We start from the raw sequence: 144,179 nt of genomic DNA on the forward strand, positions 1-144,179 counted from the left end.
GTGTCTCCAATAAAAAAGTAGCTGTAATATTTAAGGAGAGTCAGACATCCCGGGAATGTCCTCCATTTAGAATGTGTGTATGGAATCTAGGTTTGGCTCTTAGCCCAGACTTGGCAAGCCTTTACAATGGACAGATCCATATAATAATGTAGAATAAATTAAACGGATCGGAAAGACTAAGACTGCAAACACTGGTGTTTATTTCTTAGTCGTGACCTCTTGCAAAGTAAACCCGAAATTAAAATGCAACAATATAAGCCATCCAAGAATGGAAATGAGGTAATAGATTTAGTAGTACATTCTATCTTTAGTCAATGACAACACTGAGAGCTAGCAAAACAGGTCTATAAAGAGTATGGCGTTTAAAATACATGCCGATCATGCAGATGATGAGTTTACAGGCCTTGGAATCCACAAGGCAAACAGTAGCTTGGCACACAGTTCTGTTTATGTTCTGTCATTCACTGTCTGTTTTCTTTATTGACTCAGCAACTGGCCTAGCGCTATGTGCGTGTGTGTGTTTCTGTGTAATTTGGATCTGGTTCCACAGCTCGGGTTTAAATCCTACTGCCGCTGGGGTGTGTGCCCTCATTTCAGACATACTGACAAAGTGGCCGCTCTGAAATAAGCTGTGGCCTGTTTGCGGGAGGGAAGCAGATGCAGTTTACTCTTTGATATATGCATGAGCAACCAGCAGCAGATTAAAAACAGTCATTGCTGGCAAGAGAGGATAAGCAATGCAGTGAGTAAAAGGATTGACATTCCCAAAGAATGCAGGATTGTATATGCTAGATTTAACTGTGGGTGACAGCACTTGTCATGCCTTTGCAGATTTTAATGCAGAGCCTATCTTACATATGTCACATCACGATATATAGCCCATTATATTTCGAGTACATATTCCTTCTGTTGAGCGTAGGGATGCAACACTGCTTTTGACAGATAATTACATGAGTCATAAAGTGAATAGGCTACTGTTAAAGAGCGCAAGAGTTCATGGCCGTTAAAAAAAGAAATATATTGGAAAAGGGCCCAAAGCTTGGGTTTGAACTATTAGAATAATTAGAACTACAGTGTTCCCTCGCTACTTTGCGCTTTAGCTATTGCGGACTCAGAGCTTCGCAGATTTTTTTCAGGAAAAAAATTTAAAGATATTAAATTAAAATTATAAATTACATCATTTTACAAGAGGTGGAAACAAAATATTCAATAAGAATTAGTAATTGCATTAAAAAAAGGCCAAAGAAATGGTCAAAAACATGGTGACAGTTAAGGAATCGGATTGATGACGTCATGGCTGTTTACAGGCCCAAAAAAACAATGTTCACAACTCCCAATAACGATGTTTCTTACGTATAAAAAACTGCAGAAGATCCTCCATCCGGACTACTATGATGTTTTTGCTTGGTGCTGCTTTTGTGCACGTGTTACACGTTTCTTAAAGCATTTTTGAAGGGGCACGCCTACTTCGCGGAAACGCAGCTATTGCGGGGCGTCCCGGTCCCCATTAACCGCGATAACCAAGGGAACACTGTACTACATGTCAGTAAGTAGGTGGGTAGTACCTGGCAATTTGTTTTTTAGGATAACAAAAAACTACTGCAGACTGGTAAATTTAGTAGAAGAATGTGTCATGAAGGTTAATTTTTCTAGGCAGGTAATGTTGGAATGGAATTTTTCGTACATATGGCATCAGGAAACAGAATCTAGTAAGCGTTAGTGTCGTAGAGCGGGAATAGAAAGCCTACCGCACACTATGAACAAATGACTGTAGTCAGTCACCAAATTGCTACAAGGGAAATAGCCTTTGTGTTGTTATCAGATCTCGACCTTTTGATGTGCCACATATAGAGTACAATTTTATTCCGCACGTAGTGATGGAGATGTCAAGGAAGAAGTGGATTGCCATGGCTACATTCTAAAATTAAACGTAGGGAAATTAGGCAAGGACTGAGACCAGTGTGCGCATATTTCATAGACCTGATAGGATTATTCATTGACTAGACTTGTGCATTCCATCTGCAGTGAATCTTTATACTTGCTGCTATTTTACAAATTGAAATGTTCCAAAGGTGTTCATCTCCAATTCAAATATAAAATCAAACCAATCTTGATTGAATTGTTTAAAATTGGACCTGACCTGATAGTTATGGAATTCTCCATGGTTAAAAAAACCTGAGCCAAGGTTAGGAGATGCCTTTGCCTAAAGGTAAATTGACACTACATTTGGTCATTGTTGCTTTAGTTTCATATTGTTGACACAACATAAAAGAGCAAAGTTAGATTTGTATGACATGAAGCTCATCAGATGAGTGTAAAGTGCGACTTATATATGGTTTTCTTCTACATCTGACATATACGGTACTAGTAGAAGGTATGCAATGGTAATGTAACTATAAAACATTGTCCCATTGTCCCAAAAATGCAAGCTTTTCAAAAATATATATCGCTTTCTACACATTTTTATTTTAAATAAACATCGCAATATAAAAATAGCCACAAAGGGAGTCAGCCATTTAAAAGACCAAGTCCAAGGAGTCAAAATCACCAGGTATGTATATATAAAAAGTAAAAACCCATTTAGATTTGATGTGTCGAGCAGTTTCACAACTTATTTTTCAATTCAGCAAGAAAATATAATGTCTCAGTCTCTCCTTCAGTTGTCAAGCAAATGTCATCAAGACGTTAAATGCAACAAGAGTGCAAAGGCAAATGGATGAAAATCCACATTGCCTAACTACCTCCTCTGTTCTATTATCTTGGCTACAGCATGTAATACAGCTGCCAAAACGGTCACACAAAACCCAGAAGCAACAGTTCTTACTTGGCTAAGCTGGCAAACACACTGAGAATGACAGAAATCTCTTTCAATATACACTAATCACAATACCACTGCCAGGGTAGTGATACATTTGTTTGACCTTACTGCAGGCAACATTGTTTGGGTTGAGTTCCCAGTCAGGGATGGCCTAAATGTGACATGCAATATTGGATACAAATGATTGGATGGAAAGACAGCAGATAAGAATCAGTTTAAAGAGGGAAAAAATGACTGTGATTTGATTGGATCAAGATGTAGATGCAATTGGTTTGCAGCTTTCAGATCCAATCGGCTTTAATACGAATATACATGAATGACAGTGGAGAAATCATTGTGAAATAACGTTTAAAACTAAAATAAAAATGTTGTTTTGTTTATTTCAATACAAAGCAATTTATCATTTACTAGTTGCTTATATTTTGCCTTATTTTTCCTGGAAAAATCGGATTGTATCAGAAGTCAAAAAGTCACTATCAGGACATCCCTATTGAGAACCAGTTCTCATCAATGTATTTATTTATTAATTTACTTATTACCTATCTATTTATGTGTAAAAATGCCTTTCCTATTTCTGCATCCTTACCCTGTTGCTACTGTGACAACGAAATTTCCCAAATACGGGATGAATAAACTTATCCAATCCAATCCAATCCAATAATAAGGTTAAAACTACAGTAGATGTACTAAAGGCTCATTTACATCTTCTAATATTTTTGTTAATCTACCAAATTACACAAGAAAATACTACTTTCTATAATGCGGCATTTAAAAAAAACACTTAAAAACATATTTCATTCTACCTAAAACCAGAGTACACCTAACACTTTCTCAATGTAATTCCTCATGTAAAAAAAATAGTTTTCAAGTATCTCACAGCTCGCAAATCAATCGGCTGGTCTTTATAATGATCAAAACAGCAAGGCTGTAAAAAGTCACTGACGCTGCAATTACACTATGTGTTGAAAAGAAATTCAAGTGAGGGTGAAGGTTATTGCAAGTCCCATCTTTCTGCTATGTCGATAAAAGCCTTCACTGAATAGGAAAACAGACATTACTTTATGAATAGCATGGCGAGTAGCCTTTTCACTAAAAGACACATTATTTTTTTCACTGCAAATCATCCACCGAATTTGCCTGATAAGCTTTCAGTTTGAGAAATAAATATCAAAGACATGGAAATTACAGCACATAACTGACAAAAAGTGATTTCATTATGAAAGCCATATGCCATTAATCTATTCTATAAGTGAGCCGATGAAACCTATTTGTCAAAAATCCTTAATAAGACATGAAATTGCAGCAGAGCTATTACGTACAAAAAAAAAATGAGGACAAATTAACAGTGAATCACAAGGCAACCCTCAGCCTGCCTGCAAAGCTCGGCTCGGAAACAGCATCTTAATCACAGAGTAATTACATCCTGCCATTCACCACAATGAAAACATAGCGACAGGAAGATGTAAGGCAGCAGACGATGACAAGCAGGAAATGGGTATAAATATACAGTATACACTCGCAACAAGCTGCCCATATAATTTTATGCGCTACATAATACGTGTCAGCGACATTGTCAAGTTTGTACTCTTCACAAATTCCTTAGCAGGTGGGCTGCCTGAAAACAAAGTATTACTTTCAAGTCTTAGAATCCTTGTTAAAAATAGACGAGTAGGACTACTAAAAATAGTTCCATCTCATCCTAAACATTGGCCACTATCATTCTAAATTTAAGTAATAGACAGAAATCAGTTCATGAATACATTTCAAATAGCTTTAGTCACACACCATTGAAATTACCGTATTTTGCCATTTAATATACCCGGGTATATTAAACAGAAGGGGTTTATTAAATGGCACACAAACGGGAAGGTACGATCTACTAAGCCAAGGGTGTCAGACTCTTTAACGTCAACTTGATTTCATAATATTTAGATATTTTTTATGCATGATTAAAAGAACCGGATCAAAAGCTTTGAATATTCAGTTTTTTATAGATCTAAAACAATGTTTATTTTAGCTTTTTGCAGACTATTTACTGCTGAATAAAGTCTGAGTTGGAATATTAGTGAACTTTATCTATAATTATGCCCCAATGAACACCATACAAATCTTGCCAAAAAAAAACTTTTTAATATACCTGGGTATATTGAACAGCAGGGGTATATTAAATGGCACACAAACAGTGGGCTCAAAAAAAAGCAAAAATCATTTAATATACCCGAGTATATTAAACTACAAAATACGGTAATAACTAGTTTTATTGTGCAGGCACTGTTCAAAAAGCACTTTAAAATGATTATTTTTTTTGCCTTTTTCCACAATACGGGAAAAAAACTCTTAAACTGCGGTTAAATATATGACCACTTTTTTTTTATTGTGAGTGAACCGTTTCTTCTTTTCTGACTCTTTGTTTACCACTTGACTACATTCAAAGACAAACAATTGTGACTGGAATGCAGCTGTCTTAAATCTTCGTAGCAGATGGGAAAATATGGGTTGAGAAAATGAAACAGCAATTCACAGCTTCTCTAACCATTACTGTCAGGATCCCCGCGGGCAAAGGACTTAATTTCCCCATGATACTCTATACAGCAGCACGGCGCAAGAACAGATGATGATCTGTGTAAAACAGGACCTTACAACGAAGAAAAAAAATCCCACTTAGATATCCTAGTCTGAATTCAAACAACAGAAAGATCTATAAAAGTCTAGAGTTTCTACAAAAAAACATGGCACTTCATAAAATGTCAGCATATTGGCCCCTTTGACATTAATACTATGATTAAATTAAATCAAACTAAATCCTCATTATAGTGATTTGAACAACTTATTGTGCAGAACAAAACAAGCCAGCAAATCTGTGAATTCATGTTAAAAGCAGATGAAAAGAAGGATTTCGGATTAACAAGAAGGGATTTGTGAAGCCAAAGTCACTCAGAGAGCAAACAGAGCAAATCAAACATCTTATTAATGGCTGTGACAGCAAGATAATTGTGTCAATTTATCTACTCGCATATTCAATACCCACAGCGAAGCCACTCAGTAATTGTTTTAGAACACAACACTCAGGTAAAAATCATGTATTTTTAACATTTGGAGGAACAAAATGTTTGACAGCACGTACCAAAGAGTTTATTTTCCTCTACAGCTGGTATATTAAGTATTAAGCTTACTATGATTGATACTTGTTTTATGTATTTATCCACTGTACATGAGAATTTAATATGGTGCATAATAGAGATATTTATTGAACAGATCAAGATAAGAGAGTCAAACATTTAATCATGAATGAATTATTATAGTGATATTTCAGGGGTAATCAAGGGTAAACAGAATTCCACACAGAATTTACCAAGGGTGTCAAACTCGGGTTGGTTCGCGAGCCACGTTAATGTCAACTCCATTTCATGTGGGCCGGACAATTTTAGATATAATATTTAGATTTATTTTTTGTATAAATGGATTAAAACAACTGGATTAAAAGCCCTGAATATATTCCGTATTTTATTGATCTAAAACAATGTTTATTTTAGCTTTTTTTTAAATATATTTTTAGATTTCACAAAGTGATTTTTGAACTAAAACCTCCCCAAAAATGGATTAAAAAATTACAATTATTGATTCAAAAGGAGAGAAAATCAGGAAATTTAATACACATCTAAACTCTTCATTTTAATTTGATCCTAAAACAGAAAGTCGGCACTCATCATTTACCTTCCCGGGCCACACAAACTGATGCGGCGGACCAGATTTCGCCCCGAAGCCACCACTTTGACACCATGCCCTATAGCCTTTAATAAAGTGGAACCATTTGCATTAGAATCTGCATAATTACCAACAAGTAGCTTATTGGGCATTAAGCATATTATGCTTCATTTACTTCACATTTAAATCGAAAGTGGGTTATGTATACATTAGAGTGCACAGATTCATTTCTATTCTTATTCAGCAGTTCCAAGAGCATAGCTAACAATTAATATATGTAGTTTGTTATATATACACAGTATGTATAAATAATGTATCCAAATATAATCCTTCACCTCATACCCCACTAGAATAGCGGATGTAAATATAATCATCGTAGCACTCAACAAGTCAGTCACTTAGCGTAGTGTGGACAGACACCTGCATACAGGCAGAAGAAAAGCCAGTGAAAAGCACTTAGCCGTTTGCGACGTCCTCAAAGTAGACCACAGCTGTGAAGCTCACGAGGGCAGAGATAATCACAGATACGAGATCACGGCACACGAGGGAATCTTCCTTCTTGCTTTTCCTTCATAAACATGTCACCACGTAATCGTAGCACTGACATCTATGACACTAAATAGTAAGATCATCTTGCTTAATGGTGATCTTACACTCAGATTTAATGAGGTATAATATATTTGATCTAGGGCAGCCTGTGTCCTCGTGGGATGCCAAGAAACGCTTCAAGAGTTGTTGGCGTTTTGAGTTCAAGCACCTTTTCTTTTGCCGAGATCTTAACCTCTTTAATCCACTTCAAATCATATGCTAGAATAATGGAGGTACAGTTGTGGTCAAAGGTTTACATACACTTGTGAAGAACATAATGTAATGGGCTCTCTTGAGTTTCCAGTTATTTCTACAACTCTGATTTTGAGTGATTGGAACAGATACTGCTTTGTCACAAAAAAACATTCATTAAGTCTGACCATTTTTCTCTCAGCAGCAGGTGATAGCTTGCATTTTCTTCCTGATCGTGGCAGTGACAAAACAGTGCCATGCACTTTATACTTACAAACAATTGTTCGCACTGTGCTGCTTTAAAAAGGCTCCAAGTGACTTTCCTGGCTTGCTCAAGTCAAGAATTCGCTGTTTCAGATCGACGCTGAGCTCCTTTGACTTTCCCATTGTAGCGATGGTGGGTGTTTGCATCCAATGAGCCCTATTTGAATGGCCTCAGAGAACTCTCCACCTGTAGTCACTCATAATCAATCACAAAAAGTTAAGAGGCCATGCTATGAAGTTCATTTCACTGACAAAACTTTCTAAGTCAGCTCCTTTGACTTTCCCATTGTAGCGATGATGGATGTTTGCATCCAATGAGCCCTATTTAAATGGCCTCAGAGAACTCACCATCTGTAGTCACTCATAATCATTCACAAGAAGTTAAGAGATCATGCTATGAAGCTCATTTTACTGACAACTTTCTAAGTCACCAAAATTGCTAATTCGTGTTGCTGTATGTTTTTTTTGACCCAGCATATTTGATCACTTTTTCTGTTAAACCATAAAAAATTATAAAAGCACCAAACTTCATTAATGTTTTTTTTTTTTTGTGACAAAGTATCTGTTCCGATCACTCTATCAGAGAAAAGTCAGAGTTGTAGAAATAACTGGAAACTCAAGAGTGTAAGTCAACTTTTGACCACAACTGTATGCCCATGACCTAAATACATTTGTTTGGGTTGACCATAAAGTCCTTCTACTATTCCGTTTTTAAGTCCTGATGCCCCTCAGCTGGTATTATTTCCTCCGCAAAAGTACATGTAACCATATCACATAAGCACTGAGTGGGAGTAAAAAGACATGACTGATTAATTCCTTGTTTTGAGTCTTGCTGCGTGGCAATTGCTGAAATGAGGTGCCTTGTGGTATCATCAGTGGGCTTTTAAATTAGGTCATCATTTTTGAAATATAGACCTCCGAGGACTTTCTAGCTGTCTTTATTAAAGACCCAGAAGGTTTTTTTTTTTTTTTTTTTTTCATAGTTAAAATGAGGCAGCACTTAATGCCATGGAAACTGAAAACAGTTAAAGATCTGCGGCGTCAGTCAAACGGATGTCCCACTGGGAGTAAAGATTTATTTTTCATTTACCGCGTAATGAGATAATAAGAAAATGCCACATGAGAATGACTTTTATTCCTAAAAAAAAAAAACATTGTGCCAACATTAGCTTTCCTTAGCAAAGTAATGTCATGAACACTTATCACCAACACGTCTATCAGCATGTAATGGATACCTGTAGCAAAAAAAGGGTGTCCATCACCAAGCGAAATGTCAACCTAGCACTTACAACTCGGGGAAAATGTGAATACAATTCCACACAAGTTATTAGAGATGTGAAAGCACCAGCTTGTTTTCCAGCCAGTAGGAAACAACTCATTCAAAAAGGTACTCAACTTGTAAATTCAATAGTGTCTTGGTAGCTAAACAAATATTATACCTCATACTGTAAACTACTGTATATAAACGGATGGTTGTAATGTCAATTTGTGGTATATACCGTATTTTCAGCACTATAAGGCGCACTTAAAAGTCTTAAATTTTCTCCAAAATAGACAGAGCGCCTTGTAATTCAGTGTGCTTTATATATGGGAAAAAAATTAAAGTGTCAGTCTTTGACAGTGCGCCTTAAAATGTGGTGCGCCTTATAGTTGTGAAAATACGGTATTAGCAGGCAATATAAGGAGTAGCGAAACTAAAAAAAAAAAGGATTAAGCAAAGTTTATAAGTGAGGAAAAAGTAGATTTGGAGTCCGAATTCAAGACACGTTAGTGTACGTGTTGCCTCATGTGAGAAACTGCTTTGAATTCACGTAGGACTTATTCACAGCAGGAAAGTCTATAGCTAACTTTGTTTGGTCCAGAGCAAAATAAAATGGAATAGAATAAAAAAAAAAAGACAGCAGGAACTTTTCTCATTGGAATTCTTGAAGCGGAACTTTGATGCGAACCAAATATTTCTCATAAGGGACACAGCATCCAATTTTTGGAGTTTAAACACGCATATCGTACTCAACTTTACTTTAAAATGTTACATCTTGACTTCAAAAATCACAAATGTACCACATTTTTTTCTATTATTTAACCCCAAATTCCACTATCAGCTTTCTATTTCCTTTCTAAATTATATCAGTCAAGTTCATAATGTTTTTGTCAAGTTCACATGTGTCAAAGTTGCGGCTCGGGGGCCAAATCTGGCCCGCCGCATCATTTTGTGTGGTCCGGGAAAGTAAATCATGAGTGCCGACTTTCTGTTTTAGGGTCAAATTCAAATAAAGAGTATAGATGTATATTAAATTTCCTGATTTTCCCAATTTTAAATCAATAATTGTCATTTTTTAATCAATTTTTTTCTGTTTTTTAGTCCAAAAATTACTTTGTAAAATCTAAAAATATATGAAAAGCTAAAATAAACATTGTTTTGGATCTACCAAAAACTGAATATTCAGGGATTTTATTTCAGTCCATTTATACATATAAAAAAACTAAATATAATATCTAAAATGGTCCAACCCACATGAAATCAAGTTGACATTAAAACGGCCCGCCAACCAACCCGAGTCTGACACCCTTAGTCCAGTTAGTAAACCTGCCTTTACTTCCAATCCCTGCATATATCCACCACTACAAAAACTTTGGCCATCTCTAGTCAACTTAGAAAAGCATTCCATCCCCAAGAGTGCAATAATACACTTTTTTGGTGAGTGCACACATCAACAGACAGAAGATAATGATGCATTTCCTGCTTACCTCCAGACAGTCCAGACTGATGAAACTAGCGATAGCAAATCCATCAATGATATCCTCTTCCTGCGAGCTGGACTCCCGTCTCTTCCTCCGAGGGATGCGAGGGGCTCTGGCTACCCCAGCTGAGTGTGGACCCCTTTTAGCATCCCTCCTAGGACTATGTCCATCCTCCCTATCCGAGAAGGGGGACTCAGGTTCGGGGCTGAGATGTGGTTCCCTCAACCTCCGTACCCCTCTTTCTCGTTTCATCCGGCCTCGACGACCCTTCTTCAATTTCCCATCCATGTTATTAGAGGGGGGGGTGGGGTCAGAAGAGGTGGGGTAAAAAAAAAAGGGGGTGTCAGAGGGGTGGAGTGTCAAACCCAATGCAAACACAACTCCACGGGAGACGCTTGTCTGTCACAAACAAGACAAGGTGGTGGGCAATCGGGGGGCTTTGCTTTGCTTTGCTTTGCTGCACCGTGCGTGCAAACCTTAGCCCGAAACAGTCAATGACCTTGAGTAAAAAACCTCACCAATCTCCATTATGGCGTGCAAAACGTGCAAGTATCCACGCACGGTGGGAAAAGGGGGAGGCAAAAAAAAAAAAAAAAAAACACACACATACACACACGTTTTCCGTCACGACTCTCTGCACCGTGTCGACGAGAAATCCGCTAAAGCAGGTGCAAAATCTGCACAATAGTTCCCAATCCACGCATTTAGTAACTTTTGTTCGCCTTAGAATACGGACAAACAGCGCGGACGCTGTAGCTCGCCGCGGGGCGCAAACTGGGTAGAGAAATCATGTCGCTGACCGCTGTTGTTGTTTCCCCACCTCTCCGATCCATGATCCGATGTCAAAATCAGCTCAGGATACTCTTTAGTCGAGTAGCGAGTATCCACTAGTCCTTTAATAAATCCTGGTTGTGCTGACTTTTAATGCATGATTCCTCTCCAGGGCTACTTGTGCGCAGTTTTTTCTTTTCCTTCCACAAACGATCCGGAGCACTCGTGTGTCAAACAGCGGTCCAGCGTGTAATCAAACTCCATTGGGCGCAGATGCGGTCCGTTCCGGCTTCGATCATGTTAGCTTCCCCCCCTCACAAATCTACTCCAGTCCGTCTCTTGGTTGCTCAGTGGCTCGCGGTGCTCTCTATTCGCATAATAAGCGTTTGATAAGAGTCCTTAAAGCGACAGGAGTGATTAAAATCGCTTCTTCTTTTTTTTTTTATCCCCCCTTCTCATAGCATCCTTTAATCCGAAATAGACAGATGGATTTCGGACATTTCCTTGTAAAACAAGGACAATAAAATCAATGTATAGAAGAGTTCCCTCTGGGTAAATATTGGAGTATTTTAGTCAGGAGTGATGGCATGTCTTGTGTATTAAGTATTTAGTATTTCCTCCTGTTCTGTACACATACACACACAAAATACTGTAAGCACAACAACGCCCTATCAGGTTTTGACAAGCTCTCTTTATAATGCTTGGCATGTTGGCCATTATCCCATCCTCTGAGCAGACATTCCAAATTGAAAAGTGGCATCTCATTGTCAGATTTAAAGAAAGGAGGGGAGTGAAATGCAATGTCAAAATGTGACACTTTCTTCACCTGCCATGTGAATGACATTTTTATTGGGTTTAGGGAACAGTATCAGTGCATTAGTCTCTGATGCAGGGGAAGGGAATCTATGGCTCGAGAGCCATTTGCGGCTCTTTTGATTGTTGCATATAGCTCGAGAGCCATATGCGGCATTATTTATGGTTGCATATGGCTCGAGAGCCACATGCGGCTCTTTTTGATGGTTGTATATTGCTCGAGAGCCATAAGAGGCTCTTTTGATTGTTGCATATAGCTCGAGAGCTATATGCGGCTTTTTAAAATGGTTGAATATGGCTCGTGAGCCATATGCCGTTCTTTTGATGGTTGCATATAGCTTGAGACCCATATGCGGCTTTTTTAAATGGTTGAATATGGCTGGTGAGCCATATGTGGCACATTTGATGGTTGCATATGGCTCGTGAGCCATATGCGGCTCTTTTGATGGTTGCATATGGCTTGTGAGCACAAATAAGAGTATCACGTCAGTACTGTCAAATCTTATTTTTTTTTCTTTAATTTAGACATTTCTGCATGCATACTCTCACTTATACTCATTGATTAGCAACAATTTAGTAATGTTGTCAAAAAAATCAAACTTTTGTTCTTTAAAAGTGACAATATGACCAAAAAATGCACACATGGGCATTTATTTTAATTATAAGTATGGCTCTCAAGGAATAAGATTTGAAAATATGAATTGTTTATGGCTCTCTTTGTCAAAAAGGTTCCTGACCTCTGCTCTGATGCAAGGGTTTCCAACTCCGATCCTCAGTAGTAAATATCCAGTCTGTTTTTCCATGTTTCCCTGAACCAACACACCTGAAACTAATAATTGTTAGGAAGCTTCTGGAAAGCTTGGTGATGAGTTGATCATCTGAATCAGCTGTGGTGAGAAAAAAAAGAAAAAGAAAAAGAAAGGGAGAGGCAGTCTAATGCAATCTTTTTTATTTATAGCTAAAATCATGTCAATTCCATGCCAAATCTGGCACATGAAATGATTTAGTTCAGCTAAAAGAGAAAGTAAAACATGATTGCTGACTTTTTGTTTTGAAATTAAATTTAAATGAAGATTATAGTCAGTAGTTTCTGATTAAAGTAAATTAATGGAAAAAAAATCCACTACACTACGAGAATATTTGCTGATAAAAGGTTGAAAGAGAAGATTTATACTAATTTTAATATATATAACCACACTCCGAATGATATCGAAACAATGGGGTGGCACTCGATAAAAAAAATGACTTTGACAGCCCTGCATTAAACATTTAACTTTCAGCCTCACAGTTCTGGGGCCGTGGGTTCAATCCCAGGTCAGTCATCACTGTGTGGAGTTTGCTTGTTTTCCCCGAGCTTGTGTGGGTATTCTCTGGTTTGTTGGAAGAGCGGAATAAAAAAAAAATCTGTGCTCGTAGTATAACTATTGATCAATGCGATCTGTATTTATTGATCTAACTCAATTCAATTGAAATCTAACAAAACACAAATGATTTATATTGTAATTTTGTACATTTACCAGTTTGTTTGTTTTTAAAATGAGGATTTTCATTTAAAAGTTTGAACTGGTTCTGAACAAATTTGGTAGATACACTAAACAACACTTTGTATTTGTTAGTCCTTTAGGAGAAAAAAAACAAAAATGGGTTAAATGCGTACATATTGTATTAAATTCTTTGGAAAAATATTATATCTTTTCCCCTGAAAAATGGATTCATCATAAAACTACACCCCTATTTTCCAATGACAAAACCTATTTCAACATATGAGTTTAAAACCACTTTTATCCCGACTCTAGTGTAGCCTAGCACTACAAAAGATTGATATTTTCAACGATCTCTTCAAAACTGTCACAAGTAAAACTGAATAATTTTACTAAGTTAGTAATCACCATTTGGTTATCACCACCATACTGAAAAGGAGGAAGGATAAAAATCTTGAGACCAGGGACAACATATTTAGTCAGTCTTTGTGTTGGTCCCTGAGAGGCAAATTCATTTAATGGATTGAATCCTCTGTAAAACAGCAGAGTGAAACACATCAAGATGCAAAACCAAACTACTTTTATGCTAATGCAGATTGCTGTGGGGTAAATTATCCCCAGCGCTGTAGGTGATTAAACTAGATTTGACAGTTAGTGAGTGAATATGATGAAGAGGTTCTGATACACCGCTGAGTCAGGTCACCGAGTGCGTGCACATCTCCAAATGCTACTTGTCCGTACTTTCATGTTTCTGCCTGCTGGCTACGGTTTAAGATCTGCCACCTTTATCAAAATACCCGTATGCTCTGTCATCTTCTACAATGTTACTTTTAGAGAACAACAGCTAAGTGATTAAGGCCATCCATCTTTTAGCAAAAGTACTTTTGGAGAACCAGAGACAAGATAGTTGTCATGTTATTCTAACCCAAATGTGTCAAAGACGCGCCACGGGGGCCAAATTTGGCCCGCCGCATCATTTTGTGTGGGCCGGGAAAGTAAATCATGAGTGGTGACTTTCTGTTTTAGGATCAAATTAAATTGATAGATATATATGTATGTTAGATTTCCTGACTTTTTCCCTTTTTAAATGAATAATTGTCATTTTTTAATAATTTTTTTCAGTTTTTACTTAAAAATCCTTTTGTAAAATCTAAAAATATACAAAAAAGGTAAAATAAACATTGTTTTAGATCTATAAAAAGGATCAAGGGATCAAATTTAAATGAAGACTATAGATGTATATTAAATTTCCTGATTTCCCCCCTTTTAAATCAATAATTGTCATTTTTTATTCCATTTTTTTGTGTTTTTAGTTCAAAAATCATGTTGTAAAATCTAAAAATAAATATTTGAAAAACCTCAAATAAACACTGTTTTAAATCTATAAAGAAACTGAATATTCAAGGCTTTTAATCCAGTTCTTTTAATCCATTTATTTAAAAAAAATCTAAATATTATATCTAAAATGGTCCCGCCCACATGAAATCAAGTTGACATTAAACCGTCCCGCCAACCAACCCGAGTCTGACACCCTTGTCCTATAACTTCTGTAACCACTAGGAATCAAACCGTACCCTGAACAGCTTGGTAAAAAAAAAAAAACTAATTCCGAACGGGGATTTAAAAATGAGGGCTCAGGTATGGTGAGTGGGCCATGGTGGAGAGGGAAGAGATTACCTCTGTTTCTTCAATGCGACTATTTGCTTTGAGCTTAATCCATAGCTGGAGACTGTGAGCTCCCACATTGCAGCCATTCAAACACAAGTCTCTTTGAAATGCTTAGACTCGCTTTTGCTGCAAACTGAGAGGAGGAAGCCTGTCATGCTCGTATGAAATTAAAGTATTAGAATAGGCTTTCGTCTTATCTCCACATGGACAATTTGCTCAATGTTAAAAACCTGTTAGGATTCGGAGGTAGTTGCAAAATGGTGGTTTGGAGACTTGGGACTAAGAAGTGGGGGTCCAGATCAAAATGACAGCCCTCTATCTATTAAAATCTAAAAAAAAAATGTCGACATGTTACATACTATTCATCAGGCAAGATAGATATAGCAAAAATAAGGCACTGAGTTGGATGCTTAATGCAGTAATTTGTACACAAAAATCCACAATTCACTTAAAGTATAGTGTGAATTTGTGGGTTTTTTAGTCTACTGAGCAAGGCTCTTTACCCAAGCAATAAATGTACTATTCTCTTGCCAACTACAGAATGAATGCGACAAACAAATTAGGAGGTTCACTAACCAAAAGTATTCTGCAGGATTGGGTAAAATTGCAGTTTTGAAAAACATGGACTTAAATGAACTTGTGTATTTCCAATGGAAATGAAGAGATTCAAACTAAAATATGCATCCGAAATCACATTATTTGTGTAAAATTACAGACAAATAATTGAAATTCTTGTCAAAAATACTAAAAATAACACTTCAATACATTGGAAATCTTCTTTTTTGTCATTTTGCCTTCAAATTTTGGGATAAACACATCGTAGTTTCCCCCATTATGTTAAATTTATACACTAAACAACTCCAGTTTAGATAAAAATACTATTGCACTCAATATCTTGGTTTGCTTATCTGTCTTAGAGGAATTACTATGGGATGGCTAAAGAAAAGAAGCATTTGGATTGATGCCGATAGCACTGTTGGCTGTCTCCTTAACACATCATGGAGTAATTCACTTGTATGGTAGCAATTTATGGAGAAACCCAACAAAAACTTGCCTGGGCCTTCACCAACAAGTGCTCTCTCAGGAAGCTGCAGCCACCCATAGCATTGGCCAGTCTACCTACTACAAACCACAGCATGAAAAATTAACCTGCTCTCTCCACAGAATGGCCTCACATATCCACCCAACCTGACAGCTTTCTCTAACACTCTCTCTTATTCCCCTATTTGCTCCTGCTAAGGTTGTATTCCCACTCCCAAAGTAGATTACGGGAACTATATTTATATGTAAAAGAGTCAGTCAGTGCTTCCCCAACGACTGTGCAAAGCCCAAAACTTGTTAAATGTGTGTCATTTTAAGAGATGTTCTTTTTGCTTCCACTATATACTCAAAAGGTTAAATTGCTCTTTATTACCAGATTATCTTTCACGGTCTGTTAAAGTGGTTATTTGAAACCTCTTCTTTAAAAAAACACCTCTTAAATTAGACGTCTAAGATAATTACAGAGCAATTTTCGGTTCACGATTTTTAAGATAGTGGTTACTTTTCATGGGGTGATGATTTACTTAACAGTTTCATTCTGGCTTTTGTTTTTTGTACTTAATAGAGTAGAAATAGACACAATTGACTAACACATCTTTTAGCAAGTCATTGACCTTCAAAGGGTGGGTTTAAATGAATTTAAAACGTATATGTTGGTTTGTGTATACTATTTTTTCATAAGAATATATGTAAGATCCACAAGAAGATCTTAACAATTATATTAATTTAGCCTTAGAAATATCCATAGTTATTGGTAACTTAAATATATTGACTTAAACCACCGGTGTCAAAGTGGCGGCCCGAGGGCCAAATCTGGCCCACTGTGTCATTTTGTGTTGTCCGAGAAAGTAAATCATCAGTGCCGACTTTCTGTTTTAGTCTCAAATTAAAATGAAGAGTATATGTATATTAAAATTCCGGATTCTCCCTCTTTTAAATCAATAATTGTATTTTTTTTATCATTTTTTTCAGTTTTTAGTTCAAAAAATAATTTTGTAGAATCTAAAAATATATATAAAATGCTAAAATAAACATTGTTATAGATCTATAGAAAACTGAATATTCAGGGCTTTTAATCCAGTTCTTTTAATCCATTTATAAAAAATCTATATATTATGTCTAAAATGGTCCAGCCCACATAAAATTGAGTCTGACATCCTTGACTTAAACCATAAATCAGATGCTTTGATACATTATATTTACATCTTTATGATCAAAACACACTTGTCCACTTCTCCTCTAATACATTGAATCTCAATCTCCATTAATAATGTCCAATAAATTCATTTAAAATTCCTTTTTTTAAACGTATACAACATCTAATGGTCAAAAACCCACATACATTAAAGAAACAGTTTTGCCTTATCAACGAATACAATTCTACTATCATCAAATTTAATATACTATGTCATTAGAGTGCCTGCTCGTGTGGGTTCTGCAGTTACTATTCTCATTTGCAAGTTTATATAGAGTATGCAGCGTGTTTATTGACCTGCTCAATGTGTGAAGTGCCTCTAGATAATTTTTCCTGGGAATTGGCGCCGCGTTAATACATTAACTCGACTAGCATAAACATGTCAGTGGCCAATGAGTAGCTCACTAAAAGTCATCAGTTTGAAAAACAGAGGAAGCAAGAAGAGGTGAGTAAAGAAACTGGCAATTGCAAAGTAGTGAGGTGTCAATAATTGAACACGTCGAGTTGTAAATCTAACTGCCTTTAGATATATTTCCAACCACTTGGGTGCAAAGTTTAATCAAACAGAAGGATTGACTCCAGAACTGGCGAAGATGGGAGTGCTGAATTTATTGGCAGCCATCCGACAAGCTGTGGGCTTTTTATTGCGGGCATCATTCAGAGCAAAATTAGCGCTGTGACCTGCGATTTCTGCGAGATAACTTGAGCGCCGAAATTGATGCGGCTAAATGTCATGTTAAATGTCACGATAATAAAGCAGTTGTTTCTTAGAATTATTACTCACCACTTGGCTTCTGCCATAAGCTCTTGTCATTCTTAAGAGCCTTCTCGTTGACATGCATTCCTTTGAGAATTAAGTGGAAATAGGTTAAATACGTTTTTTTTTAGAATCTACTTGGTTTCGATGTGGACAAATCTGTGGACAGAAGATCATCTAATGATGTTGAAGTGGTTGGGGGACAGATTTTTGGCAAGGCCAAAAGTATTCTTTGCAAATAAAGTGGAAATAGGTTAGAATCAACTGGTTTCTATGTGGACAGAAGATCACCTAATGATGTTGAAGTGGTTGGGGGGTTGATTTTTGGCATGGCCAAAAGTCTGCTTTTCAAAATAAGTGGAAATAGGTAACATCGATTTTTTGAATCCAATGGGTTCTATGTGGCCAAATCTGTGGACAGAAGATCACCTAATGATGTTGAAGTGGTTGGGGGACTGATTTTTGGCAAGGCCAAAAGTCTCCAATGGAAATTAAGTGGAAATAGGTTAAAATCAACTGGTTTCTCTGTGGCCAAATCTGTGGCCAGAAGATCACCTAATGATGTTGAAGTGGTTGGGGGACTGATTTTTGGCAAGGCCAAAAGTCTCCAATGGAAATTAAGTGTAAATAAGTTAGAATCTACTTGGTTTCTATGTGGCCAAATCTGTGGCCAGAAGATGGCCTAATGATGTTGAAGTGGTTGGGGGACTGATTTTTGGCAAAGCCAAAAGTCTCCAATGGAAATTAAGTGGAAATAGGTTAGAATCAACTGGTTTCTCTGTGGCCAAATCTGTGGACAGACGTTCACCTAATGATGTTGAAGTGGTTGGGGGACTGATTTTTTTTTGTGTAAGCCCAAAAGTCTCTTTTGCAAATTAAGTTGAAATAGGTTAAATACATTTTTAGAATCTACTGGTTTCTATGTGGCCAAATCTGTGGACAGAAGATTACCTCATGATGTTGAAGTGGTTGGGGGACTGGTTTTTGGCAAGGCCAAAAGTCTCCTCGAGTCCCACAACATTATTTTTTTTGTAATCAAGAAATTCTATTCATACAACAACTACAGTGTCACCTTTTGTTATTTACTTAATATAAATAGTCAGGCTTGAAATACTGAAATCAATCCATGCATTGTAATGGGAAGAAAACACTCAGCACGACATTACACTACTGATACAATGCAGCACACTACTAGATAGAACTCTTTGCTTTTATGCAAATCCGACACACATTATCCCAGCGAGCAGTCTGTAGGCAAACGGCAACTGAGAGGCTTTGAGGAAAACAAACAAGTGACTAGTGAATCAACAATGGGCAGAGTGAAAGGTAAAATGCCATAAAAATGAATTTCTATTGAAGGATCGTTGTATTGAGGCTCTTTGTAAAGCTCACAAGGCTCTTGATTAGCAAAAAAAAAGCAGCCAAGTGATAAAACATGCACACAAAGACACAGGGTGGATTTACATACAGAGAATATCTACCCCATGCAAATTAAGGAACATGATGTTTTCTATGACACTTTTCCATGCTACTTCATCAACGTATTAATTTGGCCTTATGGGTCAATTCATTAACTCAAGATATTTGTTTTTAATATGAATCCTCCATCATTTACAAATGAAAAATGTACTTATAATTTAGTACATCTAACCTTTATTCATGTACTTCATGTGGTTGGTTGCCCAGTTGTTGTTAGCCAATAGCAAATGATATAACTATAATCAAATCTGACCTACAAAAGAATCTTAAATTCAGCCTACATTATGTTGCATTTCTCAGGTTTGACACTAGATGGAAACTCATTTTTTTCTGATAAATGTAAGAAATTGTTTATTTTCATAAATCTCAGCACCATGTTTAAAATAAATTATTAATTCATGCAATCATATCTGCAGCAAAAAAATCTTAAAATAACATATTTACTGTACATGACATTCTAGAAAAGCCAAGTCTTTGGAATGTGGGATTAAACCAGAGTCCCCATAGAAAACCCACGCAAAACATGCCAATTCCACGCTAGTAGACCAACCTGGATTTGAACCCAAGTACCCCACTGTGAGGTTGACCCACTAAACCACTCTACCGCCAGACCACCCACTACACAATCTACCATATAAAAATATAGTATCCACATTTGCAAAGCAATAAACAACTGTTCTTTTTTTCAACGCATACCAAATTGAATTGTACAATACACATTTCTGTTTTTGTTGACTAGGTTCAGTAGGTTTCTCATCTGATCTCTTGTTAATCTCATTGCGGTCCCTTGTGGGAGGAAATGACGAAGAGAGAAAGAGAATTACTCTCCACTACAGCCTGATGAGCTTTTCAGAGCAAAGACTCTCCAGGGATGATTTTTATGTCCAAAACCTTTCAGGAGACTTCCTTGAATCAAGAAACTATGCTTACACTGTCTATTCATGTTCAGTCTACAAAACACTTCAACATTTTCTCACGCTCCTCCACCAGTCTTAATAGTTTTCATTAATTCCGACTAATCGTAGGCAGAGAAAAGTCAACAAAATTGAAGTAAATGCATAATCCATGAATCCTTTGCCTGGAGACTCACAGCTAAAATGGACTTCAACACCAAAATCAATAATGAGTCAGCTTCCCTGGAAGACTGTTGATTTCTGGCCACACACATACAGGAAATGAGTAAATAGAGAGCAGCTGATAGTTCCGCTAATTTCTCGATTTAGTGGTCTCCCAGGGTGTCGGTGTTAGACCTTTTTGCCAAAGAGGTTGGTCTTCTTCTAAATCTTGACTCTGTAAATACTAACATTGAGAATCTGAAGAAAAACTGACAATTTATTCCATGTCAGGAACAGTCAAAAAAACAATGAAGCAACAAAACAGCAGATTGGGCCCTGGGTCAAATTCTTGCAGTTGAAAAAGTGGCAACATTTGAAGGAATTGTTATTTTAAAAAGAGGCCGTTTTATGCTAGCTGTGGTTGTCGGTGTCAATTCAAATCCTGATCAGAGCCTAATGATTGTAAAATGAGTCAAATGCTTAAGGACAGTTTATTTCCCACATCTATCAGGACTCTAAACTTGCGGTAGCACGACACACAATCCCTTCTGTGTAATAACTTCAGGGTTTGGTAACATGAAAAGACTTTGAGCGGTGATCTGCCTCCTACTGGTTGACTGAAGGTAAGTGAAAGACGGAGAATTGCCAAATTATGAGTCTAGAATTATCACTTATTTGGGTCTTTTGCCGAGAAAACGCACCTTATGGAGAAGTACTACCAATTTCGTCATATGCAGTTTCTGGGTATGATGACAATTAGGCTTTTGTCAAGTCTATGATGATGACAAAACCTATGTCTGATTAATTAATTAATTAATGTGCATGTTAGAAATAAGAGTGAGTATCGCACTAGTCACATTGCTATCTGAAACGATATAAAAACAAGACGTTGTTCAGAAAACTAACAGATTAAATCCAATCTGACTCTCAGGCAATCTACCAATAGTACCTTGGCGATCGATGAAATAAGCACCCTTGGCTAACACTATGCTTTTTATTTTATTAGATGCTAAAGCCATATAATCAGGCATGTGTAAGTGTGATTATTGATTATTCTGTAAAAAAAATACTACTACTGCCCCATAGGTATTGAACAATGTTGAGATTTTCTGGTCCAAGGTTCACCAACTGATGCCCTTTCTACAACTACTTCATCTCCTTAAGTGGAAATTCTACAATGGAAAAAGAGTCTGAATCCTTCTTTCCACCCCAACTGCTGCTTTCGAACTTTTATCAACGGTAGCAAAACATGAGTTTGAGAGTTTTTTTTAAATTCCGAATATACTGGTGAGCGGTGTCTGAGAAATGCTTACTTTCCCGCTGCGCCTAAAGGAGTTCTCACAATTTGTAGACGTTGAAAAGCAGAGAAGGAGATAAACTGACAGAGCGAGGGAGAAACGCTAGATGTATTCTCCACCTCACTTCACTTCTGCCTAGCACCCAGAGGCTTCTTCCAAAGCTTTTAGTATGATGGATCAAACGGCAACCGGAGCCACTTCCCAGCCTACCCAGCAGGCAACTGGCTTTGATATTTCAGTCACTATCAGGCCTCTGCTTGTGTATGTTTTAGATACTGTCAGGTGAATTAATCTTTTTGCTATGGTCCACCCACAATATCACATAACTCAAATTTCATTCAGGCTTCAATCACCCCAATTTTGGGTGAAGGTGAACAATGTTAGAAGGTTAGATTGACTTTTACTAACTGGATAAACTCACTTGTCAATTAAGTCTTTGAACAAATAAACATAGTGTAGATTAAGTATGTCATTGTACTACAAAATGTTGACTGTTTTTAGCTATAAATTGTAAAAATGTAAACATATCTGGCTATTAAACATTCCTGAAAAACAAATATTAAATTGATTGGGTTTTTTTATACATTGGACGGACATTAACCTCGTAAAAAATGATTTTTGATGAGAAATAATAGATTTTTTGGGGAAGTTGAGGGTCCATACAACACTTTCTTTTTGGTGTACTACCAAGAAAAATTTCCTTTCTCATCTCATCTCATTTTCTGAACCGCTTTATCCTCACCAGGGTCACAGGGGGTGCTGGAGCCCTTCCCAGCTGACTTCAGTCCAGAGGCGGGGCTCACCCTCAATTTGTGGCCAGCCAATCGCAAGGCAGAAGGCGACAAACAACCATTCACGCTCACACTCATATCTCAGGCTAATTTTTAGAGTGTCCAATCAGCCTACCATGCATGTCTTTGGAATATAGGAAGAAACCAGAACACCCAGAGAAAACCCACACAGGCCTTGGGAAAACATGCAAACTCCACACAAATGGACCGACCTGTATTTGAACCCCAGATCCCCCACTGTGAGTCCTATGCACTAACCACTCAGCTGCCAGGCCGCCCTACTGAGAAAAATATAACCTGTATTTCCAGAAAATGGGCATCCTTAGTGCAAGCAGATTTACTGTTTTAGCCAATCAAATTGTCGTGTCTCTGTAAAAGCAAGGTGAAGACAAAAAAATCCTAGTTACAACTCTTGCCTCCAAGGATAAAACTCCATTAAATACTTTGCAACAGAACTGACTGCTTGGAATTCATCTTTCTCTGTATTGCATTTGTGGCACTTCAGTAGTCGATACAACAGGTCAGTTGTTTTGAACGGCAATTCCAGTCTGATTTACAGCAACCTTTATGTCTTCTGTGGACATTGTCCCTGTGTTTGAGAAGCCAGCAGGAGATGTATTTTCCCTCAAGAGGATAGGGAAGGAAAAAAAACTGCTGACAGCAAAGGCACATGTCAACGGGGACAACTACACTATAGGCGAAAATGACACATTTACTGTGCCGCTTCAAAAACGCATTTGTTGGGGGGTTGCTGGGTGTTAGTCAAGATGTGACATAACCTCCTGAATATACAGTAATTTTAGACTATTTGAACTAGGAGAAGCAACAGTGACTTCCTGCATAGGCAATAAACCAGTGTGAATAAGCACAATTACACATACAATAAGCAATGAGTGTAATCATATCTCAAAAGATTAGCACCACAATAAAAATGGGAGCGTAATGACCCAATTGAAACAGGATTGTTATTGTCAGAATCCATTTTTATGGCCCCCGATGACTCATAGTTTTACTTTGGGTCAGTTTTTTTTGGAATAATGTATTTACATAGGGCTATGCAAGTGTTTCAATTGGGTTTTCTATGATAGTCTGACTCTCTAATACAAGGGTGTCAGAATCGGGTTGGTTCGCGGGGGCGCTTTGACGTTAACTTGATTTCACGCGGGACCATTCCATTTTAGATATAATACTTAGATTGTTCTTTTAATATATTTAGATTTGTTTTTAATGTATTTAGATTTTTTTAATACATTTGGATTATTTTTTGAAGATATTTAGATATATTTTTTAATATATTTACATTTTTTAAATATATTTACATTTTTTTAATATATTTACATTTTTTTAAATAAATGGACTAAAAAAACTGGATTAAAAGCCCTGAATATTCAGTTTTTTTATAGATCTAAAACATTGTTTATTTTAGCTTTTTTAATATATATTTTGAGATTGTACAAAATGATTTTTGAACTAAAAACACTAAAAAAATTATTCAAAAAGTGACAATTATTGATTTAAAAGGGGGAAAAATAGAAAATTTAATATACATCTATACTCTTCATTTTAATTTGATCTTAAAACAGTAACCCGGCACTCATGATTGACTTTCCCGGGCCACACAAAATGATGCGGCGGGCCAGATTTAGCCCCCGGGCCGGCAGTTTGACACATGCTCTAATAGGACTACAGACACATGGACCTATAATTAAATATAGATTCTTTAGCAAAGGCTTGATGTCCATCACTGGTTCATTTGAACACACAAGAGCAAGTGGGAGCAGAAATATTATATTTATATTGAGTCATCTAATACATGTGAGTGTTTCTGTCTTATAAATGCAAGCACATTTTGTTCAACAAGAAGATTTCAAACCGATACATTGATAAAAAGTGAGGTGTCACAAGGTTTCATAATACTGCAACAGAGCGAAGACTGACACATAACATTTGTTAACAGATCTGCCTACACATTAAGATTTCTTTTTTTTTTGCAAGCGTCAATTTAATGAATCCACCCACTCCCACCAATAAAGGGATCATAGCGCCGATCATGCGTGACTCGTTTCAGCTTCATCCCCTTCATCTGTGCTCCTGAGGGACTGCACGTCCAACAAGCTACTCATTAATCACAGCTCCATCTGGCTATATTGGTCAAAAACACGTTTAGGCAATTTATGAGGCAAAATATTTATGGGGGTAAAACATAATATACATTTTTTTTTATAAATGGTTTAAAAGAACTGCATTAAAAGCCCCGAATATTCTGTTTTTTTATACATATAAAACAATGTTTATTTTTGCTTTTTTATATACATTTTTAGATTTTACAAAATGATTTTTTAACAAAAACCCGGATTTTTTTTTAATTAAAATTACATGTATTGATTTCACGTGGGCTGGACCATTTTAGATATAATATTTAGATTTTTTTTTAATAATTTGATTAAAAGAACTGGAAAAAAAGCCCAGAATATTCAGTTTTTTATCGATCTAACACAATGTTTATTTTGTCTTTTTTTATATATTTTTTTAGATTTTCCAAACTGATTTTTTGAACTAAAAACACAGGAAAAATTTATTTCAAAATGACTATTATTGATTTAAAAGGGGGAAAATCTGGAAATGTATTATACATCTATACTCTTCATTTGAATTTGATCCTAAAACAGAAAGTCGGCACTCATGATTGACTTTCCCTGGCCACAAAAAATGATACGGCGGGCCAGATTTGGCACCCGGGCCGCCACTTTGACACGTGCCGTAGAGTATTACTGCCACATGGTCACAGTTGTTTAAGTATCCAGACAAAATGGTACTTTAGGGGTCCAATTGGAAAGCAGAAGCATGTAACAAAGGTTCTTGGAGCATAATCTGACAAAGAATGGCAGAAAAAACATGAATTTGAATGTACTAAAGAGCAAAACTTCAATTTTTAGACCTTTTCAAAACAAAATACGCACTTATTGCAGTGACTGAACATGTCATTAAGCAGCTTCTATTTGAAATCTAAGTAAAAGATTACAATCTGAGTAAATCATGTGCAAAGCATCCACCGATACATGATAAAATGAAATGTAAATTATTGTAATTAATGTAAATTACTGCCTGCTATTCCAGATCTTGGCAAATCAATGCCATTGTGTGTTTGTCTCATTCACATTCGGTGAGTGTTTAACAGTTTATTTTTAAAAAAGAAACTGCAATTATGTATGAATCATAACTCCTAATTTACTGTGAGATGAAACGATATAACATTCTGTAAAAAACAAAACATTCATTTGCTATCTTTTATGATTCTTAGAGGATAAAAACATTTTCAACCAATCATAAGTAATTGCTTTAACTTTCTTTTATGTTATGCCTACCTCCATTGAGAATATTATTCAAATTCTTATTGACTAAAGACTCATTTAATATGTGAAAATCATATAATTGACCTTTTGAATTCGACTCTTTTAATTACATGGCACTAGTTTGGAAAAAAAGGCTTGAAAGTCATTGATTTTAAAGTAAAGGCAAGAACAAGATGTTTGCAAATGTAATTTTACCCTCAAGCTTTGGATATGACTCATTCATGACTAATCTCTTTCGGTTATGGATTATAAAAACATAATCTAGAGGAGCATTTAACTCAATCCTCTCACTTGTTTTTAAAATCAGTGCTTAGATTCATGTTAGCGAAAACTAAATCTATAATTCATGCACTTTATAACAGAAGGTGGCCAAGAAGGGCAAAATGCCACTAAATAGCATAACATAAAAAGGACTATAATTTGTCAAAAGTTACTTGGGTAAAGAATAAATAAAGTCAAAATGCTTTCTGTTTTTACAGCTCAGAACACATTCATTTCCTGAACATAATCAACACTATTTTGTGTTGAAAAATAATGTTTATGTCTGCTTCAATAACTCCAAAATAGAGTTAATTTGTTAACTTGTCAGTTTCCACTACACTTCAATTGGCTAATTAATCAGTCTGCTGCCAAATTGAACAATTTGAGGTCATATTTATTGTTAAAAGTTGTACCTGTGTGAAGAATAAGGTGGTTTTACTTCTTTTGGTGAGGCAATAGAACCAAAAAATACAAAACCTTGCAATAAATGAACCAAAAAAGAACTTAAATACCCAGACATAGTTTAACGAGACATGCAGGACAGGTGATAAGAACAGGTGAAAACAGTGGACACTCATAAAGACAAGGCACAAAATGGCGGTAAGGTATGATGGATGAATTATTGTGTTTTATTCCCCAAAATAGTAAATTTATGTCAGAATTCAGTCGTATTTTGATAAGTGTTTTCATATACTAGGAGGCACAAAATGGCGGTTAGGTATGATGCATGAATTATTGTGTTTTATTCCAAAAAATACTGAATTAATCTCAGAATTCAGTTGTATTTTTATGAGTGTTGTCACATACTACAAGAGACAAAATGGCGGTAGGGTATGATGCATGAATTATTGTGTTTTATTCCCCAAAATACTGAATTAATCTCAGAATTTAGTCGTATTTTGATGAGTCTTGTCACATACCACAGAACCAATTTGATGTCTACTGCATTTGTTGTGTACTACACTTAAAAAAGTACCTGTTGACATGAAGACATGAACTTTATAATGTATTATATATTAAATTAAAAGGAACGCCATATTGCATGATTATCTTTTTCTGTACAGAAGGAACCTGCTGTTTGAGAGGACATCCTATTTAGTTATGGACAACCCAGACAATTCAATTTAGAGGGACGGCTATTCTTGCATCAAGGACCACAGTTAAAATTGACTTCCCATCATGCATTTCTTCCATTTCTTACATCCCATTAGATTCACCATACATTTTTAGTCCGGCTTTTCTTTTTTCCTTTACTTGGCCGTGTAAAACATGCACTGTTTTTTCATAATATGTAATTTCTAAGCAGTAATACATCGCTGTTGTATTTAATGTATCGGACCTGACTAATAACACTACAAGAGCCCTTTTAGAAAACTACACATTATTTAATGACATATCTAGAGCAGGACTCTGTGGGGTGCTGGAACTTCCAGGTCTGACGTTGTGATGTTACAGATCTGCCAACCAGGCTTTGCCAGTCGAGTGGAAAAGAATAGCTGCTCATCATCGCCTTTACTGGCCTCTTTTTCTCTTGCTCTAGCTAAGACCAAACCATCCCAAAAGCCTGATTGGCCTACTTTGACGCTTGCCTTTCTGCAGTAACCACTCATAATTTTGCAGATATATTGCTAACACAAATTTCCACCTTTATTTACAACACCAATGGAAATCTGTGATGTTTAAATGTGTGAGCAAAACATGTAAAATCAATGCTTTAAAAACAACATACTTAAGACTCCTCCCCCCCTGCATGGTCAATTATGTTATTGAAATAAATATGATATATTTTAAAGGATTTCATATTATGACTGACACAAATCATGTACAGTAAACCCTTAAAAAATATATATTTTTTATGCCATACATAAGAAATACTTGTCCAATGGCCAAAAATTACTTTTATACCCAAACTATTGACACCCTTGAGTTTTTTTTTTTATGAGTTGTTGTATGATGCACTTGTAAAAATCTGGAATCTGGTTCTGAAACTTTAGTGGGGTTGTTAGTCCAGTGAAGTCTTCCAATATTTATTCTCAGTGTGACTCAGAGACTCAGAGTGTATCGTCATGAAATATTTCTGAGCTCACATCTTCACGTAGGAACTAATGAGAAACTCCTACAGCAGCTTAGAATAACTTCTTCTAGCGCTGTATTATAAGGCGCACTGTCTATTTTGGAGAAAATTTAAGACTTTTAAGTGCGCTTTATAGTGGTGAAAATACAGTAATTGCTACTGACTTCCAGGTATGAAGCACTCACTACACAGTCACCTCTAGAGCCAGCCATTGTTGATGTTTTGGATTTTTTTGTATAAAATCTTGCAGTGGGGGAGGAGCTATATGATGGAAGATTTTGTAAACTAAGATGGCATCTGTATATTTAACAGTATTGTTTCAGTTCAGGCATTTGTGTTTTTATAATATCCGACAGTGGCGGTTTTTGGTTTTCTGTTTTTTCCATATATAAGGCGCACTGGATTATAAGGCGCACTGTCTATTTTGGAGAAAATTTAAGACTTTTAAGTGCGCCTTATAGTCGTGAAAATACGGTATACACTTGTAGTATAAATTCCCCCATAATTTTCTTTTCTCTCACAGTGAACCATCAGTAAGTAAAAAAAAGTTGAAGCTTTTTTTTTTTGGAGGTCAACAACACAAGGTTCTCAGATGCGACATGTGTAAAGACTTAAATTGAGATCTGATAATAGACAGTGGCTGCTTTTATCCACTGCTGCCGCAAGAATCATTTGTCAGTGGAAAATAATGGAGGTGAAAGGGGAAGTGTGGGCCACACTGTAGTAGAAAAGGTTTTGCTCATTTTATGGTCCGGAGATAACTTATCACCATCTTTGTGTTTTGACACTTAAAGGTCTGGTAAAAGACTTATTTGTCATAAAAAGTTTAAAGGCTTTCTTTCTTCATTTGGAGATTTCTGTCTAAAGCAATGGTGTCAAAGTGGCGGCCTGGGGGCCAAATTTGGCCCACCGCATCATTTTGTGCGGCCCGGGAAATTAAATCATGAGTGCCAACTTTCTGTTTTAGGATTAAATTAAAATGAAGAGTATAGATGTATATTAAATTTCCTGATTTTCACCCTTTTAAATCAATAATTGTCATTTTTAATCATTTTTTTTCTGTTTTTAGTTCAAAAATAACTTTGGAAAATCTAAAAATATATTTAAAAAAAGCTAAAATAAACATTGTTTTAAATCTATAAAAAATGAATATTCAGGGATTTTAATCTACTTTTATTAATCCATTTATTAAAAAAATCAAAATATTTTATCTAAAATGGTCCGTCCCACATGAAATCAGGTTGACGTTAAACATATAAGTTAACAGGTACGTTATCCTTATAACATTACCATTTTTTTCGAGAGATATTGACAAGGAATGAAAAATATGATAGCGCCACACTGAAAGAGAAATAGCAACAATATAGTAGTACAATTGAGTACTTTTCAAGCTGAAATAACAGCCGAGTCCACAAAATCCGATCTTTTTAATCACCAAGACAGCATAGTTTTGCAACACGTTATAGTTCATCTTGAAGCCCTTCAGAGGAGAGCAGGTTATTTGACTGCCCTGTACAGATACGTGTAATATAGCAAACCTGGAGGTCATCATGGTAAACAATACCACCCATGATAAATCTCCCCTTGTCTGTTCACTTGTGTGAAACCTTGCTCTTGTGATTTATTCCTTCAGAGAACTTGAGGAGAAGGCGAATAGAATACACGGATAAATATTTCACACAGATGTTAACATCAAAGAAGGCCGCGGGGAAACCAAAACACGGCCATTTGGGTCCATGTGCCGTTTTGGATTAAACCGAACAGTGTTTCGCAAGAGCTTAGCATAACCAAGTAGAGAGATAGAGGGGCTTGTTTTATTTGGGGGGCTTTGTGTTCAAACACATACATTTTGACGGCTCCATTGCACAGGTGGTGATGTGGTGTGGATCTGTGTTACAGATTGGTGCGAAGAGACAACTAATAGATGTCATTTTAATTACTTCAGTTAGACACAAAGCCTTTAGGCTAGTAACAGTAGTTAACAGCTTTACTGCAGTGATTTTTTTGGTTCAGTCTGTGAAATGCATGTGGGAAAATTAATAGGAAATGCTAGAGGGGCATTTGAGTGCAAGCATAACATAATGAAGGATCATTTGTGCAAAAAATAACATTGTGTTAGGAGGAAAAATGATAATAATAGAGGGGATTGTCTATATTTTATTCTTCTCATGAAGATTTTAATGCAAAATGTGTGTCTTGGAAGTCCTTTGGGATCTTTGATTTTGAGTGACATGAATTGACTTTGTATTTGTTCAAATAATAGAGAAGCAAAGGGCTAATTAATTGGCTTAAGGGCAGTTTTTTTCCATATCCATCAGGACTCTAAACTTGCGGTAGCATGACATAAAATCCCTTCTGTGTTATAATTTCGGGTGAGGTAATATGAAAAGACATTGGGCTGTGATCTGCCTCTTACTGGCTGACTGATGGTAAGTGAAAGACTGAGAATTGCCAAATTACGAGTCTGAAATTACGGTATTTTCACGACTATAAGGCGCACCGCATTATAAGGCGCACCCTCAATGAATGAGATTTGTTCTTTATATAAGGCGCACTGTATTATAAGGCACAATGTATTATAAGGCGCACTGTCTATTTTGGAGAAAATTTAAGACTTTTAAGTGTGCCTTATGGTCGTGAAAATACGGTAATTGCTTTTGACTTCCAGGTATGAAGCACTCACTACACAGTCACCTCTAGATCCAGCCATTGTTGATGTTTTGGATTTTTTTGCATAAAATCTTGCAGTGGGGGAGGAGCTATATGATGGAAGATTTTGTAAACTAAGATGGCATCTGTATATTTAACAGTATTGTTTCAGTTCAGACGTTTGTGTTTTTTTAATATCCAACTGTTGTGGTTTTTCATTTTTGGTTTTCTCTTTTTTCCATATATAAGGTGCACTGTATTATAAGGCGCACTGTCTATTTTGGAGAAAATGTAAGACATTTAAGTGTGCCTTATCGTCGTGAAAATACAGTAGCTTTGCTTTAATTATGTGCAGACCCTTCCAAAAAAACTATAACCTTTCCAATACTCCACTCTATAAAATACTAAATATTTCTTGTAACATTTTTTTAAGAAGTGGCATGTCCTGTAAACAACGGAATGTTTTACACCTGAAAAAGAGAATGTCAATGTGTGAGCAGCCAGCGTGGCTGTCCATCATGAAAAAGATAACATTGCCAGGAAGCCAGCGTGCACCCTGAGCTCCAGCTGCGTCAGCAGCATCTCTCACTCAATCGCTCTCTTTTCTGTGCCTCAGTGGAGCTGAAAGAAGCACAGCTGCACTGCAAAGTAGCTGCTATACTTCCAGGCTGCTTTCAACAATAATCCGAGGAGGCTTTCCAATTTCTCGCTGCTTTATAATACACTCAATCTACTGTAAATACTAAAAAGGAGGCCTCATGCATCTTGAATCAATGCCTTTATTATTCTATTTTTTTCAATAGTGTGACATAATAGTTGTGTATTTAGGGCCAAACCAAACTATATCAATTATTCCTTCGGTTTTTCTCAAGGGTGGAAAACTAAAAACTATTTATTCACATAAAATTCATTTATTCATTTTCTGAACCGCCTATCCTCACAATCTGTGGCTCCATTTTTTTACCTAGGTCTACAATGTCTTATGTGTCTTATGTCCCGTCTTGCTACTGTAACCAAGAAATTTCCTAAATACAGGATGAAATAAAAGTCTAACCCACAGGTTTTAAAGTGGCGGCCCGGGGGCCAAATCTGGTCCGCTGCATTATTTTGTGCGGCCCAGGAAAGAAAATCATGAGTGCTGACTTTTTGTTTTAGGATCAGATTAAAATGAATAGTATAGATGTATAATATATTTCCTGATTTTCACCCTTTTAAATCAATAATTGTAATTTTTTAATCATTTTTTCAGTTTTTAGTTCAAAAATAATTTTGTAAAATCTAAAAATATATTTTAAAAAAACTAAAATAAACATTGTTTTAGATCTATAAAAATTGAATATTCAGGCCTTTTAATCCAGTTCATTTAATCCATTTATTAAAAAAAAATAATCTAAGTATTATATCTAAAATGGTCAAGCCCACATGAAATCGAGTTGACATTAAAGTGGCCCGTGAAGCAACCCGAGTCTGACACCCTTGATCTAATCCAACCCAATTTAAGGCTCACAGGGGATGCTGGAGCCTATTCCAGCTAACTATAGGCACCAGGCGGTGTACACCCGGAATCGGTGGGCAGACATTCACAGGGCACAAGGAGACTGACTGGCAATTTAAAGTGTTCAACCAGCCTACCCAGATTATTTTTATTCATCTCAGTTTCACTGAGTTGTCAACTATGCATTTAAATACATTTGTCACGGCTTCAAGAAATATATTTAATATATTTTGCCAGCCATACGGAGCGTCCTAAAAATGGTCTACTGCTGCCGTTGTCACCATGACAACCATGGGAATGTCCATTCAAAAAAAAAACATTCTCCACCCCCCCCCAACTTGTGTGGTGAACATAATCGTCAACTGCACCTGCTGGGAGCATGCCGTGATAGTCTTGATGTTTTCTACTGAACGACATTGTGGTATTGACTGATAAGCTACAAAGGAAGCGACAAAAGAATCATCTTGTGAGGTTTGTCTAATCAGAAGGTATAGTTATTGATCCTCTTTTAAAAGATGTGTAAAATTACTGTACCTGAACAACATATAATCCTTTAAAGTCCAAGATTTACTGGATTGAAACATAACAAAATTGTTACATAACAAAATATCAGTGAAATTTATGCCCATGTTTTATTTTTTTTGTCTTTCCAAACAAACTTTTATGCATCAGTAGCTGTTTTTCACAGTGTTCAGTACAAATGTGAACAAAAACAGTTTTTTAGCCACACAAAATGTGTCTTTCAGTTCTTAATCTATGGTGACTTTTCCATTGGTCTTTAAAAAATACCATAGACAAGGCAAAGTATCCCGTAATGCTTCGGTCAAGATCAATGCTAATCAATTTGTCAGTCTACTAACTGACAAAAACATTGGAGTCATTGCTTCAGAAAATAACAGTGGCTTCCAGATGTTTATAATTTGTCATAATGGGGGATAGGGGGAAAGCAAACCTAATTATCTTGCATTGGGTCTCTCTTGTGTGACAGAAACAATTTGAAGCCATGCAGAGTTATTTAAAGAGGTCCACCATCCTCTTTTTTTTAATGCTGTCAGACAGATTCGATTTGGAATTTGGACCGTTGTTAATCAGTTTTACGCTACTCAAGCCTTCCTGTTTGTGTCCTTCAGTAATCTTAGAATAGAAAACAACAAACGAGGCATAAACAACACCTTTAAAAATGGTGTTACGCTGACAAAATGCATTTACCGTATTTTCACGACTATAAGGCGCACTTAAAAGTCTTAAATTTTCTCTAAAATAGACAGTGCGTCTTATAATCCAGTGCGCCTTATATATGGAAAAACAGAAAACCAAAAACAACAAACCACCACCACTGTCGGATATTAAAATACACAAACGCCTGAACTGAAACAATACTGTTAAATATGCAGATGCCAGCTTAGTGTACAACATCTTCCATCATATAGCTCCTCCCCCACTGCAAGATTCTATACCAAAAAATCCAAAACATCATCAATGGCTGGCTCTAGAGGTGACTGTGTAGTGAGTGCTTCATACCTGGAAGTCAATAGCAATTACTGTATTTTCACCACTATAAGGCGCACTTAAAAGTCTTAAATTTTCTCCAAAATAGACAGTGCACCTTATAATACAGTGCGCCTTATATAGATGGAAAAAATGTCATTCATTGAGGGTGCGCCTTATATATGGAAAAAAATGTCAATCATTGAGGGTGCACCTTATAATGCGGTGCTTATAGTCGTGAAAATACGATATATATAATCTCTATACTTGATAGATATAGAGAAAATAATGGTCAATCAAACAACTCATCATTGCTATATGAGAAAATAAACACTAAAGCCATACTGTGTGTTTTTTTTTAAAGAATTCTATAGACAGAACCATTCCTTTAGATCACCTTTCGCTTGGTACCAACCCTTTTACTCTGAGATGAATCACTGAACTGAAGATGTATGGCTGTGTAATGTTCCTTTGCCTGTCACTTTGCCTTCTCAACACTCAGAGCTCCCCAGACCTATGTTGTGGCCATTAATCAAACCCAAAAGGTCAGGAGCTAAACCCAATTCACCCACATGCTCTCCTTGTTGCTCTGAAGAGTAATGAACACGTTGGTGGTAGACCAGAGAGACCCAGCAGCTGAGAAGCAGTTCAGAAGGATTTTCTTCTTTGTGATAAATGTAACATAGTGCTCCTTGGACTGATTCATTTCCAGGGAAACTGCTGCCTTTGTTCTGTAGATAGCTCATCACTTTGCTGTGAAATTTGTATCTCACATAAAAAAAAAAAAACACTGAAAGATGAAAGTGAATGCAGAGCAAACACAAGCCTCTCATCTGATTGGGTTTGAATCTGAGAAAACAATTTATTGTGTCTCGAGGCACAAATGTTTTTCAAAAGAGGAATGTGATAAGAACTGTGCTCTGTTGTTGGGAAATTTTAATGAGTTTGCAGCTCTAATAATGGTAGCGACAGGATTATGGCATTTAGTCTACTGCACTGGTGTCAAAGTGGCGGCCCGGGGGCCAAATCTGGCCCGCCGGATCATTTTGTGCGGCCCGAAAAAGTAAATCATGAATGCCGACTTTCTGTTTTAGGATCAAATTTAAATGATTATAGATGTACATTACATTTCCTGATTCTCCCCTTCTTAAAATCAATCATTGCAATTATTAATCCATTTTTTTTCTTTTGTGTTTTTAGTTCAAACATCATTTTGTAAAAAGCTAAAAATAAATATACAAATATTTCCCACTTTCCAAAATATATTGTTACCATTTGAAATAAAAGAAAACATTACTAAAAAACATTTTCCATTACTGAGAACAAAAAAGCTCAAATAAACATTGTTTTAGATCTATAAAAACAGACTATTTGGGGCTTTTTACCTGGTTCTTTTAATACAATTTCTAAAAAATAAAAAAAAACTAGATATTAGATCTTAAATGGTTCGACCCACATGAAATGGTTAGTTTGGCCCGCAAACCAACCCGAGTTTGACACCCCTGGTCTATTTAATAACACTCATCAGGTACAGAAACATTGAATAGCTTCTGTACAAAAAACAATTGAACTTCCACTACTATAGATGGCAGTGGTACTCTTAGTATAACTGTTTAGACAGGGGTATTTGATTTACATATGTAGCATTTTAATGGATCAGGCAAACACACAAAACACAGATAAACTCTCAGGAGACAATATAAAATGGAAGACAAATAAGGTGTATAAAAACTTCACATTTTACAAATGAAGAAAAGCCCAAATGCCAAGACCAATAAATATCACAAACCGTACGTAACACTGGGCTTTATTACTTCTAAAAACGTCGGCAGTTGACACCATGAACAAGTCAGACAGATGAAGGTGTCAGTTAGAGACATTAGAGATCCTATTCAAATTCACAAGATGCTTGAGCGTGTTCAGTAAAAAACGTGGCAACAATCTCACTCTACTTGCCACCATTTTATAGACAAATGATCCATTTAGAGTCGTAGTGGAAGGTTGGCCGTTTCATTGCTTTCACTAATCCAGTCTGTGCCATCTTTGCGTTTTCCGCCATCTATCTAGAGAGTGCGCTGACACTCTCGCTTAAGTCAGCATCCTCCCACCAAAGAGAATCAAATGACTTTCCCCTCATCTATTATTGAGAGGCCATGTGAGGTGCCTGGAGAGATGAAATGAATTAGCTCGGGGTATTAATAGCTGTCTAAAAATACAGCTGCAGGTCTATTTCAGGGGTCCTTCTGGCAAGGTAATGCTACTGTTCGTCGTGTTCGACATTGTTGGATAATGCTATTATGTGTGCGCTTGAATGACGGGCAAAGCCATTATGGAGATGACCCAAGACAAAATTTAATTATAAAGGCTAGAAAACCTTATCTATACATATTACTATTTCTAAGAATGTGTGTGCGTTAGTGTGTTTGTCCGTTAACATCGGACAAAATGGAGACAACATCGTACATCCGATTTGAATGTGGTTTTGAACAAACTATTGCAAATGGGTGTCGTATTTAAAGCATGTTGCGGTACAGTTGCACTTATTTAAGCTGCTTTTTTTCGACGTAAATGAGATCTGCTGATGTAGTAATTCAAAATTTTATTTGTGGCAGCGATAGTGCCATCTTCTGGACAGAAGGCATGTCCCTCTTGGTTTTGAATCTGGCAATTGGTTGAGGTCAGCTGCATTGTTTAAATCAGCCGTTTCTGTGTCATCAATCAATGGGTTCCTTATGCAAATAGATGACCAAAACAGACGTAATAACAATATAACCCCCAACCGTGCTTGTGAGGTACAAAAGTCGATATGGTAAACAAATAGAAAATGTGTTTATAAATCGGTTTCATATTGTTAGGACAGACATGGGCAAACTACGGCCTGCGGGCCACATATGGCCCGTTAGGCTTTTTAATCCGGCCTGCCGACATTGTCCAAATAATGTTTTATTTATTTATTTATTTTATTTTTTCCCCAAGATGGCACCGTCTCTCGGAAGCCAGTGGCAGTAGCTCTGTCTAATCTTATTTGTTTTTCGTGTTTTACAGTCCATGTATCTTTTTTTAAGTTACATTTTAATATTTCTTAATACATCCTTTTTACTTGACTTTGTACTTTATACTTTTTACTTTAATGATGAATGTGTATGTTAACACTTTAGTCCTTTTTTTCTGTTTATGTTTCATATGTACTGTTAACGGATGCACTTTTTTATATGTATCTTATCATGTGCCCATCTTTCAAATTTTTAAAGTCAATGTGGCCCCCGGGCCAAAAAGTTTGCCCACCCTTGTGTTAGCATCTCTGTAGTAACTTATATTCATATCTGGGGTTAAATAAATACACTGAATTTAGTCATGTTACTCCTTAAATGCTTCTAATAATCTTAATTCCATTGTGTTCTATGTGAAGGTTCCCTTAATTAGGTTCAAATACCTATCTTCACCATTAATAGTACAATATCACGGGCCATTACACATAATACCATCCACTCAGTGACAAATGACACTGAGAGCTTTTCAGGGAGATTTAAGAATGTAACGAGGCTGACACATATGAAATCTAATGATCTAAAAGAGCGATCTGTGTCCTTTTCCTGGGGTAATTACACCATTTATTAACCTGCTAAGGAGGGATACCCTCCTGGCCTCTTGGGATTGATTGGGTTTCCTTACTGGTGCAATTGAAACACACTGAAGATGGAAGGACCGAATATAGTCTATAGATAAGGGCAGAGCACTTCAAGGTGGCAAAAGATGGGGAGGATAATGCCACTCTCATGACCAATAACCGCTGGCAATTGGCAGATTTATTAGAGCAGTGTTTTTTTTAATGTCAATATAACTCATAATTTGAATCGCACAGTTCTTGATTGAGGTCGGCTAATGTATGCAGAGACAACTCTATTTCAAGTAATAAGGAGAAGTTCTAATTCACATTAAGGGATGACCTGAATAATAGCTAAATGGTGGAGTGTGTATGTGCATGAGAGGGGTATATATGTGTGTTGTTTGAGTGTGTTCACGCCGTAAAAACCAAATTAAGCCCCAATTTTCACGTTGGTCGGACAATTTTAGATGTAATATTTAGATTTTTTTTTTATAAATGGATTAAAATAACTGGATTAAAAGCCTTGAATATTCAGTTTTTTATAGATCTAAAACAATGTTTATTGTAGTTTTTTTATATATATTTTTAGATTTTCCAAAATTATTTTTAAACTAAAAACAGAAAAAAATGACTAAAAAATTACAATTACTGATTAAAAAGGGGGAAAATCAGGTAATTTAATATACATTTATACTCTTCATTTTAAAATGATCCTAAAATAGATAGTTGGCACTCATGATTTACTTTCCCGGGCCACACAAAATGAAGCGTCGGGCCAGGTCTGGCCCCCGGGCCGCCACTTTTACACCTGTGGAGTAGACTGTCAAAAAAATAAAATACAATTTACACATATTGAGCCATTGCTCCCTTTATGGGCATTATGGGTAGTACAGTTTAAGGACCATTATAACAAGCTGTTTCTCACACATCGTTAGTGTTTTGTTTTATTGATTTATTGCAACCATTCGGAAAAATGGTGTAAAACTGAAAAGGGCTTTTGGTTGTAAAATGGCTAGTTTGAGAAAAATATATTTTAGCTGAAATGGGTGGAACGGGAGAGAGAATAGAATTCAATTCTTGATAGTATGTGTGAATTGGTAACGCTTTCGATCCGGTTCACATGGAGAGAATCTTGTTGTGATCCAAGCCACGATGATTTGATGTCGGTTAATCATCTGGTACAGAAACAAGCAGCAAAAATACAAGGAATGGCTTCACGGGGGATGATCTCCTCTCTCGGCATTGAACGATTCTTTATCCTGCCAAAATTCATCTGCTACGCTTTCCTTCTCCCTTAACTAAATCCGTCAGCTGCTTTACAATGTTCTGACAGGCCTCCTCATTCAGCATCATTTGATTATCAACTCTCATTGCTGTGGCTAAGCTCATTTCAGATTTGGATTTCTGACTCCAAACAGCCATAGATCACTTGTCAGTTTTTGCATTTTGGTGGCAGATAAGGACAGAGAGCTGTCAAAGGCTTTATGTAGAAAACACTAATGGAGAAATAGCATTAATAAAGAAAAACAACTTTATTTGTTTGCTGGAATTTGATTGAAAAGAGATGTCAAACTTTTTTAAAATTACTTTTGTTTCTGATAATTGTCTTTGGTTTGCGAGCCAGGTAATATCAACGCCAATTTATGTGGACCGGACCGTTTTAAATCTAATACCTATATATTTATATATATATTTTAAATTGGATTAAAATAACTGGATCAAAAGCCCCAAATAGTCCATTTTTGTAGATATAAAACTATATTTTTTGGAGCTTTTTTTTCTTAGTAATGGAAAATTTCTTATTTAAATACAAATGGAAACTAAATTTTTTGGTATGTTTTTAGATTTTATATGCTTTTTGAACTAAAAACACAAAAGAAAAAAATAATCAAAAAATTGCATTCATTGATTTTAGGGGGGAAAATCAGGAAATGTAATGTACATCTATACTCATTATTTGAATTTGATCCTAAAACAGAAAGTCTACACACATGATTTACTTTTGCGGGCCGCACGAAATGATGCGGCGGGCCAAATTTGGCCCCCGGGCCGGCACTTTGACACCTGTGGCATAGTAGATCGTATCTTCCCGGTTGTGCGCCATTTAATATACCTGGGTATAGTAAATGGAGGGATTATATTAAACAGCAAAATACAGTAATGATACATAACATCCATCTGAATGTCTGCTTTTGGTTGGTGGCTTAAAAAGCAATGAAGTCCTTCTCTGCTCTCCATCCAGTAATAGTGCAATTGAGTTTCCCTGAGAGTGAATCCAAGTGCTCTTCTTCTTGTCTCTCACTCACTTTGATGAGTGTGTGACTCTTTTTGGCCTTTCATTCTCTCTCTTTCTCACTCTCAGCTGACAGACTGACCTCTGTTGTATTACCCCCTAACTGTAATTCAGCATGAGCTAACAGGAAAAACATCTAATTTTACTCCCCGGTTTGACTTTCAAGTGCAGCTGTCAACATGGAACAAGCCTGCACAAGGAAAGAACTGCTCAACTTTAAGCAAGTTTATTTATAAGGTGCTCAATACATACTCGTTTTAGACCTACCTACTGCACCCTACAAAGCGTCAGTAAAAAACATGTCTATCTTTGGCTATAGCCCAACTACCGTATTTCCGGACTATAATATGCACCTGAATATAAATCGCACAAGGCCAAAAAAAAAAAAAAACACACACACACAGTGGAGAAGAAAAAAACAATATAAAAGTACATATTAGAGTATAGTTTGCATTTTTGGGAGCGCAAGTTTGTCATTTTATCAGAAACTAAACAAACATACATTTAAGTAACAATAGTGAATAGGCTTAACTTAATTTTTTTCAGATAACTATTACCTAAAAAAAAAAACAATGTAACAGTGGTCTAGAAGAAATAAAACACAAAAAATACGGTGCTTTATTTTTGCTAAGCAAAACATCCACGAGTAAATGTATATTTTATCGGAATTTATAGTTTCGCACTTGATTGTTTGTTAGTTTTCCACAAAAAGGGTAAAAAACAGTGAAGTTTTTCTTATACATTTTTTTAATTTGTTTATGTGCTGTGATTTTGACAGTAATTTAAATAATTTAAAGTGCTGCAATCCCAAAGCAATGTGACCATTTTGTAAGCTCAACAAGCAGCATGTTTAGGAGCAATGGAAAAAGACTGACTGTTCAGTCCACATGCATAATTAAGCAAAGAGACTTGTCAGACTGGCTTTTCAGATTTTTTCCTTTACAACTATCTTACGAAAAAAAGACTATGGATTGAGGCTCAACCAAGACCAATCTATCAAATTTAGGAAAACCCTCCTGAGCTAATTAATGGTGATTTAATGCCTTTATATATTTACTTGTACATTACTATAGATGTAGTTGTTTACAGAACAAAGGCAGAAACTAATCGATCTAGGTTAACTGTATCCTGCTTTTATTTTCTGGTTTAATTTTTTAGACTGTTAAGAGCACAGGTGTCAAAGTGGCGGCCCGGGGGCCAAATCTGGCCCGCCGCATTATTTTGTGCGGCCCGATTAAGTAAATCATGAGTGCCAACTTTCTGTTTTAGGACCAAATTCAAATGAAGATTATAGATGTATATTAAATTTCCTGATTTTAACCCTTTTAATTCAATAATTTACATTTTTTAATCATTTTTTCTCTGTTTTTAGTTAAAAAAATCATTTTGTAAAATCTAAAAATATATAGAAAAAAGGCTAAAATAAACATTGTTTTAGATCTATCAATAAATGAATATTCAGGGCTTTTAATCCAGTTCTTTTAATCAATTTATTTTAAAAAAAATCTAAATATTATATCTAAAATAGTACGTCTCACATTAAACCGATTTGACGTTAACGCGGCCTGCGAACCAACCCGAGTCTGACACTTTTAGCTTAAAGCCTCTAGCATAGAACACTTGTTTCTGAAATCTCATGCGAATTGACTATTTCACTAACCTCTGAGGGAATAAAACCCCAAAGGAATAAATGGATGGAGCTTCCAATTCATCCATTTCTTGTATAATTTGCACTCATTCAGTTAGAGAGTGAGAAGCTGAACTAAAACGCTCTATAAGCTTTTCCTAGTGTATTGCCTTAGGGATGTTGTCCCCTTCCCACTGACTGGATACAAGGACCCAGATGGCATGAGGCAGCACTGACCAGAGCGAAGACCCGTGTGTTCACGAGATTGACAGCAGTTCAACGCTGGAAGCTCATTACACAGCAGCAGTCATCGCAAAAAAAAGCAATGCAGCCTCCAGATGGTTACTAAAAGCAAACTACACAAAAACACTAGTCTGACTGTGTCCACAGCGTGTCATCAGAAACAAACATATCCTTGATTTTCGGTGGTGTGTTGCCGGTGAAACAAGAAAAACACAACATATACTAATGGTATATTAGGATAGTGGATGTCAGGAGTAGGCTAGAAAAGATGGGATTGTGTTAAATCCAGTAGAATGTCAAATATAAGGACATTATTTTGAAGAAATTGAGTGCCTGGGATAATAATTTTGAAAAATCAGGGCACAGTGTAACAAAGATAGAAATATCGAATTGTAATTTAACACAGACAACAACAATAAAGAACCAAAAAGGAGCTGATTATGTGGATTTAATGAATAGGCCTAAAAACAAGTAGAAATTAAACACACAAAAAACAAAACAAGGAACAAATAATTAATCAAAATAATAATTGTATTTTTTTTAATGTGGATTAAAACTCTAACCACAGTTATACTGGATTTCTGAAGCTCAAAAATGTATACAAAATTATATTGAGAGCTGTTGAGTTTCATTAAAGTTCAGTAATAAATGCACTAAATGTAATGCACAAAATATTAATTTGATTCTATTTAATGGGGTATATTTTGTACACAAATCAAAGTAGAAATGAAACACAAGAGACCAAAACAAGAAACCTATAATTAATCAAAATAATAATTTAAAAAAAAATGTGCATCAAAACTCTAATTACAGTTGTACTGGATTTTTTTTAAGCTTAAGAAAAAGTACAAAAATTGATACAAAATTAAAATGTGAGCTGTTGAGTTTCATTAAAATTCAGTAATAAATGTAATACACAAAATATTAATTTGATTCAATTTAATAGGGTGTATTTTGTACAGAAATCCATTAAATCATGAAAAAAAAACTCCACATTAACCACAAAACACAAGCTGTTTGATTATTAAAACCAAACACACAAACCAGTTCCTTTGAATTGATCAGACGTATGACAATACTTACTTTAATTACAGCACTGGAGGGCGAATAAATATTCTCACTGTTTTTATATTCTCAATGCCGGCTGTAAAATATGAAAAATCCTTAAAGCTGCGAGATGATCTCCCTAGGCATTTAAACGCAAGAGAAGATTATATTGCAGCAAATTAGTGCAGGCAGTAGCGATCCTATTTGACTTCATTTTCAGGAAAGGATGATACACTACATTCGTATTTAAATTAGGCAAATATACGATAGAATAATTGAAGACTAACACATTAAACAGCATGCACGCTAATGCAGACATTTGTACAAATGTGGAAACATACCGTATTTTCAGGACTATAAGGCGCACCGCATTATAAGGCGCACCCTCAATGAATGACATTTTTTCCATATATAAGGCGCACTGTATTATAAGGCGCACTGTCTATTTTGGAGAAAATTTAAGACTTTCAAGTGCGCCTTATAGTGGTGAAAATACGGTAATTGCTATTGACTTCCAGGTATGAAGCACTCACTACACAGTCACTTCTAGAGCCAGTCATTGTTGATGTTTTGGATTTTTTTTTGTATAAAATCAATTTTGTTCCTGAAGACCACATGTAAAAAATGGTAACTTTATTACAGTTTTTTTTGTGATTACATTGGTAAAATGTGTGCTTAAAGCATACAGTAAGTAGGTGAATGTGGGTACTTTAGTGGGGCAGTCACCCCGAAAGAATAATGTAGTTGATTTCAAATTCAATGTCTCACCTTGCACACTTGCCTAGTGTTTCTTTTCACCTCAGGTGTTCTCCATCTCCTTTCAGTCCCCGTGGTGGCTTTAATGAGCTCCCAGTCAGCTGAGTTTAAGCTCATTAACCTTTAAGAGTTGTGAGTCCCGCTAAGCGAGAAAGTAATTGATACATAGACTACAAAAAAGGGAGTTCATTTATACTTTTCACACTAGCTGCCGTTTTGAAATGAAATTCCTGAAATAGAAGTGTGGCATTTTTCACTAGCTACGTCTTATGAAACAAAAAAGTTAGAACATGTCGCCAAATAAATGATCATGATTTAAAAATACTAACCTCATAAAGTGCACTTTCAATGACAATAAAATTAAAATTTGTTTAATATATTAGGCACACTGGATGATAAGAAGCAGTAGTAGTAGTGCTGGTAGTGGTATTAGTAGTAGTAGTGCTGGTAGTGGTATTATTAGTAGTAGTGCTGGTAGTGGTATTACTAGTAGTAGTAGTAGTGGTAGTAGTAGTAGGAGTAGGAGTAGTGGTAGTAGTAGTAGTGGTAGTAGTAGTAGTAGTAGTAGTAGTATTAGTAGTAGTAGTAGTAGTAGTAGTAGTAGTAGTAGTAGTAGTAGTAGTAGTAGTAGTAGTAGTAGTAGTGGTAGTGGTAGTGGTAGAGGTAGTAGTAGTGGAAGTAGTAGTAGGAGTAGTAGTAGTAGTAGTAGTAGTAGTAGTAGTAGTAGTAGTGGTAGTGCTAGTGGTAGTGGTAGTAGTATTAGTAGATGTAGTAGTAGTAGTAGTAGTAGTAGTAGTAGTAGTAGGAGGAGGAGGAGGAGGAGGAGGAGTAGGAGTAGAAGTAGTAGTAGTAGTAGTGGTAGTAGTGGTAGTAGTAGTAGTAGAAGTAGTATTAGTAAAAGTAGTAGTAGTGGAAGCAGTAGTAGGAGTAGAAGTAGTAGTAGTAGGAGTAGAAGTAGTAGTAGTAGGAGTAGTAGTAGTAGGAGTAGTAGTAGGAGTAGAAGTAGTAGTAGGAGTAGTAGTAGTAGAGAATTGTGTTATACATCAAATAGTTGGAACTGTGCTAAAGGGAATTGCATACAATGAGTTACCAATATTGATCCATAAAACAATTAAGAACCAAATAATATTCCCTTCCTGATTCATGACGCATTCTCTGAGGATGCTAATTCTCTCTATCTTCATCCTCCATCCTCCCTTGCTCTGATTGTCTTTTACAGCCACCGCACCCACGGGAAAGAAGACGTCATACTGTTTCTCCCACCAGCAGATGCTCTCCTCCTATGATATGTCTACCACAGAGCCAATGTTATTAGGTGCGGATATTGTGGGGGGTTTTGATGGTTGTTGAGCTTGGTGTTACAGCTCACTACACTTGTGTGTGACAGAAAAGGTTAAGAGCCTGTGAGAACGGAGTAGAGGATTAGTGCAGCCAGAATTGCTTTTATTACTGCTAAGGTCAATGCCACATTTAAAATACATGCCAGAGAGCGAGAGACGATATGTGACCAGATGGGGAAAGCTTGTTTTTGGAGCCCGTGCTGCTAAAACAAAAAAATAATTGGATTTCTTTAGACATAGCAGGGCTGATTACTTAGGTCAGTGTAAAAAAAAAGCATACCAATACTAGTGGGGGATGCCTTTGCCATGAGCTATATTTTTTCTGCAATGGATTACATCATTGTTTGGGTAAAAGGTGGGGAAGTGGAAGGTGAAGACTTGGTCTGCCATCTAATGTGCATGTTTTTAACTACATCTTTTCTGTTAATGAATGTGTTGATGAAAAGGTTGGGATTGAAAGAAATTATTATTAGATTTAGTTTAGGGCATTTTAATGTATTGTAAGGCTTTGGTGTGACTGTGTTTGAAGATGATTTTATTTGTGTAGTCAAAGCGCAGGACTTTTAGGGGTTGTTTTGTCATTATGTGGACAGTTTGAGGTCAAAATATGTCAAAAGAGCTTCAAGTCAGAGAGAAAAATGTTAGCTCTTTCAAGCGAGACATATCTTTTCATGTGTGTGGGATTAGTTAAAGAATGCAAGTACATAAAGAACATTAAATCTGAAAAGTCGGAAACTTAAAGACTTCACAGTCTTTAATGTCAATGTCGGAGGCTCACTGCAATTCCTGGCCGGACGTTTGGTCGTCCAGACGTTTGGTCACTTGGACGTTTGGTCGCCCGGACGTTTGGTCGCCTGGACGTTTGGTCGCCCGGACGTTTGGTCACCAAGACGTTTGGTCGCCCGGACGTTTGGTCGCCCGGACGTTTGGTCGCCCGGACGTTTGGTCGCCCGGACGTTTGGTCACCAAGACGTTTCGTCACCAAGACGTTTGGTCGTCCGGACGTTTGGTCGCCCGGACGTATGGTCGTCCGGATGTTTGGTCGCCCGGACATTTGGTTACCCGGACGTTTGGTCACTGGACGTTTGGTCACAGGACGTTTAGTTGCCAGGTGTTTTCAAATGGATATTAATGGCTGTTGGACATTTGCAAAGCTACCCACAAAAACCTTTTGCTAGCCATTTTTGTATTATATTTTTATAATTGATGTAAAAGCTTCCTTATTTTCATTTTTTTAATCAACATTTTCTATTTATTAGTCCTCAACTTGTGGCATAATGCTCCTGAGGGATTTCATGTAGTGAGAGCAAATGCTAAGAAAAACAGATTAAGCAGAAATAAAGGTTATATAATTGAAGTACGAGCTCCCATGAATACACTGATGAATAATTTTTGTTTTCATTGTTCTTGTTAAACAACTGAAATGAAGCGATAACATTGTCAAATGTTAACAGGATGACATGTAACAAGAAGTCCTGCCATTTTCAAATTATTATTCAGGTCAAGTAGAGTGCTCTTCTGAAGATGAGCACATTTTAATAGTGTCGAATCCCAGAGGCAACCAACTCCATTTACATTCCAAACTCAGTACTGCCTTCATTTACTGGCCTTGAAGACTCTTGTTTTTGCACATTTACAATGTGTACCAAGGAGATTAGTCAATATTTTTTAAATTATTATTTTAATGTAGTCCAATTCAGGGTGTCCCCAGTTGGGATAAGCTACAGCACCCCTTGCGACCCTATTGAGGCAAAAGTGGTTCAGAAAATGAGATTACTGGCCTTGAAGAGCCATTAAAATATATACCAAAGAGAGTATTGTCTTTTTATTATTATTTCAATTTAAGCCAATTCAGGGTGTCCCACTGATAGGCTCCAGCACCCCCTGCCACCCTAGTGAGGCTAAAGTGGTTCCGAAAATGAGATGAGATTAGGATTTCTTCTTGGCCAATTAGAGATTGACTTGTGAAATTAAGAATTATATTAAATTCCCGAGGCAACCAGACAAGAAACACAATTTTAGGACCATTAATTGTAGTTGGTTTCTTTTCTTTGTTGTTTCTGGTCTCTATATAAACATTTGTAATGGAATAAGATGGCTGTTGGGCAAAGAGTATGTGGACAGTTGGTGGGGGAATATTTGTAGCTGGGAAGTCTGGGTCTCTTGGGTCATTTGCATTCCCCGTTGACCTGCTCGCCCGCACTCGAGGCAATATTAGGAAATGTCAGCACAATGAACACAAATAGATTATATATACTCATCCTACTCATGCCAAACAACATTAGTCCTAACACCATTTGTGTTAAAAATGCTAAATAAAAGGTACGAGTTGAATGTGTTGATGGAATAGTTAAAAATATATTCCAAATTCTATTCCAATTTCTTTTTCTTTCAGTATAAAATCAATGTGGAGTATTATATAATGTATTTAATCAGAATCCACAAATAAAAATAATGTTTGATGGGCAAATGCATGCAGAAAAATGAGGGTGGAAAGCTATAATTTGGCTTTCTTAGTATTTTAGATGTTTTAGGGGCCATAGAGTTGAACATAAAAATGGGAAAATAGCATTTTTTGAAGATACTAAAGAAAAAAAATAATTAAGATGAACCAGAAGATCCTGGTTTAAAATAATGGTGTTTACATAGCAATGTTAAGACTAACTGTGGTGCCAATCAAAATGATTGACAAGTTGAGAGTAGATACAAAAATGCCTGGTATTGTTATATTTAATTTGGTTTGATTAGAGTAAATCCAAATTTTATTCTTTTCATAAACATTAATAAAATATGAGATCTTCTATGGCATTCTCTTTTACTCAGAAATTAAAATAATGTGATGTTTTTGGGGGTTTTTGATATTGAAATTTGTGTTTTTCCTTGTGTGGGCTGTCCATGTGATTAGGAATGAGTTCCACCAGGTGTTTGTAATTGTCTGGTGAGTTCTTGTGTTGCGGTCAGGCTTTGTGGTCATGGCGTCTCATCCTGTTATCACCATTAAATTTGTTTCTTTATTTTATTTGACCAGTCCTAAGTTGGTATTTCAAGATCCCTCTTCACTTCACAACTGAAGATATGAAAGGTAATAATTTCAATACATCAATTCAGATGCAGTTGTTGAATAATAACTGAATGTGTGTTACTAGTACATTGTTTAAAATGAGTAATCTGTATATTTCTGGGCTTGTCATGTATAGTTTGTTGTGGTTTACTGTAATAATGTTGCAGGATTCTCACCCAAATGTTGATTTCTTACCCTTTTAAGATAAGGGAATGTGTAGCAGGATTTTTTGTTGTTGTGTATGTGAGTTCTAAAAATATAAGGAGTTGATACTAGAAGTAATATGTTGAGGATCTTGTACACAAAGCAGCGGTTGCAAACTGTTTGTGGTTACATTGAAAGCTCAATGTATTTTCTGTCTGAACCACTTCCCCTTTTGAGATGGAAGAGTAGTATAGAGCTCTTTTCCACTTCCTGATTCTATCTTTCATGTGGTTTTCTGTATGACACCTATTTAAAATGCTCATATATTGTATGCACCTGTGTGAATCAACATTTTGGGGAATGATATATTTTTTTCCAATGTCACTATCTAGATTTCATGAGTGAAGTATCATAGATGTAGAAAATGTGTTTTATCGGCTTAGATCTCATTAACAAAAGAGAAATTAAGCCAGGGGTGGGCAAACTTTTGGGCTTGGGGGCCAAATTAACTTTAATAATTTGACAGATGGGCCGGGTCAGCACAAGATACGATACATATAAAAAAGTGCATCCGTTAACAGTACATATGAAACATAAACATAAATAAAGGACTAAAGTATTAACACACTCATCATTAAAGTAAAAAAGTATAAAGTACAAAGTCAAGTAAAAAGGAATGTATAAAAAAATATTAAAATGTCATTAAAAAATAAATAAAGGGGCTGTTAAACCCAAAAAAACAAATAAGACTGGACAGAGCTACTCCCACTGTCTTCCGCGTGATGGCGCCATCTTGGGGTAATTTAAAAAATAAATAATGGAAAATTAGACAACGTCAGCGGGCCGGATTTAAAAGCCCTAACGGGCCGTATGTGGCCCGCGGACCGTAGTTTGCCCATGTCTGATGTAGATTGCATGACTGAAGTATCATAGATGTAGAAAATATATGTTTTATTCCACCTAGATCTTATTAAAAAGAGGGAGATTAAGCCATACTTGGAAATATCTTGCCATGTTGCCCATCTAGTCAATATAACAATATACACAGCCTGGTGTAGTTTAACTGTGATTATGCAAACAATACACGCTTGAATGTCTCTATTTTACATGACTCAAAGGTGGCATCAACAAGAACATAAAAAAGAACAAATGAGAAGTCAATAAAGCCACCGTGCAAACATTGGCATTGGGATATACAACCACTCTGAGGCTACAAATCCATTGTACTCTGTTAAGTAATCGACTCCAAATAGGGAGATATACAAAAACTGCAATTGTTGATGCCAAAAAAACTTTTGGCTAAGCTTTGAAGGACATTGGGAAAAAAAATAACAGCAAGGGTTAGCAACAACAACAATAACAACGACTACCAGAGGCTTTTGGCAGAAAATAGTACAAATTCAATCCAAAAAAAGGTAAATAGTGGCATAGAAAGCATTGAGATCGCATATGAAGGCAGAGAAGCTTATAAAAATGATTGCACTGCAAGTAAACATCTCATGCTTATTTCTTTGAATGTATATTGCTTATGAAAAATGTTTTTTTCTGCTCTCTGGGTCTGGTTAAAGGTAAAGCGACATCTGACATCGTTCAAAAATGATTTGCTGAAATGACAGAGTCAATGTATTGAAAATGATCCACATTATTCTTCTATTCTGGTTTTTGCACTGAATAAAACATGTATGCTTTGGTACTTGAATTTAAATGAGAGGCAAACAGTTAAGTGGACGATCTGTAAAGTTCAAATAAAGTTAAGGTTGTATACTTGGCTAAAGATACTTGGAATATTTGGTGCTATATTTACTTTCGGCAAGGAAAAATGGTGAGTTGATGGTCCTAAATTAATCATTTTGTGTTCTTTTAAACTATTTGTAGCTTGTCTCAGACTCAAACTTATTATTGGTAGTATTTTTATCAAATTTGCAGTCAGTTTTTTGCATCTAAATACACTATTCACAAATGTATTTGCTGTAGTTTTGACAAGAAGTAGGAAGATATTTTACCACAAGAATATGCAGAATTTTTAGTTCCTCGTCTTCTGAGAAATTAGTGGTAACTTTTGGCGCAATGTACAACTTATTATTCATATATTTTTTGACATTTCATTAGCCAAACTTCAACTCAATCATCATTATAACTATGTGTATGGGTTTTCTCCATTGAAATATTTATTGATACTGTTGTTCCGATTCCCTTTAAAATTGTTTAATAAATTGCTCTTTCCTAGTTAAAATTGCACAAAAGATTTTGGTTAGTATTCCTCTATTTGGTTATTTCATTATTGGTATCTTATTTGATGTAATGGTGTCAAGGTGTACAATATCTGTAAAAAAACACATAGGTAAACTCATCATTGTATTTTCTGACTAGATTTTAAGGCAGATAAAAGCATTATGTAATGTATACACTACTGTTATTATATGGTTGGAAAAGAATGATAAATATATAGAGATATTCATATTTTGTTCATTGTTTTATATTATCTAGACAACTGTGGCCTCTAGTGGTTGCAAAATTTAGTCGTTGCATCATCAGAAATGGCAAATAATTGTTCATTTTTAAACAATAGAATTCCAAAACCACACAGACATACACATTTAAGATTATTAACTCTTCTCTTGGGATTTGGAAGAAAATCAATTAAATAATAAATTAATAAATTAATACATATTTCAAACATTTATTTTTAAATTCTTTATACCACATTCATATTGTAGCAAGATTACATTGGTAGAGGAATTTTTCAATATATTTTTTAAATTCTTTATCCATATGCAAATATTTCTTTTTAATTACAACCTAACTGAATTAAGCAGTCCTATAGAAATATATTTCAAACCACCAGAGGACAGTAATTTCCTTCAAATGGAACTGTGGTTTGTTTATCTTCTTTTTTTACTGATGTGGAGCCTTGTAATTCAAAATAAGTTTCTGTTTCCCCCAATAAAACACTTGACAAAGTTCTGATAGTTCCATTTTGAAGTTGTTTAGGGAAGTATTTGAAGGAACTGTGTTTGTCATCAGCCTCCTCTCCAGCTTTCATAAAAAAAATAAAAAAATAAAAAACCCTGATCTAATTATGTGCACAATTGATCAGTGGAGCCATTTCTGCTTTGTCTTCATTAGTTGCTAATTGAAAGACATCTACAAAACCAGTGTAGCTACCCCGAGGACCCCCAATAGGATGGGACCACTTACTGCCTGTCCAAGATAAGCTATTGCCCCAGAATTGTTTAAAGGGTGTCAAAAAAAGGTTGCGATAAAGAGTATTACTTAATCAATATTGTTAACCACCGAATCAAATGTTAATTGGGAGCAATGCTCAAAGCTGAGGAAAGAGGGCTTCATTATTGAGCTTTAGTTATTAACCAGCCACACATGGAAAAAATAAGTTATATTTAAATAACCAATAATTCATGGGAGTCAAGTCTGATACAAACTTTAAACACTTTAAAAATGTTTTTTTTGTGTCCATGAATTAGGTTGATTATGATAACAATAGTTTTATGTTATATTGACAAAAAGGAACCTTTTAACCATAATAATGATAAAAAATAATGATTAAAATAACGTTAATAGTAATAATAAAACTAATAACAATTAAAATAATAATAATAAAACATAATAATTTACTCTAAACTGCCTGTTAGAAAATTATGAATTTAATCTGAAAAGAAATATAATGCATTTCAATCTTTTTAATAATAATAATAATTTACTACAAACTGCCTGTTGAAAGAAAATATTTAAAAAAATAATTAATTTAATCTGAAAATAAATAATGTATTCCAATATTTTTAATAATAATAATAATAATCATTAACTATATACCGACTTTTGAAAAAAAAAAAATTTAATATCAAAAGAAATATAATGCAACCCAATATTTTTAATAATAATCAACTATATACTGCCTGTTGAAAAAATATTAATTTAATATGAAAAGAAATATAATGCAATCCAATCTTTTTAACAATAATACTACTAATAATAATTTACTATAAACTGCCTGTTGCAAAATTCAATAATTTAATCTGAAAAAAAAAATAATGCACTCGAATCTTTTTAATTTCACAATCATAAATTCTTCCTCCCTTTAAAAACTGATTAATAAAGAAATAAATTTGTTTCATTACATTAATTTAGTCCTATAATAATCTATTTAGCTTACTAGGAATGCAAAATGTTCAGCAAATCTATAAAATAAAAAAGGAAGAGCTTAAAAGGTGGAGCAATGAAAAATGTACTAATTTCACCACTGACATGGTCTCCCACTGTTTACAATCCATGGAGGGGTTGAAAACATGGTCTTTACACAGTTGGTGGGCAACGCTGCTATAAATAAAAAGGAAAACATACCTATTTTCATTGAGTTTGGAGCCATATGACTGCAACATAGTTGCATTTCTGTAACACATTATTATATACAAAGGCAGTCCCTATAGATGTGTGTATGAAGAATTAGTTTAGTGTCCTCTATTATGAATTTTCTGCTTCCATTTTTGTCCAGAGCAAAATAATATCAATAAAATCGTTCAAGCCAGAGATATTTTACAATTTTTCCGCCACTATTTAAAGCTGTTAACAGTTATCTCACTTATTTTTCTTCCAATTCAGCTCATGTATCACCCACTTGTAATGCTCTTGTTGAAATGATTTCGTTTTGAGTGCATTTTTCTTTGTGGAAAAAAGTCTTAAGACTTTAAACAGTGCAAAAATCCAAAGAAGAGAGACATTTTTATGATTTCTAATGAGAAGCCTACTGCTCATTTGGTCGGGTTTTATCGACATTTTCAGAAACAGGCTTAGAACAAAAAGATGTACCGTATTTTCACGACTATAAGGCGCACCGCATTATATACCCTCAATGAATACCCTCAATGAATGACATTTTGTTCCATATATAAGGCGCACTGGATTATAAGGCGCCCTGTCTATTTTGGAAAAAATTTAAGACTTAAGTGCGCCTTATAGTCGTGAAAATACAGTAGTTGTTGGTTTAATTTGACGTTTGATGGATGGTCCCTCTGAAATTTCAACTAACAGTAAAAAACCAATTAAACTGGCGTATTTTCACGACTATAAGGCGCACTGCATTATAAGGCGCACCCTCAATGAATGACATTTTTCCCATTATATAAGGCGCACTGGATTATAAGGCGCCCTGTTTTTTTGGAGAAAATTTAAGATTTAAGTGCGCCTTATAGTCGTGAAAATACGGTAGTTGGTCGTTTAATTTGACGTTTGATGGATGGTCCCTCTGAAATGTCAACTAACAGTAAACAACCAATTAAACTACCGTATTTTCACGACTATAAGGCGCACTGCATTATAAGGCGCACCTTCAATGAATGACATTTTGTTCCATATATAAGGCGCACTGAATTATAAGGCGCCCTGTCTATTTTGGAGAAAATTTAAGACTTTTAAGTGCGCCTTATAGTTGTGAAAATACAGTAGTTGGTGGTTTAATTTGACGTTTGATGGATGGTCCCTCTGAAATTTCAACTAACAGTAAACAACCAATTAAAAGTGGCTTTTCCAATGCCTTTTTAAACTCCGTCATAATAGAAAGCTTAGCAACAAATTAATTTTGACAAATACTTTTTCCACTTTCTCAGATATTTAGTGCAATAATTAGTTTTATTTGCAATAATCTCCTTTTATTTTGACATTATTTTCTAATTGCTTACTTGTTTATAAAATTTAATCCAAAAAATTCCCATTATCACAAACTGGTCTAGTCCATTTTATCCATTTTATCCGCTTACTAAAAAAAACATACTTTCTATGAGGATGTTAATTAAGATGGCGTACAAGCGATGCTCATAGAAAGCAACACAGCACAAACATTTACTCCTGGAGAACGGCAGGAATAATTACCTCGGTGTGTCTTGATGTGAAACAGTTGAACAGAGCACAGATTACTGAGCATCCTCCAGTGCCCATTAATCAAACACATTGGAATTAACTTTCAATTGACTTTAGTACTCTTCTGTATTAAAATGGATGCCAAAAGCTGAAAATTGGACAATGCAAGCAATCTTTGGCTATAACATAGTTTGTCACACTTGTTTAAAACAAAAAAACTAAAAGAAAATGATTCTCGTTGGGTTTTAAAGCGCTTATTGATCATTTCAAGCAAAGGCAGTACTTTCATTTCACACAGATTCGTCATAGTGGACTAAGGCGTAATGCATTAAATATTCAAAAAGCAGAATGTGTTTTGGATTTTTTATGCCGTGACTATATACCTTAACACGTTTTGGAGTTTTCTGTCTTCTGAGATTTCAGTATGACTGTCTAACATTCCCTCATGATGGTTAACTAGTTGTTTTCACATAATTTTTATCTTGCATCGTCATTTATAGAAGCTCAAGTCCATGTTTTAGTACAGATGTTGTTACTGTGACATGGTTATGCTGCTACATGGACTGGACGAGTTGCCAGATAAAATCTTAATCCCTTCAGTTTGTGGAAAGAAATATGCCTAATGCAGTTTCAATTTATAATCATGGAAATACAATAAATACTCTCTTTGAATGGCCCCTCTAATAAAATGGCACCTTAGTGGAAGAATTGAATAATAGATTGCCACCCTCTAATTGAACGGCACCTCTAATTGAACGTCACTATGCGAAAAGTTTTAAAAATAGAACAGCATGCCGGTGAAATATGTATTTGTGCCTTTTTTTGTTCAATAAACATGTATATATGTTACCGTGTTTCTCTTTTAATCCATAAAATTTACTGCCTATTCTCAAAAATTTGACCAGCTTCTCGAAAAATAGAGTGGCACCCTCTAATTGAATGGCACCTCCAATTGAAGGGCACTACGGGGGAAAGTTTGAAAAATAGAATGACATTCTGTTGTAATGGAGGTTATATGGTATGTTTATTTACTTAAAACAGTTCAATATTTGAGCTCAGATTTCTTAAAGAAATGTACATAAATAACTTATCTTTATCGATAACCCTAACCCACATCTAGGTTAACATGCAATCTAAAACCTCAAATACCTGCATACCATTTATTTTCCTCCACATATCTACATGATAGATTCCAGTTCCACACCCCACAAGTTCTACTAGTGGCCAATATGGATCACTGTCTAGCAAGTGTTCTCATTATGGGTAATTTCAGCAACCAGACTCTTGCTATGCGGCAGAGGGGAAAGCAGAAAAAAAAATCAATGAAAACCCAAAGTCACAAATGTATTGAATTAGCTTTCACTTGGGTTCTTATTGATCACGTTAAACGATGTTTCCTGCTCGCCGAGGAGAAGGAAATAAAATGTGTTGAGTTCTGCTTCACAGCTGTGCTTAATATTGCCCTTTAACAAGCGCCTACCCCCACCGTTCTACACCTATCCCCTCAGCCTGTTATTCCATGGGTATGTGTTTACTGTAGGATTACAAATGCGAAGCGGCGCAAATGATAACGGGTCTCTGAACTGGCTTTGACCTCAAACCTAACCCTAACCATTTTGTATTTAAACACACCCTAAACCAAACCCTAACCATTTTGTATTTAAACACACCCTAACCTTAACCCCTAACCCTAACCATTTTGTATTAAACACACCCTAACCCTAACCATTTTGTATTTAAACACAACCTAACCCTAACAATTTTGTATTTAAACATACCCTAACCCTAACCTCTAAACCTAACCCTAACCATTTTGTATTTAAACACACCCTAACCCTAACCCAAACCCTTACCCTAACCATTTTGTATTTAAACACACCCTAACCCTAACCTCTAAACCTAACCCTAACCATTTTGTATTTAAACGCACCCTAACCCTAACCATTTTGTATTTAAACACACCCTAATCCTAACCCCAACCCTAACCCTAACCCTAACCATTTTATATTAAAACACACCCTAACCCTAACCCTAACCATTTTGTATTTAAACACACCCTAACCCTAACCTCTAAACCTAACCCTAACCATTTTGTATTTAAACACACCCTAACCCTAAACCTAAACCTAACCCTAACCATTTTGTATTTAAACACACCCTAACCCTAAACCTAAACCTAACCCTAAGCATTTTGTATTTAAACACACCCTAACCCTAAACCTAACCCTAACCATTTTGTTTTTAAGCACACCCTAACCCTCTACCACCATCCCGCCATTTTCAAGCGTCCCCCATCCACCAAGACAGACCTTCTTTTTCAAAACCCCGCTTCCACCCACATTCTCCCCACCGTAGCAGATCTACTATGTAATTATTTCCTTTGCAAGACAGATTCGCGTGGCTCTCTATCTTTAATTACAATCGTGCAAAAGGGGCCTTCTGACTGCAGGCGGGCGCACACTTGGCTTTTTGATGCTGTCTGCTCTTGGCCCAGTAGTTTTTCTTCTCCAGCAAAATGGCAAAACGCCAATAGAATGTTGACCAAACATTGTAATCATCTTTCTGGCAGAGACAGGGGGTTGGGATCATTATATCTTTGTACAAAGATGATAAGGAAGGCTTTGGATTTGGGAGGGGCTTGGGAGATGTGACATTTTAAAAGACAATGGGTTGGATTTAATGTTCATTTGCTGGTTTTATTTAGCAGAAAGACTCATTTTTTTGAAAGTGGGAGATCAAATTTTGGCAAATAGTGTTTAAATTTGACCATTTCATCTATTTAATCATGCAGGATTTAAGTTCATTTGCTGTTCTTTTAGCCAAAACACCCATTTTTTTGAAAGTATGTGATCAATTTTGGATGAAAAGTGTTTAAATTTGACCAATTCAGCTATTTAATCATATTTTTTTTATTCGTTGGATTGAAAACGGGCTAAAGAATCTAATGCAAAATCGTAATAGCATTATTTTTATCAATTTTAAACAAATATGTCATTTTTTAAAGATAGGATGTACTTGGTAATACACAGAAATACTATATAATGTTTAATACTTCATAAATATTATCGCTTTATGGGAAAAAACTCAATAATTAAATTTATTTCATTTCCAACCATAACAATGAATGCAGTGTAAATTATTTTATTTATCTATATTTAGTAAAGCATGGATTAAGTGTTTTGTATTTTAGAAGCAGCAATATTTGCCAAAGTAGGCTGAAAAATTAATAAAGGAATTTGATTGGAATTGGAGCAGTTTCCACAACAAATGCTTTTGCTCCCTCAGAATAGAAATCCTTTCACAAATCTAATGAGGTTATTTCAATAAGGCAGTGAATCTTTTATGCATTTTTTAAGCAAATATTTTTATATATATTGCTATTACACACTTTAGTCTATTTAATTTGTATGAGTATGCCTTTTTTTATTCCATAACTTAACTATAATGAGGATTAAAATAAATAAATATATGGATTCTTATGCCTTTTTTCTCCCAAACCTATCAGTAGCTGCTTTTGTCTTTATGAAATCCTTGTGTGCTTTGTGTCATGAAGAAATTGAAAAGGCAAATTGAATGAAGGCTCATAAAGCCACGGAATATGAATCAGTATGTAAACAAGTAAGAGGTGTCAGCAGAGTAATGGATTTTGTAAAAAAGGACTGAAGTACACACCAGATTTTCAAGCAGTCTTACCCGAATCTCAACTATAATATGGATAGTTTGCCATCGTTGATTAGATTCTTTAAGAGCAGGATATGTTTCCTTGGTTCCCGTTTTCATTATTATTTCTAATTAAACGCATAGGCTCACAAATCAACTATGCTCACATGGGCCATATACTGTATAATTGCTTTTGCCATAATTCAAGAAATATGGAGTGCTAATGTCTCATTATAATAATATAGGGGATGGCAATCATACTTACATCAATTTTTAAGAACAATAATAATCATTTTTATTCGGAGTATTCATACAGTGGTACTTCTATTTATTAAATTAAGTCGGTTCATGGGTGATTTGGTAACTTGAAATTGTTGTCAGTAGAGTCACATTTTGTTACTTGAAATTGTTGTAAGTAGAGTTGCATTTTGTTACTTGAAATTGTTGAAAGTAGAGTCACATTTTGTGACTTTAAATTGTTGTAAGTAGAGTCGCGGTTTGTTACTTCAAATTGTTGTAAGTAGAGTCGCATTTTGTTACTTGAAATTGTTGTAAGTAGAGTCGCATTTTGTTACTCGAAATTGTTGTAAGTAGAGTCGCATTTAGGCACTTGAAATTGTCGTAAGTAGAGTTGCATTTTGTTACTTGAAATTGTTGTAAGTAGAGTCGCATTTCGGCACTTGAAATTGTTGTAAGTAGAGTCGCATTTAGGCACTTGAAATTGTTGTAAGTAGAGTCACATTTAGGCACTTGAAATTGTCGTAAGTAAAGTCGCATTTTTACCTGCAGATGTAGCTCCCTTCTAAGCCAATAGGAGGCCACCAGGTTGTTGGGAGATAGCCAATGGAAGAGCAAACACTATTTTTAAAATACAGGATGGTATGGCTTTATTTCTGTTCAAGATCTTTCAACTTTTGGGACTTTATGTTAAATTACTTGAATTTCTTTCTGTCTAGAGACAAATTTTACCAAATGACATGTTTCATAACTTAATTATGTTGTCTGTAAAGACATTTGTAAGTAGATAAATCACTTTATTTCATTTCCTTAGGCCAGGGCTTAAGATCTTGTCAATATTTTTCATTTCTTGAGTGAATGTCCTCACAAAAACAAGTGCACTACTTTTAACTAGTATGTACTACAAAGTAAGAGCTGTAATATTTTCATTCATTCATGCCAACACATGTGTGAATACTCGTTACAATTAAACACATTCACCACTATAAAACAACACTGTAATGAACGAAGCAGCAGAGCTGGGGGGAGAAAAAAACTTGCATTTTAAACAAATTAATTTTTAATAATCTATTTTAACATTTCCCTAGAGTGGTATGTTAAATATTCTAGTCCGCGGGGTTATTATTCTCATTTAGTTAAGGCATTAAGCAAATCCACAGCTCCTGCAGCAGTGAAGTAGGATCAAGTGGCCAGAGGTGCAATGGGTATGAGGCAAGTTTAGGCAGACAGAACTGGGGCTTAGCTGTTAGCCTAAGGGTCAAAGTGGAATTGTATGAACTTTAACGCCGGCGGGTGAGCATACAGCAATACATTTGTGATGTTCAAGCGTTAGGAAGGTTGCGTTAAAACTCGGGAGGTGAAAAAACGAATCATAACATCACAACCTCATGAAAAATATAATGGGAAAAGACATAAATAGGTACCGTATTTTCACGACTATAAGGCGCACTTAAAAGTCTTAAATTTTCTCCAAAATAGACAGTGCGCCTTATAATCCAGTGCGTCTTATATATGGAAAAAACTGAAAACCAAAAACGAAAAACCACCACTGTCGGATATTAAAAAAAACACAAACGCCTGAACTGAAACAATACTGTTAAATATGCAGATGCCATCTTAGTTTACAACATCTTCCATCATATAGCTCCTCACCCACTGCAAGATTTCATCCAAAAAAATCCAAAACATCAACAATGGCTGGCTCTAGAGGTGACTGTAAAGTAGTGAGTGCTTCATACCTGGAAGTCAATAGCAATTACCGTATTTTCATGACTATAAGGCGCACTTAAGTCTTTTTCTCCAAAATAGACAGTGCGCCTTATAATACAGTGCACCTTATAATACAGTGCGCCTTATAATACAGTGCACCTTATTATGCAGTGCGCCTTATAATACAGTGCGCCTTATATATGGAAAAGATGTCATTCATTGAGGGTGCGCCTTATAATGCGGTGCGCCTTATAGTCCCATTATCCCATTATAAGGCCATAAATGTAAGGCCATAAATGATAAATAAGACTTTATTTCGTCATTATTTAGCCACCGATTTTTCGACTAACATTCTTGCACTATCCACTTCATTTATTATTATTTTTTTATATTGTTTTGGCTAGATGTTGACCTTTTTTTGTGGTTTCCAACCAGCTTAGTAAAAAAATGATTATAGCTGAGTGGTGGTGGTACAGCTGCACTTTGAATGACCTTGCCAACACAACCATTTAATTTATGCTACTGATAAACCAAATCTTTCGAAATGATTAGTTAACATCCATTCTAAATATGGAATAAAGGCTAGTGCTGTCATGCAAGATAACACAAAGAACTGAATGTGTGTAGCGGGTCAAGTGGAATCATCCAGTGAGATGACTAAGGGATAGTTGGCTAAAATACTTGAACGCTAGTGCCTGCTTTTTCACAAGCAAGCAGGGTGCCGAAAGCAGAAGGCTGACATCTTGAGAGGGTTTTTTCACAGAGATCAGTGAGTCTGTTGCTGCCGCCTAAGCTGCTAAACTCCGGCTCTGCAGCTGATGTGAGTGTAAGCGTGATTTTTTTTCGTTTTTCCTTCACATTCAGACTTTTTCTACAGACCTCAAATCAAATCCAAGGCCCTTTGTAGTGGGATTCACATGCATGGGGAATCCCAATTAAATCCCAACCTTTTTGGGAAGTAGTTGTCGGACTATAGGTAGAAAGGTAGGAGAGTTGCAATGGAAGGAAAGGGACATCATTAAAACACAAAAGGCTTCATAATGCAAAAGAAAGTGTTTCATTAGAACTCTGGCGGGGACTTTGGTTCACATACTTATTAACGGTAAGCAGTTTTAATGACCAACTTTAGGAGATATATAAGGAATTTTTATGTTTACCTATTCTTCGATTTTTCTGTCATTTGGATAGTTGACTTAAACTCACTCCCATAATGCATTTCAGGAACAATAAACAGAAAATTTCCGTTTATCTGAAGAATAAAATTGACAATTTGATGCAGTTTTGCATTGCATATCCACACTAAGCGATTACCCATTTTTTCCCATTGTCCTATGTTACTGTACTTAGTAAATATTATGTAATTCTTAGGAAAAACAAACCATTTTCGTTTATAGACCAAAGATGCCCCCCAGAAAGCATGTAAACTGGATATACATTACGAATCATTCTCTAATCCAAATGGGATTTCAGATACTGACATTTTTATACATTTTTTAAGCTATTCTTAGCTACTTCGGTACACAGTTATCAGATAAACGGACTTTTAGGCTAATCCACTCAACTCAAGGGTCACCACAGCAAAATAGTCAATTTGTATGATATATTTGGGAGACTTTTTACGCCAATTTCCCTTCCACGGCCACATGGGTACTAGTTATCAGCTAGAAATTAAACCATTAGAAAAGTCAGATTTGTAGCATAGTTAAACTTACAAATAACATTACCATATTTTCACGACTATATGGCGCACCACATTTTAAGGCGCACTGTCAACGAATTACACTTTAATTTTTTTCCCGTCATGGTTTGTATTTTACGTACCATATTTTCACGACTATAAGGCGCAATGCATTATAAGGCGCACCGTCAACGAATGACACATTTTATTTTTTTACCATGTACAAAGCACACTGGATTATAAGACGCACTGTCTATTTTAGAGAAAATTTAAGACTTTTGAGTGCGCCTTATAGTCGTGAAAATATGGTAACCCAAAATGAGACGTAATTCTCCTCACGTCCAGTTACTTTACTTGTCTAACTGGCACTGTATCCCACATGAGCTCAACCTAAGCAGAAGAAACTGTGCGTGTAGATGACACGGTCGGCTTTGTTGGTGGATTTGGAGTTAAGATAAAAGTAGTGTTGGAGAAGACCCCGCTCTGCAAGGGGCAAACAATCTTGCGACTACAGCTTTTTTAAAAAAAAAAAAGTCTTCGTATTAGGGAGGGCAATGATGAAATAACAAAGACAAATACCATCTTTTCGCTATAGTATAAGACACCGTCTCGAGATTGGTAGCAACATGGATGCTAAAGCAAACTTAAACTAAAACACTATAGATACCTCATGTGTTGCTAACCAGTTTAGCCATTTTTTTCTAACCTCACTTCATTTTTATTGTATATAAATCTTTTTATGACTACTTATCTATGTAGGCTTGTTTTGGTGAGGCTTTAAATCGCATTGTGCTTGTATAATAACAGCAAAGGCTTCACTAGATTAGCGATTATTTTGCACTTAAATGGATACTGCAAGTGCTTATGTCTGTTTTTATTGGCTGGCTGCAAATACTGAAGATATAGCTCAATATGGCCCACAAAAGAAGCTTAAATTCAACCTACATCGTTTTCTATTTCTCTGATTTAACATTTGCTGGCCTCTTTATTATATCTAATCAATGTAGAAGAATGAGTAGAATTTAATTATCATATTTGACGTAAATATATTAGTTTTCATTTCAAAAAATCGATTTTTTTCTATTTTAATAGACATGGTTAAAAAACATCTACTTCAAGACAAGTACTTCGGATTAGATTGATTTGGCCAATAAAAGTTTTAAACATCATTTCTGGGTAGCCTGTCAGTATGGTGTGAAATATTAAATCAAAACAAAACAAACTCTAAATCCACAAATATTTCTTGACATGAATGGATGATTTTTTAACATTATTCATGAGGAAGTGCGGATGGAAATACTGCAAAGGCAAGCAAGGGATTTGTGAGGAGAAGTGAATTTGAATCTTTGGCTGACACTTCCCGATGGGATTGCATAATACATAGGGCAACCTTTTCATAACTTTTCTGCAAAGCAAAAATAATGTGTTCATGTGTGTCTCGATACTTGTGGAATCAAAATAAAACACACCTATGATGTATTATTTAAAATAACATTTATCAATGTAGCTTTAATCGCTGATGATGTAGCAGTCAGTGTAGGTTCTTTTCCCACTTTTGTGAGAGTGCGACTGTGAGTGTGAGTGTGAATGGTCGTCTGTCACTACAAGTGCCTTACAACTGACTGCCGACAAAGTGGTAAAGAGAATGGATGAATAAATATAACATGTAGTTCATAATATTGCAATAGTCGTACTGGTTTTGCACTTATAACTTTTGTTATTCCTTGAAAAATAAAATGGACAATGTTCACTGTCATTTAAAAATGTAATGCTAGTGGGGAAATAATAATTTTAAAAATGTGTCAATAAAGCACAGTTAATAGTCAAAAGGAGCAACTATTACATGAAAAAAATGCCTTTAAACACACTTATTTTGTTGAAAAGTCCAGATTAAAATTGGCATATACTGAGTTCCTCCCAATTTTGTTTGCAATTGGTCATCAACTTCATGTGTATTTAAACCCCGTGTGTTGGCATGTATTTTGTAGGAGTATAATTTCCTGTTTACGTGAGTGATGTTTTCCCTTTAATCGATGTCCGTCTCCCCTGTATAGTTTTTATTTAGTTTTTTATCGAGTTAACTTTGTCCCAGTTTTGATTATTTATATGATTATTTTGCATTAAAACCATAAATTGTGCCCCAGAGCACTTCCCGCTTGTTTTTCTGATTCCCACTCCTGATCATTTTGACTTCAAATGCTATTAATGACACTTCAAACTAAAAACCTATTTAAAAGAGAAGAAAAAAATAAATAAATTTGAAAAAAAACTGCTCTTTCATGAGCCATTTATTAGCAACACTAACTTGGCCAGATCCGATACACTTGGTTCCCATTACCCAAATAGTTAGAGTTGAAATGCAAGGAATCTATAGACATGGTGGATTAAAAAAAATGGACATTTGATTCAGGCACCAGAAGCTAACAAGAGTAGACGGCTGTTCTGTCAAGTGGAACTACTTTGTGCCGCTTATTCTGTGCTTTAAACCCAATCCAGCTCATGACTATTCATGCCGTAGCCCGTGGACGTCAGAAGCTGAGAGGCTGCGTGGAGGAGAGACGGCATGCCACACGAGCCCCGATTGCATCTTTCCCCCCTTACGACAAGAAACACCATCGGTGCTTTTTTTCGGACGATTCTGCTCTCGATTCAGGAGGACCAGGAACACAAACACACACATAGAACCACACGCGACGGCATTAGATTAAGAAAAAAAGAGGCCCTCGTCATTAGATGTTTTATTTTGAAGCATGTAACCGGAGTTAAGCTGCTCGTTTTTTTGACATTTTCACCGCTGATCGAGTGAGATAGCACGAGGATGTTATTGTTCGCTTTCTCCGGGAAGACGGACGAGACATGTCGCGGCGGCTGAGCGTTTTTCCACGCCGGTAGATGCTTCGGGAACGCCGTGGGCTGTTTTGAGATGAAAAGCCCGTCCCGTGGAATCCCATCCTTGCTTGTGAAGCGTTAGAAGATCAACGAAGGAACTGAAAATCGGCAACTGCATGCCTTCGAAATGTCCCACGTGAGCTGACCGTGGTGCTGAAAAGATCACTTCGGACCAAAAAGAGGGTGCTGATCTATATAATTTTTTTTTCGTAAGTGGAATCACACTCTGGAAAGATCCCAATCGCTGGACGAGGACACAGATGAACAATTCGGCGGAGTCTGCCACACACGCAAGTCACTTTCATGGCCGTGGCACGCAAAATTAAAACTTTGCTGACCGTCAACATTCTGGTCTTTTTGGGGATCATCCTGTTCTCGGTTTACTGCCGAATCCAGGACCGATCTGAAGAGTTTGTCCAGATTGGACGTGCTTCTGACCAGAGATTGCGCACCAGACATGGTAAAGTTACCAACTTGGTGGACAGGCAGTCGATTCTCCAGCGGCTGGAGAGGCTGGAGGATGTCGTATACAATCAGCTGAACGGTAGGAAGACTAGAAAAGAACTCATTGTCATCACATCTGTCTTGATCAAGTTATCTCATTCATTTGATCAATTTTCTTATCATATAGTATGGTTTTGACAAACTATATATGTAAAACTCGACCTCATAAAGTCCCAGCATCCAAAATACAATTAAAGATGACCCACAGTTGGTTTATCACCATTATTATGATTGTATTTATTCTAATGGTATGGACTTATTGCCTTGCTATTGACAATATATGGCCAAGTCATTTAAACTCTGAGAACTGGCAGTAAATGCTCCATTTTTGACTGGGAGGATTGTCAGTGATCATTCCCAGCCAGTTTTTACCAGTTTGTTGGATTGAACGTCAAATTAAATTGATATAATGTGTGAATGGATGTATGGAACAATATAGAATGGTTTTACATGAGGATTCTGAACCACATAACGGTGAGCTAATACATTGATTTTTGGCAATGTTTTCAGTACAATAAGAGTCAATTCATACATCATAACTGAGATCTTACTTTAAGAGGTACATTTTTGCCTTGCCAGAATTCAGAATTCTTTAAATATGTACTTCAGACTGATTTAAAATAAATTAAATCCTTTGAAATGGACCAAAATGTATCAATCACATTCAGTTTATAACATAGAAAATGCATTATATGTATGTACTAAGTGAAAAATGCCTTTACTCGGAATACTGCATATTCGGTACATTTTTCACAAAAAAGTCAAAGTACATAGAGGCCAAATTATTTTATTTTATTGTAATCATCTGCTCTCATCTTAGTCATATTGTAAATGCCAAAATATCAATTTCATTATATTCATATTCAAAAATTTGGCTCCATTTCTGCCCGGCAACATCATACAAACTCATATCGCCATCCCTGCATAATATTTTTCTTCAAGATTTTGAACAGCAAACAAAAAATAATTAGTATCTACAGGTCATCCGCTCCAGTTTCTAAATTGCACTCTCTACTCTGATTGGTCAGAGTAGGACGGACGTGGACTGCCAGTGACAATTACCATAACTAGCAATGATATGAAGTAATCACCCATTCTCTCTGTTGTTTATTGCCTTCCATCGGCATGTCACGGTAGTTACACCAGGGGTCAATCAGATGTGAAGGGCATAAACAAGTCTTAGAATAGCACTTTTAATAGTTTCCCGATGACTGGCAGCAAGAAAACAACAGTCAACATTCACCAGGAAGTCATTTAGCGGCACAAAGCAACAACATGAAGGTTATCAGCTGCCAAGCTTAGCTGTGAATGCCACCGCCTTTTCGCTAATCAGATGAAAAAGGTTTTAAGCTTGTTAACAAGCTTATGAAGCAGTGTTTTGACCTTAAGTAGTGCATTAAGCTGAAAAGATATCTCCTCGATGGTACTTGTTCAGCCTTATTGTTAGTATATGCATACACCATTATAACCATTAGTGTTTTCAAAAATGTAAGACATTTGGTTTATTGGTGCTTTTCTTTGACATTTTGACAATCAGATGACCCAGTTTGTTGTATTTTATGACCATATTTGAAGTTCACTTGAATAATCCAATGTTCTGTAGACTATGACATGTAAATATGACGTATAGCATTGGTAAAATGTCCATATTACTGTCCATCGTCAAGGACCACCCACGTCCTATTGGACAATGAGATGCTTTCTCAATTAAGCGGTAATTGAATTGAGTCAATGGGCGAACTTTCTTATACTTGGTGTTGATAGCCTTAGCGCAATTAGCTTTAGCATTTCTGCCATTTTCTTTCATGGAGTAAACCAGTACTGCGTCCTGTTTTGTATGTGTACTGTATTTTTACGACTATAAGGTGCACTTAAGAGTCTTACATTTTCTCCAAAATCCAGTGTGCTTTAAATATGGGAAAAAAAATAAAGCGTGTCATTCTTTGATGGTGCGCCTTATAATGCGGTGCGCCTTATAGTCGTGAAAATACGGTACATAAAATACAAACCACGACCGGAAAAAAAATAAAATGTGTAATTCGTCGAGGGTGCGACTTATAATGCGATGTGCCTTATCGTTGTGAAAATACAGTACGTAAAATACAAATCACGACCAGATTTTTTTTTTTTCAAATCTGTCATTCGTCGAGGGTGCGTCTTATAATGCGGTGCGCCTTATAGTCATGAAAATACAGTACATAAAATACAAACCACGACCACATTAACTCATCTGAGTAGGATCGCTAACCATCAACTACTGGAAAACCCCAAGCCGTAGCAAACAGACAATGACTATCATCCACTACATTCTTTTTTTTCACTCACTTGACTTGATTTTATAATTGTTTGAGGCCACATTTACACCAAGTCTCTCTGTCTTAGCCACGCATGTCACTCTCCGGCCTTCTTTCTATCTAAAGGTGCTGATACGACAGGCCCAGCTGCAGAACCCGATACGCTTCTTATCTGTAATGCCCAATTATAGCAAAGAAAGACATGCTGCTACCATTCCAAGAAGGCAACTGCATGATGAGAAATGTCACACTTCCTTCTCCTCCATACTGACACGCACTCGATGCTGCGACTATCTTAATGATGGAAATCCTCACGCCTATCGACAAAGTATGTACAGCTCACCATGGCGTTATAACACGAACAAGATGGAATCATATACAATAGTCTATATGGCAATAAAGATATGTAGATGAGGTTCTGCCTGGCAAAGCAGTGTCACAAACAGATAAGAATCAATTCTCTTCAGCCTTGAGGAATGCGGATAATGAATTCAGTGGCTCACCTGAATATCGGCAGTCAGCTACTCAAAGTAATGGAATGTGCTCGGGAAGGAGAGTGTTGCCCTTATTGGCACGCTTTGCCCCAAGTTGTGCTAAATGTTTGATCAAGACAGCCTGTGCGGAAATCACATAGACCTGTTTGGCAAAGTGCTTTATGGATGACATTCACAACTCGGCACAGAATTCATCTTGGAGTCTTTTTTTACAAGGGTATATTAGAGAAAAATTAAGATTGACTAAGTAATAAGGGTATGTCGTGGTAATGTATGGATCTATGGAAGATAGCAGGTTTGCACGAGGGAAAAAAATGATTTTCTTTTTCAGTCTATATCCCTATTTAGTGAAAAAGTATAAAAAGAGTGATGAACTAAGTGGAATAATATCATCCTACATTGCCGAATGTAATGTATGACAATGTGTTCACTATAGAGCAAGGTTCTATCTAATAATATTTAGACTTGTTTTTAGAAATGGATTAAAAGAACTGGATTAAAAGACATGAATATTCAGTTTTTTTATAGATTTAAAACAATGTTTATTTCAGGTTTTTTAAAATATATTTTTAGTATTTACAAAATGATTTTTGAACTATAAACACAGGAAAAAATGATAAAAAATGACAATTATTGATTTAAATGGGGGAAATCAAGACATTTAATATACATCTATACTCTTCATTTTAATTTGATCCTAAAAAAGAAAGTCGGCACTCGTGATTTACTTTCCCGGGTCGCACAAAATGATACGGCGGGCCAGATTTGGCCCCCGGGCCGCCACTTTGACACAGTTTATGACTTATTAGACCAATATTTTTCACCTACAGTGCATTTTAGCTGGCAATTTTAACTGAAACCTATGCAAAGATCCTCAACAATGTATTTTAACACACTGGATGCTACTTTTCACGTTTACTCCCAAAGAGATTTGATAAGTTTAGAAACTGTGTTTAGAAGCCAAAAGAAAAAGCTCCCTAGTACATATATCTGGTAGCGGAATTTATTAGTCTGGTTGTTTCCAAAGGCAGTTTCTTTCCCTTTCTAGAATACAATATGTGACTTTTCAATCTTTAATGACACTGTCACACAATTTCAATTTCTTTCAGTCTTTTAACAGGACAAGAGCACAGAGATTTACCAAAAAAATAAGATAAAAAAAACAACAAGCATCCAAAGCTGGCATCTATTGATCTGCTTCCGAGTCTCACACAGAGACGGAGAGGCTCTTCTCTCTTATATCTCCGGCTCTGGAGGGTATCGCTGTTGTTTTGTGACACGGCTGTGATGCCAGATGGCTTTACTGTGGCATAAGCCCCACCCATAATTGTCAAAATGCCACCATTTTGACTGCAGCGGGGCATGCTGTATCCATCTCTTGGGAAAAGACCGTTTTCCATTCAGTTCAATTACAAATCTTCAATGGCATCTGGTACTGCGAGGCCATCCAAATGTGCACTGCAATGGGCGGAGCTTTGATATGAGATATTTACCGATTCCATCTGTCATTGGACAAAGTGAATACTGTAGAACTGTAAAAATGGTGTCATGCATCAATAGGAAGATACAATAAGTTTCGTGACCGGACGTTTGGTCGCCGGACGTTTGGTCGCCGGACGTTTGGTCGCCGGACGTTTGGTCGCCGGACGTTTGGTCGCCGGTCTTTTGGTCGCCGGTCTTTTGGTCGCCGGTCTTTTGGTCGCCGGTCTTTTGGTCGCCGGTCTTTTGGTCGCCGGTCTTTTGGTCGCCGGTCTTTTGGTCGCTGGTCTTTTGGCCACCGGTCAAATGTACTTGGATATTAAACAGTACTTGGATATTAAACAGTACTTGGATATGATACAGTACTTGGATATTAAACAGTACTTGGATATGATACAGTACTTGGATATTAAACAGTACTTGGATATGATACAGTACTTGGATATTAAACAGTACTTGGATATGATACAGTACTTGGATATGATACAGTACTTGGATATTAAACAGTACTTGGATATTAAACAGTACTTAGATATTAAACTATCTATCTTATATATTAAACTCCCTCATGAATATAATTTTGATAGCTGGTTTCAACAGTAAACTCTCTGTCACCATTTGACTGGCGACCAAACGTCCGGCGGCCAAACGTCCGGCGGCCAAACGTCCGCCGACCAAAAGACCGGCGACCAAACGTCCGGCGACCAAACGTCCGAGCACCAATGAGTTTCAGTCAGAAATATGAATGTCTGGTATGGTTAGTTATGAGACTTTATCTGCACATACATTTTTCAATATTTGCAAGCCATTAGGAAGTAAACAATCCTTTGTGTTGAAAGATAAGCTTTCCTAATAATGGAGTGGTATCTTTCACTTTGAAAAATACCACTACCTCACAATGACGTCTGTTCAAAGACATTGTCATGATGAGTCACCTTAATGGATGTCAAGGCGTATTTAAGGCTGACATATAAAATCGTATAATTAATTCCACCAGACTGAAGCAGGATAATAAGGTGTTTGCAATGGTGATTGACTGGGAAAAAATGGAAAATAAATGCATTGGTCAAGTCCAGTCTTAGACTTTTTCATCTTTTGCGGTCCTGATGTTGAAACCTGCCTCAAAATTTAACGTAAGATAAAATAACTAATGCATGCAGTATTTTTTTTCATGCTTTATATGTTAGCTCATTTATTATTCACTAATACAGTATAGTTATCTCAAGGAAATAAATTATTGTGAAAAAGTTCTAAATTTTTATAAGTGATTTCAGATAATATTTATTTTTTAGAAGTATTGAATAAACAAGAGTCAGAGTATGAAAACATTTTAATATTGTCAAAAACATCAATATTTTTTTAGCCATGGTTTCTCGCTCTAATCAGCCAAATAATTTCGAACACCTGCTTAAACCCAACAATTATGTTGAAAATTTGAGTTACCAGATGTTTTGATGAGTCATCTCTTTTATAAAATGGCTCTCTATTGCACTGGTGTTAAAGTGGTGGCCCCAGGGCCAAATCTGGCCCACCGCATCATTTTGTGCGGCCCGAGTAAGTAAATCATGAATGCCAACTTTCAGTTTTAGGATCAAATTCAAATGAAGATTATAGATGTATATTATATTTCCTAATTTCCCCCTTTTTAAACCAATAATTGCAATTTTTTATCAATTTTTTGGGTGTTTTTAGGTCAAAAAGCTAGGTTGTAAAATCCAAAAATAAATATATAAAACAATTTTAAAAAATTCAAATTAACTGTTTTACATCTATAAAAAAATGAACATTTAGGGCTTTAAATCCAGTTCTTTTAATCCATTTATATAAAAACAATCTAAATATTCTATCTAAAATAGTCAGGCCCACATGAAATCGCTATTGAACCCAGTAATGTGCATTAAAGTATTTTTAGGACATCCCCATAGTCATGTAAACATTCCTTCCAGCCATTAACTGTCAAAAGGATAATCTAACCAGCACAAAATGTTAGTTCCATCTTCCTATGACAGGTGTACCCTCACTCCCTCATCATTCATTCATCAGTTTTTTCCTTCCACTATGCATGTTGGCTTTTATAGCCCTGCCACTCTTCTTCTTCTTCTTTTTTTGTGTGGAGCTCAGGCATGTCTTTGTCCAAGCGAGTGTTTTGCAGCTTTGTCATTGACAGACAGTGCGATGATGCCCCCCGGATGGGGGTCCCGCTATATCGGAGCTGCTGCTGCTGCCATCAGATGTCAATCAGCTGCCATTTTTTTACAAGCAGCTTCAGCTCAACAAAATGTGCCCACTCTGTTTCCATCCACTTCTGATCCCCCTGTGTCATTTCTTTTGGCAGGTTTAGCCAAACCCATGGGCTTAGTGGAAGGCCCCGGAGGACTCGGTCAGGGGGGTGCCGCAGCTTCACTCGGGGACGACAGCCGTGGTGACGCCGAGGGGAAGTATGAAGAATATGGCTATAACGCTCAGCTCAGTGACAGGATCTCATTGGACAGGAGCATCCCTGACTACAGGCCTAAAAAGTATGTCTATTGACAGTTTGTTATTATTTTGTAGCTTAGCACTGCACGGTAAAGCTTTAAATCAAGCTTATTTAAGTAAATCAAGGCCGTTTTAATTTAAATTTCCTGCAAAAATGTTATGTTTACCTATTTTAACCTGCACTTTATGAGAAAAAGTTACATTTTTCGGAGTTTTACGTGATATGGTCAAGTGGGAATTATTATGCAACTACTTATATGACTTTTGGAGGTTAATATGATTTGATAGATAGGTATATATTTAATATGATATATGATTTGTCAATAGATTTTTTTTGTTTCATTAGGAAGGTAAGGTTTTGTGGAGATTTTTAGTTTTAAAGGGTTATTAGTCAAAGAACAAAATGGTCGGAGGGAGTTTACTTGATTATTTAAAGTAAGACTTACATTTTATAGAGTAGGATTTCATTATTATTATTTATTTATGTTTACCTGCACTTTAATGTGAAAAAGTACAAATTTTCGTAGTTTTTACGTGATATGGTCAAGTGGGAATTATTATATTTTGGACGGTAACAACTATTTAAATGAATTTTGTAGATTAATATAATTAGATATATTTATTATGATATGATTTGTCAATAGAAATTTTTCCATGATTAACAAGGTAAAGTTTTGTGTAGATTTTTAGTTTAAAAGGGTTATTAGTCGTTGAAAAAATGGCCGCATAGAGGCTACTTGATTATTTGAAGTAATATATACTTTTTATAGGGTAGGATTTCATTTATTATTTCATTATTTAAACTGCTTAACTTCCAAATGAGTAGGATTTGGTTGGTTATGTAAGATTTATACTGCATAAAAAGTAGGTTTTCATTGTTAACATTAAGAAAACTTTACTTTGGAAAGAGTAGTTTTTAATTGATTGTATAAAGTATGCTTTAATGGTAAAAAGTAAAGTTTTCAAGCTAATTTTACTGCTATAATTGGAACTTTTGTTCCTTTTTTTCCACATAACAGAATTTACAATGTATCAACAACTGCTCACCCGATAAATTTCTTAATTGAAGATCAGCATGTGTTAAAAGGTTCCATTATTGTAAAAGTACACCACAAAAAAGTATTTAATTTTGAAAACTTTCGAAAACTGTACCCAATCCTGTCAATCTATTTTTCCCCCAAAAAACAAGATGTCCTCTTACACTGAAGCCTACTTTGCAGATGCAATGTTTGGAATGTTGCATGAATAAAACACCCAAAAAATCAAATTGACCCTTGTAAATGTAAAACGTTAAAGGCTTCCTTCGGGGACATTCTTGCACAGCGGGTGTTTTATGGCGATAATTACGCGCAGGCTGCCCTCAGTTTCTCATTTGGGGGCTTTGTGTGTTACAAATCTGTCTGAATTGCAAATGAAGCTGAAACTGGAACTGTTGTTTACTACAGAAATAATATGCTTCCACATTGGTCAGCGTTTTGCCTCTTTAAGGCCACATATGTGTCAAGATTGGCTAATGATAGTTAAGAAGCAATCATGAGTAAGCACAACAGACTAATTAGTGTGTCCTTTTAAGAAGACAAATCTGCAGGTTGGGGGAAAATTAAAGGCAGAGCTGACAAGAAAATAGTCAGGAACAAATCAACGGGGTTCATTAGAAAAATAAAAAACAAATATATAATGTTATTAGAGTGAAATAATTGCCAAATATAGAAATCAAGGGAAAAAAAATAAAAACAAAAGGATAGCACAGTAAAATACATCAACGATGATGACAACAAGCTGCATAGAAAGGTAGCAAAAACTGGATCATTTGGATCATTTCGTAATTTTTAAGAGTTTAGTTGGTTAAGGTTAACAAATTGGTCACAGAACGCAAAGAAAATGACGTTAAATACTCTTAAACTCATTATAAATGAGACAAGACAGTGAAATTCCTCATAAAAGTATTTTTAAATGAATGACTTGTATTACTTTTGCATATTTTAGACTAAATTACATTAATATAACAAAGTGTCATAGAAGAATAGGAGTAATTACTTGGGAGGATTGCAGCAATTCCCTATGACCCTAGTGAGGATAAAGAGGTCCAGAAAATGAGATGAGATTTGAGACTGCAGCAATTGTCAACAATTGAGGCGGGTGGGCGAAGGTCGAGTGTAAAAAAGCGTGTTAATTAATAAAGTCAGCAAAGAGTAGCTCTGGAGTAGGAAGGGGATTTGGGGAAATACTTTTTAAATTAACTTTACCCCAAAAACTGGGGTTTGGGATTTGTTGGAGTGGCTTGCTTCCATTATTAAATGGCAGCTATTTAGTTGTGTTCAATTATCGTTACACTGCTGGGATTACAAAATGCAAGATGATCTTCCCTTGCATTTTATGTTTTAGCGGATTTATGGACCTTTTAAATGATATTCCTTCGTAATAACCACATAAACATGGAAAAACAGCATGCATACTAAGGCTGTTATAGTATATATTGAAATGTATGGTAATCCGTTAGGTCTATTGGGCTTTAATTGTTGCATTTTTGTGACTAATTCTCCAATGTTGATCTTGAGGTGGGCCACTTGTTAGTGGTCTGTATATGTCGTTTATTATTGTTGACAGGTGAGCGCAATGCTTCTTCTTAATGTTTTGGTTAAGGAGCCAATAGAACCAAGAGTGACTTTGTAGGCGCCCCTAAGGCAGCCCATGTCATAATTGCAGCCATTTCACAAAAGCTTGTAATCCCCCAATTCACTGGCCACTTGCCTGTTTTTGTCTTTTGCCCTTCAAGTTTGTGCAAGACACCAACTGGGACTTAAGCGGCCTCTATTTGATGTCCTTGGGCTGTGGCCTTGGTCTGATAATGGCTTTTTTTGGGCTGTGGGAGGAAAAACAATAAAGGCCTGACAAGATGCTAACGTTTCTAAATTGTTGATGGAACAAATGTATTTCGGCTGGCACATAAAGAAAATACTTGATTGGTTAATACTCTTATTTATGGGCTTTTTACTGGCTGTTCATACATATTTTGTTAACTATTCCCACATCTGTGACTTGATATACTGTATAAATTTTAACAATATTGAATTACCATATCACTATGTGTATGTAAATGTATATGTATATGTATATGTATATGTATATGTATATGTATATGTATATGTATAGGTATAGGTATAGGTATAGGTATAGGTATAGGTAGAGGTAGAGGTAGAGGTAGAGGTAGAGGTAGAGGTAGAGGTAGAGGTAGAGGTAGAGGTAGAGGTAGAGGTAGAGGTAGAGGTAGAGGTAGAGGTAGCGGTAGCGGTAGCGGTAGCGGTAGCGGTAGCGGTAGCGGTAGAGGTAGAGGTAGAGGTAGAGGTAGAGGTAGAGGTAGCGGTAGCGGTAGCGGTAGCGGTAGCGGTAGAGGTAGCGGTAGAGGTAGCGGTAGAGGTAGCGGTAGAGGTAGCGGTAGAGGTAGCGGTAGAGGTAGAGGTAGCGGTAGAGGTAGCGGTAGCGGTAGAGGTAGCGGTAGAGGTAGCGGTAGAGGTAGAGGTAGAGGTAGCGGTAGCGGTAGAGGTAGAGGTAGAGGTAGCGGTAGCGGTTTATATTTTAAAGTTGGTTTCATACATAAAATGAATTAAATTATTAAATGCAGTAGTATGTTATACATCAACTCAATGGAGCTGTGGGAATTTCATACTATTATTAACCAATACTGTCTTTTAGTTGAGCCTTATAGTGCGGAAAATACGGTTATCTAATTTACATTTGATCTGATGCATCTCCGCTAAAATCCTTGGACTTAAATTTATCTTTGCCTGGATGGCATACAATTGCTAATGGAGTTAGCTGATACTAGGATAACAAGCTAATAAGGATCGGATTCAAGAGTTTAAATCATTACTCGTTGTTGTGGGAATCATTTAAGTGGACTTTCGAAAGAGTGAAATAAGCCATTTTTGAGGAAATATACTACGCTTGGTGTGGTAAAACTATGATGGTATGGCATTGCTTTACTTGGAATCCACAGCATGTACAAGTTCCTCCGGGGAAAACGCCAAAGCCAGCAGCTGGGACTGCAAGCTGGCACAGGTGGAGATGGGGGAGGTATCTTGGAAATACATCTTAATCCAGCATTCTGTTTCTGTCAAAGCTGTTTCTTGGTCAAATGATGACTGCTGGCTGTTGAGCTCGGACCTGTTTCAGTAGTTGAGTCAATCACCCCTGTTATAGTCTTACAAGACTTAGGACAGGTACAAACTAGATAACATAATTAGCCAAACCACCAGGTCAATGTATAGCCTCAACATGAAAATCATCGAAAATTCCTAATGAATCTGTATGATATGTCAATGCATTCTATAAATGTTTTTTTGTAAGGTATGAAATAGGAGGAATATATTGTGTGTCCATATATATATATTTTTTTGGATGGTAATTGTGGAATATGGCGTTTGGAATCTGCAAAGTCAAATGGTGATGCAAAATGATCCCAATACAAATTGACTGCCAGATTTTTCATTGTATTTATTCACTTGGCAGGACTGATTGAGGGAGACCATAGAAAAAGCTATGAAAGGGAACAAATAGAATTGCAGTGCAAGCGGATACGTGCAGAAAAAAAAATGACTTGAAATAATACATTGGGGGGAATATCAGTAATGTTTATTGTCTAGAAAAGAGATTAAAAGCCTGGTTCAAACTGGAGCCAGGTGGTGTATCCAAAAAAATGCTCATAACTTCATTTTACCGGCTGCATGTAAGTAAGATATATAAACCCAACCAAAAAAACCTTATTCTGATTAAGTTTAAACATCAGCAAAACTATATTAGCATGTTAGCTTTCATAAGGTTTAAACATCAACGTCAAACATCCATTACCTCTATTTTAGTGGTGTCAAACCTGCAACCCGCGGGCCATATGTGGTCCACTAGGTGGTCTGATTCGGGCCGCAGGGTTTTTCTGCCTTTTGTAGCTCATTTATACTGTAAATACATTAATAAAATGCTTAAAAATGTTTTCGACTACTGCACTTTGCTTCTATCCGCAATCACATTCGTTTATTTTCTCCCTGCCGTCATTGAGTCAATAAGAAACCTTAAAATGCCTCCAAAACAAGAGTTAATCACCTGGAAATGACCCCAAATCAGAAGAAAATGACTAACAAATGAACATGGATATCTAGCGCCACCAATGGCTGCTCTATTTGTTACAAAATGAAAAATAAATGCCATTTTGTTTCCTATGTAAACACATCTAATATGCTAGTAAGCCTTCCTGAGCATGAGTAGAACAATTACTTGACTCCGTTTTCTTTCCTGGGTGGAATTCTAGCCAACTTTGGCACATGTATTGTCGACCACTGCTGCACGAATCACTGCTTGCCTTGTAGGCTTCCCGCCGGCACTCCATGTTTTTTTTTTTCTTCTTTCTCCTCCTACACTACATCACGGCACAGTAGGCCAGCTGTTTCCCCGTGTGTTATTGCACAGAGCTAAACGAATAAAAAAAATCACAAACTCCATAGGGAAAATGTACAGTGTTTTGGGGAGATTTTTTAAATTGTAGTCCTATCACAATGGCCAAGTTTATTATGCATGAAGATGTTGTAGCTGCGCTAAATAACCACCAATCATGCTGGTTTGTCACTGTACAATTGAAAATGAGGGGAAAAAAATCAATGACTTGACTAATAAGCCTGCAAATTATGACCGTTTGAATTTTGAGTTCTTCTATGGCAAGGGTGTCAAAGTGACGGCCCGGGGGCCAAAACTGGCCCGCCGTCTCATTTTGTGCGGCCCGGGGAAGTAAATCATGAGTGCCGACTTTCTGTTTTAGGATTAAATTAAAATGAAGAGTATCGATGTATATTAAATGTACTGATTTCCCCCTTTTAAATCAATAATTGTAATTTTTAATCATTTTTTTCTGTGTTTTTAGTTCTAAAATCATTTAGTAAAATCTAAAAATATATTTTAAAAAAGCTAAAATAACATTGTTTTAGATCTATCCAAAAACTGAATATTCAGGGCTTTTAATCCAGTTCTTTTAATCCAATTATAAGAAAAAAAATCTAAATATTATATCTAAAATGGTCCACATGAAATCAAGTTGACCTGCAAACCAACCCGAGTCTGACACCCTTTGTTCTATGGTATATTTATAAACCTTTCCTCGTCCAGTAACACTGATGTCCTAGTTCAACAGAGCACTTGCAGAGATGAAATGGCGCCTCAGGATAAAAAAATGAAAGACAAACAAACTAAAATAACAAAACAAACACAATCACCACAGTGATAAACCAACTAACTTTCACCATTAATCAAAACAGACATATTTTCTAAGCTGAACTATGTCCACTTCCATCTCAACCAATTTCATTCATGCAGGAAGTCTCTACTTTCCCTCATGAGATAAAATTAAAAATCTTCTTCCCTGTAATGTCCCTAATTTAGGATTCAATTACAACTTACCTGCCAAGTACTGATCCTCAAGATTCCATTTTTTACTGTCACGTCTGATATGAGGATCGAAAGACTCATAAATTACCACAAATGAATGTTAACTTCTCTTGCATGAATAGTCTTTTCATATAACCTGATTTGAAATTGAAGAAAATATATTTGGATTTCTTTAAGGTCGATCACACTCAATTTAAAAAGAAAAAAAATGATCTTCCCGTCATAGATAGGACAAGTGTTTCATTATGTATTTTATAATATCCGTACCTCAACACTTATACGAACAACTTAATTATCTTCACATAATGACTGAAAAAGATGAAAAAAATGGAGTCTGACGCAAATAAAACTGACTTGTCAGTTCTTCTGCGAAGAGTCTAATTGGAACCGTGTGGAAAGATTCCGACTTTGTTGTGCCGTCGTACGCATTCCGCATTATAAATTCATCTGAAAAGGCTCAGGGCCTGTCAACACTTTTATTCCTGACTTCAAAGTTGTAGTGTGTAAGTGAAGAAAAAAAAAAGATCGCAGTCAGCTACAAGTAAAAGAGAGCTTGAACTTAGTAGGAGGGAAAATACCATGGGGTTGTTGTTTGAAGGGGAAGGTGGGGAAGTGTTCAACGTGTTCATTTCAATAATTTGCATCTACGTAGCTCTTACTCAAAGCAACTTATAAGCAATTTAGTAAGTAGTGGGGTCGTTGTCGTTATGGTGAATCGATCTATGTTGCATTGTTACACATTTTAACCCCAGTCAAACTCAGTTTGGCCCAAATAGTTTCTTTTTTTGGCCAAAAAGGACGCCATTGACGGTGCTAAACATCAACTCCATTTGGACTGGGAATGGATTGTAAGTCTAGGGCCGTCAATGGGACTGAGAGTAAGATGAGAATCCATAAACAGTTGAAAAATAATAATAATAATTGGACATAGGCTTTGTCATCATCATTGACTCAACAAACAACAACAAAAGTCTAATTGTCATCATACCCAGAAACTGTGTATGATGAAATTGGTAGTGCTTCACCATAAGGTGTGTTTTCTTGGTATAAGACCCAAATAAGTGATAATTTCAAAGGTATTACACAGAAGGGATTGTGTGTCGTGTTACCGCAAGTTTAGAGTCCTGATAGATATGGGGAAAAAAACTGTCCTTATGCCTATTTGTCTGTACTTTGTGGGACCTATAGCATCTGCCAGAGGGCTGGAACAGATTGTGACCAGGGTGGTATGGGTCCCAGATGATGTTCCTGGCTCTGTTGAGGAAACAAAGTGAATGGGATGTCTATTGTTGTCAATGGCAGGCAAAGAGTTGATTTAGAGTCACTTTTGTGGGAATTTAGGGTATTTACAGGTCATGTTCTGATAATTTTTGATTAATTTCTACAGATTTTGGGGGGGTTTCTAGGCTGCTTTCTATTCATTGATTAGTTTATGCTTATTTTTGGTTATATTCGGGTTGGGTTTAGGGTATTTTTATGGTGCCGTTTTGACAATTCAGTTTTTATGCCGTGTCAAAAAATGATTGGTTCAAGCACCCCCTGCGACCCTAACGAGGATAAACCGGAACAACCCCTTGGGCTACATCAGGGTTTCCAAACCCGATGACCCAAATGTAAGTACTTAGGGATTCTGTTCCTCCCAATCGAAAATCGTCAGTTTTAACCAATCAGGTTTCGGCTCCAACAACACAGCGTCTGACTGCAATCAACTGATTACGCTTGTAAAACAACAGATTGGTGAAATGATGTCCTCCTGTTTGCTTGGAATGAATTCCTGCAATTTTACTGCAGTCTTTTGTTGAACAGTTTGGTGAATGATGACCCAATGTCACCAAAATGTGGAAAAGTTTAGCCAATGGTTCTAAATTGGAACGTATGTTTTACAGGTGCAAACAGTTAACATATCCAGAAGACCTTCCTCAGATTTCAGTGGTTTTCATCTTTGTCAACGAGGCTCTATCCGTAATTCTGCGCTCTGTACACTCCGTGGTCAACCATACACCATCTCACCTGCTCAAAGAAATCATCTTGGTGGATGACAACAGCGATAGCGGTAAGAAAACAACACCTTAACAGCCTTATTAAATATGTTTTTTATATATACATCAGTTTAACCTTTCTGTGCACAAAAGAGGAGTATTTGACCCAAAAAGTTGGCTGAAACATGTCCAGAATTATATATTTTTTCCTCTGAGTGCACCTTTGTCAAAGTGGCGGACCGGGGGCCAAATCTGGCCCGTCAAATCATTTTGTGTGGCCCGAGAAAGTAAATAATGAGTGCCGACTTTCTGTTTTAGGATCAAATAAAAATGAAGAGTAAAGATGTATATTAAATTTCCTGATTTTCTCCCTTTTAAACCAATAACTGCATTTTTTAAATCATTTTTCCTGTTTTTAGTTCAAAAATCATTTTGTAAAATCTAAAAATATATTTAAAAAAAGTTAAAATAAACATTTATTTAGCTCTATAAAAAACTGAATATTCAGGGATTTTAATCCAGTTCTTTTAATCCATTTATAAATAAAAAAAATCTAAATATTATATCTAAAATGGTCTGTCCCACCTGAAATTAAATTGACGTTAAAGCGGCCCACGAACCAACCCGGGTATGTATCCCCTGGCCTAATTAAATGTTTTTATTATTCTTTTATATCAGTTTAACTTTGCTATCCACAAAAGAGGAGTATTTGACCCAAAAAGTAGTTTGAAACATGTCCAGAATTATATATTTTCCCTTTAGTGTGCATGTTTTTAGAGTGAATTATGTTCTTGCCACATACTCTTAACTTTAATCTGCATTGTAGTTCTTAATTATTCATTAAAATTCATTGATTTGATGATATCATTAGGAATTGCAACTGGAGGATTCATTTAAAAAAAAAATCAAAAGGGCGAGTCTATTCCAAAGAAGAGAAATTAGATAAAATTGAGTATAATGGGGTATTAAACAAACATAAACATGAATAGACACTGGTAATTGATGTAATAATCATAGCGGCGTGCTTTCCTTTGATAATTGTTTTTTATTGAATAGATTATGCACTTTTGAGTATTCAATTTGATTTACTGTGGGTTTCTTATAAATAATGCTTATATAAAATAAATTATGTATTTCAGCTGTGATTAGTAAGTCAATGATGTTTCCCTCAGATGAATTACAACTAATAAAAGTGTTTACACTGGCTGCAATTTTTAAATGTTAAATACCAAAAAATCCTCAGTGAGTTTCCAAAAACCCTGATCATTATAGTCACTTTTTTTGTTTTTTTTGTCTCTTCTTTTTCCCTATTTTTACTTATAATTTTTTTTTTTTTATTGTTAGTTGGTTTGTATTTACTTTCCTGTAACATGTTTAGCCCAAACTGTTCCTAAACAGATTATAGTCTAGAACAAGTGTCAACTCTATTTCATGTGGGCTGGACCATTTTAGATATAATATTTAGATTTTTTTTTAATATAAATCGATTAAATGAACTGGATTAAAGTCCCTGAATATTCAGTTTTGTAAATAGATCTAAAACAATGTTTATTTTAGCTTTTTTTATAATATATTCTTAGATTTTACAAAATGATTTCTGAACTAAAAACAGAAAAAAAAAAGATTAAAAAATTACAATTATTGATGTAAAAGGGGGAAATAAGGAAATTTAATATACATCTCTACTCTTCATTTTAATTTGATCCTAAAACAGAAAGTTAGCACTCATAATTTACTTTCTTGGGCCACACAAATTAATGCGGGGGCCCACATTTGGCCCCCGGGCCGCCACTTTGAAACCTGTGGTCTAGAAAATGTATTTCTATCCGTGAAACCGGACAATTTTTTCAGTATATGACTCCCTGTGAGTGAGTAACATGACTGAGGGGGTTAAAAAACCGTCGACCTAGTTTGTCTACAGGCTCAAAAACCGAGAAAAGAAAGGTGAGTTTCATCTTTTTCAAATGTTTTTTTTTTATCGTACTGTTCCCATGGAGATGAGGACAAGTCGTATGTTGTTTGATGCGCATATCAGGTCATGATGCTCAACTCCACATCACAAAGGCTTTTGTGTTTAGAGTAGGTGGAACACTGAGCAAAGTAACCTTGGCCCCTTCTTCACTCTGTTTTTGGTCAATCGCCTTCAGGTTAGCAGAGTTGAAAGAAACCTAAAAACAACTCCTACAGATCAGTAAAAAATTCACAATAGGTGACAAAACAATACAAAATACCCTCATTAAAACACTCTGTACATAATCTGATGCTTCTGTTTTTGTAGACCGAAAAATCCTATGAAAACGCTTATGAAATACCGTATTTTCACGACTATAAGGCGCACTTAAAAGTCTTAAATTTTTTCCAAAATAGACAGTGCGCCTTATAATCCAGTGCGCCTTATATAAACAACAAACCCCTTTTATATTAAAAAAAACAAATTAGATTCTGTTCTCAAATTAAATTTTAATGAATTAAATTGTATCCCCTTATAACATATGTCAACTCTTAACAGGATTTAATATTTTGTCACTATCCAAAAAATTCTTAATCTATAAAAAGCTAATCATCTCAATTACAGAAAACACTATACCTGAAATATTCCAAATAATGCTTACCCATCCCAATAAAATATACAACAATCTTAACAGGAAAAAAAATTGAACTATTTGTTACAATTCTAGTATAGCAAATGCGTCCATGTATTTGACATCTTTCCCAAACAAAGCCTGCACTATACACTACTGACTTCTCTATAGTCTGTTATTCTAATGAGGACAGATGCTCGACGCGTGTTCGTTTCCAAGCGCTTTGACTTCACGTTCGCCTTTTTCACGGGAATCCAGAAAAAAAATGCAACACTCCGAGTGGAAGTAAACAGAAGATCACACACAGTACATGTCACCCTTTCACCGTAGATGAATCACAAGTCATGTTTTCCCCTGTTATCGATGCCTCTTGTCCTACCAGCACTCTCCTTGTTAAACCTAAAAATGTATCTATGAATGTACAAGTAGATGTAATAAAAAATACCGTATTTTCACGACTATAAGGCGCACTTAAAAGTCTTAAATTTTCTCCAAAATAGACAGTGCGCCTTATAATCCAGTGCGCCTTATATATGGAAAAAACAGAAAACCAAAAACTAAAAACCACCACTGTCGAATATTAAAAAAACACAAACGCCTGAACTGAAACAATACTGTTAAATATGCAGATGCCATCTTAGTTTACAACATCTTCCATCATATAGCTTCACCCCCACTGCAAGATTTTATACAAAAAAATCCAAAACATCAACAATGGCTGGCTCTAGAGGTGACTGTGTACTGAGTGCTTCATACCTGGAAGTCAATAGCAACTACTGTATTTTCACGACTATAAGGCGCACTTGAAAGTCTTAAATTTTCACCAAAATAGACAGTGCGCCTTATACTACAGTGCGCCTTATATATGGAAAAAATGTCATTCATTGAGGGTATGCCTTATAATGCGGTGCGCCTTATAGTCGTGAAAATACGGTAAATAAATATCTCTACTGTATATGACGTGAAACTCCAGTTAAGCTAATGAGGACAAGTGACATAGCAAATGAATGGATGCATGTCTAGTTCATATTTTTAAGCGACAGTCGAAAGGATGCTGGCGGAAGTTGGTTCATTTCTCTCTCTCTGGAAGTAGGACACTCAGCAATAAAGCATAGCAGCAGCCATCTATCTTCAAACACAAGAAAGAAAACAATTTGTCCAGCTGGACGCTTGCCCGGCAAACTTTGTTTTTAGTGGTGACAACCAGCCTCATCACTAACAGCAATAGAGAGGAGCTATTTATGTGATGTTCCAACACAAAAGGTGATCTATTTACAAAACACTAGATATATAAGATGCTATACTCTTGTAGTGTACAGCAAGGGGGTCCAAATATTTTTTTTTATGGGCTACTTTCAGGAAAATCAAAGGATGTGATGGCCAATTTTTAATCCTTCAAAAGAAGGATCTTTTATTGCCCGAAAATGTATGTTTATATGTATTAAGTTATTTTTTGGGTCAGTGGGCAACAGTTTAGTTACTCCACGGGGTACAAATGCAAAATTATGATATTGCTGTATAATTAGTTTTTTTGTAGTATATTTTTGTGACCTGTTAAGTTATCCAAAACATATCAAATTAAAACAATGGAATAGCTTTTAATGGTGTATTGTATGTAGTAATTAATAATGCATGAATATCAATCTATATTTACATGTAGAAGACAAAAATTAGATTGGTTGAAATAACTTTATTCTTCTTGTATTTGATATAGGAAAATATATTTGAGATATAAGTAGATGATAGGTAATAAATAAGTGAACAAATAAATAAAATGAATGTAGGAATAAATAAATATACATAAATAAATAAATATTGTACGAGTATATTGCTGAAACCTACACATAAAATATAATATTCATATATATATATACATACATATATATATATATATATATATATATATATATATATATATATATATATATATATATATATATATATATATATATATATATATATATATATATATATATATATATATATATATATATATATATATATATATATATATATATATATATATATATATATATATATATATATATATATATATATATATATATATATACATAAAAATATAATATGCATATATACATAAAAATATAGTATACCTATATATACATAAAAATATAAAATACCTATAAATACATAAAAATATAATATTCATGTACATAAAATTTAAAAAACATTCAAAAATCAATTTTACTGCAAAAACTAACAACTATGGATCAACGCAATTTTTAAATTCTTTCAATTTATGGCTGTCATTTTCACAGAGCATGTTTTTCCTATGTTCTTTTTTTTTTTTTTTTACAGTGGAGCTGAAACTGAACTTGGATCAGTATGTGAACAAACGTTACCCAGGCCTGGTCAAAATAGTGAGAAACAACAAAAGAGAAGGTCTGATCCGAGCCAGAATTCACGGCTGGAACGCAGCCACGGCCCCCGTTGTTGGCTTCTTTGATGCCCACGTCGAATTCAACATTGGCTGGTAAGAGAAGGACATATTTAACACGAATGGGTCAAAGGTCGACTTCTGTCTCTTGCCCTTTCTAACGTTCCAACACAGCAGGTTGTCATGTAAAATTAGCATTATCACTTGAAATATACACTTTGATCTACCCCACCTGACCTTATCATATAATAGGCCTATCAAATACATGTAAAAATGGACGTATTCCCTTCTCAAGGATAGAATTAAATGGCATATTCATTTAAAAGTTATCATAGAATACACAAGCAGGCCCGTGTATGGGAATGTGGGAGTGGATTTAATTAAGGGTGGCATTCACACGTAGCATTTCACATTATTTTACTCGGCGCTGTGGGTGTATTTATGTGATATGAAATTACATCTGGGGGCCTCAGTCCAATGTTGAGGTGCTACTTTCAATCAAGTCCAGTGTTATTTATTTTTTTCAGCCTGCATCATCCTGACAATGTTTTTGAAGGATGTTGAACAAACAAAAATAGATATGAGACACTTTTTAGGGGGATTTAAAGTTTTCTAACTTTTTATTGGTAATAAATGGAATGCATCAATTATACTTGATAATTATTGGAGCATTCTTCATTTGTACACATAAAAGGTCACCCTGAACAAATGATCACTATATTTTGAATGCACCATTAAGTGCGAAGGAAGCTTTGTCATACAGGGGTGACTTTCACCTCAATTACTGAATGTCATGTGACACACTTTTGCAGTTTAAGAGGACTTGGAAATATTTATTTAATCAATGTAGTACATGAATTTGGAAAATGTATTTGCAAATTAATATGTTCTGTTTGGCCATTATCTTATTATTTACAATTTCTCTATTGTTTTACCTTGAACAAACATAACAGCTATTAAATTTTCAATATTCCATGACTACTCTTCACATACTCTGCATTTGTGCATATCATTTTTTTTTCTTTCCCAAAAAAATGTATTTTAAATCGAACTGAATTACACTATTTGGAATGTTCTTTTACTAAAATATAGTCTACAACACTTGATTTAGGGTGTCCTCTAGTTCGTAGTTGGCTGGATAGGCTCAAGCACCCCCATGAATGACTGAATAAATAAAAAGTCAAATTTCTTATTTAAAAAAAAAAAAAATTTAAATTTTTGTTATTCCCATTCGACTATTGCTCCAAAGTTAGTAAACTACTCAAATTTTTTACAAGTAAAATAATAAAAATTGCCAAAACTGATTGGCTATGGCTAAAATAAGTAAATAATATACTTTCCCTTGCACCACTTATTCTCACTATGACAGAAAAATGTTAAAAACAACATCTTAATCTTGCAAAAACTACCACATATCATATAATAAGCAGGTTAAAGAGTCTTGGAAACAAACAGGTGCCTAAAATAAGTTACCATACGACCCAATACAGCTATGTCAGCTTAACGGCTAATATGAGCCGACAGCATTTTCTACTGCAAATACACAGCAAACTACTGGGAATGCCGTGCCAATGAATCAAAACACAGAGGCCGCGCTACGTGTTGGCAGCATTCTTTTGCTGGCACGACACGCACAAGCAACGAGCACAAGGTCATTGATGGAGACTCGCAACATAGTACAACCATCCATCTTACTAATCACTAGATGTGTCCTAGTGAATAATCATATTATGATAAATAGCTGACACATTCCATTGTGACAAATAGGTTGTGTAGACAGAGGTTGGATCCTTCGGTAGAAAATGTTTGCAGAAATGGTAGATTATGCAAATTAACTCGTTTCCATACTTACACGTGCATAAAAAGCTAATTCATGCTTTGGTATATTTGCTCATTTCTTACTTATGGTGTGAAGATTAATCAATTTTAGAGTTGCTAACCACCAACACCAAAAAATAATAAATAAATCTGCACTTCGACACGTTTCCATGGATGAGCAGCAGCATCTAAGCTTTCCAATAACAAGCACACAAGCACGAATAGTACCTGCCGGGCTACATCGAACATATAATTAGCTTGTTGTTGTAAGCTTCCGGAACTTTCCTTTCTGCATGAGTGTTTCCCGGCAACAAAATGTGATTTTCTTTAAGGAAAGGCAAGGTCTGATGAGTTTTGGTGCATTAGAATGGAGAGACTTAAATACCAAACCCATCAAAATAGGGATTAAAACGAAGGTTGTAGACCAAAGGGTGTCAGACTCGGGTTGGTTCGTGGGCCGCTTTAACGTCAACTTGGACCGGACCATTTTAGATATATTATTTAGGTTTTTTTGGGAAATGGATTAAAAGAACTCGATTAAAAGCCCTGACTATTTATCTTTTTATAGATCTAAAACAATGTTTATTTTAGATTGTTTAAAATACATTTTTAGATTTTACAACATGATTTTTAACTAAAAACACAGAAAAAATGATTAAAAAAATGACAATTATTGATTTAAAAGGGGGAAAATCCAAAAATTTAATATACAACTATACTTTTCATTTTAATTTGATCCTAAAACAGAAAGTCAGCACTCATAATTGACTTCCCCAGACCTCACAAAATGATTCGGCGGGCCAGATTTGGCCCCAGGGCCACCACTTTGACACATATGCCTTAAATTGTTTACCAACCAATCATGGAACCACAGGGAGACTGACAACCCCTTCATGCTCACACTTAGAACTTAATTACATTTGATAGGCGTGTATGGGATGTTTATTTAATTGGCAAAAGGAATAATAATGATATGGGAATTTTCTTTTTAAATATAAATATTACTATTAAGATATGGTTCCTATTTTGCGGAAATTCACTTAATACGGGTGATTATGAAACGGACTAACTGCGAAAATCGAGGGAATACTGCATTTATCCATGAATGTACTTCTTCATAGCAAATTTTAATGAATATAATAGAATATTATACACATATTACCCAGCTTAATGAACCTTTCAGTGTACAAAAGTCAACTTCATGTCCCACTACTCCACCAGTACTTTATTAAAAATTCCCATATTCCTGTACATACAACAACATTCATACTTTTAAAAAAGAAATAACAAAAACATAAAACTTATGAACCTTTACCCAATCAGTTACCGCTTCAACAAATGTACAAAGAGAATAGAATAGAATACCAGACTGCTAAAATAGCTTTTCATGTGTCACTAACTCACAACGGACAAAAAAACAAACCCTGTCACTACATTAATATTCTCTTTTCAAACTTTTTTACTTTCTTTGAATCTTCCTCTGTTATGTCGGGGCACGATGAATATGCAATCAAATATTTTATAAACCTGACAAGCAGGGGAAAAGTGTACGAACTTTTGCTTTAAAGGAAGTTTTTGAAGTTGGTTAAGTTAGACAAGGTTTGGTTGGGCTTTGAATTATGTATTATATAATATTTGAAATAGGTAGGCACATTTTTTGAGCTATTTCATAAAATGACCTGTGTTTTTTTTCCTTTTCATAACCTTTGATGTCTTTATCAAGATAATTTATGATGAAAATGCACTTAAGCTATTTTATTTCATCTTTTTTGCTTGTCTGCAAACAGCCAAATTCTTTGAAATATGACTTCATAAATTGCATTTATTAAATAATGAACTTTGTCACATGGCTGCTCACATGTTCTGCTTCATTTAGCCCATAGTAGAATTAAAGGGTTATCATTTTAAACACTGGCAGCCCGGCATTGATTTTTAAGGCATCATTTTAAACTGTTTTTAATTCTATTATTTGACCGTTCCTCATTTTAGAGTGATTGAATTTCTTGTAATTTTGCATTAAAAGTTAGTTGGTAAGGAACAATCAATGTTAGCTTAGAAGATAATGGAATGAATGAACAAAATGGCACTAAAATTGGATTGCGGGGTTATTTATTTTTTTAATATATTAACGGAAGGGTGTAAGACTTGAGTTGGTTCGCGGGCCGCTTTAACGTTAAACTCGATTTCATGTATGATTTAGATCTTAATTTTTATAAATGGATTAAATGAACTGGATTAAACACCCTGAATACTCAGTTTTTTATAGATCTAAAACAAGGTTTATTTTAGCTCTTTAAAATATATTTTTAGATTTTACAAAATTATTTTTGAACTAAAAACACAAAAAATTGATTAAAAAATTACAATTATTGATTTAAAAGCGGGAAAATCAGGAAATGTAATATGTATTTTTTTAGATTTTACAAAATGGTTTTCGAACTAAATACACAAAAAAATGATTAAAAAAATAAAATTATTGATTTAAAAGGGGGAAAATCAGGAAATTTAATATACATCTATACTCCTGATTTTAATTTGATCGTAAAACAGAAAGTCGACACTCATAATTTACTTTCCCGGACCTCACAAAATGATGCAGCGGACCAGATTTGGCCCCCGGACCGCCACTTTGACACCTGTGTATTAGCGTATTAAAAATCCTAGTTTGGCTGTGGATCTGTAGCAAAAATACATTCGTGCCCTTGTCCCTGCAATACAAATATGCCGTGAAGAGACAATAAAAATGTACATCGATAGCATGAAACGGGCCATTAAAATGGAATTGCAAGGTGAGAAAAAAATAAGCGCAAGTGTTGGCACATTTTCACAATCTCTGGTTATTTATCACAGAAACACAGCATAATGGATCACAGTGTGATTCTTCCCGCTTTGGATGTATATGCCTCTCATCTTTGTACAGATAAGACAGAATATAAAAAGAAGGGAATGACACATGCAGACGCCATTCAATTTGTATGTGTCCTCATTTCCTATCTAATATCACATCCTCATGGGTCCTTCTGGTTAGAAAGTTGCTTCTTGTTTTTTTTAGGGCTTGTTTTTGGGTTCTTCAGTGAGAAGGTGTGCTTTCTAACCTCATAAGACCAAAATATGAGCAGTTGCATTTTTTTAGGTTTGTGAAAATATCTCCTTTTCGTGTTTTTATTGGAAAAATAACAAAAATATGTCCGTATTGAATGAAAACAATGCAATTCGTAACTTTGAATAGGTATGTTTTCTGCTTGAGTGTTGGATTTGATCGGATAACTTTATTCATGCAGATACAGGAGAAAAAAAAACACAGTTACAAGTTAGACCACAGGTGTCAAAGTGGCGGCCCGGGGGCCAAATCTGGCCCGCCGCATCATTTTGTGTGGCCCGGGAAAGTCAATCATGAGTGCCGAATTTCTGTTTTAGGATTAAATTAAAATGAAGAGGATAGATGTATATTAAATTTCCTGATTTTCCCCCTTTTAAATCAATAATTGGAAATTTTTAATCATTTTTTACAGTTTTTAGTTCAAAAATCATTTTGTAAAATCTAAAAATATATTTAAAAAAGCTAAAATAAACATTGTTTTAGATCAATAAAAACTGAATATTTAGGGATTTTAATTCAGTTCTTTTAATCCATTTATTAAAAAAAATCTAAATATTATATCTAAAAGTAAATGGGATTGCCCCGACTATTTATTTACGATCCGGTAGTAAATAGAAAATAAGAAATAATGTTCATCCCTCTCCAAGGTCACAGTATAGATGTACTCTTTTTTTTTTTTTAATAGTGTACATGAATTTACTTGGGTGGCAAGAGGCTGCCATACAGCTCAGCAGTTTGGGTAAATTCTGTCTTGAAGTTGAGTCTCAATAAAAAGCTCAGGATTATTCATTTTTTGGGGGAAATTCATGTTAAGATAGAACCATGCTGCTAAAACATTGGTCAAATGTCTCATTTTCTGCATTAAACAGGATCAAATGTCCAATCTAGTCAAAATATAACACTCAATTTGTTAACAGATTAAATTAAAATTCAAAACAGAAGGCTGAAATGAGCCTCAATTGGCTTTGGAGCCACAGAAAGTAAACAATAGTCACATTCAAAATTCAAAAATATCAAATCCCAAAATGCTATTTCTCTTAACGAGTAGAAAATGGAATTAATACAATGGCTGATGAATAATAAATGTCTTTTTTCTGTCTTCGGTGGAGCTTTAGACGGCTCTAATAGCTTTATTGTTATCTTATACGATCTTTATTATAAATCATTCATCCACGATCCAGAATAGCTTTTTGTATCATGTGCAGTTATGTTTTATGTTGTAGTTGTACTTTAAAACCATCCCCCCAATATGGAAAGGACTACTTTTACTGGAAAAAGACAAATGGGTTCCACTGTAGAGGAGATGAGGCGAGAGAGAAAAAAACCACAGAAATCCGGGTAAACGAAGGCACTGGGCGGAAAGATGCAGAGAAACTGGAAGTGTGGGAGTATCCTTCAGAGACGCATTTATCACAGTGTAATTGCAGCCTCCTTTTATAAATTTAGAAGTATATCACATGACACCCTGAGTCTACTAGGACTTGCTTTGAAGATATGGTAGATATCATCTCCAAGCATGAGAACCAGTGTGCAAATGTAGACTACCAGAGGCAAAATCTCTTTGCGGTAACATGAAGACATCAAGAATTGACGTGGTTCATTTGCTACATGACAAAAGGACCCAAGACTCTATGAGGGGATTGAGGAGAATGCTAAATGGGGGTTTTGAAGTACCGTATTTTCACGACTATAAGGCGCACCGCATTATAAGGCGCACCCTCAATGAATGACATTTTTTCCATATATAAGGCGCACTGTATTATAAGGCGCACTGTCTATTTTGGAGAAAATGTAAGACTTTTAAGTGTGCCTTATAGTCGTGAAAATACGGTAATTGCTATTGACTTCCAGGTATGAAGCACTTACTACACAGTCACCTCTAGAGCCAGCCATTGTTGATGTTTTGGATTTTTTTTGTATAAAATCTTGCAGTGGGGGAGGAGCTATATGATGGAAGATGATGGCATCTGCATATTTAACCGTATTGTTTCAGTTCAGGTGTTTGTGTTTTTTTAATATCAGACAGTGGTGGTTTTGCGTTTTTGGTTTTCTGTTTTTTTCATATATAAGGCGCACTGGATTATAAGGCACACTGTCTATTTTGGAGAAAGTGTAAGACTTTTAGTGCGCCTTATAGTCGTGAAAATGCGGTATGTTGAAAAAGTTCATTCATCTTCCATGGAGCTCTAAATTAGTAGTAAACAAAGGTTCTACATTGTAATTCATTAAAAAAAAGAATATTTTGGTTAGAATATTAATTTGTTCATCCAATTAAAGCTATATGCTTGTGAGTAGGTTAAAGTCCAGTGTTTATCAATTCCTAGTCAATTTTTGATAAACATTCGAATTCTGTCGATCTATTTAACCACTCATTCTTTATATGTTTTACCAGAATAGTATTTGTTCATCAATATGTCATTCATTTTCCCCCCCTCTCTTTTCTATCAAAGGGCTGAACCTATTCTCACCCGAATGAAAGAGGATCACACCCGCATCATTTTACCTGCCATCGACAACATCAAATATAACACATTTGAAGTGCAACAGTACGCCAACGCTGCCCACGGCTACAATTGGGGTTTGTGGTGTATGTACATCATTCCTCCACAGGAGTGGCTGGACAAGGGCGATGAGACAGCTCCTATCAGGTGAGCACTCCAACCAGTGAACAGTGAACAACATCCATAATAGATGATGATGTTTGATGAAATATGGATAACTGCAGTTGACTTATTCATGTGGCTATCCGTCAGGGAAAGGTCCTGTTTAGCTTGATTTGTGGATGGGGGAAGGGCTGGCTACATTGAGTGACCAAGCGATAATCAGTTGAAATCCCACCTGTGTCAGAGTTCTCGGCCAAGACTGTTCACCCTAAATCATAGGTGTCAAAGTGGCGGTCCGGGGGCCAAATTTGGTCCACCACATCATTTTGTGCGGCCCGAGAAAGTAAATCATGAGTGCCAACTTTCTGTTTTATGATCAAATTAAAATGAAGAGTATAGATGTATATTAAATTTCCTGATTTTCACTCTTCGAAATCAATAATTGTCATTTTTTAAATTATTTTTTTCTTTTTTTAGTCCAAAAAATTGTTTTGTATAATCTAAAAATATATTTAAAAAAGCTAAAATAAATATTGTTTTAGATCTATAAAAAAACTGAATATTCAGGGACTTTAATCCAGTTATTTTAACTTATTTTATTTTAAATAATTGAAATATATCTAAAAGGGTTTGACACCCTTGCCCTAAATGAATGCATTAATTGTTCATAATACGGTTTAGACAGTCATATTGTAGATAATATTCTGTATGTATAAGTGCACTCTATTTACCATTAATCTAGGAGATGCCACTCAAACACACAAATATATATTCCTATTGAAAGCAATCTACTTATCTCTATAAATGCTTTCATTTGTATGCAGAATGACAAGGCCACAACAATACTGCATCATTTATGTACTTGGGGGGTATCCAGGACCCATCTTGAATCACATAGAGGTAGAATCCTATAACTGGTCATCTATACTTCATCATTCATTTTCCTTATTGCTTATCCTTGTGGAGGGTGCTGGAGCCAAACTCTGCCAACTATGGGCACCAGGACACCCTAAAAAGGTCGCTAGCCAATCACAGGGCATACAGAGACGGATAACCAATCATAGCTAGGGGAGATATAGAAGGATCAACCAGTCTACGGCTTATGTTACCCGGAGAAAACCTACACAAGCCTGGGTAGAACATGCACACTCCATACAGGAAGATCGGGATCGAACTCTCGATCCCAGTTCAGTGACATCTTTGTGCTAACCACTCAACCACCTGATTGAATTCAATTAGTAACTGAAAACAAGTTAAATTATTTTTTGGAGAAAAATTATATTGAAATTTAGCTCTATTCACAGTTGGTGTAATTAGAATGAAGTATTAGAGTCATTTATTAATTATGTCATTAAAGCTTGTGTTTTTTTTAATGAGTTTTCATGCATACTTTCTGGAAAAAGGACAATTTTTGTGACTGCTATGATGATTTTTTAATGTTTTTTTTTTGCAGAGGTCTTGTCTGGTGTATTATTAGTAGTCTGAAGAGTCTCAATGGTTGTCGTTATGTTGTTTTACTTCAACATCTGTACCCGTGTCAGATAAGACGAGAGCCGTGGGCTCGGCAGAAGTGGCCCATGTTAGTTTATTGGTAGTTTGCTGCTTATGTACAGATTGCCTCAAGGGTAAACTGTTTCAGCTGTGTGGATTTCTATTGGAAATCATTGACCTCCTTGTTCCGCAACAACAGAAGCTAGGTGGCCATTTAAAACTCGTTCCCACTGCCCTTTCTGTCTATTTGATCACCCAAAAAAGGCAAGAAAATATAGAAGAAAGTACAAAAATTGCGATAAAGTTGTCATATTTTATGGATCGTTCATTTTGGGGATCTCAGATAAGTATATAAAGCCAAATTTAATTTCTTTCCAAGGATGAAATACGTTTACCGTATTTTCATGACTATAAGGCGCACTTAAAAGTCTGAAATGTTCTCCAAAATAGACAGTGCGCCTTATAATACAGTGCGCCTTATATATGGAAAAAATGTCATTCATTGGGGGTGCGCCTTATAGTCGTGAAAATACGGTAAATAAAACGTTTTTAAACATTTGAAGTATGTGATAGTATACATTAATACTGATGTTTGTAAAAGTACTCTATTAAAATATCATTTGGATTTCAGATGAAAAAAGATGTGGAGTGTCATTTAATTCACATTTTCTTCAATGATTATTTTGTCTCTGATGGCCTATACTTGAAAATGATCATGTAAACATAAAATCAAATGAATTGTATTTTTTGTTCATTTTATTTTCATACCATATTTCCTTTAATGTGACTGTGTTATACATACTCCAAATACAAGTACCTTTCACTTTATGATTCATAGCAAATTGCGCACTGAACCTTCTTAATGTTCCTTCAGTGAATCATAAAGAAAAAACCATTGGGATTTCTCTTTTCATGACTGAATTGGCAGCCGTGTGTAGGCATGCAAGATCTGATACGGTGAACTTACTTGCGGCATCTTTACAGAAATAAAAAATAAAAAACAATGTAGCAAGCCACTTTAGAGAAAAATAACCCTTGCGTACACTGACAAAATAGAGTGCTTTTTACACGTCTTTGTCCCAGACCACTCAAGAACGGACTTGGCCTGGATGATAATACTATGGGAGACCTCGGACGGATGTTTTCCAAGGTCATTTTCAGTTTGTGTTACTTTAAAGAAGTACAATTGTGCAATTAACTGTTTATAGGACATCATTTAACTCATTGGCTGCTGTTGACAGTGTTAGAAAACCACTCCATTTTGGCATTTTGACTAGTCTAGACATGTATTGGAAGTTAAAGCTGTAAATGGCAATGAAACAGAAGCATTTATAGCCATTTCTCACTATAAATTACCATATTTTCCGCACTATAAGGCGCAACTAAAAGACTAGTGTACACCTTGTATCTGTATCAATATTGGTTAGTCATTGTATGGAATCCCCTTTAGCACAGATTACATCTATTTAATATATATGACACAACGCCTCCCCTCTACTACTACTATTACTACAGCTCCATCTAGTGGATGGAAAACACCATCTTCTACTACCACTACTGCATTTTCTAATTGTTTAAATTTTTTTTTATATATGAAACTAACTTTTAAGATGGGCTGTTCATTGAAGATGCGCCTTATAGTGCGCAAAATACGGTAATTGTCTTGGCTATTTTTTTGTGCAATGTGGGAGCCAATCAACATACTGAAAGTGGAAAAAAATATTGCTCTCTAGTTTGGTGTTTTATTTTCTCACCAATTTTATTTATTGCTTTTATTCATTTTTATTTTTTTACTAAACGAAACAAATTTTTAAGATGGGCCCTTCATTGAAGATACGCCTTATAGTGCGCAAAATACGGTAATAGTCATGTTTTTTTTATTTAATGTGGGTGTCTATCAGCCTACTAAAAGTGTAAAAATATAGGGAAAAAGACATTTATTTTAAGGGAATGGTAGGAAAAATGAAATAAACAACTAAGGAGTGATCTATGTCTAATCTAATAGTAGTTTTATGCCAAGAAGTAGCTCTACAGCCACTGCCAAAATCGATTAATGGCAGCCAAAAGTATTCATTTATGCTTGATACACTAACGATGCTGTCTTCTCTCTTTTTTTTTCAGAACCCCAGCTATGATTGGCTGTTCTTTTGTGGTAGACCGTGAATACTTTGGACAGATTGGTCTATTGGATCCTGGTATGGAAGTCTACGGAGGAGAGAACATTGAACTCGGCATGCGGGTAATGTCTTGACTATATTACACAAATGGTTTGAAATGAAATCACTCTTGGAGATTGTATTAAGAAAAAAAGCCAGAAAATGTTCTATTTGGATTGGAAAAAAAAAGACAAATGTAATATTTAAATAGATAACATTTATATAATTAATTATGCTTTGACTTGTAAAATATTCTGTATATATTTGCCCGAGTTTTTACGAATACATTTCCCCATGCATGCTTGGCAGCCTAAGGGCGCCAGATCCAAAAGCCCAGCGGCATCAACAGAAACTATGATTAAAATGTGCAGGGTTAGAATTTTTCAAATTGAAGTGCACAGGGAAAATAAATCCTTTTTATGCAAATTTACAGCCAACCTAAAGGCTCTTTTTTGGGAGTTGAATTTAACGCTTCATGCAAGCCAAATGATTGAAAAATTGGTTTGCTGGTTTTGTTCATTAAAATCATTAAAAATTCGCCTAAACCTGGTGGAACTATTGTGACTTTAAATGCTCACCAAAGCCTTTTACATGTGAAAATGGTAACATGCTAAACCTTAAACATCACATTTATCCAAGTGAGTATCCTAAGATGGCATCTACATTACTATATCACCCCCCATTTACAAAATACCTGTGAAAAATGAGTGTACTTCATGCATTACAAAGCACTTTTTTAACACTTTTAGTGAAACCAACAATGTTTTTGGTGTTCTATTACCAATTCAGAGTCCATCATTATACCAAATTTGAGTCGAAATTCTACCTCGTAAATTAAAATGTCTTATACAGTAAACAACGTAGATATAATGCAGTATTTTAGCCAGTCTCTCTGATTGTTAGTGCTCTATAGTTACAACTATAACTCAATTTGATGCATTATTTGGCATAACTGTGCTTACTATATATCTTCATGCAGTAAAGACACTTTTATGTATCTGACGATAACTGAATCGGAATAAGAAGGGAGATGACGTCAGTTTATTAAATGATATGATATAGGATGGTGATATTTTTTTGGGGGGGGCAATGCGATAAACTATGCAAATCAAGGGTGTCAGATTCGGGTTGGTTCGTGGGCTGCATTAACATAAACTTGATTTCATGTGGGCCAGACAATTTTAGATATATTTAGATTTTTTTTAAAAAATAAATGGATTAAAAGAACTGGATTAAAAACCCTAAATATTCAATTTTTTATAGATCTAATACAATTTTATTTTAAGTTTTTTTTTAGTAAGGGAAAACCATTTATTTAATCTTTAATTAATTTTATTTAATCTATATTTATTTGTTTTTCATTGCAAAAATGTTCTTTATGTTCAATGTTCAAGTGGAAAACAGAAAATATTTTAATGTATTTTCAGGTTTTACAAAATGTTTTTTTAACCAAAAACACAGAAAAAAATGTATAAAAAAAATGCCAATTATTGATTTAAAAGGGGGAAAATCGGGAAATTTAATATACATCTATACTCTTCATTTTAATTTAATCCTAAAACAGAAAATCAGCACTCACGATTGACTTTCCCAGGCCGCACAAAATGATGCGCCGGGCCAGATTTGGCCCCCGGGCCGCCACTTTGACACCTGTGATGTAAATGATTACATATCCATATACATATGCATATTTATAGCTTAAATTACATTTCTGTTGGCAACCCAAACGTAATTACCTCCTCTCATGTGTCCTGACTGTGAGAAATTAGAACTCAGGAGGATTAAAATGTGCATTGGAACACATCGTACAAGCTTGACTAGATCTTCGTGCATCAATTTGATTCAGAACATGGCAACTAAGAGAAGAAATATGGTCTTCTGATGAGGGAATGGCGTTACCTCCACGATAGGGAAGGTGCCATCTGGGATAGTCTTGATTGACAAGAACAAGTTAAGCAATTAGTCAGAGTAGCTGGCAATAACCGAGTCTGCAGAAATGCTAGATGACTACGGGGCGGCTGACGAAAAAAAAAGACAGGGTCCAGACAGAAAGGTTACATGCCATTTATAATTTATAGTTGGCTGCTGCTTCAGTTCTTGGAACAAGGAAGCCTCTGAGTGAGTCAATAGGATTGTCTGTCCTCAATTGTGTTGGGTTCATGAGGGAGTCAAATGCAATGTTTGTAGTAAACATTAATGCTGTGCTGGGTTTAAATGAGAAAAGCCAAGCAAAAACAAAAAAAGGTTAGGGACAGAAATAATGCTTCTAACAGAAAAGGTCAATGTGATATTAGCTGTTAATGAATTTGGATGATGTCGCTTCTTATGAGTTCGAGACCTTTTGTTTCTAATTTCCCCAATGGTCGAGGTATTATTGCTGATCTCAAACAGACCTTGGAATAGTACTTCAATAATGCTCATTGACTTTACAATACAATTCATGCACATGAGACATCAATGAAATGTGTTTTTTTCTTTTTAAATAGCAAGGATATATACTGTATTTTTTGTAGAACTAGTTAAAAAACTGGAGCCACATTGGAAGTCCACAATTTGGGGACCTTCTGCAGACTGAAGTTACCACACAGTCCCTCAGTAGTCTGTAGGTTTATAGTTGATCTTACTCCAAGCATTTGCACAACTGGCGTGTTTCAACCATTCATTAATTAACCCTAAAAATGCTGCTTTTTTTCTTAATTTCCATCAAGATTCTAAGGGAGTCTTGTTTAATGGATTCAGTAATTCATATTTTTCATTCTTCTCCATAAATTGGACCTATTCAGACCCAAAATTGCATTTTAACATATATTTGACCATGTGTTGCATTTAATTTGTAATTTAGAAACGAACAAACATAGCAAATTTATATATTGATATTTTTTCAGCTATTTGAACTTGTAGAGAAAATTATTTTCATTTATTTAGGAAAGTATTTCCACCCGATAACGCTGTTGCTTGCCGCTTTTAGTGTAAAAAAAAATACATTCAAATCTCTTTGAAAACTGTTGTTAGAAAGCGTGATCCTGAATAATTGAGCGGAATATCTTAGCCGTGCTCAATCAGGAGTGCTGATGATTATAGCTCTGGCCTTGAACTGGTCCAGTCTGCATCTTCTTGCAGCAAGAGCAGCGACCTTGTGAAGGACAAGTGTGTTGCTCTGAGGCGGCAATAAACCCCGGCCATCTGTGGACACCAGCCACTTTGGCAACGTCGAAATCACAACGTACCACACACACACACACACACACACACACACACACACAGCAGATCTAGAAGCAAATGACTGTTGTCGCTGACCATATGTGAGTCACTTCCAACAAGGAAATTACAAAAGCTGATAACAAATCTTTTGGATGTGGACAAATTCCATTTAATTAAACGCTAAGAGTCTCACAGGCACCAGCAATTATTGGAGTCATTTCATGGATTCAACTCGTAATTATTTGTGTAACCAATGCTGACTTTACTATAATATCGACCCTTCCGTACAGTGTATAAATTAACTTTGCTGAGGGATTTCATCTACTACAATTTGGACCTTGCTATTTCCAGGTCTCTCATTGGCTATGATCTCATTGAGGAAAAAAAATAAGCCTTAATTAATGGCTTTATTATTATGAGCTTTATCTGGACAGACAACTTGGTTATAGCCATTTAAGATCTTTGTTCTTCTCTCAAGGAACTTTTTCATGAAACTCAATTGATTTTTTTCCTCACTGTTGAGCACCAACATGGGTGAAATCATCAGCCCATCTACTGATGTAGTAGTAGTAGTATTTGATATTGATCCAGAGTTTTTGTCTTTTTGAATTCGTGCATTATTTAGTAGCCCGATCAATTTGTTCCAGCTTAATGGACTGAGTTTTAGTTACGCCAATGTTTATTACTGTATGCTTGAGTTCAGATCTTTATTATAAGGGGCAGCTAAGGTGACTTGGGAAGGGAACAAAAACTCCAAAATGATCATGCAAAGGTTGTTAAAGGAGAAGAAGAAATGTATGTTAAGTCCAAGTGAATATGAGGAGAAAAGCCAACAATTAAAATACACAAATAGGCCAAAAATAATTATAACAACAGACAAGACAAACACCCAAACAGCAGGTTTTATGAAGGCAATCTTATTCTATGTGGGAGATGGATTACACCTGTAATTAGTTGCCATTCACATAGTAATATATATTTCATACATTTCATCATGCTACAGCACAGGTGTCAAAGTGGTGGCCCGGGGGCCAAATCTGGCCTGCCGCATCATTTTTTGTGGCCGAGAAAGTAAATCATGAGTGCCAACTTTCTGTTTTAGGATCAAATTAAAATGATAGATATAGATGTATATTATTATTCCGGATTTCCCACTTCGTAAATCAATATCTGCAATTTTTTAATCAATTTTTTTCTGTGTTTTTAGTTTTAAAAAAAGCTCAGAAAAAGCTCAAATAAACATTGTTTTAGATCTATATAAAAACTGAATATTCAGGTCTTTTAATCCAGTTCCTTTAATCCATTTATTTAAAAAAAAAATCTAAATATTATATCTAAAATGGCCCAGCCCACATAAAATCGAGTTGATGTTAATGCGGCCCGCGAACCAAACTGAGTCTGACACCCTTGCACTACATGAAATCATATCAATTATGTAAAACATTTATATATTTTTTTCTTAAACACGATGAGCGATTTCCCTCAAATACTTTGCACATCTGTCTAAATCTGTTAACAAGTATTTTTCATTGGTCAAGATAATCCATCCAGTTTTAAAGGTGGGGGGTTATCCAGAAAGTAATTAGACTGCATGATTATTGACATGTACGCCTTGGGCTGGCTATAATTAACGGCTAATCTTGAAATATGCAGTCTGGCTTATCGTAGCGGTGTCGAAAGAACCCTTCAGTTTGTTGAGTGCAGTGCAACACATTTTGCTTCGAGTTTAACAGTTATTAATTGTGGTTTGTAGAATTGGGGAATCTATGGATGGTCACCTTTTATGTCTGAATACATCACACTCACTGATTAAGGCTTAAGGCCAGAGATAATTGGACAGACCTTGTCAGCTCTCCTCTTCCTAATATAAAAGGGGTACTTCATCATAACCTCCGCCAAGATCCTCCCACTTAAATATGTGCTGCGCAAGGGGACGTCCTCTCTGCGGGCATTATCATCATCATCAATAGTTACTTTTCAGAAGCCGAGCTCGCCTGATCTTTCTCATACTGTCTCTTTATTACTCGGCGTACTGCCTTCAAGCATCGCTTAATTAGGACATATAATTACCTCTGTCTGATGTCTCGGAGTCGCGCTGAAAATGTAAAATGACTTTACCAGACAAAGGGTATATAAGGGGTACTTATATGCATGTATATATGTGTATGTATATGTATGTACGATATATATGTATGTATGTATGTATGTATATATATGCATGTGTATGTTTGTGTATGTATATATATACATATATATCCATATATACATATATATAAATATATACCTATATATACATATATATGTACATATATACATACATATACACATACATATACACATACATATACACATACACATATATACACAATTATACACATAAATACACATTTATACACATTTATACACATATATACACATTTATACACATATATACACATATACACATATATAGACATATATACACATATATACACATATATACACATATATACATATATAGACATATATACACATATATAGACATATGTACACATATATATACACTTATATACACATAATATATAAACAAAAATTGAATTATTGTGTGGGAATGTAGGATTTTTTTCTATCAACATGCTTCATAGCTTATATAATTGTTTTAAGTTGTAATACCAATTAAACAAAGATTTTTTATGGTGACACTGATGGAACTAGTAATAATTATAAGAAAAATAATTTTGTTGCTAAAATGTTGCATATAGAATTGTAGACTATTCCACAAGTTGTACAATATTAACCAACTTGTTCACCTTTTCATTCACTAAATGCTCTTGCAAACTTCACCTCTCTAAATCACCCATACCAGCCCAATCGCACTCTAAGGTCATCTGACCAGCTGTTCCCAAGTGTTTCTAAAACTATACAGAAGGTCAACGGGTAGCAAAATTTTGCTGCCGTTGCTCGGAAACTTTGTCGAGAACGGCCTCGGCACGTTTGGCAAACCACCTTAAGGCTAAATTCCACAGAATGCACAACAGCTGCGCTCGACTCCAGCACGGCAGCCGGATCAAATGCGCAATTATTATAATCAATGTTTCTGATTCCCGTCTCCGTATGGCTTCGCTGCGAATCCGCCCCCTCAGTCATGCTAGGCTTCTATTTCTCACCGACGCCAGAGCAAAAAAATGCATCAATCTAGCACAGCGTGAACAAGAGCAGAAGTTGCTAGCGGCTATAGTCTGTATTTAGTTGATTTTTCAAGTCTGCTGTGTCATTACCGTCGTCCTTTCACCACCTTGTCAGCCTTTTTATTTCGTTTTTTTTACTTCGTACTATAACATGACTGTGATATACCAATAATCCATTGTTTTTTTTCAATCAAATTACTGTAATTTCACGACTATAAGGCGCACCGCATTATAAGGAGCACCCTCAATGAATGACATTTTTTCCATATATAAGGTGCACTGTATTATAAGGCGCACTGTCTATTTTGGAGAAAATTAAAGACTTAAGTGCGCCTTATAGTCGTGAAAATACGGTAATTGCTATTGACTTCCAGGTATGAAGCACTCACTACTTTACAGTCACCTCTAGAGCCAGCCATTGTTGATGTTTTGGATTTTTTGGTATAAAATTTTGCAGTGGGGGAGGAGTTATATGATGGAAGATTTTGTAAACAAAGATGGCATCTGCATATTTAACAGTATTGTTTCAGTTCAGGCGTTTGTGTTTTTTTAATATCCGACAGTGGTGGTTTTCCGTTTTTGGTTTTCTGTTTTTTCTATATATAAGGTGCACTGGATTATAAGGCGCACTGTCCATTTTGGAGAAAATGTAAGACTTTTAAGTGCGCCTTATAGTCGTGAAAATACGGTAAGTTGTTTTTTAGGTATTCAGTGTCAGGTAAGAGACTACACGTAGGTTAAAAATACACCGGGATTTGTGTTTGAATGGCTTTTTGATGTAAGTGAAGTGAACTTTGGTTGACTGCCGTCAACTCCTACACTTTTTTTGGGGCTAGCTTGAGGCCTCTGTTTATTGCTGTAGGCAAGATTTCTTATGCATATCTGTTAGATGTATGTCTAGTGGGATGATGTACAATATTAACTTTGCATGACCTCAGTCAACCCTTTCATCTTTTTTAAATCTGGATTCTAAGCTCTTGAAAGATAGTCTTGCTTCTGCCCTCATTTTATCTTGGAAACCCTTTACAGTTCACAAAACCCATGGGTAAATATTTGTTCTGTCATCTGTAATCACAGCTATAAGAAGAAAAAATGTGATATAAGGCTACGCATACAAGTTTTCAAATAAGATTTACTTTTGTTTCTTATCTACCTTTTGAATGGAGCTACTAGTGAAACTGATCGAATTTGCAGCTACAATGACTTTGATGACTCAAATGGCCCGAGTGCCATCAACCAATCGCAAGCCCAGTGACAATTAAATGAACGATGACATTCCACCACATAAAAATCCCTTGCGTTTGGCGCTTAGCTTTAATGAAGCAGCCTGTAAATTTATGAGAGGTCAAAACTGAATGTGTTTGTCAAATGTAGTGCAAAGGACCACCTGAGTGGGGGGTTGTCAAAAGAGGGAGGTAAATATTGGATTTGATTTTTTGTCATCCCTCTTAAATCAACAATGGAGGCTGTATACATCACTTTTAGAGGTCAAAATGATTGATGGGAACTTTCCCCATTTCGTCTTGGTGTAAATTTCCCCATTTACAGTCATATTCTATTCAAATTCACCCCCAAAGCCAAATTACCGTATTTTCACGACTATAAGGCGCACCAAGGCGCACCCTCAATGAATGACATTTTTCCATATATAAGGCGCACTGTATTATAAGGCGCACTGTCTATTTTGGGGAAAATGTAAGACTTTTAAGTGTGCCTTATAGTCGTGAAAATACGATAATTGCTATTGACTTCCAGGTATAAAGCACTCACTCACTACACAGTCACCTCTAGAGCCAGCCATTGTTGATGTTTTGGATTTTTTTGTATAAAATCTTGCAGTGGGGGGGAGCTATATGGTGGAAGATTTTGTAAACTAAGATGACATCTGCATATTTAACAGTATTGTTTTAGTTCAGGCGTTTGTGTTTTTTTAATATCCGACAGTGGTGGTTTTTCATTTTTGGTTTTCTGTTTTTCCATATATAAGGCGCGCTGGATTATAAGGCGCACTGTCTATTTTGGAGAACATTTAAGACTTTTAAGTGCGCCTTATAGTCGTGAAAATACGATATTCAATAAATATATTCTCCAACTGACCCCGCTAAGTTAAAACACTTTGCATTATAAGTCTTATAAAATGCTATATACAGTGCCATTTTATAGCCTGACAGATAAAATGATATGCAACCGTGACTTTCAAGATTTTATGACTGCTCCTCACTAGAACTACACAGTATTTCCAGAAGAAAAACCATGGATGATTTGCAATCTGGCAAATATTGTCAACTACTTGGCCTTTAAAATCTTTTGTATTGCACTGTACAAAATGTCAACGCAAGGACTTGTGCAAAGGATATTAACTCATTTGCTGCTGGTGAAGGCCATGGAAAGCCAATACATTTTATTTGGGGTACATTGCCTGTGTTCCCATTATATTTATGATATATATATATATATATACATTTCTTTTTACTCCTGCAGCTACTTAGTGGTCCAGTGGTTCTATTTTTCTGCTCTTTGGTGCAGTTTGTGACTTTCTGGAAGCTTCCAATGCAGATATTTATCTTCAATTTGTGTTCAATGTCAGCAAGCAAACCGCTAAAAGGCCAATTACACATTTTTCAATCATCCAGGGGTCTCCATAAAAAGAGTCTTAAAGAGCAAACACAAGACAGATATTTATTCTAACGATCAAATCCAGGCTTTAGACCCACAAGAGTCAGGAGACCAAGTGCCTCTTCGATTGGTCGACAATCCTTTGGTGCAAAGAGATAAACAACCACACTGTGATAAAGTGGCGACGAAACCTACTACGCCATTGGTGTCAAAGTGGCGGCCCGGGGGCCAAATCTGGCCCGCCGCATCATTTTGTGCGGCCCGAAAAAAAGTAAATCATGAGTGCCGACTTTCTGTTTTAGGATCAAATTAAAATGAAGAGTATATATATATATATATATATATATATATTAAATTTCCTGATTTTCCCCCTTTTAAATCAATAACTCATTTTTTAATCATTTTTTGTGGTTTTAATTCAAAAACCATTTTTTAAAACCTGAAAATACATTAAAATATTTCCTGTTTTCCACTTTATTATTGAACATAATTAAAGAAAATGTGAGTATGGATTTCCTGATTTTCCCCTTTTTAAAATAAATCATTGCATTTTTTAATCATTTTTTTATCTTTTGTGTTTTAGTTAAAAAGCATTTTGTAAAATCTAAAAATAATTATATAGATATTTTTCTTTTCCACTTTAATATTGAACAAAACTAAAAAATATATTTAGTTTCCATTTGAAAAGAAAAACAAGATTAAAGTAAATTTTCCCTTTCTAAGAACAATAGCTCAAATAGACATTGCTTTAAATCTATAAAAAAAATGATTATTTAGGGCTTTTGATCCAGTTTAAAAAAAAATCTAAATATTAGATCTAAAATGGTCTGGCCCACTTGAAATGGAGTTGACGTTAATCCAGCCTGCAAACTAACTTGAGTTTTACACCCTTGTACTACATGGTTTACTCACTAAAAAGAACTAAAGAGTACTATGAATAAACCAGTAGGCATTGAAGTACCCAAAATCACATTTGCGACACATTTAAGCTTAAAATGGTTAACTGAACACCAGCTGCACTTACACTTTGCAACACACAAACAAACAAAAAAAAGTTTTGCATCTTCAGTCGTATGTTCTTCCAGGCAGGGGGTCTCATTTTGGGGTTCAGTGAGAAGTTAATGACTCGTATTATCTGCAGTACTTTGTGACGATCGTTATGTAGTGACAGAAGCTTTGCACTTTGTACAAAGGGAAGTATTCAAATGTATTTTGACATATTCTGATAGCGCTGTGTGAATATTGGGATTTGACACTCTCCAACGGGGTGGCAAATTTTTATGCTCATGAATATAAGATTTAACTTTTGCGCTTTTACAATTTTAATCTTGTGCCGCAGCCCTGGGAAGATTGTTTTATATCCTCACGGTCACCTCTCTCGGTTATTCTTCCCTTGAGTGTGTTCACCCGGTTGTCAAATTGTGCTTCATTTTTCTTTCCATCAAAACAGTATGTGATGGATACTTTCTGGGATTAGATATTTTTTAGGATTTTTAGGAAGAATTATGTCATTTTTTTTGGGCCAAGTAGAAAATATTCTGATATATTTGTAAAGGAGATTTTATTGTTTGAAATATATGTTCAATTAAGAAAATCTGTTGAATGAGAGAACACCTGAATATCATTGAGTTGATTCCATGTAAATATTTTGTCGATTTGAGTTCATTTGGCACATAGAATAAAGATGCACCTGAGTATAAAATGCATGAGATAAAGACTATGAAGTGAAGAAGAATGTTGGCAAGGTCATTTTTTTAATTTCATCATAAAAGAAGAACAAATATGTTAAAGTAATAAAGTAAAATGGAAAACAACAGGATAAATAGGTATTTGTCAACATATTTTTTCAAGTCACACTTGAATATTAGTCACAGGCCTAGCTAGCCAAACCTTGAACAAAGTGCGACTTATAGTCCAGAAACAACGATACACAATTCAAAGGAAACAAACGTACCGTATTTTCACGACTATAAGGCGCACTTAAAAGTCTTAAATTTTCTCCAAAATAGACAGTGCGCCTTATAATACAGTGCGCCTTATATAGGGTAAAAAAAAATTAATGTCTCATTCATTGACGCTGCGCCTTATAGTGTGGTGCGCCTTATAGTCGTGAAAATACAGTACGTAAAATACAAACCACGACTGGAAAAAAAATGAAATGTGTCATTTGTTGGCGGTGCGCCTTAAAATGCATTGCGCCTTATAGTCGTGAAATTACAGTAAATTAAAATGACTATTTTACCAGCATCTCTTCATTTTAAACACACTAAATGCTTGCATATATCTTATGTCATTGAATTTAATCTCTATAAATGTACTCTTTAGGTGTGGCAATGTGGTGGCAGCATGGAAGTTCTTCCATGTGCAAGAGTGGCCCACATCGAACGCACCAAAAAGCCTTACAACAATGACATCGATTACTACGCCAAGCGCAATGCCCTACGAGCAGCTGAAGTGTGGATGGACGAATACAAATCTCACGTTTACATGGCTTGGAACATTCCCATGAATGTAAGTATGATACCCTTTTTGTATTTTTTCATGTTAAAAGATTCATCATTGCAGGATAGGTACACGGTGACCCAAAAAGATGCATGAAAATTTCTATTTTGACTCTGATTAAAAAGCTATTTCTTTCAAATTATAACCACACATTATTCAGTTTATGGAAGACCATTCACCAGAGTTTCAGCTATTTCTGTCAATTTTTAGTCAATTTATGGCTTTCCCAAGATGTGTTGCCAATATCCACCATTCTGTTGCAAGCAAACCTGTACTCGTCTGACAAAGTTGTCAATCACTTTTACACACTCCTCTTTCGGGATGGCTCTTATTTATGCTGTGATGGCAGTTTTCAGTTCCTCAACTGTTTGTGGATTTCGTTAAAAAAATGATTTTTTATCGAATAAAATATGGGTAGGCATCTTTTTGGGTCACCCTGTAGTAATAAAATTGCCAAATTTGCATTCATTCAACTTGACATTCACATTAGTAGCAGAATTAAGGCAGTGTAACGTTTGTCTCTCTAAACAGACAAAAGGAGAAGAAGAGGCCTCTTGGCTAATCAGTTTATTTTCATACACATCAGTTTTCAATTGCTTTTTCAATGGTCTTGTGAGATTGGCTGTGAAAAAAAACCTAAATGGCGACAATCATTATTAAGGGAATTACAAGTGAATGCTAAATGCTGCCATTTAGTCATTTAAATATTTTGGGTGAAATGCAATGAAGGATTTTAGCAGATATATTAGCATTGACCAAAACAGCAGTTTATAATAGAATAATAATAATTTTAGTAATGTAAGACACAGAAGAAAATGGCACTATTTCTCTTGTGGGTTACCAAAAAACACCCGAATGAAATATTATCGCTCACTGTTACACATAGAAAATATTTATTGCTATAAAAATACCATGTCTATTCTAGCAAGACACCCGGGTGCAAAAAGTCCAGCTCTATGAATCAAATCGAATAAAAAATACCAACATTCCTAACCCTGAAAATGCAACGATTTTGTTCTTGCCGCTGTGTAGCCACAAAAAAAAAACTGCACTATAAAACTTCAATTATTATGGATTGACTACAGTGACATACGGTAGGTCAAGATAAGATTTTTCCGCTGAATTTAACCACAAAACTGAGGCAGATAACATGGAAAGCTGCAGCTTAAAGACATTCTTTTGTGTAACACCCGCATTATAGAACCCAGGGGTGGATTTCGGCGATGTTTCCGAACGCTTGGCCCTGAGGAAAAGACTTCAGTGTCGAAGTTTCCGATGGTACCTTGAACACGTCTACCCTGAGATGCGGATCTACAACAACACCATCACATATGGCGAGGTGAGGACTACTTTACCCAAAGACCATTAAACCTACCAACATTTACAAGAAGTGACCTGTGAATACCCTAAAATTTATCATGGTTAGGCAATTTTTTGGGCCCGGGGGCCACATTGACTTTAAAAATTTGACAGATGGACCGGGTCAGTACAAGATACGATACATATAAAAAAGTGCATCCGTTAACAGTACATATGAAACATAAACAGAAAAAAAGGACTAAAGTATTGACATACTCATCACTCATCATTAAAGTATAAAGTACAAAGTAAAGTAGAAAGGAATGTATTAAGAAATATTCAACTGTCATTTAAAAAAGATAGCGGGGCTGTAAAACACGAAAAACTAATAAGAGTGGACAGAGATACTGCCACTAGCTTCCGTGTGACGGCGCCATCTTGGGAAAAAAAATAAATAAATTTGGACATTATTTGGACAACATCGGCGGGCCGGATTACAAGGCCTAGTGGGCCAGATGTGGCCCGCGGGCCGTAGTTTGCCCTGAAAACTACCCACTCTCTCAAGGGTCCTCGTATGTTTGGTCGCCGGTCTTTTGGTCGCCAGTCAAATTGTGACAATGAGTTTACTGTTGAAACCAGCTCTCAAAATTATATTCATTAGAGAGAATTTAATATCTAAGAAATAGAGTTTAATATCTTAGAAAGAGAGTTTAATATCTAAGAAAGAGAGTTTAATATCTAAGAAAGAGAGTTTAATATCTAAGAAAGAGAGTTTAATACATAAGAAAGAGAGTTTAATATCTAAGAAAGAGAGTTTTATATCTAAGTACTGTTTAATATCCAAGTACATTTGACCGGCGACCAAAAGACCGGCGACCAAACGTCCGGTCACGCCCTCAACGGGCTTGCCCTTGCTAAAATTCTCAGTTTCTCAAATCTCAGGTGTTACATGTGTCGTTCTTCCCCTTCTCTATGTTTTAAAATAGTAGAATACCAGAAAACAGCCATTTTTATGACACTGCATTCCCCGTGTTGACATTCAGAATCAACAATCGCCTGCGATAGGAAGTGAGCCTCATCCGTCAGTGCCACGTTCTGTGATTCGTAGCAAGTCGTTGGGCTGGAACTTACCCGACCACTGCACATGATAGATATGTCACAACCTCAAAATGAGGCGATACGCTTTCAAATCACGTTGAATAAAAGATGATGCTGGATGCCTGGCACCACGTGGCAGCGTGGCAAACAGGCAGTGACAATCTCTGGTCATTGCGTGATAATATCCCGTCACAAACCTCGGCTAGAATGATTTGCTTTGGGGAAAGACGCACAAAGGATTTAATAGGCATAGAAAGATGAATCCTGGATAATCCAAGGCAAATTAATTTGCTGCACTCTTCAGATGTACGAATATTGTAATAAGAAATGGAGAGGAAATAGAGAGGTGCGACACTTATAGATTGAGGCAATAGCAAAATTCAATGGGAAGTTCGTAGAATTATCTGTCAGTCAATTTAAGGAAAATTTAAACATATATTTGCAATAACCTGGACTAAAAGAGACTGCCAAAAGAGTATTTTGCCTACTAAATGGAAGACTGAAACAGAAACATTAGAAAAAGCAGACAAAAAATGGAAAAAGTAGAAAAGCATCTTAATATAAGTCTTGGAAATTAAGTTATTTTCATCCAATTATGCAAATAAATCCAATCAAAAGTCTATCGTTTAACAAACTAGCTGCGTATAACAAAAATTTTGGGTGATACTCGACAAAATACGTTTTCACAGTGAAAAAAACAATAAAAAGTCATATAAAAATATAAAAAGTCACTTCTGATAGACAAATTTTTCATTTATTTGTGAGTTTTTTTCTATGTCCAAGATGAAATCAAATCAGACCATTCCGAAACTTTAATAAAAAAGTACCCAATCCCTAAAAAATGAGAACATATGATTTATTTGGATGTTTTTTTCCCTCCACTTTCTTTCCCCGAATTCAGATATTCACACAGAAGCTGTTACTTGAGTATTTTTACATCATTCTTCTTCTATACTTTGTCAAATGGGCTCGTTTTCGAATCCAAACAACCGCACCACATGATATTGCCTCCCCTGTATTTTGATATGATGTTTTCCCCAGCCTTTTTTCCTCCAAACATAACCACCCACATAATAGCCAAGCTGGTTGAATTTCAATTTCGTCAGATCACAGGATATGTATGCCTTCAAACTCCAACTTATTGGTCCCTGTGTGCATTTTCAAAATATAATCTTTCTTCCACTACGTTTTTTTATATCTATATTTATATATATTATTTTTTTTTTTTGAGGAGTAGTAATGGCTTTTTTTTCCAGCAGAGCGCCTTTTCAGCCAATGTTTACACAGTAATCATTTCACTCTGGATAATGACAGCCACTTACCATCTTCAGCCAGCATCTTCATTACGTATTTTGCTCTTTTGGAGTTGATACGCACATGGAAGCCTATTTTTCTTGTTATAGAAGCCGTCTTTCTGAGCGGAACGTTCTTATGGTGTCCATGCTTGCAAATAATTGTTAGAACTGATGAATATAGCATGGTCAGACATCTGGGAATTGCACCCAAGGATGAAATGGACTTGTACACAGCTATAATTCTCGTGCTAATATCTTTGATCACTATCCAATAATACAAAAAAAAATCATGTTTACTCAGTTTCTACTGTAATTCTAATTCATAATTTGTAATGCTTTGTTTTTTTCAGGTGAAAAACAGCAAAGCAAGTGGCTATTGCCTCGACCAGGGTGCCGAAGATGATGACAAAGCAATTCTCTATCCGTGCCATGGCATGTCTTCACAGGTGAGTTCGAAATTTGTATTTATTCAGTGATGTCATTGTTGTTTTAGTCAAGATTATAGGAGATTATTGGGGTACCCATGGGTGCTCGGACGTTTGGTCGCCGGACGTTTGGTCGCCGGACGTTTGGTCGCCGGTCTTTTGGTCGCCGGTCTTTTGGTCGCCGGTCTTTTGGTCGCCGGTCTTTTGGTCGCCGGTCTTTTGGTCGCCGGTCTTTTGGTCGCCGGACTTTTGGTCGCCGGACGTTTGGTCGCCGGACGTTTGGTCACCAGACTTTTGGTCGCCGGACGTTTGGTCGCCGGTCTTTTGGTCGCCGGTCTTTTGGTCACCTGTCTTTTGGTCGCCTGTCTTTTGGTCCCTTTTGGTCGCCGGTCTTTTGGTCGCCAGTCAAATGGTGAAAGAGAGTTTACTGTTGAAGCCAGCTCTCAAAATTATATTCATGAGAGTTTAATATCTAAGAGAGAGAGTTTAATATCTAAGTACTGTTTAATATCTAAGTACTGTTTAATATCTAAGTACTGTGTAATATCTAAGTACTGTTTAATATCTAAGTACTGTTTAATATCTAAGTACTGTCTAATATCTAAGTACATTTGACTGGCTACCAAACGTCCGGTCACGGTACCCATGTTGCATTTTTTTGTTGCTTTTTCGGAACACAAACATTCTGGGTGTGACATAATTTTCTGTTTTGATAGTTCATTTTGTGGGCGGGGCTAAATCCGCCGAGAATTTAAAACTCATTAGGATGTACTGTCATTATCTCAGAAAAGCAATGGATATGCATATTAATTATTTGGGATTGTTCCATTGGACTTCCACAATGGATTATTTATAAAAAAAATAATAATAATAATAAAATGGGAAAAAAACTGGCAGAGTGAGATGCAAAAAGGGATTAAGGGAATTATAGAAGGTTATTTTTACACCTAGCCATAGCACGAGGAATTTAGCATTCTATCAAGAATTTGGATGGAAGCAAGCCATCTGTAATACAGACCTTTAGGCTACCACCCACAGACAAATTGATGCAGGTCGACAGCATTACGTGTCCTACATCATGATTCAAGAATATTGACTCATCATCATCATCATCCTGGCGAATAGGCCACAACCACCCACGGTGAACAAGGAGTGACGGTAAAGTTGTACTTTGATGATAGCATTGATGTTCTTTTGGGAGAAAATTGGATTGGATTCAATTCCAGTAAATGGAACATTTAGTTCTCGGAGAAGTCGCTAAATAGCAAAAGTATGAATCATTTATTGCAGGGCTGTCAAAGTTATTGTTGAAGTTATAGATCCCTTTTTAGAAAGATTATGTTTACCAAATAAGGCTACTCTAATCAATTAATTCATCAGTAACTGTTTTTAAGGTTGATGATTTTTTTAGAAATGTAACCAAAAACTCATTTTTAAGAATAAATTAAATTAAAATAAATTAATAAATTATATATTTTTTGTTTTGTTCTGTTAGAATTATCATTTCATTTAAAAAAAGGTAAAAATCTCATTTTTGTCTTTTAATATTTTTTTAAAACAATATTTTTTTAAAAACCTATTTTTTCTTTTAAATATCAAGAAAAATAATACATCTTTTTTGATTGTTTTATTTTCAATGATGAAAATTCCCCCAAAAAGGTATAATTTTAGGTTCTTTTAAAACAAAACATGATTAAATCATTTTATTTCTGTACCAGGATTACATAATTATTACTTCAATTTAATTTGGCAAGAAACCTAAATCAATGTACATGATTTATACATACTTTAACTAACCCCGCAAAACGATGTAGCCATCCAAAGCTGGCCCTCTGTCCTTAAACTTGCTCCTTTTGCGTTTAAACATGAACTATTCTATGCTTAAACAGTCGAGAGAGGTGCCTACATTTGTATTGTTGGCGTATCATTTGTCACGAGGGAGCACTCTTATGAATAATAAACACCGTCTCTCCTCTATCCTTGCATAATAGAGACTCAACATTATCGCTCAGCCTTTCATGCGATGGATTAAGCAATGAGGCACTCTGTTTTTCCATTGATGTAAAGGGTACGGCACTGTAGAAAAATGTAGCAGTGTTGCGGCTGCTTGCGTCATTAGCTCATATTATGTAAAAAAAAATACATTGCATTGCTCTTTCATAATGGTCAAAGTACATTTCTTTGAATTGTTTTGATGTCATTTTTTTTTTTTAAAAACAATACATTACTGGTGTCAAAGTGGCGGCCCGGGGGCCAAATCTGGCACACTGCATCATTTTGTGCGGCCCGAGAAAGTGAATCATGAGTGCCGACTTTCTGTTTTATGATAAAATTAAAATGAAGAGTGTAGATACATATGTATATAAAATATCCTGATTTTACCACTTTTAAATCAATAATTGTCATTTTTTTAATTAAATCTAAAAATGTATAAAAAAAAGCTAAAATAAACCATAAAAAACTGAATACTCAGGGGTTTTAATCCAGTTGTTTTAATCAATTTATAAGAAAAATCTAAATATTATATCTAAAATTCAGGATCAAATTAAAATGGAGTATAGATGTATATTAAATTTCCTGATTTTCCCCCTTTTATATCAATAATTCTAATCATTTAATCATTTTTTCCTGTTTTTAGTTAAAAAATCATTTTGTAAAATCTAAAAATAGATATAAAAAAAGCTAAAATAAACTTTGTTTTAGATCTTTTAAAAAACTGAATATTCAGGGCTTTTGATCCAGTTCTTATAATCCATTTATTAAAAAAAATCTAAATATTATATCTAAAATGATCTGGGCCCCCTTGACACCCTTACATGTTTGAAAACTTAAAAATGGATGTCCTTTCTTGGGGTTCTTTAAGCTTTGTAACTGGATAGGTTAGAGAACACAGAAGACAGGTTGTTTTTATTTTTTTTCCTCCAGGCAGGCTTCCGTTTAGGTACCATATTCACAAAAAGATGATTGGTTGACAGGGTTGACACTTGATCAGCCACTACTTTCATGCTTTTCTGTCTCTGAAGTTTCTCAAGACTCCCATTTGCGCAGTATCTGACGTAACCGAGTTAGAACGCGGCAATAAATCCCACTTCTTATCTTATGGTCACAGCTTGCCCGCTACTCTACCGATGGAGTTCTACAACTGGGACCCCTGGGGTCCACCACTTTCCTGCCTGACACGAAATGCCTTGTTGATGACGGTAGAGGACGCATCGCCAGTTTGAAAAAATGTGAAGGGGTTGCCAGGATTTCCCAGCGGCTTTGGGATTTCACACAGGTAAAAGAAGCAATGTTTGGGGGGTTTGGATGAGAGGAATGTATTGCCGGTGGTGTCTGAAGTAGACTTTGAAGACAAGTTGGAGAAGACTATGTCTTGAGAGGAAAGTTAATGATGGTTTGGAGGGAAGAAAAAAGACTGACTTCGATCAATGAAGGAAAGGCTAAAAAGTTGGAGGGGTGTATTGCCTTATATGTAGCGGATACTACTCTTTAAGACTTTAATACTACTTTTTAAGACTTTTATTGCAATTTTTGTATATGTATCACTTTGGGAAAAATCATCAAAATTGATAAAAACATACATTTACATCCATTTATTTCTCAAACTTTAGTTAGAGCTAAAGCAAACATTTTATTATTGAACTACATTAGCTGTATAATTTTTCTTCTCCTATTTTTAGTGCAGTGCAGTTAAAAGCTGCATAAATGCAGGATTCTAAATATGAAAGGTGCATCCTCATGCATGGACGCGCAATTAGAACAAATAAGGGCATGGCAGCTGACTTTTGCAGGCTAGTGGATGCGGGTGGAAGTGCAGTCACTTTTTGTTTATTTCCACTAAAACACATGGGAAAAGATCCATGCAGATGTTAATTTTAGAATCGTGCAATGTAATATCGCAATATATCACAGAAACGTTTTTTTTAACAGCATAACTAAAAACCATCACCTTGGTTTTCTGTGTTAGCAACGTATAGCCGACAAACTACCCTATTTTGTGCGAAAAGTTATACATCCAAACATTCCTAACATTTGGGTTGGGTTCGGGTTCGGGTTAGGGCTAGGGTTTAGGGTTTAGGGTTAGGGTTAGGGTTAGGGTTAGGGTTAGGGTTAGGGTTAGGGTTTAGGGTTTAGGGTTAGGGTTAGGTTTAGGGTTAGAACTTTATTTCATTCCATATTCGGGAAATGACTTGGTTGCAGGAGCAAGATAGACAAAAGACACACAAGACATTGTAGACCTAGCTAAAAAAAACTGGAGCCACACAGGAAATCCATAAGGTGGGGAACTTCTGTAGACTGATACTGAGGTTACCAAACAGTCCCCCAGTAGTCTTGAGGTTTTAAAGATCACCACAACAATACATTCTTTCGGGACAGACTGATTAAATCTCTCATTTGATTTTTGATTTTTCTTGCCATCCCACAGAACGGTCCAATCATCAGCAGGGATACTGGCCGATGTTTGGAAGTAGAAATGTCAAAAGATGCCAACTTTGGCCTTCGTCTGGTCGTGCAAAGATGCTCAGGTCAGAAGTGGATCATACGAAACTGGATTAAACATCCTCGACACTAAAGCCATGAGATAGCCTCTGAGACATTTCAGGTGGTTTTTAGGTCACAGTTGGAAAGCTGTAAGTATGACACAAAATGCACTGCGGACTTCTCTTTAACTTTAACGTTGGAGCCAGCTCACATTTCTGACCTGAATCATGAAGTGTACAATGACAAAGGAGTGCTTCAATTTATTTGGTATGTATTGTAAAGTTACTCAATTCACTTTGTAGATGGACAAAGAGTGTTTGAATGTCAACATTATTTTTTGATGAGAACATCTAAGCAATTTAAACACTTACAATCAGAGATGTAAATTATTTCCAGGTTCGGAAAGTCGCTTATAGGCTTCGAAGTTGTTTTTTTCTTTGTTTTATTTTGATCTCATTGAGGAGACAGTATTTAATCAACAGTGGAAAAACTACAATACGTTTTAACAGTATTATTTACTGTGAGAAAGAGCAACTGTGTGCCTTTTTTTTAAACATTATTTGCTTCATCTGACCAGGGAATGTTATTCCCTAAAGCATGTAAAAAGTCTTTGAAAGTTAATATGTAAAACAATGTATAAAATACAAAATATAGTAATATACTGTATAAGTGTGACCGAATTAATCTGACAGGATATTAAAATAATTTTTATGATCAAATTGAGTTGTTTTATATAAAGGATTTATCAAGGCAAAATGCAAATATCATTTTTACACCAAAAAACTGTGTTGCAGTAAAGGTGTTAATTTCAGAGAGTGCAAATTTATACAACCAAGGTTGTTTCAATTTATTTTTCAATCATGTTTTGCGGTCACTTGGATATTGAGACAATAACATTTTAATGATCTTGTCCTCATTTTTCTTCATCACAAACACCTGACATTTTGAAAAGGTGTTTGTGGATATACACAAGGTTTTAGGAAACATTTAAGGACTGATGATGAGAAAAAAAGCCATGTCTGCTTCTACGCCGATGGATAAGTGGTTGGTGTGTACGCCTCGCAGTTCTGGTGTCGGGGGTTTGAGCCCAGGTGAGTCGAAAAGTTCCTCAGAAATGTTGGATTCTGGGTTCAAGCAGGCTATTCTGGCTTACTATTGAGCAAGGGTGTCAGACTCGGGTTGGTTCACGGGCCGCTTTAACGTCAACTGGATTTTATGTGGGCCGTACCATTTTAGATATAATATTTAGATTTTTTTTTAATAAATGGATTAAAAGAACTGGATTAAAAGCCTGGAATTTTCCGTTTTTTAAGATCTAAAACAATGTTTATTTGAGCTTTTTTAATATATTTTCAGATTTTACAAAATGTTTTTTTTACTAAAAACAGAAAAAAATGTTAAAAAATTACAATTATTGATTTAAAAGGGGGAAAATCAGGAAATTTAATATACATCTATACTCTTTTTTTTTTTAAATTTGTTCCTAAAACAGAAAGTCGACACTTTATTTTCCCGGGCCACACAAAATGATGCAGTGGGCCAGATTTGTCCCCCGGGCCACCACTTTGACACATTTTCTGTAGAGTACTCCAACAGTGCCTAATATTTAAAAAAAAAATGGCAGTTCTCCGTCCACAGCCAAGTTCGACTTGGACAGAAGTATCTCTATTGACTCAAGGTGTTAAAATGGACAGCCGGTAAAGACTGATGTCTCTTAAGACACTTTGTCAAAATGTGAGACTCATCACGCCTGAGATGGAGTACCCTGGCAAAGTAGTATTTCACTAAATCCCAATCTTTATTTACAAGGCATTTTCCCAAACAGTCGCAGTGTGTATATTTGCTTGCTGTCTCCTACATTTGAGGGATTGAGAACAAGTACTAAAAGACCTTGTAAATGTGTACTATAGCACAGACAATACAACTCAGACTGTAACTCTCTCTTTCCCGGTAATACAGTACAATGCTATATGATGAACCATTTCTCTCTAAAAGGAAAAGTTGTTTATAAGTATCAGGATTTCTTTACTGTTACTACATCTTTGTCATGAGATTTGGGATTTTGGGATTGATCTGGTTTTAGGACTTGGGTTTATTCAAGGTTTTTCCACTTTTTTTGTACATCTCCATCAATGTTCCCTCTAAGCAATTGTGCACTACTCTCGTCTTCTTTGCACAGCAGCAATCATATGGCGCGCAGTAAATAAAATCCAAACTTTTTTTTTTTTTACCCTTTCCCCATGATGGCGCCGTTAAGGCGGTAACCAGTGGCAGTATCTCTGTCTACTCTTATATTTTTTTGTGTTTTACAGCATGTTTTTACATAAAATATTAGAGGGAACATTGAGATGCACCTGTTTATGCTAGGTGTGATACTGGTGTGCCCATAGCAACCAATGATGTCACTCAAACTGGTAGTCAGTGCGCTTAGGGAGGTTGTCTTTCTGCCCAGACCAACGAAAAATTTGAGGGAACATTGATCTCCATTGAAGTCTATTGGAAAACTAACAATTGTTCAAAAAAAATCCAAGTTGCGGACCCTAGCGGACACCAAATGTCAACTCAGCGTTCACAACCAAGAAATTAACTAGAGAAATTAAGACCACCCGTTAATTCCAAGCCATAATTTGCATTTCTCTTTGCTTACATTTCGAAATAATGACTTGAATTCAATGACCAAAAACTGAGAAACCACGTGAATAAAATGCAACTGTGAGCATTTCCCCTTTTTATCAAATTGCTACCCAACAGCGCTCTACCCCTGCGAGCACTGTGTTGTTTTCAATCAATTTCTTCAGTCCACTCCAATCACAGGAATGCTTTCCATTGTAGGAGCGAATAAGATGGCTTGTCTTCCCTACTGTGGATTGCCATTCTATCCAATTTCTATGCGCCTTTTTTAATTTGTAGTTCTTTGTTTCTTTGCCTCAAAACATATCATCTTAGCAATTTATCACCCTTGGATCAGTTTGAGTGAAGGTCGCCACTCCAGCCATTCCAGAGTACGATAATGTATCATTATGGTCTGTGGTGTCCAAACACTGAGTGTACTGATGCTCTCAACCAGGAAATTGTTGTTCTTTTAAAATAGGATTCTCACTTCCAAAGAGAAAAATTACTCCAGGTGTAGTATTAAAAAGGAGATGTATTTGGAGGCTTGTCTACTAAAGATTTAACTCCCTGGAACCGTAGTGCAAAACAACTATAGTACTTAGTCACAAAACTCAATGAACCATTGGGATCTACAGTAGATTTATTTTGTCTGTAAATGTCTAGTTCTGTTTTTATTTTGGCCTCTAATTTTATTTCCTGAGCTAGGCAACCTTCTTATAAAACACCTGTGTCAAAGTGGCGGCCCGGGGGCAAAATATGGCCCGTCTTATTATTTTGTGTGGCCGGGAAAGTAAATCATGAGAGCCGACTTTCTGTTTTAGGATCAAAATTAAAATGAAGAGTATAGATGTATATTAAATTTCCTGATTTTCCTCCCTTTTAAATCAATAATTGTCATTTTTAAATATTTTTTTCTGTGTTTGTAGTTTAAAAATCATAATGTAAAATCTAAAAAAATATTTAAAAAGCTAAAATAAAGCTGTTTTTGATCTATAAAAAGCTGAATATTCAGGGCTTTTAATCCAGTTCTTTTAATCCATTTAAAAAAAAAATCTAAAACAACTTGCTGCAGTGATTTTTTTATATTAGTTTTTATGATGCTCTTACTGGCTGCTGTTCCACCTGATCAAGTTTTGCGGTTTAGCACAACCAGCTGTATAGCAATATTAATCATTTGCATCTTCATATTACAGTTAAACTAGTGTATATACCAGAAATTGCCAAAGATTAATTGCAAACAAGATAATGTCACAGATAATGGGATATTGTTCCAATTACAACATTAGAAATTCAATTTTATTCCACATCTAGACAGATCCATCGAGACAACAACATCTTATAAAAGGTTAATTGCCATGAAATCAACGATTTACCTCCATGTGCCACTTTGCTCATCTACCCATGTTTTTTTACATATACATTTTGAGGCAAAATCTGCACCACTACCATCACAAAGTCAACACAGTTAAAAAATTCCAGTACCACGTATATTACACAAATATCTCAGGCTTGGTACCCACTTAAAACACACACATAGATCACACAGAGTCCAAAAAAAAAACGAAGTGACCTGCATTAACAGTTTCAGTTTCCCTCAGAGTGATGACAAAATGACAGTGGGGGGGTTGATAGTGTTAAGGCAGGAGGGAGGGTCACATGGACAAGGACAACGCATTCGTCTCATGAGAAGCAAAGCCGTGTTAGCGCTCGCTATGATGCTGACAATACTCTTTTTATGCCTGGGCCGCTGCCAAGAGATAGAGGTGACTCCATTATTCAGAACGCTGCTGGGGGTGACTGGCTGGGTAGCATCTGGTGAAAGGCTTTCAAAAGGGACAATTTCCACTGTGAGGCCAAAGCTAATTCCCTGCTCTGGAATGAGAGGATAGCGTACATTTTGTAGTACTCCAATAGTGGGTACATTTTTTTTAAAAGCAGGGGGACTGGCTTGACCTCAATATCCAAAACAGTTGGGGTTAGAAACATCGGGTTAGGACAACACGGGTCGCCTACGGGTCTGTTCTGACCGCGGTATATAATACAGATGGGGTCACCAATACTGGCTCTCGACCGCATGTAACGCCTGGAGGCTGGTTCAGAAAAAAAATGCGTCACCAGTTCATACCACTGGACGTTTTCTGGTAAATCTGATTATTTTGTGGCGTAGGCGTAAACGTAAGGTGAAGACATTGAGGGTCCTTCGTCCTCCAAACCCCAAGTCTTCTCTCGTCTGGTGTACGTTGCCTAGGAAACAGTCCGGAGTAAGAAATGGGGGATGGAAGGTCAGTACAGAGTGAAGGAACTGAAACTGAACAAGTCGTTTTTTTGCGTTCTATTCAAGAGATATATTCTATGTTCTTTTTACTGAGTTGTTTGGTTTAAGCAGTGTTGGTAGGTTTCCACTTCTAGAACTTTGTGAGGTCACTAAAGTTCATTTAATCGTTAGAAATTAATGTCTTCCTCTTCCAGCCAAGCTGTCAAAATTCTCAGAGGTGATGTTCTTTCAAAGATATTCAGACAGACGGGATATTGACAGCCAAGTTCGTACCCTCCAGTAAGTAAGCAGTTTATCTAATTCCAATCGTCAAAGTTCATAATAGAACAAGAATCTGCCTGCTATCAATAATCCATGATGTATACTTTTTCCATAACCTTACCAGAACTTCTTTCAAAAGGAAGGCTATGTCCAACCCACTTTTTTTGGTGAGAATTTTGGTCAAATCATTTGATCATTTTTACTCCAACTTTTCCATCCCATGTTACCAACGGACAACCCAGTTATAATTTTGGACTATTTTTACCATAATTCTGGAAACAGTATATATGTCATTTCCTAAATCTTCTTTACAAAATCATGGAACAAGAATTTTTGACAAGTAAGCAAAGAACAAAAAAGATTAGGACAGCAAATTCTGTCAAAGTCTGACTTGTTTAAGGATCTGAATTATGCAAAAATACCTTGGTAAGCAATAGGCCATGTCCATAGCGTGTGCTTATACTTTTTCCATTAATTTTTGTTTTGAATAACTTATTTAGACCATTTTATTGTTCAGTCTGCTCACTCTACCATGTCTGGAAACAGCCACTGAGCCAGAAATGATCCGACACGTTGCTTTCTGAATGAAAAGACACGTTCTTTTCAGATTCCAGGTCATGTAAAACCAAAAATCGCCCAAAAAAATGTGTTTTACTGCGATAAAAAAAGCCTGGCGACCAAAATGGACCAAAATCCCGGCGACCAAACGTCCGGTCACGCATGGGATCGAGCCAAAGTAAATTGTGACTTATTTTCTCATCTAAAAAGTGGCTCATTCTACAAAAAAACTCCACACAGGTGACTCGTCTTCAACATTTCCCAAGTCGGGTGTACATATTTAATTCAAAATTTCACCAGACCGACACGCCTCTACCATAAATAAGTCATTAAGGTCAATTAAGACGTAACTTATTCATCATGTTAACAGTTTCTCCTGACAAATCTAAAAATCTAACCCACATCAACAGACGAATGCTTACTCTGTATTGGTCCTTAGCCTAAAGGCATCTTCACACCTCATTGCTTTAAAGCAGTTATTTTCTACTACTTCGTGCAAGCTACTTTGAGTATGTGGGACAGCTGCGACCCAAACAAAATGGTGCAGAGACCTTTGCTGAGAGGCGGGTTCTTCAGAGTTTCCAAATTTGCCTGAAGCTACATGTGGAGGAGAAAGAAAGTACGGTACACACAGCCAAAAACAAAACTACACAAGCTGTAGTTGGCTTCATTATTTTGGCAGAAATATCTAATGTGATTCGACACCCAAAAAAATCAAGGTTGAAATGAAACGAGATGTTTTATTGTTTTGCAGATGATAACAACATGGTGGTATCACCTATGTGTTGACTGTATACAGTGCGATTGGGTGTAAAAAAGCCTAATTGTGTCTTGAAGCTAGTGTGCTTATATCTCTAGAGATCTCATTAGAAGATCCACAAGCTGTTCAGGCACTACTCACTGGCAGATTCCGTCATCTTGTACAACTGTCAGTGCTCTGTTTCGCCCATCACCGCGTGGTATAGACACATTAAAGCGTGTACTGTTTATCTGGAAATGGTGGGAAGAAAAATATGCGTGGGATAAGACATTGGAATTGTTAAAAGAGCTTGTATTGTTGCATGTGGATTGTCTTTTCATTGATATGAAGAACCACTGTAAAATAATCAAATATGTTTATGTTATCATGTGTTTAATAGAAATGTTTTTATTTTATTTTTTTTCTATTATATTTAGCTTACTTATAGAAAAATATAGTTTTTATTCCAGTTTGCCATTCTAGTGTTTTTTGGCAGATAACAGATCATAAAAATGGCACAGAAAATATGAATTCAAATTGTAATATTGGTGTCCTTTAAATTGTCATATAGTTTTTCTAACACTAGTATTTGAGCAATATTGACTAAGTCTGATAATACTAATAATTCAATATGACGCACTCACTACACAGTCACCTCTAGAGCCAGCCATTGTTGATGTTTTGGATTTTTTGTATAAAATCTTGCAGTGGGGGAGGAGCTATATGATGGAAGATTTTGTCAACTAAGATGGCATCTGCATATTTAACAGTATTGTTTCAGTTCAGGCGTTTGTGTTTTTTAATATCCGACAGTGGTGGTTTTTTGTTTTTGTTTTTCAGTTTTTTCCATATATAAGGCGCACTGGATTATAAGGCGCACTGTCTATTTTGGAGAAAATTTCAGACTTTTAAGTACGCCTTATAGTCGTGAAAATACGGTATATTGTCATGTATTTATTCTTATCTGTTTTAATTGTCACACTAATCCCATAATTTCAGTGTATCCCAGTTTCCAAGTGGTTAGCAGTTCCTGGCTCGCAGTTCCTGAATCCCGGGTTCAATCCAAGGTTTGGACCTTCCTATGTGGAATCTCCCTGGGCTTGTGTGAGTTCCCCTGGGTAACCAGTTTCTCCCACATTCCAAAAAACATCCATGGTAAGATAGATAGTTGAATGCCCTAAATTGCCCCAATGTGCCTGAATGGTTGCTTGTCTCATTATGCCCTGTGATTGGCTGCCTAACAATTCAGGATTTTTCCCGATAGATATCCGTAGTTGTCTGGAATAGCTTTAAGCACCCCCGCAACCCTCGTGAATTGGCAAAACAATGATGCTAAGAGCACAAGGATTGCATAAGTTCTATTTAATTATTTCACCTTTTTTTATGATGAAATTGTATATGGAGAGATCATAGTCAAGCCTTAGAATTCCACTATACTTTCCCATTCACGTCATTGCTCCGAGATTTAAAGCCTACGGTGCTGTGATATGGTAATTTGCGGCATCAAGGTCAACTTTTCTCATTTTTTCCCTCTCCATGTTCTTTGACTTCAATGGAACCATTTTGTGGAAATGCAGTACTTCTTGAAGTGTTTCATACGGGTTGCTGCTTCCATGTTCTTTAAACTGCGGCACTCCACAGGTCACCCTCAAGCTTTTCGAATTCGATCAGCGAAGCCGTTAATGTCAACAAAATATCAACAACTAAATATTTACGTGGATTAACAAGTGGAATTTTAAAAATCGATATTTATAAACCGAACCAAAGACAAATTCACTAAGGGTGGTTTCATACAGGCTTATAATTATATGTTGTGAGTAGACTAGTGTTTTGGCATTAGTCAAAAATCACTGCTGGAGTTTTGTAATAAAATGCACCCCATTTTTTTTAGTGTCAAGGCTTGTTCACATTGTTGTTTGTATCCCTGTCGAAAGATTTTTGTGCGTGTGTATGTGTTTGTGTCATTTTGATAGGTTACGCTTTTAGACACCTGTGTAGAAAATGATTAATGCCAAAGGGCTTGCTCTTTCCAGGTGGAAAATCAACTATGGCAAATAAGGTCGGGGTAAACATTCACGACTTTGGTGTGAATCCGAAATTTAGTCTGTTTAAGAGATTTTGATTTTTGTTTTACCCTATAAGGCACAGGTGTCAAAGTGGTGGCCCGGGGGCCAAATCTGGTCCGCCGCATCATTTTGTGTGGCCCGGGAAAGTAAATCATGAGTGGTGACTTTCTGTTTTAGGATCAAATTAAAATGAAGAGTATAGGTGTATATTAAATTTCCTGATTTTCCTCCTTTTAAATCAATAATTGTAATTTTTAAATCATTTTTTTTGTGTTTTTAGTTCAAAAATTATATTGTAAAATCTAAAAATATATTTAAAAAAAGCCAAAATATACATTGTTTCAGATCTATCAAAATTGGAATATTTAGAGTTTTTAATCCAGTTCTTTTAATCCATTTATTAAAAAAAATCTTGCTTTAAGGTGAAGACAAGAGTGGCATGTATATGCAAGATGGGTGTTATGATATATTTCAACTTCCCGCTGTCATCCAAAAGGCAAACCTAACCACTGGGATTAGGATTGAAAATTTGAACGGATTACATCACAGTAGAATCAATATTTGTCCAGACAGTTCACTCCAAACTACAAATGTCAAGTCAATATTGTTGCTAGACGTTCCAGCAGCAGTCAGTTTGATTGTAAAGATGTGCAAGAACATCTATACTCTTCATTTTAATTTGATCCTAAAACAGAAAGTCAGTACTCATAATTTACTTTCCCGGGCCACACAAAATGATGTGGCGGGCCAGATTTGGCCCCCGGGCCGCCACTTTGACACATATGCTCTGGGACCTAACCTGTTTTGTGTCGTTTGAGATTGAACCTGATTTTGAGTCACCATTCCCCAGACGTTAATCTCTAAAAGCAAGATTTTTTTTTTATAAAAGAGAATGCAGGTTGCATTTGTGTCCCAACTCCCAAGATATCATCTCTCCGCAAAAAAAAAAATGCTGACGTAGGTCATGCGAAGGTGCTGAGAAAATGGAGGAGGCTAATTGAATTGTCAGACGAGCTCTGCTTTGCCATACACTAGTGTGTTCATTGGCTGCCCTCCAGGTCTTTAATAACACGGATGAATGGAATCTATCAGACCATGTCGTCAGGTCATAATAGGATATCAAGACATTTGTCTATTTTGGTGAACAAGTCGAATCAAAGCCATACATTTTGATCCAAGAATATATTCTCTATGGAACAGCCATCCAATACGAGTCTTGGTTTTATATTTACCATTTTTTTTTTAATCTAATTTTACATTTTTTAATATCTTGTCTTTGAACGCCTTCCAAATAGCAGCGTTTCAACTTCTTACTCACAGTAGAGATGTTTTTTTTTAGATGGAAATTTGGCTCCGAGTGGAGTTGGCTTGTCTTTTTAACGTCTGAAATTTTGATCAAAATAACATGTATTTAAAATAGATGAATTGAGAACTGTCTTTGGCTTTGGTTACCAACTCCAGTCCAAAACAGACTGGATAGGTGCCCTTGAGAGCCAGACTTTGTAGACCTCTTGACTATAGGAACCATGTATCTGTAAAGATGAACATTTATTTGATTATATAAGCCTTGCAATTGCTCGCAGACTAGCCCATGATTTAGTGCACCTGCACTAAATCTGGTGCTCAGGTGCAGTAATCTAAAATACACATTGTAGAGTATAATCTGTGTTATACAACAGTTTTACACCGCACTTTCCTGATTAAAACACTCAACCAGATCTGAGTGTCATTATAACAGGATCATTTAATCCAAGGATGTCAGACTCGGGCTGTTTTAACGTAAACTTGATTTCACGTGGGATGAACTATTTTAGATATAATATTTAGATTTTTTGTTTAATAAATGGATTAAAAGAACTGGATTAAAAGCCCTGAATATTCAGTTTTTATAGATCTGAAACAATGTTTATTTTAACTTTTTTTAAAGATGTTTTTAGATTTTACAACCTAAATATTCAATTTTTTATAGATCTAATACAATGTTTATTATAGCTTTTTTTCTTAGTCAGGGAAAATCATTTATTTTATTAAAAGGAAACCACGTTTTTCTTTAATTATGTTCAATATTAAAGTGGAATACAGAAAATATTTTTATCTATTTTTAGATTTTACAAATAGTTTTTGAACTAAAAACACTGAAAAAATGGATTAAAAAATACAATTATTGATTTAAAAGGGGGACAATCAAAAAACGTAATATACATCTATATGTATCAATTTAATTTGATCCTAAAACAAAAAGTCACCACTCATGATTTACTTTCCCGGACCACACAAAATGATGCGGCGGGCCAGATTTGGCCCCCGGGCCCCCACTTTGACACCTGTGATTTAATGTTTCATATACATGGCCACCCAAACACTGTCACATACCTGTACATGACATGTCTGCAGGCTAAACCTGTTTGATGCCGGTCTACAACATCTTTCTTTAATCTTTCCAATCACTATCAGGCTTCAAAAAGCATCAACTCATATCAAGGTCAGAACACCGCAACAAATTCTCCAATAATATCTATTTAACCAAATAGTAAAAGTAGGGTGACCGATTGTTTCATAGCCATACTTGGTGTGGAATCTATAAATTCGTATTTAGGCTATTTTTCATGCTCAGCGCAAAGGCATTTTAAACCGAGTGGAGGTAATTTGTTGGACACGTGCTGGCAGGCGTATTTGAAAGTGGGTGGTTTGACCTGCTTTTGACATCAATATTGGATGCTTATTCTATTCCCTGACGTTTAAAATAGTTGATCTCGACCTCTTTGAAAACTTGGGTGCTATGGAAACAGAAAAACCTAAGCAAAAACTCCCATTAAATAGGCCAATAATTACTTTTAGTGACCTTTATATGTCAACAGACTCTGTACATTTATATTTACTCATAGTTAGTTTAATCGAATCAAATCCAGAACTTGTTTCATTGTTCACTTTACAAGCAAAATTTACAAATTAATGCCAAGCTAATTCACTTGTATAGATTCAAAATATCATAGTTTGTTGGATTTTTAAAAAAAAAAGTCGAATAGTCGACAGCATAGGTGTCAAAGTGGTGGCCCGGGGGCCAAATCTGGCCCACCGCATCATTTTGTATGGCCCGAGAAATTAAATCATGAGTGCCAACTTTCTTTTTTAGGATCAAATTAAAATAAAGATTATAGATGTATATTATATTTCCTGATTTTCCCCTTTTTAAATCAATAATTGCAATTTTTTATCCATTTTCGGTGTTTTTAGGTCAAAAAGCCTTTTGTGATTTTTCTTTAGAGTTCTGACACGATTGTTATTCATTGAACTGGTGAAGAATAAAGTGTTATTAAGGAAAAAAGATTATTTTGCTTCACTACTTTGCTCTAATATTCTAGACAGGGTATTGATTTGACCTACGGATTGCTCTCATTTGCAAATATCTGTCCCGCTAGAGAGTGATGGACTCTCTTGGCCCTGTTCGCACATCTCGGAATACAAATGAGTGTTCCTTTATCTATCAAATAATCAGGCTTGTCTGCTCAAACGTATGCAGTCACTGATGCCCTTGATGTCGTTGTTGGTGGATATTTGCACAACAAACAAACGTGATAGACAACGCTTGTCCTTTACTCCTCCAAGGAGGAAAAAGTATAGTTTCCTGCCTCTTATGGAGGCAAAATAGGGTTTGAAATGGTCATGGTAATTCAGAAAATGGGGTTAAAATGTATTATTTTTTAGGTGGAAAATTGGATTTAATGGAAACATCTGACTATGGTGCTCGGACGTTTGGTCGCCGGATGTTTAGCCGCCGGTCTTTTGGTCACCGGTCAAATGGTGACAGAGTACTGTTTAATATCTAAGTACTGTTTAATATCTAAGTACTGTTTAATATCTAAGTACTGTTTAATATCGGAGTACTGTTTAATATCGGAGTACTGTTTAATATCTAAGTACTGTTCAATATCTGAGTACTGTTTAATATCTAAGTACCGTTTAATATCTAAGTACTGTTTAATATCTAAGTACTGTTTAATATCTAAGTACTGTTCAATATCTGAGTACTGTTTAATATCCGAGTACTGTTTAATATCTGAGTACTGTTTAATATCTGAGTACTGTTTTATATCTAAGTACTGTTTAATATCGGAGTACTGTTTTATATCTAAGTATTGTTTAATATCCAAATACTGTTTCATATTTAAGTACTGTTTAATATCTAAGTGCTGTTTAATATCTAAGTACTGTTTAATATCTAAGTACATTTGACCGGCGACCAAAAGACCGGCGACCAAACGTCCGGTCATGCTGACTATCCATCCATCATCGCCTTTGCTATTTAACCAAAATTGCAGAGCAAATCGACAAAGAAATGCCACCAGACGGATGAAGAGACTAAAAAAAAAATACTGCAGTTTCAAATAATAGGTAAGAAGCTTCATTAAATGCATTCACTCATCGGCGCTTTGTCTTGAAGCCTGTTTGTGGACACACTGCATCAGTAGTGATTTATGGTTTGTTTGTTTGTTCAGGAGAGAGAAGGTTAGCCTTTGATACGCTCAAAAAATGGTGGCGCCAGGTGCTCTTGACTCAAATTGATTCTCTTTTTCGTCTGCTGGGGAGAAACGGAATCACTCAACCTTAAAGTTAAATTCAAATTTGAATGATGGCAACAACAGCACAGGGCATTCCAATTTTTGAATATTGTTTGTCATTTTTTCCAGTTGGGATGTTAATGGTGTCTTCCCTCAGTCTGCTACAACAAAGATTCTATGATAGTAAGCTATAAATCGTTAGTCCTGAGTCAATCAAATTTTTAAGAGGAATTTGTCATGGGTGGCGCCCTCTAAAGGCCAATGGATATGTGGAGGATACACTCCAATTAGTTTAATTTGGTTAATAAATGGATTTTTTAGTAAACTGTGGCAAATAAATATGTATTTATCGTTAGTTTTTGTGAAATTTTAAGATGGGCGGCTTATACTCGAGTACGTTCTATCATACAGAAATTAATGTGCTTTTTGTCTTAGCTCCTCCCACATTGTGGTCCAAATATTGACATTTTAGAGCTAAAAGAAGGATGCAACATTAAATTGGAGCCTTGCAATAGGATAGTCAAGTTTTTTGGGGGGTTTGTTTGTCTATTTTTATTTTTTTTATCATGGTAAGCCACGTATCCCTCCAGGCAAATAGGGCGAGAGTTGGGATGGATTCCAGCATCATCTTTATATTGTCTTGGCAATAGTCCTAAAACTAGCACCAAATACCCCTCAGCATCCTAGTAAAGTGGAAGTCAGCACTTGATTAATGGAGAAGTGAAACAAGCACACTTGAGTCAGTCAAAGCACTATCTCTCTTTTTTGAGGAGACACTTTATAATTTATTCCGCTATAAAGATGCCACGTTGTCCCAAAAGGACCCGTGACTCACAAAAAAGAATTGAATACTTTCCTTGTTGCTCTTTTTGCCTTCTCCCCGCTTTGAAAGTTCTTAAAAAATAAGATGGAACAACTTATTTACAGCAATTTTTTTTTCTCAAGAGGGACAGTCTCGTGAACAAAGCTATACTTTCTGCTCCGTCGCCCTGATGTAGAATGACCAACTAGGGAAACCATTGCAAATAAATTTGGTCAGGAGCCTTTTTATATGAAAACAACAACAAAATTGCCTTCTTACTTAGCAGCCACATTTTATCAGCTATCCAAAGCTATGATTCCCACATTTAATCATCGTCAAACTGTAGAGGTTTCTTGAAAATGTGACAGAAAAGTAATGCATATGGGATCTCCTGACCTCAACCAAATGGCCACTCTTTGTCCTCTTTATGCCTTTCTCCATTATTAACTTTCTTATTCCATCAAGTGCTATCTTTCTTCACTTGGGCTGATTTAAATAGTCTGTCCTTGGCTCTAAGGGTCTCCACATATTCTAAGCCCATACCACTAACCTAGGTGTCTTCGGGTGAAAGGCAGACTACACCCTAGACTGGTCGCCATGCAGACTTTACCCTAGACTGGTCACCAGGTCAACTTTACCCTTAACAGGTCGCCAGGCAGACTTTACCCTAGACTGGTAGCCGGGTAGACTTTAGCCTAGACTGGTCGCCAGGCATACTTTATACTTGACTGGTCGCCAGTGAGACTTTATACTTGACTGGTCGCCAGTGAGACTTTACCTTGACTGGTTGGCAGGCAGAGTTTACCCTTGACAGGTTGCCAGGTAGACTTTACCCTAGACTGGTCGCCAGGCATACTTTATCCTTGACTGGTCGCCAGGCATACTTTATCCTTGACTGGCCGCCATTCAGACTTTACCTTGATTGGTTGGCTGGCAGAATTTACCCTTGACTGGTCGCCAGGTAGACTTTACCCTAGACTGGTCGCCAGGCATACTTTATCCTTGACTGGTCGCCAGTCAGGCTTTACCTTGACTGGTTGGCAGGCAGAATTTACCCTTGACTGGTTGACTGGTCGCCAGGTAGACTTTACCCTGGACTGGTCATCAGGCAGAAATTACCTTGACTGGTTGGCAGGCAGAATTTACTCTTGACTGGTCATCATGTAGACTTTACCCTAGACTGGTCGCCAGGCCGACTTTACCCTTGACTGGTCACCAGGCAGACTTTACCCTAAACTGGCCACCATGCAGACTTTACCCCAGACTGGTCGTCATGTGGACTTTACCCAGTCGCCAGGCGGACTTTACCCTAGACTGGTCGCTAGTCACTCATAGGGCATAAAGAGAGATAAACGACCATCCTCAGTGCCAATTATACCTTCACCCTCGGGTATCGAGCCCGCGACTGCCCATATCGAAGTCAGGCGAGTGAACCTCTAGACGACGAGGCAGCTAGGGTGATGTAATTGAAAGAAAATAGCCCTACAATCCATTGGAATGCTTGTTTTGACAGAACGAAGATGTGAAAGCTAGCCAGTGTCACAGAAGATTGTGATCGACTTTGGGAGTTTTGACTGTACAGTAGATGTGGCCTTGATGTAGTAAACCCCTGTCAGGCAGGATGTGAGGTAAGGCACTGCATTTTAATGAGAGGTCCTCAGGCATACTTGCAGAGAATTCTCAAAGCCAAAGCTTACTTTCATGCTTTTTTTATCTATATTTTCTCACTTTAATATCACCAGAATATAAGTGTGGTAAAGAAGTCATATGCAATTCAAACACTATGAATTTGAAACGTAAAGTTCAAAATGTGTTTTTCTATTTTTTTTAGCTTCAAAAACAACTTTTTTATGGCTTCGAATGTCAGACATGCTTCAATAATAGAAAGCTTTATTTGTTACCTTTTCTTACAAATATGCTTTTTCTATCTAACACACTGACATATACTTTACATACATATTTCCTTTTCATATTTACTTGCATATTAGATGACAAACTTCCCCAAAAAGTGCTACTATGGACACTTTATGATTATAAATTACAAACAATTTGATAGCACAGGGCTTCTTATCTAATAAAAAAATAAATACAGCTGTATATTGCCAAGGTTTACAAGTCGGTATAATGATTTTTTTTTTTAAAAAACACACTTCCTCCATAAATTTCATGTTCCATGAATAATTCTAAGAAACCATATGTCAAAATAATGCTAAATTTATGATGAATCACGCACATCCACCCATTGAATTAACATGCTTTCACGTAGAGCAGTGCTACAATTAATGAGCATCTTGAGACTTGAATATGATAGATCTGCATATGCATAATTCCCATACATAACATTTAGAGAATTTCTCAACCTTGTGTGTTTACATCAAACATGAGCAAACTACGGCCCGCGGGCCACATGCGGCCCACTAGGCCTTTTACTCCGGCCCACCGACATTGTCCAAATAATGTTTTTTTTCCCCAAGATGGCGCCGTCACGCGGAAGCCAGTGGCAGTAGCTCTGTCCACTCTTATTTGTTTTTGGTGTTTTACAGCCCCTCTATCTTTTTTTAAATGACATTTTAATATTTCTTAATACATTCCTTTTTACTTTACTTTGTACTTTATACTTTTACTTTAATGATGGTTGATAAGTATGTTAATACTTTAGTTCTTTTTTCAGTTTATGTTTCATATGTACTGTTAACGGATGCACTTTTTTATGTGTATCATATCCTGTGCTGACCCCGCCCATCTTGTACTTTATAATTTTTTCTTGAATGATGATTGATAAGTATGGTAATACTTTAGTCCTTTTTTCTGTTTATGTTTTATATGTAGTGTTAACGGATGCACTTTTTTATATGTATCATATCTTGTGATGACTCCGCCCATCTGTCAGATTTTTAAAGTCAATATGGCCCCCGGGCCCAAAGGTTTGCCCACCCCTGGTTTACATCCATCTTTAAATCATGATGATATATAATATGATATAACAAACAGCATATCTTCCGACTTTAAAAAATTGACTTCATTTTACCTAAAAAAAAACATGCTTTCTTGACCAATACACTTTATATGACATCACTACCTTTTTTGACAACATCAATGAAAAATCCTCCCAAAACGATTGGACATTTTCAGCAGCCGCTGTGTTAAATCTGCAGTAGAGAAGGATAAAGAGGGGTGAAGGCCACCCGTCAAAGCAAGACGTGGTGACACTGATCAAAAAGGTCATAAAACAAAATGCCCCTTGTGACTTCTCAATGTGTGTGGGGAAAAAAAACAGGCAGGCTTCTAAAGCCAGCCATAGCCAGAGGTGTTTATAGCCAGAGGAGAGCAATCAAACTGTCATTTGTCAGATGATGGAACATAAGAGTCACACATCCACATAGCTCATATCGTTCAAGTATCCTGCACTTCACCTTGGCACTTGATCCTCGGATGCTTCAAAAGAAGAGATTAACACCAAGCACGCTAACATGACATTTAAGAAATATAAAAGGCACAGTTTACTTTGGATACACTTGGAGTGCCTTTAGAATTCTATTCTATTCTATTCATTTGTAGTTTTTTTAGAGCAAAAAAAACACTGCCTTAGCTGCACACTTTAAGGATGTCAATAGTTTAGTAATTTGATGATTGAAAGTATTTTTTACTACGTGTTAAAAAATGCTAATATATCCAACGACAAGCACTTTTTAATTTAAAAGGGGACATGACAGTTTTTTATCGATAATTAAAAATGATTAAAAAATGATTAAAAAATTACAATTATTGATTTATAGTGGGGAAAATCAGGAAATTTAATATACATCTATACTCGTCATTTTAATTTAATCCTAAAACAGAAAGTCGGCACTCATCATTTACTTTCCCGGGCCACACAAAATGATGCGGCGGGCCAGATTTGGCCCCCGGGCCGCTACTTTGACACACTTTTTCCATTTACCCAGGTTAAAAGATCATGGACTAGTACAGGGGTGGCCAACCAGTCAGAGACCAAGAGCCACATTTTTTACTGTGTTACCGCAAAGAGCCACATTTTTTTACTGTGTTACCGCAAAGAGCCACATCACACACATACCTTTGCTCAGCCAGATTTATTGTAAATGTCACACTCCAGCATAGTAATGACATAAATTGAATCCTACAGTACTAACAGCACAGGCCAGTCATTATCAACAATGAACATTGTGTGCACTGTCTCACACAGACAAACTCTCAGTTCAACCAAGTCAACAAGCAAAAATATAATAATTTACAATAGCGTTTTTCTTTTACTATGCATGTTACTTAGTGGGACTTCTGTCATAAAATCAGAGCCTATTTTTGCGCAACATTCGCTCCTTGTGAGCTGTCATTTATTATGAATGGCTTTTAACTAGCGTGCCCACCACGTGGGTGTACACCTCGTTCTGCTATTGGCTGCTCCCGGCTCAGCACTCTCGCCATTGGTCTGCCTCGCAGGGGGTGTGGCTTTTTCAGCCGACGCTCGATCTTTGGGATACCTTTTGTGTGCGCGACGCCATTCATTGTCGCTTCTGGTTCACGGGAGCTCTCCCACTCTGTTAAAAACGTTTACTCAAATGACCTTACTCCTACTGGGAAACTTTGAGGTATTTTCATCCCAAGCACATGCGCATTGGACGAAAATACCGTATTGAACTCAAGCGAAGCGCACACGCAAATAAAAATAAAACACAAATACAAACTTTGATATGGACGTAAGAGCCGCATGAAACCGGGCAAAGAGCCGCATGCGGCTCGGGAGCCGCGGGTTGGCCACCCCTGGACTAGTAGATGAACTATTTGGGGTGTTGATAAGAACAAGAACACTTTATCGCTTTGTGATCTTTAGCTAGCTGTGCTGTACTTTAAAGAATACATTTGATTTGTATAGACAGTCATTATCTATTCGAAAAGGTCAACGGGTTTGGCTATTACCCGTAATCAAACATCTAATTTCTCAGAAATACACTTTGACCAGATCTTCAATCGCTCTTTCTTCCTCTTGCTCTCATCTGGAGTTCATCTAGAAGCCAAGGCTGTCCTGTCAACCCCTGAAAATTCCAAAGTATTTATTTTTTTTGACCCATCAGGGCATTTAGAAAATCGTTTGTTGCGTATAGAGGCTTTAAGGATTAGACTGTTTTCTGGTTGCCTTGGAACTGACAGATTATTTTTTAGATGGCCTCAGTTTAACTGATGCTGACTTCTTGCATTGTCAAAGGAAATACAAGATGATTTTTGTTCACTTCTTCACAACCGCCAGCTTTACATTCCCCAGAGGCTTCATCCACTTTAAATTCATTTCTAATGAGTATCAAAATAAACTTAATTTATAAAATGAGTGCACTGAACACAACAGTTGGCATTTGGGACTTTTAAAGGATACCCAAGGCCTTTTCAAAGTATTACTGTCGAGGGTACAACTTCAATCTAAAACCCTCCAGGGACCTACATTAACCTCACCATTTGTAAAGCGTAAACAAAATGGCGGCCTGGGGGCCAAATCTGGCCCGCCGCATCATTTTGTGTGGTCCGGGAAAGGAAATGATGAGTGTTTTAATATCAAATTCAAATGAAGAGTATAAATGTATATTTAATTTGCTAATTTTCCTCCTTTTAAATCACTAATTGTATTTTTTAAATCATTTTTTTCTGTTTTTTTCAGTTAAAAAAAAATCTGTAAAATCTAAAAATATATTTTAAAAAAATCAAAATAAACATTGTTTTAGATCTAGAAAGATAGAAATATTCAGGGCTTTTAATAAAATTCTTTTAATCCATTTATATAAAAAAATAATCAGCCTTTGTGTGTCTATTTAAACCCTGTATGTTTGTTAGTGTTAGTTGGATGGTCTACCTTGTTTGATTCATGTCAAGTTTCCATGCCAAGTTCCTTGTTACCTCTTTCCAGGTTTGATTTTGTTATTTGATGCCAAATCCTTGTAATTTTTAAGAAAGATTCCGGCCCTTAAGTAATTAAGGTTTTGTGTAGATCACATTTTCCTAAAAGATCTCACGACTTTATAACATATTAAAACCACTATTACCACTACTCTTGAAATAACTACCAGTATTGTATATTTGAGCAAAAACCAAGTAGAAACCAGTAATGCTAACAAAATATTATATATTGTAACCCAATATATATAAAGGTAAGTGTAGTTATTTATTCAGTAACTTTATATAGGTTAGGTCCAATGAAATTTCTCTATTAACATTGTAAGACTGTTACCATGAGTCTTTTTACATGGAAAAAGTGTCAAAACAAATAGTTGGTGATGCAAATTGATTTAAAAAATAAACATGTTTATTATATTACATGTTTATAATCAATAAGAGCCTGTATATACTGCCAAAAACAAAAGGCTACCTCAGGCTAAAGTTGCATGCAATTACTCTGCCTGAGCAAATTTATGATGGCGGTGTCAATTTCTAAATGATGCACCACAGATGAGAGAGCCAACTCGGATGAGAAAAAAAAATGAAATTTTAATCCCTAGGAAAGAAAATGAATTGAATTCCCTTTGGGCTTCTATGCATTTCATTCAAATGTGGATTGATCTGAAAGGATGCTGTAAGGGGAAGTTAGCTATGAATGACAGATGAAATGAATTGAAATGTTTCATTAAACTGAATTAAAATACATTCCGCTAAACTATTTTTTACATTCAAGTAGCATACATACTTATTGAAGTATATTCCCCCGAAAAAAACATATTCCCTCATAATATAAGCGATCAATTCATGCTTTGAGCAAATGTTTATCTGTAAAAAATCATAACTTATTCATTCCATGTATTTTTGATACACACATAGAATGAATATGAATCCAATTATCTATGAGTGGCTTAAAAAAAAGGTAGCATTATGTATTCAAGTACACTTATTTCCATGTCGAATGGGATAAGGGCTAGTTATCCATAAGGGGTTACCACGGTAACGGCAGAGATAAAGGAATGCCGTAATCAATAATGAATATCTAGCAGATCATAGCTCAACGGGCAAAAGAAGTCCCGAATGAAACAATTCCACTTGACATGCATACAAATATATTTCATATCACAGTAAATGTCAGAGAAGGATTAGGATCTATATTAGGATGCTGATTGAGCTTTTTAAATCAAATGCATTTGATGCCGACATAATCCTGAAAACAGCAGAAAAGTGACAGCTGGAGTTTCAATGATTGTTGCCAAAGAGGACTAAATAGCATGCATGTTGACAGTCTTCTTCAACAATGGCGTCCGTTTGTTTGTCTGTCCCAGCGGGTTTGGCTTTATCTGAGCGCTCAATGTATTCTACGTTATTTATTCATTCATTTCCAAGCAGCCAAGTGCTGTCACTTTGACGAGCGGGAGCTGGAATTGGCCAATTGTTTCCTCTCAATAGGACAAGTCTTACATGCAACTCAACTCAAATGTTTTTTTTCCTGGTCGTTGTTGTTATTTTTTAGGGGGACTTGTCATAACGGTATTGTTGTCGTGAACTCGATTTCTACTGCCGGACTTTGTTTCCTTTTTTTGTTTATAGTTTTTACAGGCATTTTTTATTCTTCAACTGTGTGAGAGTATAATTGACCAGAATTAAAACACTAAAACTGAAATGATTATTGGATAAACAGCTACTCGAGTGAAAGGGACAAACATTTACATGCTATTTTGGCATTTAGAGACATTATCTAAAACGTTTTTAGACTTTTTATTTACTCTTACTTAATTGTATAATACTTGAATAATGACAATAAAGAATTCAATTAAATTTAAATTTTAGGAGTAGGAGGAGTGGTAGTAATGGTAGTAGTGGTAGTAGTGATAGTAGTGGTAGTAGTGGTAGTAGTGGTAGTAGTGGTAGTCGTGGTAGTCGTGGTAGTCGTGGTAGTAGTGGTAGTCGTGGGAGTAGTGGGAGTAGTGGGAGTAGTGGGAATAGTAGTGGTAGTAGTGGGACTAGTAGTGGTAGTAGTGGGGGTATATTATTGGTATTATTAGTAGTGGTAGTAGTGGGGGTATATTATTAGTATTATTAGTAGTGGTAATAGTGGGGTTATATTATTAGTATTATTAGTAGTGGTAGTAGTGGGGGTATATTATTAGTATTATTAGTAGTGGTAGTGGTGGGGGTATATTATTAGTATTATTAGTAGTGGTAGTAGTGGGGGTATATTATTAGTATTATTAGTAGTGGTAGTAGTGGGGGTATATTATTAGTATTATTAGTAGTGGTAGTAGTGGGGGTATATTATTAGTATTATTAGTAGTGGTAGTAGTGGGGGTATATTTTTAGTATTATTAGTAGTGGTAGTAGTGGGACTAGTAGTGGTAGTAGTGGGACTAGTAGTGGTAGTAGTGGGGGTAGTATTATTAGTATTACTAGTAGTGGGACTAGTAGTGGTAGTAGTGGGACTAGTAGTGGTAGTAGTGGAGGTAGTATTATTAGTATTACTAGTAGTGGGAGTAGTATTATTAGTATTATTAGTAGTGGGAGTAGTATTATTAGTACTATTAGTAGTAGGAGTAGTATTATTAGTATTATTAGTAGTGGGAGTAGTATTATTAGTAGTGGGAGTAGTATTATTAGTATTATTAGTAGCGGGAGTAGTAGTATTAGTAGTATTATTTATTTTTAATTGTTTATGGTGTATCTGTTTGTTTGTTGTTGTTTTTTGGCCACTTCATGCTGAAGCTTTAAATCTCATCATAGTTTTAAAATGACAATAAAAGCATTCAATTCAATCAGCATTTAAAAATAATCGATAATCTTCGTTCCATTATTGTCTTTAAAACTAACAAAATGGCTGATAACTATGAATATATTTTCTGTATTCAATTTGCTTAGCTTGAAATGCACAGAAGGAATTAATGTGACATTAATTAAATAGCAAGCTGCTCAGTTGGATTTAACAGCAAATAAACATAATTCATAATCTTTCCTGCAAAAAAAAATGCTTATGGCTGGCAGTTTGGGGTTACATTATTTCTTGCTTATCAAATTCAGCTAAGAATATTGCTTATAAATTTATATCCGTCATAGTTAAGCCTGACAAAATATGACTTGAAAACTACTTTCTTGCCATGCAAGAACTGTCAAATTCTTCCGCATATTCTCTGAATTTTTTTATCCAGCTGAATAACAAACAAGGCTTTTTTTTCCTTCAAACCGCTTCTGAAATCAGGCTTATCTGTATGCATGAATTTCGTGAGGGCAATTGGGAATGCAGAGCCTTCTTACCTATCTGATGGGATAGAAGAGAACAAATTTTTACTCTTATTTTTTTCTTATTTCCGCTATATTTTTTTCTCCCATCTTCTTGCCAGTATCTTTGTTACCATGGTGAGGCCGTTAAGAGTTAAGGAAACTGTGTTCCCTGTCACTCAGGAGGAAGAACTATAATCATCTTTTATTTTCTTGTGAAGTCACAGAATGAATAAAGAGAACAGAGCGCTTCGCCACCTTTAGAAAATCGCTTTGTTGAGCAGTGGTGCATTGCACGTAGATATTGCTTCTGTCAGTTACTGCTATTTATGCCACATGTAATCAATTTCAACAAATGTTGGAGTTTGAGTAAGTTTAAGAAAGGTTACGGAGTTTAGAAAGTTGGCATAGCAATGTTTCTATAGTCTTTTGGCATAATGAAATAAAGTTAAAGTATTTTATTCATGGGAATAAAGGGGGAGATCCTGTTAAAATGACTTTCACGTGATAGATCGTTGCTCAAAGTATTAAAAGAACACCCTTAGGGGGTGCCGTAGTGAATTTGATAGATTGAATTTCACTGAGTTAAACTCCTAGTCATTTTTTTTTGGTCAATGAAACCAAGAAAAGCACAAAACCCGGTTTTAATCTCATTTCACTGTTGGGGAGGAGTTGGTTACTAAAAGTAATGTAAACGAAAGGCAGGCTTTTTATGAAGAAATTAAATTGGTTGCCAGACATTTGGTAGCCGGACGTTTGACAACATGACAGAGAGTTTACTGTTGAAATCAGATCTCAAAATTATATTCATGAGAGTTTAATATCTAAATATCTACTGTTGAAACCAGCTCTCAAAATTATATTCACCCGGGCGACCAAATGTCCGAGTGACCAAACGTCCCGGCGACCAAACGTCCGGCGACCAAACGTCCGGCGACCAAACGTCCGGCGACCAAATGTCCAGTTCTTAACCTTGTCTCAGCTGCCAAACCACACCGAATTCTACATTAGCTTCAACTTTTAAGTGCCAAAACGTTTTTATTCTGTTATTCTAATAGTCATGAATAATTGTGACTCTTAATAATTGATTTTTTACCACACTTTCCCAAGATGCTATCATTTAATTCAATTAAACTGTAGAAATCCATGTTAATAGGAATTTAAGTATGCAAATCACAATTTTCTTGGACTTTTTAATATGGAGAAATCATGTTTAAACCAAAACAAAATTACACCAATTATGTACTCAGCCATTGTGTCATATCAATTATGTCAACGCACATGCTCAGTGATTGACTTGAGCACAGGTGCATGTAATAAAGCGTATTAATTACATCATAAAGAAAGGGTGCATTCTCGCATTTGAAACTCTAAAAAAAACATAATTTTTGATCAAATCACTGCTTCTTGATGTCAATTTTCTAGAAACAATAGTTTTATTTTACATTTCTCTTCCGAGAAAACGAGATTTCGCGTCGTTCTTTTCAATTTACAATTTTACGCAGGGATGCACTGATAATGGCGCAAAGGGAAATTAACTCATTTGGAATAGTTCCTTTCAGCAACAACAGTTTAAAAACTTTATAGCAATACAAACTTCACTGAAAGTACCGTATTTTCACGACTATAAGGTGCACTTAAAAGTCTTAAATTTTCTCCAAAATAGACAGTGCGCCTTATAATCCAGTGCGCCTTATATATATGGAAAAAACAGAAAACGAAAAACCACCACTGTCGGATGTTAAAAAAAACACTAACGCCTGAACTTAAACAATACTGTGAAATTACCAGATGCCATCTTAGTTTACAACATCTTCCATCATATAGCTCCTCCCCCACTGCAAGATTTTATACAAAAAAATCCAAAACATCAACAATGGCTGGCTCTAGAGGTGACTGTGTAGTGAGTGCTTCATACCTGGAAGTCAATAGCAATTACCGTATTTTCAAAACTATAAGGCACACTTAAAAGTCTTAAATTTGCTCCAAAATAGACACTGCACCTTATAATACAGTGCGCCTTATATATGGAAAAAATGTCATTCATTGAGGGTGCGCCTTATAATGCGGTGCGCCTTATAGTCGTGAAAATACAGTATAATACATGTTTTTTTTGGATGGAGCAAAGTTCACACAGTAAGCCTAGATTTCTGAAGTGTAACATCAATTTGAGGGTGGATGTTTAGGGCTTGGTGCAAGGTGTTATGGGAATATTGGACCCTAGCCGCGCTTTACAAATACACAAGCTAGCACTTTGCTGCCCAGACCCTTCAAACGCGCTCCTGGCTGACGACTATCTCCCAGGGGCAGGCCGCAGTGGTATATGAGGGATTAAGCCTTTTCATGAAGCATTTTATGGGCCAAAGGTGTGTTTGATAGCGCTTATTTGTACCATATTCAGCAGCCACTTGGAACTTTTAGCATGCAATGCCCGCAGCTTTAGACTTTGTAGGATTCATATTTTATATACTTTGTCATCACTCACGTTTATAGAGAGGAATAAAGGCCAGGAATATTATGAACAATAAAATGAAGCGTGAATTATTATTCTTTAACTTGATATTGGGCACTTAAAGGATAGGATATTTTAAAATGACAGTTAAATTAGGTTTATTGGAGGGCTATTGGAGGGTCATTGACTATAGTGTAATTCTTTTATGCATTTTAATTGTATTTGTGTGGGTTTTATTTGATATTTTATTGAGCTGTAAGTTTCGAGGCCTGTTTGTTATTAATGACGCCCTTTGTTTTAGTAGTTATTTTTGCATAATCGCTGTACAATATTTTCTCTAATAAATGGGATGTTAGCACATTCTATAATCAAAATATTTTAATAACAGGTCCAAATGATTTGAAAAATAAATTAAATAAATAAAACTATGTGTTCTTATATTTTTCCTCATAAAGAGTATGTCACATTAAGGGTCAGGTAGATGGACGTGACCTGGATTTGAACCCGGAACCCCAGAGCTGTGAGGCCGACGCACCAACCACTTGCATTATTCAGTATGTATACTTTTCCAAATACTGACCATCTAACCTCTATGTTTTAAAATGAAAACAATAACTTAAACAGTCATCTGCATAAATGCTGTTACGGCAGTTCCTCATTTATTGCACAATTTTGTACAATTAAAAATCACGTTGACCCATGTGTGATAAATTACTCCTGCGTAAAACCCATTTGTTAAGGTCTTATCTGAAAGGCTGCAAAAGGGAGCTGGATTAATCCATTATCACAAACCACACACTGTTACAGTATTTAAACGCTGTCCATGGTGCTGACCAGTGGAGTCTTATTTTGAAACCTGTGCGATTTCTGCCACCGTGTGGTTAGGGGTTTGTCCAAAAAATATTAGAGTGGAAGTGAGGTTCCCGGATGTGAACTGTGTTTCTACCCGACTTACATTTGTGATGCACTGCAGGCTCCAGTGTGTTTACCTCGTCTAATCTTGTTTGGTAAGATTGATTGCTATTTTTGTTTTAGTTTTTGTATATAGCGCTGCATTAAAAATAATTTGAGAATATTTCATTTGCTCCTGCACTGACTGCACACGTTACTGATCAAGGGCTAACGTTAGCCGTAGATTTCATCATAATGCCGGGTTACCTTGCACCTACACGTGAATGTAAATTTTAAATTAAATACACAAAGGTATAAAGGATGGTACTGAAATAGTCAAAATTGAAACGCTTTTAGTCATTTATTATTATGGATTTTAAAAATTAATTATTTCGCAGGTGCTCGGTCACCTTGCATGTGGATGATGTTTAATTGGGGAATATTTGTGATATAATTATTGCATCATCATGACTATTTTAAGGCACTACCAACACTAAATATTAAATATTTCCATTTGTTCATCCCACATAACTAGTTGTATTCGTAAGTAATATTATGCCCAGCAATGTTGCAAAAAAATCGGCTATTAAAACTTACTAATCGAGAGTCTTATCCCATGAGAAGGCAAGTTATTATATTTGTATTTAAAAATAATAACCCCATAAATACATGCCGTTTGCATCTTATGTATGCCCATTACAATTTCAGTTATGTTAGCCACATATATAATAATATTTTCATGGAGTAATTCTATTAATTAATGATATTTTTTAATATACACTGATGATGACCCCCATACTACTTGTCTTTAAAAATCTGTATATTTTCCCTTTTTTGCACTACTAGGAACTCTGCATTTGCGGTGTTCCCCTCTATCCATTCTTGTAAACCAATGGACTGATATTAGCCCACCAAGATGTTGAACGATATTCCTCGAGAGGCTCTTCTGCGGCCATTGACCAGAACCGAGGTGGTGGGCATGCTCTTGAGGCTGACCATCTTTGGAGCGGCCACCTACTACAGCATTAAATGGGTTGTGGATGCAATGGACCCTACTGCTAAACAGAAAAGTCAAGCCAAGAAAAGGGTATTTTTCCTCAATTATTTTACTCTATTTTTATGTATGACCCAATATAAATTATGCCTATACCCACAGGCGGAACAGGTTATGAAGAGGATTGGTGTTGAGGGGGTCAAACTAACTGAGTATGAGATGAACATTGCATCACAACTAGTGGATCCGCGAACAATGAAGGTAAGGGTTAGAGATCATCCACATCATCAGTTGTTGCCAATAAGTGTAAAAACCCCAATTTTAATGACCATTTCTGGGCAAACTGCAACTCATCAACGCCAGGCAATGATTTATCAGGCAGCTTTTAATATGTATTTGTTTTGTTGTAGGTGTCTTGGGGTGATATAGCAGGTCTAGATGAGATCATCAACGAGCTCCAAGACACTGTCATTCTGCCCTTTCAGAAAAGGCACCTTTTGGCTGGATCCAAACTGTTTCAGCCACCTAAAGGTAACTTACACTTGTTCTAAACAGAGTGACATTGAACAAACACTTGTAGTTACACCTTGTAGCAATTATGATAGAAAATTATACTTTGTTTATATTAACTCACCACTCAGGGACAGGATTGTTGTGGTAAAAAGTTGTTCCACAAGGTAACATCTAAAAATTCTCCTCTCATTCTGTAAGAATTAAGTCTAAATATGTTTTTGTTTATTTTATATTGT

General features: G+C 35.9%; 3 protein-coding genes across 9 annotated transcripts in view; 2 read left to right on the plus strand and 1 right to left on the minus strand.

Annotated features, from left to right (window-relative positions):
• The window catches only part of LOC144215511 (autism susceptibility gene 2 protein homolog), a 201,059-nt gene extending 189,611 nt beyond the window's left edge, over positions 1–11,448 (minus strand). For all 4 annotated transcript variants that reach the window (XM_077744492.1, XM_077744493.1, XM_077744490.1 and 1 more), the window contains exon 1: positions 10,316–11,448. In XM_077744492.1, the coding sequence (XP_077600618.1) occupies positions 10,316–10,597 (282 nt within the window). In that variant the 5' untranslated portion in view covers positions 10,598–11,448. The remainder of the gene's footprint in view (positions 1–10,315) is intronic.
• Positions 11,449–47,740: 36,292 nt separating this feature from the next.
• On the plus strand, positions 47,741–116,750 carry LOC144215891 (polypeptide N-acetylgalactosaminyltransferase 9). Of its 3 annotated transcripts, XM_077745089.1 has the most exons (12): positions 47,741–47,829; positions 47,920–47,973; positions 71,248–71,431; positions 79,706–79,872; positions 84,700–84,874; positions 92,147–92,344; positions 95,912–96,029; positions 107,256–107,441; positions 108,634–108,771; positions 111,475–111,570; positions 114,659–114,826; positions 115,976–116,750. In XM_077745089.1, exons 2-12 carry the CDS (start codon positions 47,967–47,969, stop codon positions 116,120–116,122), a joined length of 1,584 nt encoding a protein of 527 aa, XP_077601215.1. In that variant the 5' UTR covers positions 47,741–47,829; positions 47,920–47,966; the 3' UTR covers positions 116,123–116,750. The 3 variants fall into 3 exon arrangements, with proteins under 3 accessions (XP_077601215.1, XP_077601214.1, XP_077601216.1); XM_077745088.1 differs by having other exon boundaries at positions 47,829–47,973; XM_077745090.1 differs by lacking the exons at positions 47,741–47,829; positions 47,920–47,973 and adding an exon at positions 63,761–64,685.
• Positions 116,751–142,405: 25,655 nt separating this feature from the next.
• LOC144215897 (outer mitochondrial transmembrane helix translocase-like) overlaps positions 142,406–144,179 on the plus strand; it is a 7,764-nt gene continuing 5,990 nt past the window's right edge. For both annotated transcript variants that reach the window (XM_077745095.1, XM_077745096.1), the window contains exons 1-4: positions 142,406–142,552; positions 143,283–143,523; positions 143,593–143,691; positions 143,841–143,961. In XM_077745095.1, the coding sequence (XP_077601221.1) occupies positions 143,353–143,523; positions 143,593–143,691; positions 143,841–143,961 (391 nt within the window). In that variant the 5' untranslated portion in view covers positions 142,406–142,552; positions 143,283–143,352. The remainder of the gene's footprint in view (positions 142,553–143,282; positions 143,524–143,592; positions 143,692–143,840; positions 143,962–144,179) is intronic.

This window comes from Stigmatopora nigra, chromosome 22, assembly GCF_051989575.1.
Source record: "Stigmatopora nigra isolate UIUO_SnigA chromosome 22, RoL_Snig_1.1, whole genome shotgun sequence".
Classification (NCBI taxonomy): Eukaryota; Metazoa; Chordata; class Actinopteri; order Syngnathiformes; family Syngnathidae; genus Stigmatopora; species Stigmatopora nigra.

Excerpts from the sequence above, each read along its gene's own strand:
- LOC144215891 (XM_077745090.1), top strand. The coding sequence starts at position 64,445 with ATGGCCGTGGCACGCAAAATTAAAACTTTGCTGACCGTCAACATTCTG. Across the intron at positions 111,571-114,658 it reads GCCATGGCATGTCTTCACAG|CTTGCCCGCTACTCTACCGA; the intron begins GTGAGTTCGAAA and ends TTATGGTCACAG. Across the intron at positions 114,827-115,975 it reads GGCTTTGGGATTTCACACAG|AACGGTCCAATCATCAGCAG; the intron begins GTAAAAGAAGCA and ends GCCATCCCACAG.